Source organism: Oryzias latipes, chromosome 16, assembly GCF_053564925.1.
Source record: "Oryzias latipes strain Hd-rR chromosome 16, Olatipes_Hd-rR_3.1".
NCBI lineage: Eukaryota > Metazoa > Chordata > Actinopteri > Beloniformes > Adrianichthyidae > Oryzias > Oryzias latipes.
Window position 1 is genome coordinate 15,364,817 of NC_136252.1, and position 144,179 is coordinate 15,508,995.

Sequence of the window (144,179 nt, forward strand, 5' to 3'; positions counted from 1 at the left end):
AACCTTGAGACTGCACTGCCCTCAAATGGCACAAAGAGGACAATGCATGTGACTTTTTCATCCAATCCCTGTCCTCGCTCCCCCTCTGTTACTGCTCCAGGACAAAGAAGCATTAATTAAGAAGCAACCATGAAACAGCCAAGGAGTCTAATGCCCACAGACACACACACACACACACACATTCCCACTGTGACACACATACTTCACTAAGTCATTGCTATTCTTCCCTTTTCTCCACAGCTTCTGATAACTGTGAAATTCACTCCGAATGCTTAAAGGCCGGGGAGGAAAAATAATTTCAGTAATAGAGCTAATGGGTTTAAGTGAGACTGAAGAGAAGCAAAGAGCAGCTAAAGAGGAGAGAAGGGAGGGAAGGGAAAAGACACGGATGTGTGCACAGGCTTAAAGAAAGAGAAGACATTGAGAAGAAGAAAGAGGAGGAAATGCTGAGCATCCTTTGCATTGTTTCATGCTTAGATCGCTGAGGAACAGATGGGGATTGCTCATTTTCTCCTGACTGTCATGATACAGTTGCTGATAAGAGTCACTCTGTGAGCACAATGGAAGGATTTGGAACGGTGGTTAATTTAATTGATAAAGCCAAACAATGGCGCCCTGCTCGCAGAGCGCTTACATTTGTTTTTGCGTAATCGACAAACAAGGACTGGAACAAAGAAAAAGTGAGGCTTCCAGGCAATCTTTTACTGTTCTGAATGCATTGTGTAACTCTCATGTGCGTTATTACACACACACACACCAGCAACACAACCACTCAGCACATTCACACACACAAATATAAACAACAGCCTTGTTTGGAACAAGAGGACAGGAAAAGGTTTACGACATTTCAATAGAGGATATCTTCACAACACACTAAGCCACTCTTTCAGAAATTCTACACTTAAAAGTTTCTGATTTCTATTTACCACTAAAGTAGAAAGTCATAGAAAGATGACTGTTCAATCAGAAATGCGTTGTTGATGAGCACAAATTGCTAATTTGTGCCCAAAAAAAAAGGTTAATTTGTGAGAACCAAATCCAAATTTATTTGCACAAAATGTTAATTTGAGTCCAGAAAATCAAAATAAAATGATCATTTGGGTCCACAAAATACTAATGTGTGTACAAAAAATGCTAATTGATGCCCACAGAATGGTTGTAAAATGCTTAAAATATAAAAATATTAATATTTGCCAACTTTTCCCCACAAATGCTAGTAAAATGCCTATTTTGGCTCATGAAATGCCAGTAAAATGCTATTATGTGACACTAAATACCAGTTAGTATCCAGAAAATGCTATATATATATATATATATATATATATATATATATATATATATATATATATATATATATATATATATATATATATATAGTGTCATGGATCTGTAAAGTCCCTCTCTGAAAACTTTTTTTTATAAAAATGTTTCCAGTGGTGTTTTAATTATGGTTATGAAGTTTTTAACCAAAATCCCACAACCTAAATAAAAAGCCACATTTCTTGTTTATCTGAAGTCACTGTTTTCAAACTCCTCTCTACATGGGCGTGGCCATTTGTGCTGAGCTGAGTAGCTCCGCCCTTGATTCCCCCCCTTCCGCGGCAAGCTGCATTCTGCATGAGTAAAGAGCTGGGCATGGACAATTTGACAATCTCTACTCTCAATAGTTTATCTTTAGTGAAAAGCGACATATTTTTGGTTCCGAATCAACACGTTTTGAACACTGTGAGGAATGACAAAACAAATGTGTGTACCAGAGCCTGCTGTTTAATACAATTACACATGAAAAAGATCTCTGGTCGGTCAATGGAAAATGCTTTGAATTACATTATAATTTAGGCTACATTGAACCAGCAACCAGCACTGGCTGTGGCTCAGAACTGATTTGATGCTAGCACATGCAGATTGTAGAAGTCACTTGTACAGCACATAAAATGAAATGCCAGAAAGAAAGTGACTATATACACGTAATTTTCTAAATATCTGCGCCCAGTCCTGAACTTTATGAGATTTTTCTTTTTTTCATTGAGGCAATAATAAAAAAAAGTACCCTGGTTTTATTCTTGTGTTTATTTGTACCCCTCTAGTTAATGCGGGGCAGCAAGCCTTCAAACTCGGTCAGAGAGAGAACACAAATGCAGAGAACACATTTGGGACTTTAAGTTTAATTTAAAATACGTGCGGGCAACGCAGCAATGTGCCATCTTCTCTTCTCTCTCACCTGAGTTTGTGCACGCCTGCGCAAAGCGCATGTGCCATGTGACATCACAACAGCTCATCAATTCAAACCAAGCGTCTTTTTGCGACAGTTTGATTGGCAGCAATTTAAAAGGAGAAATACTCAGAAATGCAAAAATGAACCGATTTTTTAATTGCATTTGTTCTCTTTCACAACAAAAATGCCACAAGTACATGTCAAAAACTCAAAAAACATGTTTTTTTTTGGAAGGGGAATTTAAATCTAAATGTCATGCCCCACTATTATTAACTGTTGTTCCTTGTGCTCAATCTATCAGTTGTGCTATGACTTGCATCAGTGTGCAAAGAGAAAGTTAAACATGTGAAAATTCAAAAATCAATAATCTGTTAAAAACATATACCTTACAAATACACTTCCACATTAAACATGAGAAATAGCTTTTAAAAAACAGACATTTCTTTAAATGAAGTGCTGCTTTAAGAAGCCTTTGTATGCAGGGACAACACAAAATCTAGAGAAAATATATCTTCAATGAACATTTGCAGCTGTCAAACTCTCCCATCACATCGCTCAAACCCAGTTGTACTTGCTTGCGTGTGTGGCACCGTATGCCACTGCAATTAAAGTGCATTTTCACATCTACATTTTGACAGATAAGTGTTGTTTTTCCTTTTTTGTATGCCAGACTAGCCAATTTCCCCACAGGAGTGTCATTTGACTCTCTTATACAGAAAACCTCTGTTGGACAGGAAAAGTTACAAGTAACCAAAATAAATCCACACGATGGAAGAAGTGATAAGTAAGCAAGCTTCTGTGAAAAATTGACAAATCATTTCATTTAGGGTCTTAAACTGCTCTTAATGTAATTGCATTTGGTGGGCTTCTTTCATTATGTTAAGAGCTTGTGTAGAAAAAGGTTTGCCAGCTGCTGCTGACTGCAACACCAGGAATTAAGTTTTACCTCCTAAAGCAGCGGCTGAGGGAGCCAAATGAGTCCCCTCTCCTCTCCGCTCCTCCTCTTCTTTCCGTTCTGCAGCCCAAGCATCCCCGTATTAAGTGAGGCGAGCGACAGAGATATGAATGTGATATTCCCTCTGGTGTTTTTAACCGCCATATTGAATTTATATAAAACACTTAAGGCTGCTCAACTTCTGTCTGATGGGAGCCTCTCATAGGGTTATCTTTGAGTCTCCAGAGAGAGCTTCTCGCCTGCCATGAAAAATTTCTGTTTCCCCTCTTATACATTTGTCCTCTCCTACCTCCATCCTAGCTTTTCATACTTTGCTCTTTGATGCATATGGAGATTTGTGCCCATCTTACTCATAAAAACCTAATGAAGTTTGAAGGAAAAGTCCATAAAATTCTCATTAGAGGTTCACTTCCTGATACTGGATAGAAATCAAACTTGGAAGCCCTCTTGAGAATAGGTGTAATGAGAAGTAATAAATTGTAGGTATTTGGAAAATTGTGTCATTTGAAGACACGCTCTGTATGGATGTTTGGTCCGTGTAATGTCAAGCACGATGTGAGGACGAGTCTCCAAACTGCAAGGAGTACCTAGAACACCAAAGTTAAGTAAAACCTGTGAGTAAGGACAGACAGAGAGAGAGGTGCAATGGCTACACCAACAGAAGAGAAGGTGAAATGTTTAAAAAAAAACACACAGCAGACATTAGTAACCAGTGTGCTATCTGAGGCACTTTAACATTGGGAGTGGGGTCATCTGGACCCCACAAGACAGTGCGCTGAACCTTTTTTCTTCAATTATTTGTGATCTTCCCTGATGTCCATGGATTACATGAAATTCTCTTTACCTTTATCCACCTTTGTCCTGGTAGGGAAAACACGTCAATGTAAGGGTGGGGTCATCTGGACCCCATAAGATAGCACAAGGGCTAGAGACAGTCCTGTTTATCATTTAAGCCAATTGCCGGTATTAGCCACTTCCACTTTTCAAACGTCCATTCTACACACTCACACGTCTCCTACAAGTCTTGTCAACTGACAGAACTAAGAGAAGTTCAAAGAAAAACCAAGTCACCAGGATTTTACAGTTAGATGCCCATACCTAAAGCCCTGGAACCTGTCAAACAAAGGCTCCTGGCCTTTACCAGCTGTTTCAAGAGGGTTTACAATTACCGACCTGTCTCTGTACAACACGGTGGCTCATGCAACTCATCGTTACAACCAATGACGTGTGATGAGGTTCATAGCTGGTAAAACACTGACATCATCAGTCAGATTTACAAACAAATGAACCCTACAGAGCAGCGTACTCACCATTTGATTGGCAACAGTTAAAAATGTTTCATTTCAACATTTTTCTTCAGTTTACCATCTACATGGGGGAAAAAAAATCACCAAACTTGTTAGTATTGACTTACATTTACCTATAATTGAAGTCCAAGCGCTGCTCCTTCTGCAGAAACACATGGATAACCTGTTTGTAGAAATGTTTCTTTTCCATCTTCAGTGTTAAAATCTCCCTGTCTCAGTGGAGATTACGGCCAGTGATGGGTCTAAACAAATTCCTGAGTTTAGACACCTCTATTTAGAAAATTATGCTAAACGATATTAAAGAATAACTGGATGGCTGTACTTGACGAGCTAATTTTATTCTTTAGCAGCCATGTCACATTTTCTGATACCACCAGCGCCCTCTGCCTCGAGGCAGATGTACTGCGTACCTCACCTATACCTAATACGCATTTTTAGCAGATAAAAAAGACTAAATGGGTCACAAACTGGCACCAATGTAATCAGACAGTTGGCGAGAAATAAGGAATTGAAAAAAGAAAAAATAAAGCGTCTTTTATGACAATAGAACAATAAAGCACATGCGTCATCTGCAACTCCACTCAGTATGTGTGGCACAAGGAAGGCCTGAGCTGCCGCTTTCTTATTTATTTTAACAGGAAATTTCTAAATTCTCCACTTTTGTTTTTTACCGAAGAAACATTCAAAACCACAGAAAAAGGTAATCATAGAACAGACATGTCTAAAAATTGATTTTAATTTTTTTTAAAGCTTATATTCATTTTACTTTATTATTGTATTTGTAAGCTATATTTTGCAGGTGAGGCTGCCTCCTCTGACGGCATGCACGTCATCGATTACAACCAACTTGTCCACTGAGTAGATTGACGACAAGAAAGCCTATGAATAGATGCTACACACGTGTATCACTAAGTGCTTGCAACTGTAAAACGTCAACAGGATTCTATGAACCTTCATTGCAACCTCAGTGAGGTTGTGGAAAACCACCATCGAAGAGAATGGTAATCCACTTGCACAAGTGTCCATACATTATTTTTTTCTATGTTTAGCTCATTTCAGTTTCAGACTGATGGGAGAGTAAATGGGATGTTTGGGGGAATGGGGAGATCCACCTTTAAAAAGAGTGGATAGCACTTTTCCTTAATGTATTTCTTTTTCTTTTCTTTTTTTCCAGATGAGCCAGTGGTGTTATTGCTGTGAAGGTAAATGATATGTCATACTGAAAGTTTAAAGTGGCCCAAACATACATTCATATTATTGGGTTCTGAATTAAAGTTGACCCCATCTGTTGCTAATAATACAAGAAAATGTCTATTTTATCAAAATTTTTAAATTGGACTTTCATTGTCTAACACGTGTGACAGGAACATTTTAAAGATTTTGAGAACATTTCAACAAAAACTCCTTTTGCCACAACTGTTTTTATTATCTTATCTCCAATGTTACAAATTCACTGTTCGGGAAAAGAATTTGAATATGTGAGGGCAAAGCTGTGAGGAAACTGCATGTGAGCAAGACACAGATGTTAACCCTTTCACTGATGAGTTCAGTCCAACTAAGATTTTGAACACAGAACAGGTATTTAGGAAATGTACATTTTTACCTGTTATTAAACAATACCAAGTGAGATGCCACATTTTTCACATGATCATATTACAATTCATGTACCTATACACATGAAAGAGGACGATGACTCAGTCTGAGATGAAAACCGTGCAGCATTTTAGGCTCATTATTAATAATACAAAACCCCTGAAAAAAAAAGCCCACACTGATCAAATACAACCTTATGAATTATACTATGATGGGTTTTTATATTTATATCTGTGCCTCTGCTATTTTTCATGCTTGAATGAGGTTTATCACTTAACAATCAATTATTAACATGTGTCAGAATTAGGAGTGCTATTACAGGGATTGAGATGCGTGTTGTATCTTACAGTAGGCAGGAACTGACAACACTTCTTGTACTTGCACTTCCCTGTCTGCATGGGAAACCTGATTTTAAGGTGGAACGTGAATTTCCTGCCTCTTAATTTGTGAATAATGCATCAAGATGAATCCGTATTATCACAAAATGTCCAGATAAGTGCAGAGGTACATTAGAAAGATTTCTCACTGTACAAGCTTGCTTTTGCAACCATGATAATTTGATGTGATAAACACCCATCTCTTTTCCTCCCCAAGTTAAGAAAAGTTAGAAGTTGTCTGTCAGTCACAGAATTAAAATACAGCATATGCTCTAAAGAATAAACGACAGTGGTTGCTGTTGCTTACATTTGAGTGAGATTGACATTTTAGCGCAAAAGTCCTTACTTACATCAAATCAACACAAAAGTATCAAACCTCTCCCACCCCCAAGAATATTAATAAGGCACGCCAGTCAGTCAAGACTATCTTCATCACGTCCGCTTGCCTATTAGCATTGGTACATGTGTAAGCAGTGGTAAATTAAATGACCATTAAACAAATAGCACATTCATTATGCAGAGAGATAATCACCATGTATTTGGTTCATTTGAATATATCACAAATTCACCTATTTGTATGATAATCCAATGCTTGGCAAAAAAGCGCATATATTTTGCTTGCTGTTGCAGAAGGAACAGGGGATGGGGGACATGGGTGGGTGTCTTAATGCAGGTTTTGAATATGCAATGCATGTCTGACCTCACTGGGTACAGAAAAGGAGGCATGCAAGATTTATAAGTCGTCTGCAGCCCCCTGATTGACTAAAACACAGGGGAACGTTTAGATAATGTCTCTCCCACTCCAAACAACCGCTTAGGTCAAAAAGTAAAAGAAGTATGTCTGCCGATTCCATCTATAGTAGTAAAAGTCCTTCTTCTCCCCAACATTAAAACATTTGGTTGTCTTCCATGTTGGATGGAACTGCTTGTCATATGTTCCATGTCATATTTTGTACATGTGTCCTAAATCTCATTATGAAAAAAGAGGGGGAAGACCTTTACCATACTTTTTTTTTTTTTTTTTTGGCAATGGCAATCTGGGTATAGGAGATAACAGAGTGAAAAATGTTGGAAGCAATCCACTCTGCCTCAGAGTAAGACCTTTACGATTTCACCACTTCATTAGGAAGTGGCTAATCTCTCCACTCGAGAGGCCTGATAAGGACTCGGCACTAATGCAGGGGGAGCCAAAGTTCAAACAGCCTTCGATGTTTTGATGCTTAACTTACTAAAGTTCCTGTATGTTCATTAGACAGCTTTATCAGGAAATTCCTCTCTTACGTTCCCCAATACCCATCGAGATTGGAAAAGGTGATGTTGGTGGCTGGGGAGGGAAAGGGACAAGGAGGAGAACGGCATGAGGTGTTTGGTGATAACGCTGGAGATAGTGGTAGGAGAAAAGATGGAAGGATGAGTGGAAAAAGGGAATCAGTGATCAACAATCCACTTTTCATATCTCGATTGAGCCTTTAGCCCTAAAGGTGGTGATGTGTACCGACAGTTTTTGGCCTCTTCCACAAGAGTTTTACCGTGCACCAACATGAACGTATGAGTTCCTGTTTGTGCCCATATTTGAATGTTGCCTGCGTCTGTGTTTCAGGCCTTGATGTCCTTATGCAGTCACATCTCCATCCACGCGACAACAGCCCAGGCCTCTCCACTCATCAATTTTGCATTGCAATTTAAAAAAGCCTATCATAACTTCCCCGTCAGTTTAGCATCGGCCCCAAGGGCACATAAGAAGGGCCTATTTATACTGAACCCCTCTCCCTGAAATTATTTTTCAAAGGGAAGATATTATTTGTACCCTTCTAGTATCAAAGGCTTGTCAGCACTCTAGAGAGTCCACCAATATCAAAGTAACACAGGACCAAGAGGACACGGCGAAGAGAGCCATGAACTACTTTGGGATTTTCGGATGCTTTTATTTTTGTTTACTCACTCCAGATTCTGTCACTTTGTGTCAAGCGACTTGTGGGATGCATTTTAATTGGGTCTTACATGTTTCCTTATTTCAGACTAACTTTACCAGTGTTCCAACATGTTGTTCGTGCTTTACAGAGGAAGTTGTGAAAAATATAAAATACAAACTCCAGAGAGTGACGGAATCAAAGGTTACAAAATGTTCAGACATAGTTGAGTGCTATGATATGTTTGAGTGCACTTGATAAAGTATGGTTGTACAGCAAAATACCTCTCGAGCACTGGCTTGTATGGTGGTGTCATATACTCTGTCATTTGGTAAAGTGTCAGGGTACTGATGTGGTGTTTGGGAGCAAAAAGGTGACTGTGTTTATTTTCTTTATATGTGCATTTAATAAAAAAGATCTTAGAAGCCAAATATATTCACCAACAGACGTAAATCTTTAGTAACAGGTCCCTATTGTATCTCCTGTATTGTATCATATATATATATATACATATATAATACAGGAGATACAATAAGGAACCTGTTACCATAGATTTATGTCTGTTGGCAAATGCATTTGTCTTTTGAAATCTAAATTGTTAAATGCACATGTATATATGTGTATGTATAAATAAATACTTTTGTATTGTTTGACTTTACCAACAAAAATGTGTAACATTGGTTTTAATTACTTGAATATATGAAGATGGATAATTCAATGAGATTACCCCTGTAGGGGTAAATTAAGAATTTAAACATTATATTTGATTACACATGAAATACATTGTTTCTACACAGAGTTAAAAAGAATTTACACATATTTAACTGTATATCTAATAGAAAAACAAGGTAGCCACTACTACTACAACAGAAAGTTCCACTGCCAGATGGTTTTGTCGGACCTTACTATGTCACAGACATTGACGCCTAACATTGAATAGTAAAATAGAGTTAGTGAGCATGCTGGTAATGCTTTATTCTGCCATTTATCTGTGACTACAGAGACTGTACCTCAGTGTATCTGTGAGCAGATAACAAATGAGGGTGCCAACTGGGCCACAAAATGCTGCAGAGATAATCTGCTATCAGTGAGCCTCGCTGATCCCAGGTGAAAGAAATATGACTTAGAGGGTGAGATGTCAACACCTTGGATATCTGTACATACTTAGCTTTGAAATAAATCAAAGTTAAGGTACTGGTACCTGCTCACTGCTTGGCCCCATATTTCCGCAGATGTGACGTGTCTGTATTACAGACTGGAGTCTGTCACCATTTTTAGCCCAGGAGAACATACGTAGATAAGAGAATATGTTCAGATTTGTTCAAATGAATTAAAAAAAATTAGACAACTTAGGTTATTTTGCTTTTTTCATGTAACAACTACTAATAGGCAACATTGTTCTTCAATTTTACCTCTGCGTTTTCTCTCCATTCAATAATAACACCGTTGTTGAAAAGAAATCCTTTTATTAATCTCACCAGAGCCTAAAGTTTAAGTGTGGGTTCTGACAGGACACATATTGTTCGCTTAAATCGAACCGGAGTTTTTTTCCTCCGATCTGGAACAAATTTTCTGTGTAAATACAACTAAGCGGACCCTGGTCCAGAACCAGGAACTGCTCTTGAACCCATCTTTCAAGGTGGTCTTGGTTCGTTTCCAATCAGACTGAGCTCCGGTTTGCTATGCGTTTCCTCAGTCTGAATTGGCTCCGTTCTTGTAATGGAACAACTGGACCAAAAAGGAAACCATAGCTATGATGTAAACAGAGTAGTGGAGCATAGCGGAGTAACAATGAGACACAGTGACTCATTGAAATGTGGTCAGATGAATGCAGGCTCATTAAAACAACATTTACTGTCATAAACATTTATCAACATACTTTCTTAGCCCTTGTGCTATCTTACATGACCCCACCCTTACATTGACATGTTCTCCCTACCATGACAAAGGTGGATAAAGGTGGAAAGATTTCATGTAATCCATGGACACCAGTGAAGATCACAAATCATTGAAGAAAAGAGGTTCAGAGCACTGTCTAGTGGGTCTAGATGACCCAACTCCCAACGTTAAAATGCCTAGGATAACACAAGGGTTACCCATCACCTCCTCAGTAAACATCCTGCAGCATGCCTCTGCCAAAGCAAAGTAGCAAAGCAATTGTTGTACCTGATGTTGCTACAGACGTTGAAAATTTGTCAGCAAAGTATAAAGTTTAAAAAAGTTAAACATCCCAATGAGGATTGCAAGGACTTCCATTATTCTTTCGGTTGTTGTTTTGCCCTGCGCTCGTCAATCCTTTTGTCACGTGGTTTTGCTTAGAAGCTTGGTCTGGAACAGGAAAGTCCACTTCAAGGCAGTCTAAATACAGACCGAACTCAAGATTCAGGACTCAGTCCGGACCAACGGACTTTTAGAATCTGAATACACCCTAAGTCATAACTTTTGATATGATTTTTTTAAATTGTCATGCAATTTTAAAGCGTAACTCTTTTCTAGTCAACCTCAGATATCTTCTGAGGTTATTCCTTCATTATTCCTTATTTTGTATGAACATTTTGTGCCATTTGTGGTCTCGAGGGACCAGTTTTGAAGCTAATCCACCTATAGATAATGCAAATCTAAGATGTTAAATGTGACCATTCAAAGAATATTTAAAAAAAAGAAAATTTTTGAGAATCTTTGTTGGAAAAACCACCTTCTCCATGATTCAGATTTACAGTAGTCCCTCTGTCACATGCTTCATGGTTGTAAAATGTACATTTCATGTATTTTTCTCCAGCTAGACAAATGTATCATAATATCAAACATAAACTTTCTTTCATGCTGCCTTCTTTTTTTTTGTCATTGATCTTGGTACGGCAACTTCAAAAGGCTCAAGACAACTAAAGAGGTACAAAGCAAAACCCAAGCCTGTGCTTACATTAAAAGGGCAGCCTTGGCCCTGGATGGTCCCAATCTTAGGCACTGAAAGTGTGGCTTTTTGTCACAGAAGTTTGAACCTGAGTTGGAAGTAAGACACCATTTTCTTCATTAACATTATACCACCAATTTCTTTTACATTGTGTCACTCTTTCCTGCTACCTTTTAAAATGCCTATACAACTTAAATGTGTAAATAAAAATGGAAACTCGGGCCAAGTGTATTGATCTGAGTATCGACAGTATCGATACCAAGGTGAACATGATGAGATTGATACTTTCGATACCTTTGCCACAATTTTTCTTCAATACGTACAGTAAAGAGCTTGAATTTACTCATGGAATTCATGCAAGCGCAGTGTCTGTCTGTCTACAGTGTTGTCAGATTGGGCAAAAAACAGCCTAATTTGAGCAAAAACTCACCCAATCTGAGCGGAAAACTGCCCAATCTGGCAACGATGTCCGTCTATGTAAACTGCACACCTCCTGCTCTCTCATTGCCATGTTTGTGACGCTGAATACTCAGTTGTTTGCTGTTTTTTTAATTTTTAATTTTACACAAGTTACTGTTTTTTTGTTATTATTGTAGTATGCTATTTTTACTATAAATGTTTTATATTTGATGTGTTTTCAGTTCAGATTGCTGCAACTAGTTAATTATTATTTTTATTATTTTATTTATTGAAAGTCCCTGTCTTGTGTTTTATTTTACATTTTTACTACGAAAAATTGTGCATTTCCAAATTATTCTATATCAAAACATTTTAAGAAAAAAGTATCAGTAACAATATTGGCGATACTAGCCGTACATTTTTTGGTATCGGATCGATACATAAATTTCCATGATCCCCTACCCTTAATGAAAACACTTAAACAGACTGGATAAATTTTAATTTCAGTTCATCGTCCACAGTAATTTTCTGTTTCTACATTAGACCTAGCCCTATAACATGCTGAAATGCAGTAGCTTTGACGTACAGTTTTATTTATTTTTTTAATGTTTCCTAAAATGGCCCAATCCTAATATTAAACATACATTAAACATACATTGCATTTCAAAACAACACAAATTCCACCCAATAGTATGCATGTCGCCTGAATTTCCACATTACTTGCCCAGCGGCTGGATCTTAAGAAGTTCTCATAATCAAAGTACAGATGTGAGGCTAATCAAAGGGCTTTAAATAACTCCATCTCCCAGCACAGGCCATGAAAGGATTAAAAATCCGCTAACCAGAACTGTGTCTCTTCGATCTGGGGGCAGCGAGCACCTAATGAGAACTCCTGAAAGCCTCAGATCACAGCTGAGCAGCTGGGCGCATCATGCTGAGACCCCTCTTTAAATCCTGAAGATCCTATCAGGGTGAGATGAAAATAGATATTGCCCTCTCTGGGTGTCGGTTGTTTAAAAGAATAGCGGAGGATTATCGAGTCCAGTTTGGATGCTGCTTCAGGAAGGAAAAAGAAGGAGACTCAAGTCTCCTATTTGACATGTCAAAACAGAACAGTGGTGTTAGACTAATGCAAACACAGTCCTTCGTTATGCTAACCCAGAAGAGATTTGTTTTTTCAAATGTCATGGGGATTACAGAACAGTTTCTTAGGAATATATTTAATATGCAAGAACTTTATTAGCTTTGAGGCTTTAAAAATATATATGTTGTACTCATTGACTGTATGTAAGAACTGCCTGAATGAGTGAAATGTCATTTTTTCGCACTATGGACTGGGGATACATTGCCCTTGTAGTGCCGTCACCATTGACTGTATAAAAGAACTGGACTGAGTGACCCCTTCTCGCGTTCCGAACAGGAAGTACCCGCTGGTCCCATAAAATCCCATAGTCTTTAGTGGAGAAATAAACAGCTATTACTCAGTCATTCTATTTGTCAGAACAACCATTCTTGCTTTGCTACCTTATTTTAACATGTTCTTAATAATCCTTTTTTTTTCTTCATATTTTTGCTGAAGCACAAGTCATTAAAGGTATAAACTGACCAATCGAATGCCAGAGCCGATTTTCAATGGAAGGGAAATGGCCTTCTAACATGCTCACTACTAGCTTGAGCGGTTACCATGGAAATGTAGAGTAAGACCGAATTGGACCAATCGCGGCTTAATGTAGCTTACTGGTTCCAACATGGCAACGGACTTATTGCGGAAATATGGCAACTGAATTGACTTCATTTGGTTGAATCCCGAATCCCATAGTTATTAGAAACAGGAACAGTAAGTCCTTTTCTATGGGCGATGACACACTCGTCAAGTCCAGTTCTTTATATACAGTCAATGGATGTTGCATGCTGCTGTCCGCCATTTTTTGAGTCAAGCAAAAGTTGTTTTGTTACATCCAATGGGTAAAATCATCATCTTTGGAATAAGAGAATCACATAAAAATACACATGTGACTGTTAGTTGCCACAACAGAAAAACTCCAAATTCAAGCATGTCATGTACTGGGATAAAGACAGAAAACAATGGATTGCCGCAGTTAAACGGGAACGGTGACAGCATACAGTTGCTAGCAGACTCTTATGTGAACATTTTGTTGCAGGTAGGCCTATTGTTACGACCCCGGGGTGTGGGAGGGAAAAGGGAATCAGCAATACAACAGATCTGTATTAACTGATTTATTCGGAGCAGTAAGCTACAACTGGTTCCGTCACACAGATATCCTCCCACATGGGATCACAACGTGATGTAGACACAGTTGACAATAATCAAAGAACACATGCCCGTAAAAAGAGGCATTCAGACATAGCAAGGATAAGTAGAAATCATTCTAAGGTGTCAAGAACCGAAACGAAACACAAATAAGTGCACAGAACACAAATGGCGAGCTGAAGAGTCAGCCGCCCTGGTGCTTGGGCCACGTCAGCTTATGTGTCCGTGCCTCCAGCGCAGAGGGGCGGGGCCGACGCTGTAGATGGAGTGACAGGCCAACCAGGACGACGAGGCAATGACGTCCAACCTAGAAGAAAGGAGATGGGCCGATCGCCTCCCAGATACCACCGCGTTCAATTAACATAACTAATAACCCAAAACAAGAAGAAAGCTCATCCACCCCAAAAGACTCGGCACGTAACACCCTCCCCCTTAAGATCTGGACGCCGGGTTACCCGGTGACCTCATACCCTAGACAAAGCGTCAGCAAGTACATTGTCAGACCCCTTCTTGTGACGAATTTCCAGGTTAAAATCCTGGATCACAAGTGCCCACCGCATAAGACGTTGATTGTGGTTGTACATACTTGACAGAAACGTGAGTGGGTTATGATCAGTATAAACCAGAACAGGAACAGCACTCGACCCGAGGTAAACCTCAAAGTGTTGCAGAGCCATCAACAGGGCTAAAGTCTCTTTCTCAATGGTGGAATAGTTGATCTGGTGCTTCGCAAATTTACGCGAGAAATAGCAAACGGGGTGGTCAATTCCCTCAGAATCCTCCTGTAAGAGTACCGCACCAGCAGCCACACCACTTGCATCCACCTCCAATTTAAACGACTTTGAAAAATTCGGGGCAGCTAGTACTGGGGCATGGGTGAGGAGGGTTTTTAAAGAATCAAAGGCGTGTTGGCATTCTGGGGTCCAGGTGAAGGCCGTAGATGGACTGAGAAGATGCGTCAGAGGATAAACAACTGCGGAAAAGTTACGACAGAAGGCACGATAATATCCTGCCATTCCTAGAAAGCGGCGAAGTGCTTTGCGAGTAGAAGGGGGAGGAAACCCGACTATAGCAGATATTTTCGCGTCTACCGGCCGCACCTGTCCCTGACCTACTTCTCTCCCTAAATAAATAACCGTAGCTTTGCCAAAGTCACACTTAGCCAAGTTTAGAGTAAGTGAAGCTTTGGCCAGCCGTGCAAATACCTCACCGAGCACTTGTACATGTTCTTCCCAAGAGGAGGTGTGGATTATGAGATCATCTAAATATGCGTTGCAATTTTTCAAATCAAATAACAGAGTGTTAATTAGCCTTTGGAAGGTTGCCGGAGCATTACACATACCAAAGGCCATGACTTTATACTGAAGGAAATGATCAGGTGTGACGAAGGCAGAGATATCCGAGGCACGAGGTGTAAGGGGAACTTGCCAGTATCCTTTTAACAGATCCAGTTTTGTGACATATTTGGCAGTACCCAAATTGTCCACACAATCCTCCATACGCGGTAAAGGGTAAGAATCGGGAATAGTGACCTTATTTACTTTACGAAAATCGGTTACGAACCGGCGCGAGCCATCCGGCTTCACCTCCAGGAGACAAGGAGAACTCCAGGGGCTGGAACTAGGTACTGCTAACCCATTTTGGAGGAGGTAGTCTGTTTCAGTCTTCATAATCTCACGCTTGGTGACGTTTAAGCGGTAGGGATTCTGTTTTATTGGCCGGGCTGCTCCTACATCTATGTCATGTTCAATGACCGTAGTCCGAGTTGGCACATCCTGAAATAAGCAGGAGTAGCGATCGAATAAAGAGACCACATCACGTTGTTGGTCAGGGGATAAATGGGGCAAAAGAGTCGGCAGTCTGGTTAATAACTCAGAGTTAGATAATCGGGCGCCGAGATGAGCTGAAGGAGGGACGCGGAGCCCATCATCCTTAAGAATGGTACCTTCGGTTGTAATAGGGATGCAACAGCGCTCCACCGGAATGTCTTTGCACGGCTCAGCCTCGGCACCTCTGGGAAAATACTTCTTCAGCATATTTATGTGACACACACGATGTTTTCGACGTCGTTCCGGAGTGGCTACAACATAATCAGTCTCACTCAGCCGCTCAGTAACAGCGTAGGGACCACTGTAGTGAGCGGAAAAGGTCGCTCCCGGAGAGGGAAGCAAGACCAGTACTTGTTCGCCAGCATGAAACTGCCGAGGCTCCGCTGACCGATCATAATTCGCTTTCATGGTTGATTGAGCAGCAGACAAAGATTTCCGTGCCAACTCATTGGCTCGGTGAAGACGTTCACGAAAGCAGCTAACAAAATCCAATACGTTTTCAGGGGAAGGCGGTGCTAAAAAACGGTCCTTTAAAGACTTAAGGGGCCCACGGGGTGTGTGACCGAACACTAATTCCGCCGGACTAAACCCGAGGGATTCCTGATTAGCTTCACGGGCTGCAAATAACAGGAACGGGATGCCTTCATCCCAATCATTATCCGTCTGAAGACAATATTTCCGCAACATGGACTTTAACGTCTGATGCCACCGTTCCAGAGCACCCTGAGACTCAGGATGGTAGGCGCTAGACACAACGTGTTGGATGTTTAGCGTTCGAAGGACCTGTTGGAAAATTTTAGACAAAAAATTTGTTCCCTGATCTGACTGGATTACACGGGGCATGCCAAAAATGGAAAAAAACTTTGTCAATGACTTCACGATGGCACGGGTAGTTATGGTACGTCGCGGCACTGCCTCTGGGAAACGAGTGGCGGCACACATGATGGTGAGTAAATATTGATTCCCATGTTTGGTCCGAGGCAAAGGGCCGACACAGTCAACTATAACCCGTTCAAAAGGCTCCCCTACCACGGGAATCGGACGTAATGGAGCGGGGGGGATCTTTTGATTTGGTTTTCCAGTTAGTTGACAAATGTGACAATGGCGACAATAGTTTGCTACATCGGCTTTAATGCCTGGCCAAAAAAAATGCTGCAAAATGCGCCGGTAGGTTTTTCGAACCCCAAGATGGCCCGACCACACACTTTCGTGGGCCATGGCTAAAATGGAGGGTCTATAAATAGCAGGAATTACCACTTGAAGAACCTGATCACTGCTAGAAACTACTGAAGGCCACCTGCGCAACAGCAGATCATCCTCCATGAGATAAACTCCCTCCCCTTTTACCTGAGTAGCATCCATCGCCCTAGAAAAATATTGTCTTAGGGTCGGGTCGGCCTTTTGCTCCGCACCAAGACGGGCACGATCCACAGGCAGAGGCACCTCCTCTACTGCGGACGCTCCAGACTCCGGAGTTTCAGCGGCTTCCTGAGTGTCAGCCTTCCTGTCGGGGTCATCTGCGAAAGCTGACATTAAGATGGAGTCAGACAGGTTAATATCCTCACCCTTACGGGCCTGGGCACGAGTAATAACACAACTGGGAAAGATACTAGAAGGCTGTGTGACGTCAGTGGGGGGGGGCCCGTTGGCCACTTCCAGGGTAGGAGTCACCTTTCCTCCCGCGATGTCATTACCCATTAGAAACGTGACTCCTCCCACTGGAAGCTCCGGGCATACAGCCACAGGGAAAACCCCGCTGATTAATTCAGACTGCACCTGTACTTTGTGTACTGGCCGTAAAACATAACCCATCTCAACTCCCCGTAAAATTGCATCATACCCACAGGTAGATTTATCAGAGAAGGGTAAGACAGAGGCCAGTATAACAGACTGTGAACAAGCCGTGTCACGTAAAATGTGCACGGGACAACAGTTATTTTTATCACCCACCAAAGACACCCAGCCGTCAAAGACAAACGGCTTAAAACACTCCTCAACTCCATCTGACTTAATGTCAACTTTCACGACACCCACACCTTTAGGCGGCGACAGTTTAGGCTGTTCCTTATGTTTGAGTGCAAGGCAATCAGCAATGACGTGTCCCGGTTTGTGGCAGTAAAAGCAACACCTCTCCTCCTTCTGGAAAGCAGGAGCCGGACACGACCGATAACTGTTCACCGAAGTCGGGCTTACACCCTCAGAGGACACAGGAAAAGCAAATTTATGTGTCAAAACATACTCATCGGCTAACACAGCCGCAGAAGAAAGCGTGTTCACCTTCTGTTCGTTTAAATACACAACAACACGTTCAGGTAGACACTTTTTAAACTCCTCCACCAAAATTAGTTCACGAAGAGAGTCATAATCGGCAGCATCACAAGCGGCAATCCATTTATCAAATAAAAGCCCCTTTTCCCTCGCAAACTCCGTATGGGTACAAAGGGTTCCTTTTTTCAGGTTCCTGAACTTCTGCCGATAAGCTTCAGGTACCAGTTCATACACTCTTAGTATGGCAGCTTTAACGCAGTCATACTTCAGGCTGTCTTCCAAAGAAAGAGCCGAAACAGCCTCCTGAGCTTTTCCATGCATCTTACACTGCAGTAGTAGAGCCCAAACTTCCGAAGGCCACTGCAGAGCAGATGCAATGCGCTCAAACACCCCAAAATAGGCATCCACCTCGGACTCACGGAAGATCGGTACTAGGTTAATGTACTTACTAATGTCAAACACAGCTGGATGTTGGGACAGGGGAGGAGCGGCCGGCGCGCCGCTGTGCTGATCCTCGGCTATCCCTGCGGATGGTCCCCCCTGCTGGGCGGACAGCTCCAGCTGACGGATGCGCACAGCTGTGTCGGCCTCAATCTCGAGCTTCCGGATCTGGAGCTGAAGGTCGCGCTGCGCCTGCTCGTGCTTCTCCCGAGCCTCCAGCTCGAGTCGAGCCAGGCGCACCTTGAGCCGCGCCCCCTCTCCGGAGCCAGCAGCACCATCCGGAGAAGAGGAATCATAACGGGGGAGCGTGAAGGGCGTCTTTACCTTCGGTTTGCACTCACCTGCTCCCCTGGCCGCATCATCCTTATCCTTGGGCGTCACCAGAGCAGATCGCCCAGACAGCGTCACCAGATCCAACTCCTCCAGCCTGGTCACTATAAGGGACTTCAATTCCCGCTTTCGTGTATGACCGCCAAACGTGATGCCGAAGTGGGTGGCTATTTTCACTAAGTCGTCCTTAAGAAAACACTCCAACGCTTCCACGGACGGGTTTCCTAGGAAATCCGCCAAATCAAAGGGCGAAGGCATTGCTTCCTACCGCCGTAAAATAAGAAATGAATGAATGAATGAATCCAGAGTAAACTAGGGACACCGCCCACTCCTATAAAGGGCGTGAGCGGATGTATCCCGGGCGAGCCCCCACTTGTTACGACCCCGGGGTGTGGGAGGGAAAAGGGAATCAGCAATACAACAGATCTGTATTAACTGATTTATTCGGAGCAGTAAGCTACAACTGGTTCCGTCACACAGATATCCTCCCACATGGGATCACAACGTGATGTAGACACAGTTGACAATAATCAAAGAACACATGCCCGTAAAAAGAGGCATTCAGACATAGCAAGGATAAGTAGAAATCATTCTAAGGTGTCAAGAACCGAAACGAAACACAAATAAGTGCACAGAACACAAATGGCGAGCTGAAGAGTCAGCCGCCCTGGTGCTTGGGCCACGTCAGCTTATGTGTCCGTGCCTCCAGCGCAGAGGGGCGGGGCCGACGCTGTAGATGGAGTGACAGGCCAACCAGGACGACGAGGCAATGACGTCCAACCTAGAAGAAAGGAGATGGGCCGATCGCCTCCCAGATACCACCGCGTTCAATTAACATAACTAATAACCCAAAACAAGAAGAAAGCTCATCCACCCCAAAAGACTCGGCACGTAACACCTATGATTACACATTTGATTTGTCGTTAAAGTGATACATATTTAGAAATTTGTATAGTTTGGCTTCTATCCGATGCCAATGCTTGTGCCGATCCATTTTGAAAGGGTGGTGGCTAGAACTAGTATTTTTTGTTTCTTTGTTTTATTGATTGAATATTGGAAAACATGCTAAAACATGCAAATGGGGGAAAGCAGCATCTCAGGTTCCTCTCACAGGCTGACTCCCACAGTTTGACTTCAAAAAATGCCAAAGAGGGCATTCACACAGGCACTGGGACGTCATGTGTGCAGGGGTCCATGATTAGGGCAGGGTTAATGGTTTCATTGTACTGTTACCATTGGAAATGTTTGAAATAATTTAAAATAACACAACCTCACCTTGAAGCAATATTGCACAAGACTATATGTGAATAGATAGAGAGAGAGAGAGAGAAAGAAAGAGATTCACAACAAAGGTAATGCTCTCAATAGAAAAAGCTACCACTTACGGTTCAGTCAATATTTCAATAGTGTATATCTTGAAACAGAATATGCTGTGTCAAAAGTGTTTCAGATAATTCAAGAATTATTGATGGATTTCAGGATCCAAATACATCATGGAAAATACTTGTAAAATAAATTGGGGGGAAAAATCCATGCTCATTAGCATGAAAGTGTGCTCGGCCAATCCAATTTGCATGGACTCTTTGGGATACCTTGTGATGTGCATACATTAATATTTGCATTGTAAGGAATCTGACAATTAGTCAGGCCTTTTCATCTCTGCAGCGACTTAGACTCTGGCAACACATTTACCTGTCGATCTTTATAGAGGGAGAAGATCTTTATGCTCTAACTAGACCAACACAGATCTGACAAGGTTGTGTGAACCTGTCATGTCCCACTCTCCTATAACTTTTGCATGTTCATGTCTGGGCCTGGCAGGTCATTATAATAAATGAGGTGGACTCAGTGGACAGCCATGCCTCCTTCTTTTCTCTAATGGTAGGAAAGAAATCTCCAAACCACTATTTTACATTGACTGATGCTGAATGCTCAAAGAAACTCGTTAAAGTGGACAATTAGAATTGCGGCGGTTGGGTTCTGTCTCCTTGCCCAATCACATGAAATGTCCCTTGTTATTTTAATAATTCATACGGCAGCTAATTTCTACAGCCCATCTGTGTCAAGGTAATGTGCAGCGCGCATGTCCTGGATGTGTCACTTTGAACTTGATCGCTACGACTTCTTAAGTGCCGCAGACAGGCTCCTGGCAGAGTATATGTTGTGTGTTTTCAATTAAATCAAGCATGGGGGAAACACATCAAGAGGGAGGATGTGCGAGAGGAGGTGCTAAAGCCGTTTTATCCTGTGGTGATGCATTTCTCCACGCTGTACGTTTACGGTGGTTTGTATTTCTTTTCTGATTCAACGGCGGGAATATTCAGCGCCCAGTGCCGCAGCTGCCATTCACCAATAATGGACTGAATTGAACATAGAGACGGCATAACTTGTGTGAAATCCCCTCTCCCTGTCTGGGGTATTTTCTGCCCTCAGTGCTTACACAGCTCAACAACAGACCTACACACATACCTTGATGCTCAAGTCTAAGGCTGTTAGACCCACCACTCACATCTGAAGTGGCTTAGCACAAGTGCAAATCTCTCCAAACCAGACCCTGAGGACTCTATTTCATACTCCCATCCCCTCTCTGCCTCTTCCTCCCCAATATGCCTGACCTAGACGTCTGTGCTCCTTTCATCCGCATTCCCATGGAAACTCATTTAGCCTAGCTAGAGGGAGAAGGCAGCTCTGGGTTCAATTGGTTGGATTTACACTTGAGATATTATTCATTACATTAGCTCCCATGCTGATCTCTTGCTTGGTTGTTCTTTCCCTCTCTCCCACTCTCACTTTCTATCTTTCTCTCATTGTCTGGTGGCAGAATTCTCAGTAAATTCCCTGTCTTAAAATTCATGGACTTCTCCGCCACACGTTCCCATATTTCGTCTTCATCTATAGTCACCCACCTTGTCTCATTGCTATGGAGAAAATTGCATTGTTGAATGTCAAGAGCAATATTTTCAAGGACAAATTAAAGCAGCAGCACAAAGCATTGTAACTTGCTTCAGATGTATTTGAATATATGCCAGTGACTTCAACAATGTGCAAAAACAGAGATACCCCATCTATAAAAAATAAAAAACAAAGAAACAGAGGCTAAGCGTAATTGAATTCTTGATGCGTATTAAAAATTTTCAACACTGTCCAGACACTATGACAGTGAATGGTGTTTATCATCTTCAAAAGAAAATGTCTGGCTCCCAGTACCATGGAATGTAATAGCTAATTGTTACTGCTGCATCCAATTTTACGGTACTTAAGCCTATTAAATCATTTCTATCTTAAGTCTCTTTCCTGTCCTGAAGTGAACTATCTAGTTGTGTGTGAGTGTGGACTTATAACACAGCTTACGGGACTCTTCTACTCAGCATTGGGACACATTCCTCATCTATTGACCAATCAATTTGGTCCGATTCTCCAGAGCCTGTATGGATTTGATTCACACTTTTTTCAATCCACACGATTTGATTTGATTCAATTCAATTCAATTCAATTTTTAATTTACACGGTTAACACATTTAGATATATTTGTATAGACATACATTAATAATCTATGTGTGTTTTGAAGATATTTGTTTTAATCTGATACAATTCACATATGCATTACTGAAATAATAAATTACTGAAATTGTCAACACCATACAGTGTTACATGGTTTTAAACCGAAGAAAGCCAAACAGATCAATAACATTATAAAGGGTCCAAACTGGCTCATATTACAAAAATAAATTTTCTGCCTCTCCTGAAGGGCAATTCAGTTTTGCCACTAGGTGGAGCTCGCACTTTAGCGTTAAACTTTATTTCAGAAGATTTAAGCAAAAAACAGTGCTTTAAGGCCCGTACACACCGGGACGAATATTCGCCAGGCGTTATTCGCCAGCGTTTTTCGCCACGTTTTTTGTGTTCACACCCAGGCGATTTTCGCTGACGATGAGTGGAGTGAACATGCAATTTCATTCCCTGACATTAGATGGCGCTTAATGTAAAACAGAAATACTCCTGTACACAAGGTGGCGCTGCGCAACTTTACGCTTCTGAAAGTCGCTTTTCACTCAGAAGAAGAGAGCAAGTATTTACACGCTTGTCAGAATCAAACAAAGAAAACATGAATATTTCAAGCACCAGTAGCTCCAACTGGTGCTTGGTTCGGGGATATTTTAGAATGTCCGTCATTATTGCTTTGCGGCAGTGTAGACGCTACTTGCCGTCTATCTTCTTCGCTGGTATGTGTGCTCAGCAAGGCAGTTTTGTGTTTGAGCGCCCCCAAGTTGTGTTTTACTGTAACTTCAGAAGCTCCAGACACGTGAGCAAAAGCGCCATTCTCATTGGTCGAGTAGATTTCGACGCGACGCGTCGAAAAAAAAAAACGAACCCGAGGCGTTTTTTTTTTTGACGCTTTAACGCCTGGCGTTTTTTCGCGTCGGTGTGCACACTCTCGTTGGTGCCCTTTGTTTAGTCACGAGGCGTTAAACGTCGGCGAAAATCGCTGGCGAAATTCGTCCCGGTGTGAACAGGCCTTTAGACCACAAATTGTTACTTTAGAAATTTTTTTCCGTAAAAGACTTTGGCCAATACATGCCCATTAGTATATAAAGCAGTTCATTTAGTCAGCAATGGATGAATAGGTCGACCAAGCGTTAGCATTAACCATCCTATGGGAAAGTCCATTATACATTAGCATCAAGCTAGGGACTTTTGGTTTACTGCTGTGATTGTTCAAATTACACTGTTGAGGTATCAAAGTATATTAGTAATGTTCCCTGAACCTTCCGGTTGGATTTTGTAAACTGTCTTTTAAAGCTGTACATCATGATTATTTCAAAGCTGGATCTCGCCAAATCTCACAAGTGTAGCAGGTCACCAGAAACAGAAAGGCATAAAAAACTATCTCTACTTTTATGGATCGAGTAGGGATCTTTTAAGCTTGGATCGGCTCAGATCGAATAATCGATTTTCTCAACCAAGCCCTAGTTGTAACGAGGAGCTGCCACATCTTAAAAGAAGAGAAGGTGTGTTTTACAGTTCCCCTTGAGCCTTGTGTGGCCACCTTAAGGTACATCGAAAAAGGGAATGTATGATTGTCGTGCATGTGGTAAGTGAATTGTGAAATATTGTTAAGAATGATTTAAAGCCATGTTCACATTGATATCAGCAACATGCATTCAAGCGACTACTTGGGCTTTCGTCTACGTGACTCTCATGTTCAAATGTAGCTACGCAAGTTCTTAAGATCTATTTCAGGCTCTACGAATGAAATGCATGTCCGTTGAGCACGCTTTAAAAGGTAAACCAACTGAACGTTGAACAATCAGAGACTCGAACTTGGTAGTTATGTATCGATGGCCTCTTTTGTAGTTCACGGAAATGCGAACCATTAGAAAATAACTTATGGAGGAGAACCTAATAATCGTGGTTTGTCAGAATTAAAGTATCTGACACCAAATCTTAGAAAGATTGGTTATACGAGTATTAAAATATCGAATACTTGTTCTTGGTTGAATGTGTGCCATGTTAAAACTGACTTAAAATGCAGCACGCACATGCACAGGTGCAACAGCTTTCGTAGTCTCAGAACTGTTTTATATGCGCTCTTATGTGTGCCAGTGCCCTTTAAGATAGTGCACGTGCACACATCTCATTGTCACAAAGAGAGTGGGATTGTATCCATCTTTCCGAGTCCATTTTTTGGAGATAATGACGACCATTTCCTCTGCTCAGTGACTGATGACAGGCAGACCTAACCACTAATGGCATGCCAGTGCTGGAGCATGCCACTTATGTTACTTTTCCTGACAAGGCTCAGGGGAAGACTACATTTTTTTGACACTTGACCATGCAAATTCACTGCTGCTACATTATTTCACATTTACATCCATCTCATCCCCCAGTCCCAAACTGTCTGCATCTACCTTAACCCACCCACCTCTGCTTCAGATTCAGCTTCTGGTTTCAGACAGTTAAAAAAAAAAACTTTTTATATCTTCTATTACAGTTGTGTAAGTCTTTTCTCAAACAAATGAACTGGTCAAAGTGATGGTGAAGTGCTATAGTCTCAAAAAAAGGATTCATTGCAAGTTTTGACATTTTTGATTTCTTTTAAAGGGTAAAAAGAAAGTATGTTGGTCCTATACTCGGAAGAGCTAAGTTTGAATTCACTTAAAATATTACACAACTAGCTAGAAGAGATGTTTCCCTTTAATATTAAATATCCAGTGTGGTCGTTAGTACCTCTTTTCTCACAACTTTCAAAAATACGTGCCATTGTTGTTTTTTACAAAAGGTTTGAAATATCATTATTTCATCGGATGTTTTCAGTTTGTAGTACAGGTATATTTGTGTACCATATTTTCCGCACAATGGAACGCACCAGATTATTCACCATCAATTAATGGTTTATTATAAATCTACCAGAACTGCATAGAAACTTGTTGGTAACCCGCTACACATTACCCATGTTCAGACCGTTAACCTTGTTGTTTGCAACATGTAAAAAGAAAACAGACTGAAACCGCTAAAGAAAATGCTGCTGTGACTACACGAACTCCCAACCTTGTTTTCTAGCATCTAAAAAAAAAGCACAGTCCGACATCCGACATGTTAGCCACATTAGCCTATTTACAAAACCCCCAACCTTGTTTGCAACTTGAAAAAAACAGGCTGGCATGAGTCTCATCCCTAACATACGTTGATGCTCATACACACACGGCATCTACATTACTGTTTATAACTCTTAAGCATATCTAAACAAATTCACAGTATCTATAGAAGACGTCTTGCCACACATCACTCCGACCGGCACCTCCTTGTGCACACAGACATAAATATATGGGATTGCACGTCCAATAATTAACAAATAAAACTTCAACCATGCCCGTGTTTAAGCTTAAATGATTGTGTATTTCCTGATGTGCACTTGATCACATCAAATGTTCCAGTGAGAGAATGGAAGAGACTAAGATCGGCCGCCAATGACTGGCTGTTGCCCCTGACAGGGCCCAAGGAAAGAGGAAACAAGTTTGGGGTAGCCCGGTACACTGATACAGTAAACCCTTGTTTTTCGCGGGGGTTACGTTCCAAAAAGAACCCGTGATAGGCAAAATCCATGAAGTAGAAACTTTTATTTTTTAACAATTATTATACAATGAAATACTCTATTGTAAATTGAAAAGAAAAAACAAACCATTTTACAGGCTCAAGCATTTGTTTCACAAATAAAAGTACTTTAGAAAAGTTTTTTCAACAAATAACTTCTCTACTGTACAGTCAAATAATAATTTTAATCATCGATGTGAACAGAAGGCTTCAAATCGCAGAGATTAGCCCCGCCCACCGCGACCCGAAGAATTGGATTAAACGGGAGAAAATTTTAAATGATTATGAAAAAAATACAAAGTACAGTCGGACAAATAGTGACTCAGATGTATTTCACTGCTGTTCAGACTGAGCTGCTGCATCCTGACTCCGCTCTGCAGTGTTTTCTTCTTTTGAAGCCCGCGGTGCAGCTGTGTTTGTTCGGGGGAAGAACATAGTGGTAGGCAGTTGTTGTTGCTCTTTTTTCTATGGGTTTTAGAGAAACTCGAAATTGCAAGAGAATTTGCACGTATGTAATGTAAATTTGGCAAGCTGTTTTACGTACTTGTACATATTAAACTGCAACGTCATTGACGCACAGGTAGAGAAGAAGCGGAGTGACTTTTTAGCCAATCAGAATGCAGAACACAATGCACGATGCAAATCCGTGAAGTAGCGAAACCGTGAAAAGTAAACCGCGTTATAGCAAGGGATCACTGTATACGGAAAATAGGGCTTTAAAGTGTGCCTTATGCAGTGGCCACGACAACGCTCTCCACACACGTTTTTAAGGCTGTCTTCTGGTTTTACGTATAAAACGGTCTTTGAAAGTTAAACCAGTTGAACTTTGACTAATCAAGTAGACTACTCGGATTGATAGTTACATTTGGGTAGCATCCTTTTTAATCTATGGAAGTCCCAACCGTTTGAAAATTGATCGTGACAAATAATTGTGGTTTGTGCCCGGCCAAAATTAAATGACACCAAGTCCGTTTGCACAGCTTTGACATTTTGCCAAGCCTCTTTCAACTGTAGGTGGCGGATATGAACAAGTATTGGACAGCGTTCGAGAACGTTGTTGAACACGCATCCATTCCCTTTGTTTACGTAGCTTTACAAAGGAAATACGGTAATATCTAAGAGATTAATACATGTATATGTTAGAAATGTTTGTGTGTTCGTACCCACCTGAGACGTAAACCTGTGTGTGTGGATGTGGGGGGGCAGGAAGCTGATGGGTCTTGGTGGGTCAGAGCACCTGCTGGGACTACAAGTACTCTGGGACAGCTAATGTTCTCTGAGCTGACAGGAATCTTCTCCTACACCCAAACGCTCAGCCCACTTCCTCCCTCCTTCCTTCTCCTTTAGCTTGAGTCTGGATAGATTGCCCTTGTAACTGGGGCTAATAATGTGCCACAGAAGGATTTTTAATAGGGAGAGCTTTGATAGGTTTTCCAGGGGAAAAGAAAAGGCACAAAAAGGAAGACATATGGATGACATGGCCATAAAAAATGGACACACACGCTGATGCGCACATACCTGTGAACTCGCAGACTAGAACAAATGCCTGCGCCTATGTGTCTATGAACACACCCACACACATGCTACCTGTCGGCTTGTTTTACCACATTATTATTGCTGGCAGGGGGTCTCTGGCCCTCTGCTGTTCTCCCAAGTCAGCCTGTTATGTGTCACAAGAGAAAATGAGGTAGGAGAGAATGGACGGAGAGAAAGAAGGTAGGAAAAAAAGAGATGGACTGCCAGCTGACAAAGAAATAAAGCCCATTAGAGAGAAATAAAATAACACAGGGAAAGAAGTGACAGCAGGCCTGTTTCACATTCAGCTTTACTGTCTTTACCTACTGTCAGTCCCGCCGGGTGACAGCAGCTGCCGCCCTTCACAAATAAAAGAGGAATATGTCCACGCAGCTACAAAGATGGCAGCACACACACACACAAATGTAAAGTCAGGCAATCCAAACATGTAATTTGTGAAAATGAAAAGACTCACAAACACACAGATTCACTCAGAGGAAAGATAAAATACCTAGTCATCCATTTACTAATTTTTACAAATTTTTTAAAACATTTTTTGCAGTGATGAGGCACTCAAACCTTTCCTATATTTCTTTGGTGCAAGATGTTCTGGACAAGCATCAAACCCACAAATAAATTCTGCCAGGAAGTAGCAGACCATTTGAAGGATCTAATGGTTTTGTATGTTTTGAGTTTAAAATGCTACTTTTTTATGACATAGTTGATAAAAATTGATGTTCACACTGCATTACTGTTAAAGTTTTTAAACAAAAACCTAAAAAAACACCTATATGTTTTTTTTATTTGACCTGATTTATATTTAAGAAAGCTTATTTCAATATTTGTTTATTTAATTTACAGTTTTAACCCAATTCTTTCAACCATTCATCAAACCACGTACTTCCTGAATCTTCATCAATTGATGCAGCTTTAAATATAACAAAATTGGTGTTTAAAAATAACTAAATACTGTGAAACATGCAGTTGTTGTGTATCTTTTTGGTTAATGTCTATTCAAATTGTGTCATATTTATATTTATGCTAAAAAAAAAAGAATGGGAAAAAAAGAAAAATGTTCTCCAAATTATTCCTAACCCTATCATACAACATAAATGAAAAAGATCTACCACTAGGACTATAGTGATACATGAAACCTTTTTGGATGCTTACGTGATATGATGCTAGCACTTTGAAAATAAAAAGATGTCATGTAAAGTCAGATTTCACTAAAGCCCTTGTCATCATGGTCATTCAAATGCACATTTTAAAGTGATATTTGGCTGACCTGTCAGAAAAAATAGACTTTTAAATGGTATAGACAGAAGTCCAGGTCTCACTAATAATCTGAAATATTAATGTGTACCTCCATCAGCTATGACTGAGGGATATTCTAATAGATACTCAATTATTCAAACCCATAAATAAAACCTTCTTACCTAGTTTTGGCCTTAAAATCTCTGCTATATAAGGGGGGAGTAGTCTAATAATGTATGTATGCAAAGGTTTTTAATGTTGGTCACCTGCACATTTACTTGGATGTGTGTTTCAACAAAAGCTTTCAGATATGGTTGGTTTTCTTTTCACAGATCACAACTTTTCAATCCCCCTGCATACTTCATTATGGAGCGCAAATATATGAGGGGGAGCAGTTTGTTTCTGTCAAACCAATCACATAAGATCGTGTACGCTTCATAAGTTTATGATTGCTTTGACTCACTCGACACGTGTCCACTTCTTGCTGATCCAGTTTATTTTTTTAGTTTTTTTTGGGTGACTTCTTTAAAGCACAACATGCACACTTATTTTATCAAAACCAAAATCCATGAGTAAGTTTTCCTATTCTTAACAGCAGTTCTCATCATTTTAACATTATAACTTTTAAGAATTTATGTATGGACCATCTAACCATAAAGGGCAGCTTCATTTGAGTTTCACTCAAACAAAAACCTTACGCAGCAATACTGTAACTGCAATGTTTTAAAGTAAAACAAAAATTCTTTAAAAGAATTAAAAGAAAACATGGGTACACTGAAACAATGACTAAAGCAGAAAACTGCAAAAATAGAACTCCTAGAAAAAAGTCTGTTAATAGGCCAAGAAAACTAGCTTCTTATTTAAAGAAAAACTTTTGTCTATACGTCACGTTTTCTTAAATTGAGACAAACTTTTTATTAGTCAATTTTCCTAATTAGTTTATTTTTCTTGAAACCTCATTTTACTTGCTTAAAATTCAGTTTTTGCAGTAAAGACCTCTTTATTTTAGAACACAAAAAGTGGATTTTTTTCCCTTCACCACCTGAGAACCACCCCATTAATTTATGACGACTCAATTTGATCTCCCTAGGAAACCAAAACTTCCCATCATCCCACTCAAACACATGCAATATTACCGTAAAGTCCAGGATGTCCCCCATTTAAGCAGATCTGGATGGGTCTTCAAAGGACACAATCCAAAGACAAACGTCCAATACAGAAGACTCAAATGAATAGATGCTCTTTTTTGCGAGAACATCAGACTTTCATCAATAAGCTACTATAGGTACAAATATTTAAATGAGTCTACTGCAAATTAAAATCAAATTTAAAAGCATACATCTATAAATGTTTGTGTGAAAAAACTTCTTTCCTCTATTTTCTACTGTTGTGATAGCAGCTATTGGAGAGTCTGCTCAGATTCTGCAAGCTGAAAGTTTGGAGCTGCTGGCAGCTGTCTGCTGTTGTACGGCTCTAATTACTTAGCAGTATTTCCCACAATGTCACATAAGAAAAATATCGAACGTTCCAAAGCAGACAGGTGGCACTCATAACCTTCAGAGTAATTGGACCCAAGTTTATTTGTTTATTAATCCTGTCAGAATCAAATGCCAGAACTATATATATGTATATATATTTTGCATTTTCTTCTAAAATGAAATAAATGTCAAAAAAGTAAAATATTCACAAGAACAGAGCCTTTTTCTGTACACAAATAAAAATAAAATGTTACTTGAAACCCAGTTGAAATATATGACTTTTTTTAAGTTTGGTCCCTGGAAAAAAATCTTTATCTGCAACAAAGCAGTCAGACTTAGACAAAATAAAAAAATTAAAAAAATATTGAACTATTTAACTTTTTGTCACATTTTGTCTTCATCAGATAACAAGATCTCTGGAATGTGAAATTAATACAATTCAAAAGTTATGTTCTAAAAAACATATATTTAAAAAGTATACATATATATATATATATATATATATATATATATATATATATATATATATATATATATATATATATATATATATATATATATATATATATATATATATATATATATGTACCGGAATTCATTCATTCATCTTCTGCCGTTTTATCCCTTTCGGGTCACGGGGTTGCCGGAGCCTATCCCGGCCACTTGTGGGCGAAGGTAGGGGACACCCTGGCAGGGGCCACAATCACACACCCATTCACTCTCACATTCACACCTAGGGACAAGTTAGACGTGCCAATTGAAAAAAAAAAAATATATATATATATATGCCATGTCTTTACCCATGAAACAAAAACATGTGAAAGATTTTGGACAGTTTGTTAAATATTTCCAACCAAACATCATTGCAGAGACATCTCTATACATTTTCCTGACTCAACAGCTATGCTATTAAAGATATTGGTTGAGTAACGTGAGTAATTTGATTGCTTGCTGTGGGAATTTTTTTGTTTAAATAGGCTTGCAGCTTTTCAGTGTTGAAAAGCATATAGTGTGCACACACAAGGCCACAAAAATTAAAACCTGTTCCTTCATTTGTTTTTTTTGGACAGCATCCATCTCGACACCACCTGATACTGCTTGGCGAATAAATACATACAATGAAGGGAATTGTTAAACATAAGATGTTAATTTAAAGACTTCCATTGATGAAAACCCAGCAGGTCTCTGAGTCAGGATGAACCGCTAATGAAGTCCTCAACAGTGGTGTGAAACACAAACGCGTTCTGTAAATGACAAGTTGTGTAATTAATTACGGAAATATCTGAATAGCGGAGAGATTTCAACAAAAGCGTGAGGTTGGTGCAGACGTCCAGGGAAGATACACAGATCACTGCTTCCCCTGCTGTTGTTTCCATCTTAATAAAGCAGCTGTTTGAGAGATGGGCTTGCTGTGCCCCCCTGTGGCCAAACCACTGAAATATAGCCTGTCCCAGCTGTCTGTCTGTGACTAATTATAGGCATGCTGCATTTTATTAATATGCAAAAGTGCCTCAGGAAGGGAGGTTTTAATTACATTTGAAAGCAGAGGGTCTGTTTTGTCAAACTCTGCTAAAAAAAAAATATAAACGCTTCAACAGGTATGTGGGGCAGGAAGCATAAAACATATGCCAAATAGCAATTAAAGTTAAAATACATTTTTAATTGGATTTTAATTGTTTTGGGAAAAATATGAGACTGTGAAAGACAAAGAAGACATATCCACATTATATTTTGGTTGTGAAAGTGCATAAAAATTAAAGAAAAGAAGATTTTAAACACAACTTTAAATAATTCTCAATTATTATTTATAAACAGAAATTGGTTTGTGCATTTAGTCTTATCTTTGCATTACTTTAGATCAGGGGTTTGCAACCTGAGGCTCCGGAGCCACGTTTGGCCCTTTTATTTCTCCATTGTGGCTGTGTGGTTTTGAAGTAAAATGCCAATAATTTGAATAAATATTAGTTTGTTTTTGAATTTTGTCATTTATTTTTAGAATTTTAAACTGATGTAATCTTATGTGAGTCAAAGAATTTTTTTTAGCCATTGCTGACACTAAAAACACTAAAGAACTAAACCAAGAGGCATTTTTGAGAGCTCAACCATTCCTTCAAAATGCACACATCAGATAACTAGGCAAAATCTTAATAAAGGTTTGATCTATTGTCACAGTGGTTTATTATATGACAAAATTTAAAATCTTATTATTATTATTTTATGTCTTTTAAGTTCTTAAAGTATAATTGCATATCAAGTGCAGCAGGATCCTATTTGACACAGGATGTATTTTATTTTGAAAGGAACCTGCATATCCAGCTGTCAAAATAACTATTTTATTATTCAAATATTGTAAATATTTAAATGCTATATCTTATCAATAGGCTTAATGGCCACCAAATCACAAACAGTTTATTTTTCTAAGTAGAGAGGGTTGTGGACTATAAAATACTGGACCAAATGGCTCTGTTTGTGTTAAAGGTTACAGATTCCTGCTTTAGATTTATTTTGCTAGTATTTTATTACTTGCATTTGTCTTTGCGGTTTTGCTAGTCATGAGCTTTACTGCAAAAACAGAATCTTAAGAAAGGAGACCCCTTGTTTTAAGTCTTGTTTTAAATGTCATATTTTCTACCTTGCAAGAAAATAATCTTATCAAGAAAGTTTTTAAATACCAAAATAATCTTAGTTTGAGAAAACATGTCTTAGCTTTTTTGCTTATTTTAAGAAAGTCTGGCCTGTTTTTGCAGCGTTGCCTCATCAGTCAGCAAATAAAAGCCTAACTGAGAGACAATGATTCCACTAACAAGGAGTATTCTGCTAATCCTTTAGTCAGTCAACAAGCCAGTTATCCAGTCAGCCTGTCACTCATCGGGTTTCTCGGTCAACATCCCAGCAAATCGACCACTCATTTAATTTGCTCCCACTAAACCACCCAAGCAGCAGTCAGTCTAAACTTCCAGAATCAGTCAGTCACTCAGTCAGCCTGACAGGAAACCAGTTAACCCCTGCTGATGAGTCAAGCGCTCCATCAGTACAACCAATATTCCTCTTGTCAGTTTAGCACAGTACACATTAAGGAGGGCTGGGGAAGCACACATGACCTTTCTTGCTTTCGCCGTGCAGGAGCTAAATCATTAATATTACCATGGCAACTGCGGCGGGCAGAGACGCAAACCAAGAATACAATAAGACAGAATCGTTTAATGACGGCCTGCTCGCGCAAACACATGTGCCTGTACACAAAATGCAATACGCACACTCAATATACGACATGTGACCATCTCCTCTGTTCTGCCCTTGGAGAATCTAAATGCTAAATGTATGTGCATATTTTTTCATGGCAAGAGACACATTAGAATTTTCCTAGCAACACACCCCTTCCACATCCACCGCCTCCCTTGTGGGGGACATGAAAGAGTCTGGAGCGCATAATGCTGGAGGAATTAAGGGATTCTTCAGTGGCCCTCAGTACTAGGGGCCATTGTAGCGGCGATGGGGCTTAAACGTTTTTGTGTCCTCCCTTCTGCCTCTCTGTCTCTGACCGTCTTTGCATTTTTCATGTGTAGTCAAGGCTTTTAGCAGCATGAAAAATTCATTTTTGACTAAAAAGTGTCTTTTATTGAAGCAGGTGTTTTTATTACGATTTGGAATTGATGGATTTGTTCTCTTGTTTAAGAAAGAAAGACAGCAAAATAGAAAAAGGAAGAGGAAAAGGCAGTGTGCTGCTGCTGCAAGGGATTGTTGTCGGTCCATCCAGTAATTCCAGTGACAAAGAAAACCAAAAGAGTGACAAATAAATGAGTAAAAGAAGCATTTCCATCATTTGAGTTGAGATGATGTCACTCTTCTCCTTTACCACATCTCCGATGATGGGTATTGATCTGGGTCAACAGGAGCAGCACCAAATTGACTGAGAAACTCTAGCATGGTCAAAGAGGAAGGATTCCCACCAGACCTTCTGACTTGTGTTTTACTTCATACAGATCTCTTTTTCCATCGGGGCCACTTACCATGCTGCCACCACTGTCAAACATTATATCAGCCAGATGCTCTTTTTCTGTGTTTTTAGTGTAGTTGAGCCGTCAAATAAGTTATTATCACGTAAAACTGGATGTTGGTTGACTCTTGCATGAAGGAATAGTTCTAACATAGGAGCTTGTGTTCATCTATTTTTTTTTACTACAAAAAGAAAGTCTTCAGAATTTTATTATTGATAGAAATTGTAGTGAAGTCCCAATTCTCAACAACAGAGCAAATCGTCGCTGGTAAAACGATTACTCTTAAGCGACGTTCACTCAGGGCATTTGATTTACGTTCACAAACACGCTAAACAAGGGCTCTTGAACATGCTTTTAGCCCACGGTGTTCATACTAGACAAGCAGGGAGGGGCTTCTGTTTGTCTTTCTACTGCTTGCTAGCGCCTGTTTGGTGCGAAATGTTGAGATTTGGGTACAAACCAGAAATGGTTTGGGACATTACTAGCATCCTTGCAAAACAAACACAGACATTGTTAGACTAGTCCCCGTGTCTGGGTTCACCAGATAAACCAAACCGATTGGTCACTACACCATTAAAAACTGAAATGAAATTGAAATGCACGTAGATTCTGAAAATGGGCGTAGAAATTCTCATAGCTACACATGAACGAGAGAAAGTGGATAAATAGCTCAGTTGATTCAACGCAGGGCTAGAACTTAGGAAAACAGGGCTTGATCCCAAGGGGGTGAGCCTCGTGCAGCGCGAGCAAGACCCTTCGTGCTACTGCCTAACTATGTGGCCACAAGGGGGCCCAAGTCTGTACCGGTCCCCAGCCCGGATAAAATACAGAGTTGTGTCAGGAAGGACATCCGGCATGAAAATCTCTACCAAACTATCAGTGCGCATCAGTGAAAGCTGATTCGCTGTGGCGACCCCTAAAGGGTAAAAGGTGAACAACAACAAAGCGGGAATATGAGAGTTTTGAACGGAGAAACCCAAAACACGCGTTTTCACACCTTCACGTGGAAATTTCACTTTAGATGAAGTGGGCACTTCAACGTGCGTTAGCAATGGAGGTGTGAATGTAGCTTCAGTATTCATTAGCAAAGATTTTAAAACCAGCAGAGGAAGTCACGGAAAGGTTTGACCATTTTAAAGCAGGAACCTTGTGTCATTAAAGTTTTTCACCTGATTAAAATCATTGTTGAGCAAAGTTGTTTTGTCTTCTTGTGAGTACACTTGTAAAGTTTAAAACTACATAGTAAATGATACTCTTTCTTGCAGAAATCATGACTTATATTTCCTAACATCTTTAAATAAACATTTAAAATGCAGTAACTTTTATTCTTCAGGTTTATGTTCTAAAATGCATGTCTATCACTTTGTATTTGTGCAGCTAATCTAATCTGATTATACTAATAGGACAGAGTATTTATTTATGTTTTTGGCAAAAGAAAAAAAATCTCTTTAAGTCTGATATCAAACCCAAAAAAGTGAGGTGTCAGTACAGTGTTTTACCACTAAATGAATAAAGAACATAAAACTTACTACGAAGGTGCAAGATGAAAAAAAAAACAAGAGCGCTATTTTTTGCAAATGAGGAGAGAAATACCTTTTGAAAAAAAAAGAGAAGCCTCACCTCGGAGCGTTAATCCCCTTTGTTCTTATTGCTGCTAATTGAAAGAAAGCTCTATTCTATTGCTCCCTGCTGTGTGTTTCATTAGTCCTAGCACAACCTGGCACGATTCAGAAATACTAGCAGGGACATTAGAATTGCAGCTACTCTTTGAACTGTCACACTCAATGAAGTGGCTAATTGAAGGCATTTTACAGCAATGCTAACAGAGGAAAAAGACGAGTTCACTGGCAGGCTTACATGATGATACTGGATGGAACAAAAGTAGTTTTTGCAAATCAGTGGTTTTTCATGTCTGTGGTTCTCCTCTCTGATCAGTTGTGGCTTCATTAAATGATAGGGAAAATCGTTCATTTTAGTAAATACGTCTACATTTTAAAGAGATTAATTTAACAATAAAATAAATTAGGTCTTTTATTTCTAGACTCTAATTTTATTCAGTAAAGTGGTGAAAAAATGAAATGCCTTCAGCAGAAAGTAGTTCACCCAAAGTAGTTGAGTATGAGTATAGCAAATATACCATGTAGTATAGGCAGTGTACAAACTGAATACTAAAGACTAAATTGTAACATTTTTATTTTACAAAATATGAAAGTTAAATGTCAATTACACTGCCTCTTTTTTATCATAAACTACTTGTAGTACACTTAAATAGAGTGTTGGTACTTTTTCTTAGGGTGCCATTGAAACAAATTACAATATTGTTGGTTTTATTTATGTGTTTGTTTGTTTTAAAAGAAAAATTAAATTAAGAAATAAATAGTAGGAATGATGTCATTTAGGTCAGTGTTACTCTGACTGATTAACCCTTGTACTGTTTCAGGGTCAAAAATGACCCATTTTCACACTTGAAACCGGGTCAATTTGACTGGAAATCAAGATAAGGGTTACATTTTACTGAATTTTCCACTTTGTCAGCATAGAACACTGTAATAACTCTGCAAAAATAAAAATAAAAATCCTAAAATGTGTTTATTATTTCACGAGGATTGTGTTCCACTAAACATTTTCGCTTTAATAATCTGCGAGGGGCTACGCTGATATCCACACCACGGCTTATGTTTCCGTCCAGCTTTACGCTTATCCACAGGGAACCTTATGTGGCTCTCGGGGGGCTCTCTGTATAAGAGTAGACCCTGGGCAGCTGTTCACAGGATATATAGAAGAAATGGAAAACATCTTCATTACAGTTTCACCCCCCATGGACCAGCAAATACAGAGAAAATTTGCTGGGTGGGGGGAAATCCCCTCACTTGCTCAAATAGTCATGTGCACTTGGTTTTTTTTGCTGGCAGAGTGGGACATCACATTAACCTTTGCATTAACAGGTTAGGCAACAGTATTGGAGCAGTCCATGTCTGAGCATTTCAAGGTGTTTGCGCCCTCTGGTGGTCACAGGCTCAATTGCTGCATGTCGATTTTATCCTAACAATTTTTGACTACATCTCACAAATTGAAATGCAAACAGAACATTTTATTAAAAATGCTCTTGCTGTACATACATCTATAGCATCTAACCAGGTTCCAGTCATACATTTTGTCAGATTTCTTTAAGTTCAGCAGCCCTAATTATCTAACAATCAGAGAGTGAGATGTTTCTCCTTTTTTTTCTCATTTTTTCAGACATCATGGAATGTGTTCTTGGCTTCAAACTGATGCAACTGGAATCTTGGAATATAGCAGTTTTCCACTCATTAGTCTGAGATTGTTTAAATAAAAAACAAAAAAGCAAACATTTTTCTAGTTTCTATTCATAGATTTAAAACAAGTCACAAGCACAGTTGACGTTTTGGTAAAATCTCTGTGACCTCTATGATCCAACAAGTGGCTCTAAAGTTTGATGCAGTCAGTTTGAACCAGAAATGGTAGACTGTAATATGGACCAAAATAGTAAAAGATGACTTTGGAGTTTTTGTATTCTACATAGTTTTGCTAGTATTTCATCCACTTATCAGGTTAAAAAGACAGCCATCCATCCTCTTCTGCTCATCCTGGACCGGGTCGCGGGAGTAGCAGTCCACACTTTGGACCCGGACAACTTTGTTACGACTGTTGAGTTTCTAGTGAAAAGTGACCATCACAGGAAATGATCCATCACATACATACATGTCTTTCCTTGGCTTTTGTGCTTATTCTTTGTGAGAACTAACTTTCAGAGGAAGCATCGCATCGTCTTCACACAGACTGGACAGGCGTCTGTCAGGTCAACCTACCTCTTTCCCGCATGAACCACACCCTCCAGACTAATCAGTGATCATCATCACACAGACTCCATATATACAGCACAGACCAAAAGTTTGGACACACCTTCTCATTCAAAGAGTTTTTATTTTATTTTCATGACTATGAAAATTGTAGATTCACCCTGAAGGCATCAAAACTGTGAATCAACACATGTGGAATTATATACATAACAAAAAACTGTGAAACAACTGAAAATATGTCATATTGTAGGTTTTTCATAGTAGCCACCTTTTGATATCATTACTGCTTTGCACACTCTTGGCATTCTCTGTAGCAGGACAAGTGCTATACAAATAAAGTTGAATTGAATTGAAAATTTTACGAGCTAAAGATGTTGAATGTTAAAAAAAAGATTACTTTAAAAGAATGTTGGGTAAAAATTTGGTGGTGAAAACGGTTTTTGTGTTCGTGTCAATTTTGACCCCTAAAGTAAAGGGTGGGAGATGAACACGGCCAGTTAAACTGCAGTTTTACATTCATACTAGATGGACATGGTTCCTCCAATGACAGTACAGTAAGGTTGAACCTTAAGATAGTAAGATAGTAAAAAATAAATGTCTTCTGTTCTGTCAGTGTTTGTGTTCCTGACATCTTATGTCTAGATAAACGACATTTTTATGATCCAAACAAAAGAAAAAGTAGATAATATTACTTACAAATGTAAAATTACATTATATGGCTGATCACAAAAGGTTAAGTGGACAGAAATGACGTGAGAACTTAAAAAAAACTTGTTATCAACTCTGTTGTCATATAGTCTGCATCAGTCATGATAGTCATCATCATCATCAGATTCCTGTCTACTTGCAAGATGAATTGTTTTAATGTCCTTTTGGAAGATTGGTGGCTCTTTTAGGGCAGTATGTTTTGCTTCCCAAGTTTTTGTTTTTGGATGCATCCATCAGGGCTGAAACTTGATGCACCATGTAACTCTACCAGTAAATGTTTCAAAAGAGAAACCTAAACAATACAACAACAGTAAGACCTGCATTAAAAAGCTTTAAAAAAAAAGTTCCATGCTTAAAATATAATCTTTCTGAGCATCTGACGGAAACGGGGAAACCGGAGACTGTGTCTAATCTGCTAAGAGAAAGAGCTCCCTTTAATAAGCTCCACATGGATTAAGATGTCAAAACACTCTTGTTTTTCTAAACCGCTTTACTCAACTTTACTTTGATAAAACAAATGGGGAGTAATCCAGTTTCACCAGTGGGTTACAGGGAAACGTATTCCTGCCGTCATGCATCTTTCAACTCGCCATATAAAAGTTCTAGAAATAATAAATGTTTGGACCCTATTTTAATACTGTTTGGACTCTAATCTGTTCATCTGATGTGTGGCCTGTGCTTGTTTGTGTGCCTAGGGTCATAGAGTTTTTTCCGTCACATGTTTTGATCCAAAATAATTTGTTTTACAGATTCTACATTTTGTTTTACTGTTTATTTTACAGTTAATACAACCACAAGGGGGCAAAATGAAGCGCTTTCATGTGCTGATATAATGATAGCGTTCTATCAGAAAGGGGCTTTTAAAGTAAAAACCAATCAATTCTGAAAATTCTTAAAGAACCTCCAGATCAGTTGTGGCCCGGGTAAACAAAAATAGAGTTGTTGAACCTACAGAGGAATAAAGCTGATAAGTCACACCATGAGGTTTTGGAAAAGAGTAGTGAAGGTAAGGCTGAGGTTAGAGGCAACATCTGCTTTTAGGATGCATCGGGAAAAAAAGAGGGAAGGTCAAAAGCTGCATTGTGTCTTTGTAGAGCTTAAGAAAGTTTGTCAGGATACAGAGAGGAGCTGTGATTTGTATGAGGAAGTCTGGAGGAGCAGAGAAATACATGGGAGTTGATTGGGACATTCATCTGAGCTGTAAGACAGTGGTGAGATGTTTGGTGGGTGTGACAGATGAGTTCAAGGTGGAGGTGGGACTGGAGCAAGGGCATTGAACCCCTTCTTGTTTGCTGTGATGATGGACAAATTGAAAGATGAGTTTGGACAGGAATCTTCATGGACCATGATGTTTGCAGACGACACTGTGATTTTTAGTGAGAGCAGGGAGCAGGTGGAGGGATATCTAGAGAGGTGGAAGTTAATCTAGAAAGAAGATGAATGAAGATCAGCTGCAGTAAGACAGAGTATCTGTGTGTAAATGAGACGAACACAAATGGAACATTGGGGTTATAGGGGACACAGGGGAAGAAGGACATTAAGTACTCAGGGTTTAAAGTCCAGGGTGATGGAAATGTAATAAGAGCGATATGTTACAAAAGGGTGTCAGCGAGAATGAAAGGAAAGATGCTCATTTGGCTCTGAGAAAGAAACAGTAAGTACATTTTATTTACTGTATGTAGCACCTTTGACAGAACAGAAGTCACAAGGTGCTTCACAAAATGAAAAATATAAAAATTCAAAAACATCAAAGACAAAAGCATGTACCATGTAATACAATCATCCCAAGCCCAGATAAAAACAGTTACAGTTAAAATTCTTTGCTAAATGACAAGTATTGAGTTGACTTTTAAATGAATGAACAAAGTCCAGGGAATGCAGGGACAACAGGAGCTCATTCCAGAGTTTAGGAGCAACAGCCTGGAAGGATCTGTCTCCTCTGCAGATTGAGATGGTATGGAGGAGAGACAGTGATGATTAAGGGTGTGTATCGTCAAGACTCTGGCGATACGATACCTCTCCTGATACTCATTCCACAATACGATACATCTCGCAATATTGTACCTGAACACTTTTTAAAGAGTATGACTAAAAAAAAAACCTCTACCTGAATATTAATATACCTTTTATTGTAATAAAATGGTAAAATTTGTTTTATTTAATGATCACAATGTGTTTGCACTGTAACTGTGTATCACATACAAGTTACTTTTACCCAAGCAAATTCATAGTGCGTTTATTTTGGTAACTTAAAATGTATTTGTTCTTTAAGGGAGCAGTCAGCTTTGTCTGATTTCAACAACAACAATTTTTTTTAGTATAAGAAAAAAGAAAACAGAATGAATGTGCCTAAACCAACAAGGTTCTGAAACTATGATTGAGGAAAAAAAGTGCTGTTTATGTTCAACATTGCTTAATGTAGCTTCTCCAGTACTTTTAAACAGTTCAGGAGCCTAAACGGTGCTTCAAAACTAAAGGGGAAAAAAATAAATAAACACTAATTCTTTCCAGAAACATTAAAGTGTGATGATGAGGCAGCGTGACAGGGTGAAGGACAGAGCTTTATTGTGGCTAAGATGCTTTGTTTATATGACATTCTGCACTGCAGCGCTGCAGCTTTGTTTTCTCACACACTGAAGTAAACTCGTATTTCACCGCTCATCGCCACAACGTTGGCCTTTTTTCAGACCGTTGTACACATCACTCTGATCCATCATAAGGATGCATCATAATTATTGTCCTGACAGCATTTTAAATTGATACAAATATCAGGATATATCCCTGAATCGATTCTTCCTGCCCCCCCTAGTGATGATGTAGATAAAAAGATGCTGAGGTTGAAACTGAGTAAAGAGGCCTAGAGTAGGATCAAAGAGGAGATCCATTGATGTCATTAAGGAGGACATTAGTCCAGAGGATAGGAATAGATGGAGGGGGATGATTTACTCTGGTGACCCCTAAAGGGAGCAGCTGAAAGACAAAGAAGATCTATAACCCAGTTGTATAGTCTAAACAGCAAAGCACAGTATTTTTGGCCTATATCTTAAAACAAAAACAAATGATGTTAGGGGAGGATGTTAATGTGACACAATACTTGACACAGAAAATGTAGGTAGGTGCAGTAATAAGAAAAACCAAACAAACAATGCAGTAAAAATGGAGGTGGTGTCTGTCTATTTCTAATTTCTAGGTTAAAGTCAATTTAAGAATACCAAAGAGTACTATTTTGTTGGAATCCATGTCAAATAAAAGTATTTTCTTACATCTGAAGTTGCACAGAAAGCCTGTCAATTTTAATGATGCGTCTGTCCTTGTTTCAAAAAGGAAAGTGTTGCTGTTGCCCAGTATAGATTGTTGTATTGTCCTGTCATATTTCATAAATAAATAGTCCTGCCACAGACTGGCAAGCTGTCCAGGATGTCCCCTGCCTTCTCCTAGGGCAGGGATAGGCTCCAGCAGCCCCGTGACCCCAAAAGGGACAAAACGGGTTTATACTATACCCTAACTGATATTGCTGTGTTAATTTGCAGGTGATCCCAATCAGCTGATCTGATTAACCTGAGTGAGCTTAGCTAAATCGGTTAGCTTAAATGTGTGACTTGCACGTAAACGTTGTGTGTGTAAAATTAATTGGAAAAATAATGGACAACTCAACCCCTCCTTTCTCATGTTCCCAAATAGGAAAGATAAGACTTTATTTATCCCACGATGGGGAAATTATTTAGTAGTACGATTAGCACTACTATCCAGTCAACAGTAATTGGTCTTTGGCAAGTACTGTCGCCATTGCCGTAGATATGATGGTTCATCGGACTCAGACCAATCTCTGTCGACTGGTTTCAATATGGCAGAGCCCGTATCAGGAAACATTGATGAGGGATTTTGCCTCATTTCGCGACAGCTGGAGGTAAGGTCTTTTCTGTGGGTGCCGTCACACCTCGATTTGTCCATTGTTTTTACAGTCTATGTGTGTGAACTGCTATAAAACAGAAAAGAAGAAGAAGCCAGTTCTCTGAGGAGGTGAGGAACCAAGACATCATGTTTATATCTATGGCATCTAAAAAGGCTTTTGAATTACATTCTTTAGATAAAGAATTGGATCACGTCAATCATTTGACTGAGAATGATAACAGATGATTGCAGAACATCTGTTTTCTTAATCAATATATTCATTTTAACAGCTGTTGTCCAGTTGATGGAGCCAGCTTGGTTTCTCCATGACTGAGAAACAAAATCTGCAGTTTAAAAAAATTCAGACTATTGTAGGACTTCTTAAAGAATCTGCACAAGGTGACCTGGCAGTCTGCACTTCATTCCAGCAAACCTGAGATAACTTAATATAAAAGATAACGTGAAACACAGGGCAACTGCTGTAATTCCAACCTCCAAATATTAGTAAGACTAACCAAAAGGAGTTTTCGAAGGAGAAAAAAAGGCTAGGGATTTAAATAAACAGACACTAAGGTCAAAAACCAGTAAAACAATTTTTTTGATAGCTGATTGTGTTGTCGCATTTCTCCAAACGTCACAACTGTTCTCCTTTACAAGTTAGATTTGAGTCATCTTTTATCTTTGACCCAGATCAGGGGTAGGAATGTGCTTTTAACTAGTGTAGACAAAGATATGTAAACTCCCTGCACCATGGGGTCAGAGGGCATGCCACATTCCACAGGAGAACCTTTTTTAAGGTCATAATAGTGACAACAGAAATACATGTATCAGGAATTTATGGTTGATGGTTTTATTGTTCATTGTTCTACCAAAAAGCTGAATAGTTAAAAATAACTTTTTATGTTTTTATAAAAGGTTTGAAAACCAACATTTTCAAAAAGAAAGAACTTGGTTTCTGTATTTCTAGTAGAAATCTGCAGAAATGTTTTATTTTAAAGCTGCAAATTTTTATTTAGGTTTTTATCAGTACAAGGAGAAAGATGCGTTTGTGTTTCAGTATCACAGCGAAAAGCTACCAGCCTCGGTAGCGTGCACTCAAGCATCACTTCCAATAAAGTCTTTATAAAGACACGTAAACGCTCGTTTTAGGCTTAAACAGGCTTTATATTTCTATATATATATATAGGTTATATATATCATATATCACATAAAAAGGTCTTTTAAATAAAGGTAGAAACCTCTTCACACAAATCTACTAAACCAGAAAACACAACAAAAGTCTAAGGTTAAAGTTTATTTTAAAATGTCATTGTTTTTCATACAACAATGACACTCCTTAAACCTTCTTTAGAACTGCCATTCCTACTGGCTCATTCATGGCCACTTATTTATTATTATCATCAAACTACATCTTGAATGCCTGTTAGTTTAATGCGTTGTAGCCATTCTTCCCAATTTAAGCATTACTAACAGAACAAAGCCCATTCTTCACGGTAAAAGGTGGGGGTTTTGCCCCAACTACATAATTGTGCCTTCATTCTGACAGAAAATTGGTTGTAGTTCAAAGCTCTTGTAGAAGACTTCAAAGGGGAAATCTTATTACCCAGGTAGAGAATAATTTCCATGCCTTTTTGTGCAAGAGTGTCACCACATGTCCAAAAGCAGTAGCCTATGGAGTCTGCACAACTGTCAAACAGGTTTAAAAGTTTTTGGTGTCAAACAAAGGTGTTGACATGCTTTTTGTAATTGCATACACATGACAGAAGAAGTGAAAGGGAAACAAACAGTTGAATAATCCATTTTCACAGTCAGGTATGTGACAGCTGTTGTAGACCCTGCTTGTTAGTAGGCTAAGTGGTTGTACGTCCACCTGGGTGGTCAGTCAATGTGCCAGGTTTCGCTTGTTCTGAGAGCCGAGTCAGGTTGTTGTTTAGTGACTGGTGGTAAGGTGTTTTACAGTATTTTGTGCCAACAAATATTTATTTATTAAATAAAACCTGGGTTGTGCCCTATTTTTTCATTTAATTGTGTAATTTAAAGATTTATTAAAGTATTAAAATCCAGCCTGAAATAATCAACTCAATTTGACTTTACTGATGAAAGAGAACATAACGAAAGAGGTTTATAAGGGTGTGAAACTACTCCAGGTGTTGTAGTTACGAACTTAAGTCAAGAAGTTTCATATGTTGTAGTTAAGAACTTAAGTCAAGAAGTTTCATATGTTGTGGTTAAGAACTTAAGTCAATTCCATCTTTAAGTGTCATTGAACAAAATACAAAACTGTCCGCCTTATGCGTCAGTTCCCTGGTGGTCTAGTGGTTAGGATTCGGCGCTCTCACCGCCGCGGCCCGGGTTCGATTCCCGGTCAGGGAACATGTCTTTTTCAGGGGCATTTTTATTAATTCAAATGTTGTCTTTCTTTCTTTTTTCTTTTTTGTTTTTTTTTTTGTAAAAACGTACAATTTTGCTCCAAGAGGCCAAATTTCCATAGACTTCTGTCGAAAAATAAACAGCTGTTACTCAGTCATAATTGTCAGAATGACTATTCTTGCTCTGCCACATTTATTAACATGTTCTTGCTAATGCTAATTTTTCACCAAAATGTTTTTATTGGAAGTAATTCAAGTGATAAACTACATAACTTTTTTATTCATGCCTCAATTAAAAGCATGTAGTGGCCGCTGGCCCCCAACTTCAAGATTCTCCAGGACCCGCTTTCAGTGAAAGAGATGTTGACTTCCAACAAGCTCACTTCTGAGTAGTGAGGGAGGTTGCCATAGAAACGTTAACTCAGACCGACTCAAACCATTCACTGCTTACTAACGCTGTCTTGCTCCAAATGACATTGTCCATATGGCTGAAAAATGGCGACTGAAGTGACTTCATTTTGTTGGAGTAAGTTGTTTTGTATGTGACACAGTGTCAGTTCTGTTTTTTGTCTTCCTCATTCTTGTGTTTCTCTGTGCAGGTTGACTGTGGCTCTCCTGGAGGACTCCGCCCTCTCTCTGGTGGCTCTCCATGGAGTGGCACACAGCTGCATGCACTTTAGGTTAATTTGTTTGATCTGTATTTAAGTGGTTCTGTTTCTGCACTCTGTCGGAGTGTAGCTTATATTTTGTTCTAGCTCAGTGTGGTTATGTCGTATTTTGGGTTAGTGTTATGTTATGGGTTTTCCCCACCTTGGGTGGTGCTTTTTGTTATTAAATACTCTTAGGTCTCACTGTGGTTTGTCTTCTGGTCCTGCATCTGGGTCATCCTGATACCCCTATGACACTATGGGTGATGTTACAATTACTCGGTCCAGTTCTCTTTTACAGTCAATGAAATTGATGCAAGTTGACTAATAAAAAAAGTCAGGTGTGAATTGGAACAGTACACTAACCAGGATGCTCCACCCACCTAAACAATGTGCTTGCTGAGTATGGGCCAATTATTTCCAATAAATTCAACAAGACGACAACGGTGAAAATGGGAATAGTCACGATGAAGAGGCCAATTCACTTGACTATAAAAAGAACATTGGGTTAATATTAAGATAAGTTATGTACTATTAATGACTAAATATTGGTTAAAGTAAGATTCTATTACTTTAGATGTTTTTGCATTTCAGAAAATGTGACTTTAACAGCAAATACATAGAGGGAAGCAAACTTGAAAGAAGAGTTATTTTCATCTCTTTGCTGGCTGCAAGTCAATGTCCAAGCCACCTATGGACACTTGCCGAGAAATACCTTCCCACTGGTCAATTCTTACTTATTTTCTAGTTATGAAAACATCTGAGTGCAGGGAAATGTAAACTTTCCTTTGGGTCTGGCCTTACAACAAGACTACTGTACCAAGAGGTGACTGACAGTACGTCAGAGATCAGCATTAGCACAGCCAAAGAAGCTAAAACTTATTTTAAATAATGTTTTAATGCTTGTAATGTAGCATGGTCATTACTCATCTTACATATTTATTATAGCAACAGCTATAGGAGGTATTCAGCCAGTATTAAAGTAGAACTCCTTTTTATCTGCCATCTCTAATAAAAGTGTTGCAGTGTTTTGCTGCCAATGCTGCTTACACAATACTAAGGTGGTGAACTTTGGTAGGCTTCACCCCTGCAGAGCGTCATAAGACTAGCCACTTTGTTTTTAAGTTTTACCCTTCCAGAGATGCTCTTTCTGCCCCAGTGATCACGGACAGCAGACTCCTTATAATTAGCGCCATTCTTTCTTTTTTAAGGCTTTAAAGATCAGTGGCAGAAATATTTGAATCTCTCTCAGTGATGTTTTCTAAAATACACATAGTGTATCTAACTGCTATCTAACTATCTGTTCTGTTTAATAATCAATAAAACATTATACATTCATACATGTTTTTTGGATCTCAGAAAAAAGAAATGACTCCATTTGTTAATTCTGATAAATTATGTTTTAACTGAAAAGGGCTTTTTTTGCACACTAAAAAATAAACTATGTAAACTTGTTAGCGGGTAAAACAACATTATAATTGCTACAATAAATCGAACTAATCAAGAAAGTAGTTGTGTCCCAGAATAACCTAACAATTGTTTGCAGAATAAAGCAGATTCTGTTCCAGATTGGAACACTTTTTGGGCAAAACTGATGTGGAGCATTGACTTTTATAATCAGCGGTTATTTTGAACCCACATCCAACATCTGTTTCAGCAGATTATGTGTAAGAGGGGAATGAAATAAAGCTAAATAATACTTAACATTGATCTTAAAAATAACAGTTCTATGTCGCTTATTCATCCAGTAACTCTTGTGCAATTTTTTTATTTCAGTTTGTGTGAAGAGACCTTATTTCATTGACATTAAATATTCCTTCTTCAGTGTTATGCTTTTATTTTGCTATGTAAAAAAATTAGAATTTTGATTTAAATGACGGTTTACAATTTGAACTGGTCACGACAACTACACCCGTGAGTTTCAGGGGGACACATGACGCAGAATTTAGTCCGAAAAAAATAAACAAAAAGGCCTCTTAAACTCTCACATGGTATTGTTGCAAACAAACTCATATGGGAAAGACTTTTTTTTACAATTTGATTCATCCAGTAAAAATGTAAGGGTCCTCCACACGGACCGTTGCTTCCGCGAAGTATGTTAAAAAGTGATAATGCACACTTTGAAGACCATTAATCTGCTTATACCATAGTCACTTACAAAATAAATAAATATTAACCAGTTTTTAGTCCTTAATTCTTAATTCTTTTTTTCCGATTTGGATCGCTTTTTCCCCAAAAAGTGGACTATTTGTTACATGGTGCGGCGGGTCATCAGTTCAGAGAGAAGGTTCACCTCTTACCGCTTGTTTTTGTCTAGATGATGAAGTTAAAGGTTGTTTTAAAGACGCCGGCGCAGTGATACAGAGGAGTTAAGTTAGGTGACCGGAACTTCTTTTTGGGTCGTGCGGTTATCAGTTTTTAACGCACACCCAGCAGCCAATGGGAATCGCGTATTCACCCGGACCATGGTATATGTATACATAACTGATAGATAATACAACTTGACTGGACCCTTTTTTTTTTAAAGAAAAAAAACAAAACAAAAAACAAATGGCGTGCTATGGTAAATGAAAGAATGTACAGGGTTTGAATATTTTGACCAAAAGGTGAAATTTACCCAAACTTCACTGATTCCACTCTAGCTAACTTCACAGCTAAGACTTTCCTCTGGGGTCTAGTCTGACCAACAACACTATCTTTTATGTATTCTGAAGTCTTGGTGAAGCAGGTGCCTCCCCCTCATCCTCCCAAGTCACTCTTTATCTCTCACTTCCTGCTCTCTATCCCTCCGCTTGATTACAGATGCAGCCCCAGCATCTATACTACAAAACTAGACAAGTGGCTTTGTGATGTTTTCAAATTCCAAGGACTTCCAGTCCTTATAAAACATTTTTGCTAAGTTTCACCATGGCAACATGAGTAGGAAGCCCAACTTTCTAATAGAAGTTTCTTAGCATATACTGACATACGTAAGCACCACATGTAGTTAAATCTACTCTTTAAAATCACTTAGAGACAAGATATGACAATAAGTATCCTCTTTCATCTTTCCAAGAAAGATATGATTCTATTTTGTTGTGTTTTACAGAGAAGTTTGACTTTAATGAAATTGTACTTTAACAATATGTGTGTGTTCTTTTATAAAGAGATCTTTAATATGAAAGCACATAAATACTGTAGAAATGGCAGGGAGTCACTGCAGGTCCATAGTCAAGTTTCCCAAAAATTTGCCAAAAGAACTGCCCTAGTCTGAATTAAGACATACAAACGTTACAGAGTACATATTGTGAAGACAACAGCTAATAAAAATATCTGGGGGGAAAAATGTTGATTTTCTGCAGACTTAAGCCTTCAGTCATGAGGGAAACTGGCAACTACCACCCCCCCACCCCCCCCCACCCCCCCGCCCCACACTCACCTTCATCTCCTTGCTTAATGTCAGTTCCCATCAGCTCTACCTGTGTGATGCTCCGGGAGAAAATTTACAACCACTGTCATCTCACAGAACAAGCACATGCAGGCACACATCATGACTAAAACACATGAGTGAACACGCGTGAACAGACCGACTAACTTTCAAAGGCACATGCACACATAAATTACTCAAGCGAACTTAAATAAACTCACATATGCTTTTCCACAGGAGTGCACTCTCATGCAGACTCACACATGTGGTCCTAAGGATAAGATAATTGAATTAGAGCTCAAACAGCATACAGACATGTGAGCAAAAGTAAGCGCAAATCTGAAGTACTGACGCCTAAACACTCTTTATTGATATAATGTGAGGATGGTGAAATCAAACTTTGTTTTCAAAAGTATTGGCAGTGAATGCTTGCTATAGTTAACATGATTTCTAAAATACAAATTCATTTACTTTCATCAAGTACTGTATTTTTCCACACTATTAGATCCACAGTAACTGTAGAACCTGTTTGCAACACGCTACATGTTATCCACGTTAGAAACGTTAGTCTCGTTGGCGTATTCGCACTACCTAAAACTCCCAACCATGTTTACAAAACTTTAAGAAAAAAAGATTAAAAAAACAAACAATAAAATAAACGAATACTGTGACTATGCTAACTCCCAACCATGTTAGTAACATATAAAAAACACTTTCCGACATCGCTACACGTTAGCTGCGTCATCGTATTTGCAATACCTCTAACTCCCAACTTTGTTAGTAACTCGTAAAAAACAACAGGCTGATACCACTAAAACAAAGGTTACTTTTATGACTACACTAACTCCCAACCTTGTTAGTAACAGGTAAAATACCACAGTCCGACACCGCTACAGGTTAGCGTTTTTGCAATACTTTTAACTCCCAACCTTTTTTGCAAGACTTAAAAAAAGCAGACTGTGAGAAAACTGTTCTTTCTAAATAGGACTGTAAAATAGGAAACTGATACTGAAAAACAAATGTTACTTTTATGACTACTCTAACTCCCAACCTTGTTAGTAACTCGTAAAAATAAACACAGTCTGGCACCGCTACACGTTAGCTGCGTTAGCACATTTGCAATACCTGTAACCTTCAACCTTTTTTGCAACATGTAAAAAAAACAGACTGATACCGCTAAAACAAACATTACTGTAACTATGCAAACTGCCAATCTTGTTAGTAACAATTTAAAAAAGATAATAAAACACTGCCACATGTTAACTGATTGAGCAAATTCACAATAACACCAAACCAAACATTTTTTTCCACACAACTTTCCAAGATTTTTATTCCTACAACAGCAAATTCCAATCTCTTAGAATTCCTGACATCACAGGTCACATGACTCCAGGTTTTAAAGGAGGGAAAAATACTTCAAAGCATTTATTGTCTGTGACTGTTTAATTCCTTGTTTGAAAGAAACTTTAAAAAAATATTTTATATATATAAATATAAAAGTATGGTGTTGTTTTTTACTTTATGCAAATAGAGAGTCCTAACATTGTGACGATTGTTGCCTTTTTTAGCTCAGTTTTCTAACTCATTTAGATGAGGTCATTCTTTGTTTTCTTAGTTTTTCAGTCGCATTCACACCAGGGTGTAGTTTCTGTAGCTTTTGGTTTTGGATAGTTACCATCAGTACATGTAAAAGCTTGTTTTGTTTTGTAATGTCTGGTCCTCTAGTTTGTGAGCAAAAGACAAAATACAACTATCCCATTTGAGATAACCTCAGAACATCCAACGTTTGCCGATTTTTGTCATTTCCACTGGATACACTTTTTGACCAGTAACTCATATCTGCGCTGTACACGCTTCGGTGCGTTTGAAAATACATGTGGTGGAATGACCTCCCTTTATGTTTGACTTTTAAGCATTTACATCGCCACGCGATATTGAAGACAGACAGGTTGGCACGTGGCCAAGCTAACAGAGACAAGGGGAGCCAAAAGAGCAAAGGCGATCAGACAGAGGAGCTGAGAGGCATGAAGCAGCTTTAAAGTTTTATGGTCAAAACACAACCAGGAGCAAGCTGTCAGTCCAAAGGAGGCATGTTCCTCATCAACTCCAACATCCAGCCATTTTCCCCACAATTTCTCTGTTCAAGTACAAATATCTTTGAATCAGCTGTAGTTGTTTGCTGAGAGGGGATCCCTCCTGCATGCAGGATGATGTCTCACACATTTATGTCACACAGATGCAGAGAGAGTATAGTATTGCAGTAATCGCACATGTTTCTGGGTTGGGATGTGCATCAGCTTTATTGATGTCAGAAGGAGAGGGTGCTTTACACTGTCAGGCACTGCTGACAAACATATGGAAGACATTGTTTTCATTATGACAATTTATCATAAATCCAGGATTAGCCAACGTATGCAAAGGTTCTCAGCCTTGTTCCAGTCTCAGAACTCAATTTTTTGAAAATAATTACAATTCTTCTGTTATTTATTGTACTCGTCGGATGGGAGTTTAATTTGAGGTATTGTAGCGTGATTGACCTATATTGACAGTTATTAACTTATCTTCATCCAAAACACACAAAAACTTTGTCTACATCTAGGATGAACACAAACATTTTTTTCCCAACACTTTAGATTCTGAGGAGAATTATATATTTGACAACGAACGTATTAAGGACCCACTCCAAAAAAAAAATTGATTATTGATTAATTATTTGTGTTTTGGTACGTTTATGGGAAAAAAATGAATCTAAGATATTTCTTACAGATTATTTTTTGTATTTAAATCATTGTAAATCAGGAGCAGACAAAAAAATCCATCTAAAAGAGTATATTTCTGAAGTAGAAAATATGCGCGATGGGCCCCAGCTCCCTGCTTCACTCCATTCTGATGCATCCACCTGCAGACAAATAGATCCGTGTACGACTTTAATTTTCTGTGTCTGAGCTGGTATCTGCCTCAAAACTGTACGGCTGGATAGCTCCGATATTGCTCGCCATTTTTGTTGCGCCGGTAATATTAGGCTGGGGTTGTAAGGGCATATATGATAGCGGGAAAGCGTGTAAACAGATGGATGTTGGGAAGGGAGAGCAGGCTTACTCCTGCCCAGAACCCAGAGGTGAATATCTCATTTCTGCTGCTTGGCAGAAACTATCTTCCAGAATATGACATAGCTTTATTTGATGTCGCGTAAAAATGACATTATCATAATTGAAAGACCACTGTGAACATTGGAAATTGGCTTAAAGGATGGTCATAGATGGACTTTAAAGAGCTAAATTCATGTCCCATTTTGAGTTAACTTAATATATAGCCATTCTTTAACTTCTTTTTTAATCAATATTTGACTAATAACTCTGCAAGACAATGAAACCCAAAAATAAAAATGCTTTTTGTGTGAACTTTTTCATTTTTTTCAGACACTATGGAAGATATGGAGCTGAATTTAAAGTAAAACAAATTTTATAATGGAATTTTTCAGATCCTCTTGTGTCAAAAAAGAAACAAAATGTGTTTTCTTCATTTCTTTGTCAATTGGTATAAATTAAAATAGTAACTCAGATGTGGTCAAAAGTAGTAAACAGCTCTTGTGAGCATCTTGTTTTCAGTTATCTCTAATTCCTTTTCACTCTATTGTTAGCAGAGCTGTGGCCAAAACAGATCTCCTCCATAAAAGCCAACTCACAGTTATTCAGCCCTGCTAAAGTTGCATCTGGTTTTCTTTTGTAAGGGACGAACTGCTCAAGACTACAAAAGACCCACTCTCTCCATCCTTTGGCTCCCGCACTCTGAGGGCCCTCAGTGAGGGATAGCGGGTAGTTCTGAAATTTTGGCGAACTGCCTATCAGTGCAGCTGCTGGATATGGCAGAGATGGGAGATTGACGAGCGGATTAAACGGGGTCAAATGTTAAATTTTAGACTGTACACCATCACAAATTACTGATTACCTGCTGCGGGGTGTAATGTCCAGATCACAGTTGGGTTACAAGATCCAGACTAATAAATTCACATAAACATGTTTTATGTTCCAATGTTTCTCAATGGTCAAGGCTGGAACTCAAAGACAATAGAAAAAAATGACAACGGCAAAACACATAGTTGTTTATTTATTTATTTGTATAGCGCCTTTCACTTTGGTTAAAAACACAAAGCCCAAAAGCAAATAAAGTAGTCATAAAATATGAAACTTAATTAAAACAGAAAACACAGGATTTTTATTTTTTTTAAACACAGGACAATCACAGTCAGATGGACTCCTCCCTCACCAGATTCCTCCCTTCCACCCACCCAGTTCCCCCAGGAGAACCCTGAACAAAAACATAAGAACTGCAGCTTAAAGAGACAGTCTGGTTTGGTACTACTATGTAGAAACGATATAATGATAGATTGGTTTATGTCCAATGTTTTTACTGTCAGATTTGAAGAAACTTTGTACTCATTTTTGCTTGGACTGGATCTTTCTTTATTTGTGAGTGCAACACTCGGGTTTTGCGGCTCCGATTTTTTTATTGTATATTTTAAGACTGGGCTTTAAAAGGTAAATGGTCATTATAAAGCTATGGACACGGTTTAAGCCCCAGAATCTGTGTACGTTTTGTAAGAAGTCAGAGCTCTGTCTCCCCCTCTGGTCAACGGCGGGACCCATTTCCAAAGTTTGTAAGAGCAACCCCAGGGTGCAGTTTCTAAGTGCTGCACAACTGACTCTCATTCGCCAAATCAATCACAGCATACTTAAACTCTGCACTGAGCCTCACTCACTGTGAAGTATTGTTTGTGCCACTCTGCCTGCATCACCGAGCGTTTCTATCCAGACATGATCTTCTGATTTCCTGAGCCTGTTTTGTCTCTGACTCTGTTTGCCTCTCGCCTGGATCCGGACTACACTCGTTTCCTCCCTGATGCTCTCATGCCTGTTATAGACCCCTGCCTGACTGACTGACTGACTGACTGACCCTGATTTAGCTTTGTGGACTTTTAGCTGAGCTAATAAGCTTACTGCATTTGGATCCAACCGTCTGCCAGTTCTTGTGACAGAATACTTCGCACTGAGTGTGGCTCAGTGCAATTCTTCAGTATGCCAGTGATTGGTTTGGCGAATGAGACTCAGATGTGCAGGGCTCAGAAACAGTACGCTGGGGTTGCTGGGAGATGTAGTGCACATGAAACTCTGGAGATAGTTCCCTGCAATGACCACATGGGGAAACAGAGGTCAGACTTCTGACAACTTGAGGGGTTTGTTTGTTTTTTTGGCTGCTATCTTGACTTTTTTCTTTCTACCAAGCTCCCATAGTCTTATGCACAACCCTGAAAGTTAGAGAAGCTACATGTGAACCTGAGAGTTTTGAAGGCAGGATCCTGAAAGCTTGAAGTTTTTTTTGTTTACTTATAGCAAACTCACCAACCTGCCGGCAGAAGTGATGGTGCAGGTTCAGTGCAGGTGTAAAAAAAAAAAAAAACACTGCAGACACTCATGACGGAACTTCAGACGGTGTGTGCCCAAGGAAACACATAAGAACCCATGCTAACTGACTTTGCATAAAGGTCTGCCAAAAAAAAGACTATTTAAGAAAATCCAATGGTATCCTGGGAGTCCAAATGGTGTGTGGGGTCACTAAGTAGAGAGAGAGACACACACACACATTGGAAAGGTGGTGGAGGTGGAGGGGGTCGGCTGTCGGTTGTCTGCCTGAAAAAAAAGAAGGGAAAATGACTCGCCAGGGGAGAGTGGCTGAGTTCAGGCGAATCGCTGCATCTGGACTATGCGCTAAGTTGGAGATGAATGGGACCCAGGCTGATGTGAAGAAGTTTGCATCAGATGATTGATGCTTCAGTCCTCACAAGCAGGACAACCGCAGCCGTTGCTCCTTTCAATCGTTGATCGCAGAGTCTTCCTCCTCCGCTGGTGCCAGTGGTGGTGATCGTCAGACATGAGCGGAACCCGCGTTCCGTGTGCAGGCTGGAAACGCTGGACGCGCTTGTGCGTTTTTATGATCTGCTGGTTTTGCCTGTGCGCACCGAGCAGGGTAGGTTCACTGCGCGCATTTACGCAGAGCCGCCTGACAACTTCCTTCAAGAACTTTCTTCTTCTCTTTCAGTCCGCACTGCTGGTCAACACTAATGAATATCGAGGCGCGTCGACTTTGCTTCAGTCACTCAATTTACCTCCACACACAGGTAAGCAGCGCGCGGTGCTACTGTGTGCTTAGTGGATTTTACCGGAAATTCATAAATATGATATTTATCAAGGTAATGTGAGATTTTTATTTTTATTTTTTACACAATCATGGAATAAGTTTCATTTGTATACATCCCTGAAACTGTATCACCTTTTCTCTGTAATACCGTTCTTTACCGCTGGGGGGCGAGCTGCACCCTAACACGGATGGGATTCTGCAGCTGACTTGACACAAAGACCTCAATCTGATGTGTGTAAAATCAGGAAAGGTTTATTGTTCCTTGTTGAAACACCATTGAAGTTTTTTTTCTTCTTCTCTTTGGCTCTTTAACTGTCAAGGCAATGATCAAAAGAAGTCAGTTAACTTGCAGTTCAAATCAATCAATTAATTTTTTTTATAAAAAGTGGTGCCACATCCACTGAGAGCTCAGTGATTACTGCACAGCACACACGTGTGAAATATGTCTGCGTTGGTTTGGATCCATCATGTGCCGAGTCAGCAGCCTCTTTGGCGGCTCATACTGCAACAAATCTTATTTATCATTTATTTTGATGAGTCTTTTAGCAAGATATTTTTAAAGGAAGCATATGCAAACAATTTAAAATAGAATTAAATAACAGTAATTTAGTATTTTTGATTGTGTGTATTTAACAGATTTGTTGTGTGTTCTTTTTTTGACACTTCAATTTTGGACTTAAATTGTGTATAGTTGTATGTTAACCTTCATTTGGAGTACCTGCTGTTTTATGAGCGTTATAGGAACTCAGGAACCACTCAGCCAACAAACCAACAACTGCAGGATCTTGTGTCAGCTCAGCAGACGTAATTTGTGTGTGTGTGTGCTTTCTTTTCCCGCAGACTCTGTTTGTATACTGTCCATTATGGGTCACTGCAGCTGCTTTTTGAGTCAAAGTGGGACATTAAAGTAGACATACGTGTGTATGTGTGTTGGCATGTTGTTAGTGAAGTTAATGTTAAGGTTTTAGAACAAAATTATTACATTTAAAGACATGGCAATTTGGTTTTCGTTGTTGCTTTCCAGTCTTAAGCATTGTGAAAATTAGATGTCTATTCTAATATTGTACAAAAAACAAACAAACAAACAAAAAAAACCAAGAACTAGTATATAATTACAACCTTTTGTAGAAAAACGTTTTAGGTTTTTTCATTATTAAGGTTTTTCAAATCCATTGAAAAAAAATCTTGCACTATGACAGAAATACTTGCAATGCAACCACAAAGGGAGCACTATCCAGTGCTTTTGTGTGCTTTTATGCCCCAAGTCCAGGTAAATTCCCAAAGTGGTATCGGGAAGGGTATGGCATGTTCAAATGAAGCCGAATCCAAACATGCAAATTGTGAACAGAATTTCCTTACCAGATTGGTCGTAGCGAGGGTCAAACACGACTGCCACCAGCGCTGTTAAACAACAGGATGCTGGTTAAAAATTGGACAAATGTAGGAGAAGAAGAAGGTGTGTTCATAGACAGAAAGTGAAAAGGAAAGGCAATAAGAAATGACTTAAAGTGATTTAGAATGTAGGGACTTTGACATCCTGTGTGTTCCAGAGTAAGAGATATAAAAAAAAGAGCATCAGGTTCAAACTTTTTTAAATCATAGTGTGGATGAAAGAGGTATGGAGTTTGAGTTATCCTGAAGGAGGATTTTCCAAATAAAGATGAGAGGGGTGATGAGAACAGGTTTGGATGAGAGCTAGAGGAGAAGGAATACTGATTGGGGAAGACTTTAGCAGACAGAAGTGATGAGGAGGGTTGGTGTTCAGAACAGGACTGCAGAATGATAGGTAGTGGCGGGCTTCACTAAAAGAATGAAGATGGCAGTGGTGAACACATTTTTCCAGAAGCAGGAAGCAGAGGGTGACATAAAACAGTGGAGGGAGGAGAATTTGTTAAATTTGTACATTTGTAATTTGAAAGGGAGTCATGACTGCAAAGTGGTGGCTGGAGAGAGTGAAACCAGACACAATAGGAGGGCGGTGCATAGGATGATTTTGGTGGTGAGGAGAATGAAGAAGAAGAGGGGAGAGCTGAAAACCAAGAGGTGGGAGTTAAAAACTGAACAAGTCTTGTGTAGCTTTTAGAGAGGAGTTAAAACAGGCTTTGGGACATCAGATGGAACTCCAATGTGATTCGATGGATGCAGCGGGAAACTGGGAGGAAGGTTGGTGTCATCTGGAATGACAAAAGCACATTAGGAGGCCCAACGGTGAAACGAAGTCCAAGAGTGTGTAAAGAGGAACGATTGGTTGAGAAAAAAGTGGGACTCTGAGTTGCCTAATTCTGGTTATCTAGATCCACCTCCCTTTTTACAGTTCTCTCTGCCCTGCTGTCTGATGACCTACTGACTCAGGTGTCTCTGATTCTGACTGAATGAACATACCCGATCTAAGTCATCAGCAGGGTGAATTGCAAGAAAAGCTGAAAAACAGGCACAGTGGTCAATCTTAAGGACCAGGATTGGGCAGCAGGGGTTTAAGTGTGGGAAAGAGATGAAGAGGAAGAAGGTTTCAGGTGTGATGTTTGACAAGTTTCAGCAAAAAACAAAGACAATGAGCAGAAGACTGCAGTGAGAGCAGCCATGTTGTTGGCTCATGGACGGGAGGCAGAGCTGTGATACTGAGGTTCTCTATGGCAGTTACAAGGATGGATGAAGATAGTGGTTCACTTCTTGTACAAGTATTTTGTTCAGTTCTAATAAGGAATATGTATTGACCTATTCAATTGTATGGTGAAAAAATAAATAACTAAATGTCATGTGAGGAGATGCAAATGTCAATGAGTCAGTGGTTAGCAGAGTAGTTGGTTTAAGGAGCTGGATTGTAGTGGGTAATGGTTTATTGTTCATGTGTGGTGGGTGAGAATTGGACCCTTGTCTGTCGGGCAAAGATTTCAAAACAGAACTGTACATGAGATAGAAATGGTTTCTTGTTTTTGGTTAGACACTGATGAGCTCTTTGACTCCTTTTTGAAGACTATCCAACCTCTCAGTCCAGAATGTTCCCCCTCATTGACTTAAAGGAGAGTCCACTGTCCTTAAGGAGATGCTGAGTCCTGGCCTGATGTTTTGGGCTGTGTGTCAAACATCCAGATCAACAGAATCTGCGACCTGTTTCTTTAAATAAAGCTTTGTCAGTGAAGCCCCTTGTTTATTATCCAGGGGACGTCTTGAAGCCGAGTCATGGCAGCTGGACTTAAAGTTTGGAAAATGAATGGAATTAAATAAATTGGAAAAAATCTGCCCCGACAGTTTGCATCTTATTTCCCATGATATCAATGTTTTCACTGACTTGGTTTAATCCGTAAAGCCTGTTAGAGTATGGATGAGTGAGTGACTGTCTGCATAGAAAGGCAATTAAAAAAAGGTATTTAGTTCCAAGTGCAACATACGTTTGTTGTATTTTTAGTGATATTTTTTGTGTCTTCTGACAACAATTTTACAGAATTAAAGCCAGTAAAATAAAGGAAAAAAATGCTTTTACATTCACATTTAGCTAATCATATCGAATTGTGTAGTTGGCTCAAGCAGATTGTATGTATTGCAAATGGAACAACAGAGGGCACTTTGTCAGTATTTTATTTGGATTTGGAATTGATTTATTTCAAGCAATTAAAACAGAAAAACACTAAAGAAGACAAAAATACAAAGTCCTTATTTGATTTGAAAATTAAGATAAATAAAAATGAGTGATAAATATCCATATACATCCACATACGCTTGTAAATGTTGCAGTTATATTACTCCTCATCATAAATAGTTATATTTGCACTTATACATGCAATATATGATTAATTGAATCACATTAAATTTGGCCAGCAAAATAAATCACAAATTTATCATTATCGCGATATCAAGCTGTACAAGAGGTACATCGCAGAAGGCAAAAATTGCAATAAATGGCTCCCTTAAATGTGCTAAAACAATCTTATGGCAGCTTGAAGTATTCAACAAATCAAATAAATCCCTTTGTGCGTTTGACTAGTTTGATGGACGCCTTCACGTTGTTGACCAATCAGATGGAGTTCTTTTATGTTAGATGTTCATCTCCTATGTAGATGATGGTCAGTTGGGGTATCATTTTTTAACTGTTGCACTGAAATGGAAATGAGGTTTTTGGTTGTTTTGCTAAGTGTTTATGTAAGTTATATCGTCATCGCGGTATGGATCATATATATCGCATATCGCGAGTTTTCTTTAAATCGTGCAGCCCTACATTAAATCCTTTATTTTATTCTCCAGCTTTCTGACGAGAAAAGCTTTCACATCACATAAAAATGGAGTCCAACAGTTTTGCATGATTGAGTATAAATGCGTTTGAGAGAAGTCAAACAAATTAAGAGCTAAATAGTTTTCGCAATTGAATATTTACATATATATGTATTTTTTGTCTTTAGAGTACGAGATCGTGGCTCCATATGAGGTCAGCCACGAAGGTGTGTACATCTCTCACAGAGTTTCACACCATGAGCGCAGAAGGAGGCGGAGATCTCTGACTACAGAGGCACAGTCATCGAACAAAGGCGGCAGCAGTGAAAAAGTCCACTTCCGGCTGAGCGGCTTGGGGCAGGATTTCCACATGGAGCTGTGGGAGGCCTCGGAGAGCTTGATAGCACCTGGATTTACCATCCAGGTCCTGGGAAAGAACAGCACCAAGAGCCTGAGGGCTTACCACCAGGATGACCTCTGCTTTTACCAGGGGTCGCTGAGGTCGAGGGTCAACTCCTCAGTAGCACTGTCTACTTGCATGGGGATGGTAAGTCTCAACATGCACAGAATCAGGTTGCAGAAGGATCTGAATGGGATAGAGGGATTGGATGACTGAAATGCTTTTTTTCTTGTGTGTCAAGAGGACTTCAGGGTAATTCCAGTGTCCCGTGACCATTTGGGCTTAAATTCAGAGTTGGACACATTTAGATCGATCATGATTGAATTCCCTTACAACCTGTGGAATTAGTAAGCACGAAAGCCAAACGAATTTGGGTCATCTTTACATGTCTGATAGCAGAAACGGTTGGGGGTTCTTTTATGACAAAAAAATGAAGGCTAAGTTGGTGTCTTATGAGATTTCAACAAAGACTAAAAGCTGAATGGACACAGGCCGGCCTTTACAAGGCCAAACGAATAGACCCACATGCACAGCAAGACAAACTTGAGGTAACCTCTGCTTACAACCCCAAATATGAAGTACTCACAGATTTTTCTTGATGCATCCCTCATGCCAAACTTTGTCTTATCTTTTATGCAGCAACCGTTGCCCGTCTTTCTCAATGTTTGAAGTGATTGTGGTTGATGTGGAATGCAGGAATGCTGTGTGAGAGTGCATGTTACACACTATTGAAGCATTAAAACAATTTTAACTGGATCTGACAGACATCTGTCTATGTTCCCTTCCTTTGTAGATAGATTTCCTCCTAGACGTGGAAAAAAATCTACCCTAAACAAACCAGGTTTTCCTAATCCTTTCCTCTTGTTACGGAAATTAGGATGCCAATTTAGGTAACCTTTATGAAACCAGGTCATTTGAGAAAGCTTGTAGCCAAATTAGTTAAGCACATGTTCACCTCCTACAGAGATGAGACTTCTCCAAAAGCAAATTTATATAACAAAATCTTTTAAAAGTCCAACAGGGAGGTGGAGCTGGTAGAAAGGAGAGATGATTTTTATCAACTTTTTTGAGTTTTTAAGTGTATGATAATGTTAATTCTTGACAAAAACAACCCCATAGTGGTATTTTGATCCATTCACGCATTTCCCCCAGGTTTACACACCTTCTCCTTGGAGCTATAGCGGTGATCAGAAAAAACACTTTCCTCTTTTATATGCACATCCATCTTTGAAAAAGTTCGGATGTTGGTTTTTTTCGTGGGCGAGGCTGACTCCAGGTTGACGTCATGAAATGGGCGGCACCCACAAGGAGCGAAAGCCAGTGCCTCAGAGATTGAGTCGACTTAATCCTGGGTAAGAAAATGAACTGCAAAAATAGCTCATGTTTCATTAAAAATTAGTTCTTTAGTGTGCCAAAGGTTATATATTATCATAAACATAGATATAGTTTACTCTGAAAGGCCTAGGAAGAGCAGGATATAGACCCTTTAATATGGAGGATGTGTAAAGACCTTGTTACACTTTTGTATATAAGTAATTTAGTTTACTTTAGTTAAACAAATATGTATACTGTATATATCCAACTTTGTTCACCACACCACTAGTCTTAACTCTAAGCCCAGAAATGCACTTTATCAAGGCTATAACATGCAAAATGATTGCATTTTAAATTCCAGACACTTTTCTGACAACCATCTGCACACATACTTATGCAGATTTATTGTAATTTTATACGTTTTCACTGGTTTTTTTTCAGGTACTATAAGTGCTTGTTCAATATCTTGGTTAAAAAATAATTGTAATTGGATAACTATTATTGTCCAAGTCAAAACTAAATAAATAAAATCAGCATCCGACAGTGCTGTCTTATATTGAACTTCTGCCCTTTTTGCAAAGCAGCATAAAGGCAAAACAGCCTTTTTTTAATTGGCACATTGAATTTAATTCTAGCCAAATATTTGTCCAAATAAGTCTGGCAACATTTCATATTTGTCCCAAAAAGAAAATTTGTATTTTTTTTTTACCTGAATGGACTCTTGAGGTTATTAGAGGGGGATGGCCCATCTTTCTGCTTTTGTTTGTATAGTAGAAGACCGCTGCTGTGTCTGAGAAATGCCCTCTCAGAGCAGAAAAATACTTGTACATCTCTGGGGATCTTTTTCTTTTGAGTGTGTATGCATACATGAGTGTGTGTGTAGTGCTCTAAGCAGATCCCAATAAAAGATTCAGCCAAAAAGGTCCAGGGTTGCAGAGATTGTAAACACGATTCTCACGGCGGATTCTGGCTGGGATGGACTGAGGGAAGAGCATCAGCGGGAATTTGACTTTATTTGATGTGAAGAAAAGGCCACATAAGATAACGGTGTTCCCAGGGAAGACTAAAAAATGTCTTATATTTCTCAGCAATGTCTAAATGCCACCTAGTCTCTGAACTTCTATGTAAAAACAAAGTCTGAACTGGAGAACTAATGAGTAATAATTTAACTCACTAAGGGAAACGATGTTGGATAATGTTAAGTATAATCATAAAGGAGATTTTAACTTCAGTCTTGCATCCACACAGGGGTGACCCGAATGGTTGCTATAGGTTTTTGGGTTGTCTGGGCCTGTGGAGGGTCGTAGACAGATCTGGCCCTGTCTTAAAGGGAGCGCAAGTGTGTCTTGCAGTTCTGTTGAGGCTCATACAGCCACCTCCATTGGACATCATGAAAATGCAACACAGGATTGTCATCTGTATGGTAGGCTAAGGGAATTGCGATGGATTAGTCAGTATACCGTAAGTTACACGCACTTATGAGGTTTGGGTGAAGCTGTCATGTGCCATAATCTAGAGGTTTGTAAGATGTGCACACACACACATCTTACATCTTACGGTGATGCTTGGGGATGCTGTCACTCACAGCATCCCCATAGTAAAAACTGCATGAACATTTTATCTGTACGGGGTCACCGAACGGCCTGGCCCTACAATTTGCATATTTTGATTAGCCCAGCCTCGTTTCCACCCGAAAAGGCAGTTGTAACTGAAGGTTAATGTAGAGGATGGATGTGGTGTGACGAGACATTTTTGTGCTGTGCAACTTCAGGTCCCTAAAAGCACATCTGAGTGCCGCTCCCGCTGCAAAATCTGTGGGAAGTTCATCCATAAGGATTGATTTATTTGCTTCTTCTGCTCAATCTTGTTCATATTAATCAAAGTGCTTCAGTAAGTACAGTTAAAAATCAACTCCAAAATTTTAGAATGTATATAGTGTGTACCTAGAATGAGGCCTTTCATTCTTACCTTACACTAAAAGCCCTTAGTGTGTGTGTCAACAACCGTTTCATGAGGGAGAATAGATTCTCCTTATTTCTGTTGTTCTTAAAATTTGGTAAAGACGGTTTGACCAGTTTTCACACGCCTATGTGGGAAACTTGTCCTTCAAATTTGACGATGGGGATCTGCTCGCAGACAAGATGGCAGCAAGTAGCCAGAACCGGATTTGTAAAACTGTTACGCCGGAGCGTTAGCTCCAGTGTTCATTCACCGTAACTTTTCAACCCTTAACGAGGTCATCTTGAATCAGCGTATTCTGATGCGGAGAAAAACGGCTTTGCAGCAGTATTTAACACTTTATATGCATTATCGTGGAAAAGCCGCGTTGAATAGTTACTTTCCGGCGCAAAGCCACTTTTCTCTGCCGATCAGCAGATCCACGTTGATCGCGTAAGGAGTAACGGTCAGAACTAAGCAGGCTTTGACAGAGACATCTCCGGCGTTTAGGTTTTAACACTTTAAGCTGAAAAAAAAAACCCAGTACCTGTTAGGGACGCCAGTTTAATCAGTATTTTTAGAGAAAAAAAAAGTGTATTTTCTGCCTGAAATGGGGAGGGCGGGGAGGACGAGACGTGAACTTCCGGTTCTGGACTTGGGGTTCCGTCTAATGATGTCAGGGTGCCATGCTGTCTGCAACCAGGTCGTCTTGCATTTGACCCACCCCCCTGAGGGAGTGCTGAGTTTGAAGTCACAGCCCCACTCTGGAGAGTTTTAGTGATTTAACCCCCGAATCCTAAATGCTAAGAGGGAAGCATGAGGGCATTAGGTTGCATTTTAATAGTCTTTTGTATGACCTGACTGCGGATTTAAACCAACTATTGCCCAGTCTAGCAGTACACACTCCTCCACTGGAGCACTTGACTGTTAGAGTGATTATAGTACATAGCTGCAAAACATATCAAGATTATTCTTGGTACCTCGAATAAAAAATGTAGCTGTTATAGATGGATAAAGAGAGAGAGATTTAAGAACACATTAAATGGACAAATATTAACATACAATGCAAGTATTTACATTAAGAAGAAACTAAGTCAGAGAAAACATAACTGAACAAAAAAAAGAGAGCAAGATGAGGTAGAAATATAGATATATTTGTTCTCAGAGGTATTGCTGCTCGCATTATGATGGTTGGGGTTTATAATCTAATTACTGTATTTGGTATAGATAAGCCCTCAAAAGAGAAGAGAAAAAAAAGAAAGAGAGGCTAAAACCATTTGAGAGCTTAATGTATTTTTTTCCCAAACATTTTATCCAAAGGTGAATCTACCAGCTGTGTTGTAGACAGTTATTTATTTTCTGAATTTGGGATCCATTTCAATTGAATCAGTCTGTCATTTCACATAAGTATGTTATTGTTTTTGCCCTTTTTTGTCATTTAGAAAGTGGAATATTTTCTGGGCTGCATGGCGGAGTCCAAAATTAAACTTTATAGATTGATTGTCATCTTTAAAAAATGTCACTAGGTGTGCATGTGAGCGTCGGAATGTGTTTGCCGGCAACAGACTGGCGACCTGTTTAGGGTTGTACCCCGCTGTTGCCCAACAGGAGCTGGGATAGGCTCCAGCAACCATACGTTGCCATAGGGGGATGGATGGATGGATTGATGGATAAATGCATTCTTGGATACTTTGATGCCATGAGCTACTGTTTGGGGTAATATAATGAGATTTGCAATTATTTTTCATAAATCAAGCAGTGTTTTTAAACATTTTGGTTTCCTTTGTCATTCTTTTACAAAATTAACTGCCGGCACTTTGTGTGAGGATGATAAACAAAAAATCACATTGGAGTTCTCTGAATGACTCACAAAGGGACGTCAAAAAGAAAGATCAGCTTTAAAAAATAAAGCATAGAGAGGAATGGTCCAGTGTAAGTTCTTTAATCTCTCCTTGGCATTTTGAAGTGCTGAAAACTCCCTTGTAGGGAGCGCGATGCTGTGAAAACTAAGATGACTTTTTAACTCTCCACTCCTGGCAACTGTGGTCAGCCCACTTTTGATGAAAGTCGGGAGATCAACTGTAAAAGTCCCTCACTTACAAGCAAGGAATTGGTGGAATAAAAGTAGCAAGCCAATCCCGCTAACTGCATTGTTCACCTGCCAAGTGGGCTGATACTGTAGACGGTCACACATGTGGAAGGGGAGATCATAAAACAGTTCCTGCTCTGAGTCGACTCCTTGCTGCTGCATAGTCCACTCTAGTCTGGCTTTTATGAGAGTGAGGGTATTGCTGGGTTTAGTAGAGGTTCTGCACAGACATTTTTCAATCTAGGGTTATAAATCCTTATTTTGTTGCTCTCTACAGACATCTTGTGTGAATTTAAGCTCTACTAAAACTCTAAATAAAAGATAAGGTACCTCTTTTGGCCCAAAATTCATAGAGTTTTGAAGGTGGACATCTGGACACACTTTGAAATTCTAAGAACTTGTAAGCTAGGAGAGACAAACGGTGTGTGTATTTTGTTTAACAGCAAATGGGCTTCTTTAACCCAGTTAACATGAACAAACGGATAAATCATTTTCACTCCTAATGCCTGCAGCTTTAAGCAGCACATGAGGACTGGTGCAACTTTAAAAGTTAAATGTTGATTTTAATAGGCTTGTGAGCATCTGCCTTTGGCACAATACAGAAAATGATCTGTTGATGCCAATCTGTTTGTTCATTATGCTGTTTGTTCATTATGCCCCCCCCCCCCCCCGTTTTGTTTTTGTGTTTTCTCCGGTGAACATTTTTGCACATTATTTTATAAAATTTTTATATACGTTTTATTTATTTTTTTATTGTAACCCTTTAACAGCAGAGATGTCACCGGCGACACCTAAATAACAGACGCTCAGTGGCGTACCGTAACTCTGCGACTGTTTACGAGATTACTTGAATCTACTCATTCTGAAGCTATGTTCACACTGCCATCACCGTAATCTATGCATATTTTGGGCTTCTGTTTACGTGTCGCTACAATTAATCCATGAGTTGATTTCTATTCCTAAAATCGAACTAGACTGATTTGTCTGAGACAGAATCGAATCGAATTGACCAATACAATTTAAAAAATCGTTTTAAAATGAGATAAATCGATAATCAAATAGGAACTGAAAAATACCACATGAATTGAGACATGAAAGGTTTATTTTACTATAACAATATAAATGACCAAGTGCCATTACTTTTGAATAGATTTGCAAATAATTCTTGTTAACTTGTTTGTTTGTACACATATTTGATTTACGCTTAATTATCTTTCACGGAATCTGGAAAACTTAACCTGCATTGTTCAGTACCCAGGTATTTATCTCAAGTTTAGGTCAGTGAATCGGATCATTAGAAATAAACCAAAATTGAAAGTGAATCGAATCAGCAACCACAAATATGGAACTGAGCCATTGTTAAAATGAATTGTTTAGCTGCTAGTACTGTCGTATTGGCAACGTGCCAACAGGTTAAAAAATTGATCATGGAGGGAAAATTAATAATTGCAGTTTGTGCCCGGCTGGAATTTTATGATGCCGGGTCTTTCATTTATCTGAATAGAGCTGTGAAAGAAAAAGTCCAGAGCAAGATGCACAAAATTTGCACCACTTCAACATTTTCCACCAAGCCTCTTCCAACTGTAGCTACATGCAGTACTTTGGGTAACGCCATTCCAGTGTGAACATCATATGCTGCAAGCACACTCTTGAAAAAAACGCATTGTTTTATAATGGCACAAAGTGGCTTTTCTCCACTATAGCATTAGCGGATTTACGTTGTTTGCGTAGGCACGTCACTACTGTGAAGTGTTGCATGTCAGCACAAGGTGCTGGGCACTGGAGGTATTACTCTGGCGTTAAAGGGTTAAGTGAGTTTTTGCCCTCCCCTATAAGTTTAGCAATAAAACTGTTCAAATGATAACCATAAATCTTCCTCATTCTATCATCAAACGTTATGGCCCTTGTTCGCAATCACACTTGGGGGCATAACAAAGTTTGGCTGTTAAACAGAGAAGCTGTGGAAAACTGGGTGAGGCAACCTGAAAAATAAAACTTAAAATTACTATATATATTTTTCGGAAGATTAAATAGAAAGAATATTTTTATTTTTTTCTGTTCTGTGTCAAAATAAAAGTTTTTCACATAGGGTATTTTATTGGTGTGTCTTGGAAAAGTTCTCACATTTGTAGCTCAATTTTACATTTGGCATCAGAGTTAAACTGCGAATGCGTTGCCAGTTCAAATCAGCACAAGGGCATGTGCTTTCCTCTTGTAATAAAAAAGTCGGTGTGTTTATTGCCTCCAGGTTAGAAATAGTGGTATGAATAGAATACTTCAGACTCGTTCCACCTCTGGGATTTCCACAAAGATGTGAAAGAAGGTCCACTGATGTGACAGAGCTTTGAAAACCTCACAGTGTGGTCTTGGAGGGTTGCCATCCTTATCTTTCAGCATCAGGTCAGGAAAAGATCCAACAGGATTTCTATCAGTTTGACAATGTTCAAATATGGTTTCTACTTTTTTTTTGTATACAAAGTAGATTAGACAGCAGTTAGTTGAGGCCAGCTGAGGTCAATTTGTGTCACTGTGGAATATATGTGTAAAAAAATGCATATGCAAATGCACAGTGGGTCTTTTTAATAACATAAAAGCTGCCAGTAAAATCCTGCATCAAGCTGCAACAAGAATCTCAAGAATGTCAAATTTCAAACTAACATTTTTGTATTCTGTTTAAAATGAGTTGAAGATAAGATTTTATAAGAATCTGGCCACATTCGGGTGCACCTATAAGCAGTGAATGCTTTTCTTCGTTTATGTTTCTTTTTTGTTTTGTACCTAGCAACCCCCTATTCCTGTTGCTGCTTGTCTGGATGCGTTGACTCCAGAGTCCAGCTGTTTGCGCCCTCCCAAGTAGTCTTTCAGTATTTTATGACTGCTATTTGCACCTCGTGGAGCTCGGTGTGTAATCTGATGACTTTGGCTATTTGGGAGAAGCACCAGCATGACCTAATCTAACATAGTAGCCAGTTAAGGTGCACTCATGCTTTAAGGGAATGCAGATGCATGCTGTTAAAGTATGATTAGTTATCAAACGTAGAGACTGAAAAGTCATTTCAGAGCAAAAACACAATTCAGATTTCTTGACTTTATCGGAGCAAAGTCTAGATCTTGAGGTATGAAGCCAGATAGACCTGGCTGACATGTTAAACTGTCATTTTCATATACGACAAGCAAAACGAAAGACTTGGCACTGTGATCCAATACTTTTTTATTTACATCCTCAATACAGAATATCTTTTCATTCAGTAATTTCTTACTGCAACGCTGTCTGAGGTCAGATAATCAACCTTTATTTATATTTGATATCCAATATGACATAGCCACACCCACAGGATAAATGACTCAAAATGGTTCCTACAACCACTATTCATTGTTTCACTTCAATCACAAACTCCAAAAAACAAAAACAATCAAAAACTTTAGGTCTCAGAGGACAACGACTAATTACAACGGTTAAATGACATGTATATTTTAGAAAAAAAATGTTATAGTTGAAGAATGCGAAACATTGGCAGTTTTAGGTTCTTGTCATGTTTTTTCTGCATGCTGACACAAATTAGAGAGTCGAAATTGTGAATGTAAAGATAAAACTGACTCATCTTTCTTTTAGTAATTATAAATATACACACCAGATAGTTCACATGTTTTGAGTATATTTAAAATGAGTCAATTCACCTTTAATAACCTGTATGAAGCGCATTGAGTAATATTGGGCTATATAAATAAAATTGAATGGAAGTTTCTCAATACTCGTGGCCGAAGCCAAACTTTTTCTTGGCTGCACGGACCCCGAAGAAGGCTTATGGTTATGATTAGGGATAGGTTAATATGTGCGACCTACAACAATGTTGGGCGCACTTAAAGTACGTGCGGGCAATGCAGCAATGTGCATCTTTAACATGAATTTCCATCTGTTTTTGTGCTTGGTCGCATATAAATATGTGGAAATAACATCAACCTTTACAATGTTTGGGGAGTCACAGGTATCTTTCACAAAATCACAGATGAGATCAGTATAGTGATCTGATTTCCTGGTGCTAAGACCTTCAAGAACTCCAGTTTGCCCTTCATCTGGAATAAGACATAACAGAAAAAGTCTATAAAGGTATATCTGATTTTTTTTTTTTTTAAGTTGAAGACATTTCACCTTTTATCCTAAGAAGGCCTTTTCAATTCTGGAATTGGAGAGGTCCACCTGACCTTTTCTTAAAACTAGTTTAGGCTGGATGAAAAGGGATATGCTACGATGAGACACTTTTGTCTTCTTCATGCTGTTTATTATTATTATTTTTATTATTATTTTTTGTAGTTTCTTTGAGCAGACACAAAGCCTTTATGACGAAACACAAATTGAAGGTTCTTGAGTTTCCCTTTTGCTCACATCTTCAAGCTCTGTCGCCCATCCTCCTTTCCAATCCCCGTCCCAGACAGAATAAATTATTAGCGCTGACGTTTTGAGGGCTGAGAGCTGCACAGTTCAGGTCAGAGGCCTCACCGTGACTTGGAACCAAATGTTGACAATTGCCTGTGATTACTTAGCAGCAGGATGGGTACCATGTGGAAAAAAGCGTTGGTTGTCACATGTGATTGTAAGGAACGAGCCTGTTTCTGTTGTTTGAGAACGGTTGGGCGAAAGCCGTATAAAATTGTTACCTTTTTCATCATTGCATCAAACAACATTTTTTTTTTCTTCTACAACAGAAATTTCTCCTTTCACATATTTCCAAAGGCAACAATAAAAGCCAACTAAAAAGCCTATACATTGATGCAACTCATCTCAGTTATTTTTAAAGCACAAATTCACACTCAAGGCACTTGTGGTAAAATAAGGTTAGAAACTAGCAGGGTAGAAGTTGTAGATAGGAAAACGGTAGGGCTGTGAATTGTTAGGTGGCCGATTTGATTCACGAATTAAGCTCAAAGATTCACAGACTGAACCACGCTTCTTCATATCTAGTATGTGTATACAGTTCCTATATAGTTGGTTTTTTACTGGATGTATGAAAATTAAAATTACATGTACTAAATCACTATTGTTTATACCTTTTATTTAGAACAGGAGAATCAACTAAACTGATAGAAAAGACATAGATTTAGAAAGAAAGATATGGTGTTTGTCATCTTAAACTACGGAGCCCTTGTCCTGACATTAAGATATTAAAATATATCTTGTTCCCTCAGATTAATATCTCGTTCGTACGAAATACTATTCCGTTCCCACAAGATACTATTGCGTTCCCTCGAAATACTATTCCGTTCCCTCGAAATACTATCCCGTTCCCTCGAAATGATTAACTCATAGATTTACAGCAGATACCTTCACATTTCTGTCTGTGTGTGTCTCATTACATTGCATTGAAGACACGGAGGACGTTTAGAAAACAGATTTATTTATTTTAAAAAGCACAAAAGCATCCATCGTATTCACGTTCATTCACATGATCATCCTAATGGTACGCCCTCCGTCATCTTGCTGCAAAAGCCGCTTCCTGCCGCTACTTCCGTGTCTCTGTGAACATTCAATAGGGGTAAAAATAAAAGCAAGAATGGTCGATCTGTTATTGTCTCCATGAAAGATTAAGCTGGCTGCTTCGCCTAATGCACTTACCTTAAGCTCGTAGCATAACAACAATAGCAGTACGTCACGTTTCCCAGCATGCTTTGCGGCCAATCATTGGTCTTGTTGTTACACCTTGGTTACAGGGATCAAAGCACACAATCAAATTTTTCTAACTTTAGCTTTTATTTTATTTATTTTTGTCTTTAACATAGTGGCCTGAGAGTGCAATCAACAAATTTAGGTTTACGTTTCTTGATTGTAATTTTGTGTGTTTTTCACTTCCCCTCTACTACACTTTTGAAACCAGAAGAGTAAACAATGCATGTCTCACATGTAAAAGACACATCCAAATGATTTGACTTCGTGTTTGATTCCCATGTACCTCTTAACAATAAAACATCTGCTAAATATAAATGCATTAAGTCTTAAAAAACCTGTTTGCTTTTTTTCCACATCAATCCCATGGTGTCATTTTTTCTATTCCACACCCCTTCACCCTCTCACCTCAGAATTATTTGCTGTTCTTTGAATTTTTAAACTGCAAGCTGAACCTTTAGCTGTTGGGCTCCTCTCAAAAGTAAAGCAGCTAATAGTAGGACAGGTTTCTTCAATAATATCTTGTATATTTTTTTTTTACCTATTTAACCAAGTTTTAAGGTTTCTGAAAGACTATAAGACCAAGCACAAGCCTTTTCCCTTTGGCTTTTCCAAAAGTTGTTGAATGTGTCAGTATTTTTGTTGTCCTCTTTTCTCTGACACTAGTTTCCGTAAGGTGGGAAATTGTTAAACGTTGGTTAAGTGCAGGGATTTACTCTGCTCTTGCATGATAAGAAAGAAACAAACACTTCTCTTTTAATCCAGTCTTAATTGAGAGTGTTATTCAACAAAAATTAACACATCCTTGATTTCCTATCTGTTATTACTTGAGGAGTAAGGGTGAAAAAAGGACCGTCAACATTTATCATTTTTTAAATCTAAACATTTCAAATTATTGATATCATAGCAGTTTAAATCATTAATAAAAGCCCAGGCTTACACATCTGCAATAACTTAAATCTGATTAAAGGTTTAAACAAAGATTTTTTTAAAGAAAAACTCAATAGTCAAAGCGTTTGTTCAGCATTTCTAATGATGATCTAATTTGTTGGCAAGGCTAAGATCGATGATTGTAATTGAGAAGAGAATGAATGAAATGAGGTGTGAAATCTTCTTGAATAATCACGCAGTGATCTCTTCTAAAATACACAAAAGCTGGTTCTATCACCCAGAAATCCAAATGCTTAATTACAGCGCCCATGCTCCCAAGAAATCATCGCTTCAGTTTTTTCATTGAAAGGTGTTAAAACAAGTGGTGTAGTGTGCGTCCCATCACCCTCAGTGAGATATATACATATATAAAGTTTTAACAGTTTAAATCTTGGCCTTAGAGCAAAAAATATGACAACATACCCATTAAAAATAAAATACGAGATATGAACGGACGTTCTTGTAGCATTTTTCTCATGATGGAGGAGATATATTTAAAAAAATTAAGCTTAAGATTGCATTTCTGAGTATTTCTGAGTATTTCTTTATTCAAATTGGGAGCAGACAAAAATAAAGAGCTTATTTTTTACATAGAAAATATGCTGGGCGGGGCCCAAGCTTCCTGCTCCACTCTATTCTGATGCATCTACTTGTAGACGACTACAGTCATGAATATGTAAACAGATGAATAATGGCATGTTGGGGTGGGCTTACTCTGTGCCAACAGTCCCGTCCACAAATTTCTATTGAACTACTTCCGCTCTGCTGAAACTATGTCACAGGTTTAATTTTGGCAAAAAAAAATGGCATAATCATAATTTAAAGATCAGAAGCTGATCAGAGTGGGACTTTATAGAAAAAGTTAAATTAATGAAGAAAAATACAACAGTCAACGATTGCATTGAGGTTTCAATATCTTTCGTTGTTGTTTCTCATTCCAAAATAAGAGTGCAGACTTTGTTACAGGAACAGGCATTTGGATGACTGCGAATTTAAAACACAAATTATATTCCCTAAACATAATTGTCTGTTCTTAGGACGATTTATTATCCAAGAATGTACCTGCTTTTGTCAGGGCAACAGGATTCCTTTGGTAAATCTGTTTGTTGTAGCAGGTTTTTTGTTAGATTTTACTGATAAACGCTGACCCAGAGCAGGAAAACAGATGCTGAAAGAAAAATGGCTAATTACTAAGCTGAAAAGGTTTAGACAGTTCAGGTCTGCAGTGACCAAAGGTCACATTTTGAAATATAGCTGACAGGGAATAGGTGGAACGTTAGAATGAAAGAAATATTATTAGACAGATCTTCAGGCTCCAAAATACACGGTTCATGAAGCTAATCTACTTATTTTATTCTTTTTCTCCAGTCAGGTTTGATTCGAACACAACATGCAGACTACTTCCTCAGACCGGTGTCCCGGAGCCTCGCGGAGAGGGAAAACTTTACGGCACCTGTCACTCACCAGCCGCACATCCTCTACAAGAGGGATGGGGTCACCTGGTTAAAGCAGATGTATCACCAGCCTCGGGCGCTTCAGAAAAGATCTGCAGATTCATTTCAACATTTATCACCCCGTCCCTCAAAGGTGAACTCCCCCTACGATGGCGCTCACCAAAAACGTGTGCAGAGACAACAAAGTGGCATCCACAGCCATAACAGCTCTAACAGCTCAAGTCTTTTGGACCGGCGGAAGCAGCATGGAGACGTCCATCACCTCAGTGATTACAGACCTGGAGAGAAGCAGAGGCAGCACTTCTGTGGGAGAAAGAAAAAATGTATGTAAGGGCACTTTCTCATTCCATCTAGCAATTATTTTCCTCCTTGGATCTATGCATATTTCTGCAACTGATTACAGATGGAGGGAATGGGAATAAAACGCCATACAAGCACTTCAAAACTTTAATGTATCAACACTAAAAAAGGGGGACAATCAATTTGTTAAATTTTAAATAGCAACTTAAAGTTATTTATGGAGTAGGATCAAATCCTGGCTGGAACCTTTCTGTGTGGAGTTTGCCTGTTCTCCTCATGCTTACAATAGTTTCTTCCACAGTCTAAAAACGTGCTTCATAGGTTAACTGGTACCTCTAAATTGCCCCTATAGGTGTGCATGTGAGTATCTGGCCCTGCAACAGATTGGCTACCTGTTCAGGGTCTACTTTGCTCAATATAACTGGATTGGCTCCAGGAGCCTCATGGGTTCACAAGATAAATGGATGTTTAAAAAAAAACTGTCTAAAAAGCACAGGGATATGGAATACATTTTTCTTTAGATTCGGACGTCACTACAGCTGGATGACGTCATCAATACCAGCCGGTCGTCTACGTTTCGTAGTGCTCGGAAATTACACATCGGTCTATGACTTTAAAAAGTCATGCAAAAGCAAACACTCAATACTGACGTTTAAATATAAAAGATATATAAAAGTGTGAAAAAATGCATTTCTCTTCGATGCCACAGGAACTAGGGATAGTCAGTCCTAGGTCACTACAGCTCCTGCTTAAGAAACAAACACTTTCAGACACCACTACAGCTTCAAATACCCCTACAATTGAAGCAGTGGGGAGGAGCCAAAGGGGTTCGGAAGCAATAAGAATTTGACCTAAAAATGTGATCTTGCAGTTGGTCAAACTGGCCACAGTTCGCTCCCAGATGAACACTTAAACCGACTCAGTCCATTTAAAAGTGTTAATTGCCCTGCAAATGTAAAAAGCGAATCCATTTGTATGTTTTTGTTTTATTCATGCACTTATCAAATTCTACAGAGTAGCCATGTGCTCCATTGTGTCATTTAGGTTACCGCCAATTCATTTTTCAGCTTTTATAATATTGACATGAAATAGGCCACCCAGAAAAAGCTAAATCTGAGACTTTGCTAATAGTGTTTTAGTCAGAAAATTGATTTTAATCCTGCGTTACCCACCAGGACACGATTAAGATGGATTATATCAGTGCTTCTCAATTATTTTTTGCCAGGCCCCCCCTAGGAGAAAGAAAATGTTTCGCGCCCCCCCTAACCCCCACCCCTACCCCACAAACACACCCGCGCGGTGACAATATATTAGGTTAGTATCTATAAAAATTGTGTAAGTAAACCTAAAATTATATCTTTTAACAATAAAAATAGAAAAAAGCAATATAAATCCACTTTCAACAAATATTAACTTTATTTTGCCACACAGAAACCCTGTTCTAGTCTAAAACAGAAAAGAAGCTTAAAGTGCCTGAAATAAAAAAAAAATCTGTCAGTCCTTATTTAAATTAGAAACATTTTTGACCAACTGAACCATTTGATGCTGAAAAAAATAATTAAATCAATAAATAATATTAAATGTAAATTCATCTGAAACATTAACACAGCAGCACCAATATATTTAACGTTTTTAGTCTGAAGAAATAGGTAAAAAACATTTTACTGATTTTTTTTCTAAATGATGGATCGTTTATTTATGATCTCATAAAGTGCAGCTGTTTTACTGCATTACCTGCTGTCTTTATGTCAAATACTGACACCTACTAAACCACAGGCAGACAAAGAATATATTTATGGACAATAAAGACACGTCATCAAAATGTCTACAATAGTTCATAAAGAATGACATTATTAGCATGAGCTGAGTCATCTAAAGGCACGTGATGATCCTGGTGTTGCGCAATCCAGGCAGCGCTTGCAGCTCCCCGCTTGCCCCGTTCCACCTCGCAGCCTGGATCCCCTGCCCCTCCCCTTTTCTTTTCACACACGCAGCCGCGTTTGACAGAAGACAGGAGCAGCTGCAGGGACGGCAGTTCAGTTTCAGACGGTTACAAACTGTGATAGAACAGATAATAGGAAACCAACCGCAGATTTTTTTCCAAGCACTGAGCCGCTGTCACCACCGTCCCCCTCGTTAAATTTGCACCCTGGACAATTGCCCGTATTACCTGTGCCTAAAACCGCCAATACTGCGAGCCCCCCCTGGCAGGTGTGCCCCACTATTTGAGAAGCAATGGATTATATGCATTAAACTGCTTAGTTGAGCACAGCCTCACTCTATCCATGGCTGAATTGGGTGTAAGAATACATTTAATGGGATCAGAGTAACTGTTGATTTATGCTGTTTATCACATCATTAGCACCTTTTGCGTTAAAAAGAAAAACAGCCCTGTAGGTTTTGGCTTGACAGCTCCAAAATTGACTGGGAATTCAGTAATGTGACTTTTCTTAGCTAGAAAAAGTTTCAGTTGGAAAACATTTTTAAACAATTAACAATACTTGGACCCAATAAAGTTACCCCTGAGAAATGTTGAAGTGTTGAAATGGTCCTTTGTTCATGCAACATGGATATACTTTAAAGCTGGAGAATAATATTATCTCATTTATATTGACAGATTTGACTTCAGGAATGACTTCACCTAATAGATTTAAAGGGGTCTCATTTTTCGCTCCATGACAAATGTTTGTTCTAAGAGCAGTGACAGCGAGATCAGTTACTAGTGTTTGTCTCTCAGAGGTTACATGATTACAAGCAGGGGTAGAACTGATACTGTACCACTCTTACCCTGCCAACCACAGCCGTCTGTCCCCTGTAAAAACATGCTGGTGCTTACATTTCTGTCAGATTAGATCAGTGAACACCTGTGTGCGGCTTTGGTCCAAAAAGCACATAGGTCACTCACCTGCTTCCTGCCTTTATAAACAAATGTCAATGCCTTTGTAGTTTATCTTAGCCAAGAAACTATAATCACAATTTTTGTTTGCTTTGTCAAGAAGACATTTTTAACCTCATCTCACATGTTAACCTATTACGTAAAAGCTTATAGATTTGAACAAATTGTTAAAATATTATGAACTATCAACAATACATATTTTATCTAAGACACAAAAAGTGATGAAATACTAAAGAATGATAAATGGTACAGTATACTGTAATAATACCAAAATCACATATAAAACACATTATATATCAGTCATTTCCCCCCAAAAGGGAAACATTAGTATTAAAACACAAAAATACTGGTTTCTGGGGTGCGCGAGAACGTTTTTGGTGCTCACCAGAAAGTATAAGGGTGTATTCCGACTGGACCCAGATAATCTGGAACAACTTTTAAGTTTGATTACACACCAGCAGTCCCTGATCCAGGACCAGGAATCACTCTTTCGAGGTGGTCTCAGTTCGTTTCCAACTGAGTTTCGGTTTGCTTTGAGATTCCTCCGTCTGAACACAATCCGTTCTCGGAGCGGATCAACAGAACAAAACGGCCACCGTAGCTGATGATCACATGATGTAAACAAAGTAGAAATGTAGCAACAGATGAGCCACGGACAAATAAAAAGCAACGATTGTCGTGTTATTAATCAGAGCACTTATTTTAACACAGCTGAAAATGCTTCTTACATGTCTTTTTGTGTCTCGTAACACGACACGCACCCTGCGTGGCGCTGACATAATCATAAAAGCTACCTTGCAGTTCCTTCACAGAATTCTCTCAAAGAGATGCCATAACACCACAACAATGAGACACAGCAACTCATTGAACTGTGGTCAGAGAAATGCAGGCTCATTAAAACAAATTTTAACGTGATGCACATTGCTTCAGAGACTGTTTTTTCTACAAACTGTATGTCATAAACATTTGGTTGCATGCTGGACCTGATCCGGACCAAATTAAGTAGACTGAGTTCGGACAAATGGAATTTTCCAGCCTGAATCCACCTAAGAAACTCATGTGCATCGCACCAGTTGATCAAAGCAGGTAAATCCCCTGCGCTAAAACAAGCCACATGACTCAAGAACTCTTTTTAGGTGGCATTAAGAGAAACCATGATAGTAATGTAGGCCAATTAAAGCTGCAGTGTCTTTGTAGGCAAGTCAGAAGGTAAAAAAAAAATCAATAAGCTCACATAATGTCTGTCATTTTCAGGTAACTGACGCTGCAAAGTCTCTTGTGCGCAAATGACTACTTAGTTTGTCATGCGCACCAGTTTATTTCTTGTGTGTGTACCAGATACTTTCTTGTGTGTGCACCAAATACTTTTCTTGTGTTTGTTCCAGATACTATCTCTTACACACACAAAAACACTACTAATTTATGACCCCCTAGGTGCTATGTAACCTTTACTGTTTGTAATATTTAGAAAAAAATAAAAAACTTTTTTTTCCCTAAAATGTCCATAATTTGGCTCATGGATGTATCAGGACTCCCTGTACCAGTAGCTAACATGCAATATGCTGTGAGGTTTCACACTTTACTTAAGAGTACCATAACACTAAAGCTGCCAGACTCAACTACAAAAAAGGAAAAGAAAAACATAATCGGGTGGTTTATTTTTTCAAGTCACAAATTGAAGAGTCCATTTAATCATCCAGAGTTGTCTTTTACCTGCCAGAAACACTAACAAGCAAATGTAGCATTTGGCTTTTAGCTAAAAAGTCAGTTTCGGATATTTGGCTTTTCACAATAAACAAGATGAGCTGTGGAAGGAAATATTTGTCTAAAATGTGGACAGCTGTTTTTCATTGTATTTCATTAGTCAACTGTTAGCTTCTAACCAGAAGCATGTCCTTAAGCACATGGGGGAAAAGTTGCTCACTCAGTAAGAACTGTTCTACAAAAGGTTATCTAATCTAAATTTGAAATGTTCAGCTTTTTGAAACTGTTTTCCCAGATATGCCCAAACCTCCAGAGGAGAACATTTACGTCCTTCCAGACGAGTACAAGTTCATTCCCAGGAACAAGCGTGCTGTCCTCTCAAAGAATAGAGACATTCAGAGGCTCAACGTGGAGACACTGGTGGTGGTGGACAGAAAGATGATGGATAACCATGGCCATGACAACATAACCACGTACGCTCTTACAGTACTAAACATGGTAAGAGAGATCCTCACATCCCTAGTGCGTTTGGTTTAGCGTTGGTCGGATGAATGTGCTTGATTGTTAGTGCTGCCATCTTGCTGGTTCTGGAAAAGGCATGTCCAAAGTCCGGCCCATGAGCACAATGGAGCCCATATTCAAATTTCTAACAGCCGTCTGGGTCCTTCATAAAATCAGAAATGTACCAACCCCAGCACTTTCTAAGAACTCAATTTTTTGAATTTTTGATTGGCTAAAAGCTGCTGTAAACAAGTGGCAACCACCTGTGGCTACGTTAGAGCCTTAAGGGTCAAACAAGAACAGATTTATTTTGTTTCTGAGATAATAATAAGTAAACTTATTTGTGTTATTTTCCTGTTCACATGATTTAAATTTAGATTTGTACAGTGAGCATTTAATAGTTAATATGTATCATTTCATTTCAACCCAGATTTAATGAATACATGTTTTTCAGACATGATTGATTGGTTGATTGATTGATTGATCGATTGATTGATTGATTGATTGATTGATTGATTGATTGATTGATTGATTGATTGATTGATTGATTGATTGATTGATTGATTGATTGATTGATTGATTGATTGATTGATTGATTTCTGGTCTTCAAATAAAAAAATGTATTTACATTTATTCCTGCCCTATGTGAAAAAATTTAAAGTATCCACTTGTAAGTTTTATTTGCATTTCATGTTATTAAAAGGGTTCAAAGAATGGTTGGCCCTCACTTATTTTCACCTCACCAAATCTGGCCCTCTTTGCAAAATGTTTGGACCCCCCTGTTCTAGAACCTTTGACCTCTTGTAAAATAGGTACTTTATATAATTTGGTTTCAAGAGAAAAAAAAGCACATCTGCTATAAAACAGTCTGTTCTTGAGAAGCACCATGCTTAGGTCAGATTTAGAGAGTGATTTTTATAATCCATATAATTTAACATAGTTTTTTAGGTCAAAATGGAAATGTTTTCCAGTAAAATGCACCATGCACCGATTATAAAACTGATTTAAATTTGAAATGTGAAGCGGAATAAACTTTCAGGTTCTTAACTTACTGATGTATTTCCAAAAAGATAATTTTTTTTGGTCACATTTATTATTTTTTAAATGCAAAATCTCTTCGACCGTTGTTATCATTAACAAATGAAACTTAAGTTGCCAGTGCAGTCTTTTTGAGTTGTGCCTCAGTTTAAGGTAACTTGATGACCAGACTAAGGTCTTCAACCGATATCTGAGTGAGGTCATTGGTGCGACAGTCAAGTCCCCCACCCCACCCCCAGCTCCTTTCAGCTGATCCTCTCACTGAATTCCACCTTGCTAGTTTTTGCTACTTAATGACGGACTGACAAATCCAGAGATAATCCTTCTATTTTGAAAACATAGTGCTTTCTAAAAGAAACCTTCTTGGAGGAGAGCCCCTAATACAGTATAGAGTTTCACAAAAAATAGCAAATATTTTACCTCACCTGCCGACTCCCAAAATTGCAAAAAAAGATATTTAATCTTCTTTTTGTTTTGACCATCTGGTGTTGACACAGCGGATCATTCTATTCCCTTCAGCTCTATTCAAAATAAGTTTTTATTAAGATTTGTCATGTATGTTTTTTTTTAAAGGTGAATGAAATTCACTTTAACGTTTAGTATTTACCATGTTTTAAAAGCCTGTTAAAGACTACATTGCTTCGAACACTTAAGCACCAGAAAAACATGGAAACAGTGAAAACCTGGGGTTTCCCTGAATCTTTTTGATCAGATCAGGATGTGCAAACCCGACACTGACAAACACGGGGTTCCTCAATGTTGAACAAGTAGCTTTGATTGGATCTTTGCCCTGAATTTTTTTTCCAATTTCACAGCTGTGTGTCTTCCATAAAGTCAGCACAAAGAAGCACCACGAGGAACATCGGGAAAGAATGAGACTCAGAAAAAAGCTGTTTGTGTCAGTGGCATTTGGATGTGAGCATGAGAGACAGGCATTTAGCAGACGTAGACAAAATTATGGGAGTCCAGTTTCAAAGCCCAAACTGTTCAGACTTATCAGGCATTAGAAAAAGAAGCTAAATTAGAAACAGCAGTTGTGGTTGTGAGAACTCAGTGACACTAGCAGGTAGACTTTTTTTGTTCTTTTCAAGGATTTAAAAACAAAAAAGTTGTGTTGTTGGTGTTTTGATCGTGTTTTCTAGCTTTTTTCTCATGAGGAAAAAACTACCGTATATAAATAAAATTAAACTTAAACTGGTATTTCTGAGTATTTCTTTATTCAAATCGTTGTGAATCAGGAGCAAAGAAAAAAAAATGCAGTTGGAAAAGCATTTCCCAAAAGGTGTGATGTATTACCAACTACTGAAGACCTCAAGCTCCCTGCTCCGGTTCATTGTGTATAGACTACTAGATCCATGTACGTCTTTGTTTTCCTCGTCTGAGCTGGCATCTGGCTCAAAACTGTATAGCTGGATAGCTCCAATATTGTTTGCCATTTTTGTTGGACTGGAAATGTTAATGGCTGCTATCAAGCGGGAGAGAGTATATACAGATGGTTGACGGGAAGTTTTTTCTTTTTGGCCTAACCATAATTAACAGACCACTGTGAACACTTTAAAAATTGACAAATACATGATCAGATTAGGACATTAGGTGTTTAACCCTTGTGTTATCTTTAGATGACAAAGGTGGATAAAGGTGGAAAGATTTCATGTAATCCCTGGACACCAGTGAAGAACACAAACCATTGAAGAAAAAAGGTTCAGAGCACTGTCTAGTGGGTCTAGATGACCCAACTCTCAATGTTAATGTGCCTAGGAAAAAAAGAAAGGTCTTTTATAAGCCTTATTTTGAAATTAATGTAATTATGCACCATATTTAAGTTAACACATAAGATTTTTTTTATTTCCAATGCCTTCATTTGTGAAAAATTACATCCTCAAATGATTCTAAAAAATCTTTTTTGTTCATTTTATGTTTTTAAAAAAACCTTTCACCAAAAAAAATCTGTTTCAACAACATATTTAGAAGCAACTTTAATTTCACAAATGCTGTGTATATGATTATAATGTAATGACCTTTGTTAAGTAAAACTCTTTTAATGCTTTTTGTGGTAACGAACAACACATACTGTTATATCATTCAATTCAGACATAAAAAAAAAAGATTTTGATAACATATTGTCTACATATCATAAAACAATATTTTTATTTTTTCTTTGTAGGTCTCCAGTCTTTTTAAAGACGGCACAATAGGAGGAAATATCAACATAGTTATTGTGGGCCTCATTCTTCTGGATGAAGAGCAAGTGAGTATCAGAACCAGAAAAAAACCTTTGCAATATATATATATATATATATATATATATATATATATATATATATATATATATATCTATATATAGATATAGATATAGATATAGATATAGATATAGATATAGATATATGAGCCAGAATGAGCCCGGTGGCTTTTTTTCATCTCTAGGCTCTAAAAGCCTACAACAACAAAAATTACAATTATAAGAAAATCACTTAAAATACTCAATGTTATTAATGAAAATGCATACACTACATATATTCTATTACGAACTCCTCCACCCACTTTATTGATCTTTTGATCCCTAGCTGTTTTCAAAATGTCATGCGTCTCAAACTCTTGGAATAATTTCCATAATTTTGCAGTAAACATAGGCGTAATTTCCTCTTCCATTAAGACAGTACCTCTTTGTATTTGGTTTCTTTGTGCATGCTATTTTTTTTCTTTCCATCACAGGATGGCTTGATGATCAACCATCATGCAGATCACACATTGAACAGCTTTTGTCAGTGGCAGTCAACTCTGGGAGGTAGAGAGGGCCGACACCACGACCACGCCATTCTCCTCACAGGACTTGACATCTGCTCCTGGAAGAATGAACCTTGTGATACTCTTGGTACAGTTTACATTCATTTTCACCCTTCCGGGACCATACCACTCAGTGAAAACAAAGCTTAAATCCTTCTAGAAAATATAAGTTTGGCTTCGGTGAGACAGTTTCTGCAGACTGAAGTCACTCTAAAAAACACTGAAAATGGGTTCTATTTAAAAATAAAATGAGAGCTGGATTTTGTATCATCTGAAAAATTAAGAGTCAGAAAAAATATAATCTATGTCACTTTTGCCTGCAATGTACAGTAAATGCAGCCCATGAATGTTTATTTGCATTTAGTGAATTAAGCGTTTACAGCTATATGTAGAACTTATCAAACTCATTCGTAGAAGTTCCTTTAAAGTTCATAAATAAACTTACAAAGCATGTGTGCAAAAACAACTATATTAGCTCACAAACATAAGTGAAAACATCTAAGTAGGGCTGGGTTTCACCAATAATTTGCAGAAGTGATTCAATTCAATTTACAAGAGATTGAATTGATTCGATTTGCGATTTTTCTGATTCTTTTGATCCACTGGATTTGATTCAATTCAATTTTGAATTTACATGGATTACACATTTACACATATTTGTATAGAAATACATTAATAATCTATATATGTTTTAAATATATTCATATTAATCTGATACAGTTTACATACTGAAAAGTGTATTATTGTGTTACATGGTTTGTCAAACGGAGAAGCTCCAACAAAAATGTGCAGATCATTATCATTGTGAAGGCAATAAATTGGCTCATATTGCCAAAATAAATGTCGTGCTTCTCCTGGAGGTCGTTTCAGTTTGGCAACTAGGTGGAGCTCGCGCTGTGGTATCACACTTTATTTCAGAAGATTTGAGCATAAACCTTTAGACCACAAATGGTTACTTAAAGAAAAAAAGGTTTAGAAAATTCTTGCCTGTGAGTATCTAAAACTGTTCATTTAGTCAACAACGTATGTTTAGGTTGACCACAAATTAGCATTAGCCGTCCTATGGGAAATTCCATTATATGTTAGCATCAAGCTAGTGAACTTTGTGTTTACTATTATGCGTTAGGTCATCGGAAAAGGAAAGGCATAAAAAAATATATCTGTACTTTTATGGACAAATTTTCGATTTATGATGCTTGGATCGATTAATCTATTCAGTCAACACAGCCCTACATCAGAGTGTGTCCTATTGTGTAGAAATTACTTCTCAAAGTTGAAAGTTGTACTTGCCATCACTGCAACTATAGCATTTTGTAATATAGCGCATTTATTTGTCTTAACATTACATTGCTCTATGGTTAAACTTGCTTGTAATTTATGACGATACTCCTTACTGAAACCAAAATGAACTTATCTCATGGTCAGTCTGTCTATATTTATTAATATTCTTGCTTACATGCGTTTTTTTGTTTGGGAACATCACACTTGGGATTTTGCACTGAGTTGCAAAGGACTTTAAATCACAAACCGCACTAAGTCTAAAGTCTCCATGATACTCTGATGCAAAAATGTGAATGATGTGAGATACATATCCATTTATTTTATTCACAGTCAGGGGTTCACGTCTGTTAGCAGCTAATTGTGGAAAGGCAGACAGAAAGAGGAAAACATTGAGGAAGAAGATGAAACACAGCAGTAGAGTTTAGCAGAAAATGACAGGAATGAGACAAATGAGATTTTTTTTTCCTCTTTAATTGAAGTTAAGGACATCAGGGGGTTTCTGGAATGTTCCCACAGAGTCCAATATCTCAACATGTAGAGGGACTTAAACTGTCTGTGCCTTCTGATATTGAGTACATGCATTGCACAGACAGCTTTTCTATTTGACAGCAAAGCCTGTAGAGTTTGGCTTTTCAGCTACCCAGAGACAGTTGTAATGAACAGAGTGAAGAGTTTTAATACTTTTTATTTACTGAAAGACTTAAAAAAACGTTTTTTTTTCTGTAGGTTTTGCCCCTATTAGTGGAATGTGCAGCAAGTACCGGAGCTGTACTATTAATGAAGACACAGGTTTGGGTCTGGCCTTCACTATTGCCCATGAATCAGGACACAAGTAAGAGCTTTAACTTAACTTTTACCTTATTACAGTATATTTCATTAGAGCCAACTAAGTACAAAAAATGTTAGCGATATGCATATTGCACAGCTTGACATTGGTATAACAATGATTGCGATTTATTGTCAGTCCTAATGTTAGTCTTTAATCATTTCCTTTGCTTTAATTGTTGTCGTCAATCGAGATCATGTTTCTGGGTTGAGTGATAGTGTGTTAGTGATTTGGACTTCAGGGCCACCGTACTACCCCCCTCTTTGTCTGCACCTATACCTTCAGCTCAAGCTTTAGGGGCTTGCTTGACACAACTGTATCCCTGGGTTGTGATAGAGTCATCTGTATGGAAGCATTAGTGTAGCAAAACCAATAGTAAAAGTCAAAACCAGAAATGCTTTTTCATTTTAAAAATGACGCTGCATTTGTTGACTCAAAATTAAAATGAAAAATCAATCCTTCAAAAATGCTTTTTCCTTTTCTACTTAAAAAATGCTTATTTTGTTACATAATTAAGGCGAAAATGCAAGGAGGGAATTGCATTTGTGTTTTCACATCCACCCTGCAAAAGGTGCTGCATAACTCAATCCCACTCAGCATTTCCAGGGGGGAGGCGGGGCTATGACGTCAGTGCTATCTCCGTGTGTCCGGCTGTAAGAGACACAGACACTAGGAGCAGTGCGGCCAGGCTTGTCGCTTTGTGTTAGCGGCACGAGAGAGGGCTTTGTGATGGTTGTGCATTCCTGATGATTGTACACAGCTTCTCAGGACTCCTAGCTTTGTCTTCAGACCGGCAGCCGCCTCTGCCTAGCGCGCTCGCGTAGCCCCGCGACCCAAAACTCCGGATCGCAGAAGGCGGAAGTGCTGCTACGCAGACCCGACAAACTGTAAACCATCATATGAATTTGTGTTTCCAGTGGTGTCCAGACAAAATAAAAGCTGATGTTATTACCACATATTAACATCCAAGATGCTCATTGCGCCATTTTGGAGTTCCTCCATGGCTAATGTTTTTTGCACATATTAGCCTAATGCTAACCCGTCTTTCGGGTCCTTGCAACCAAGAAAAAAGCACTGGCCGCACGGATTTAAACAATTATGAGCGAGAAGGCCCTTAATAATAATCATAATAAAAGCACATTTAGAAGATAGTCTCCTGCAGCTTCCCGCTGACTTTACTGTTTAAGGACAGTTGGAGCCCCATCAACAGCTCTAGCAGGTTTTGCCATGCTAAAACTTTTGGCATTTGTTGGTTTGACCAACACGCACTGACGTCATCGCCCCGCCTCCCCCCTGGAAATGCTGAGTGGGATTGAGTTATACGACAACTTTTGCAGGGTGGATGTGAAAACGCAAATGCAATCCCTATTTGCATTTTCGCTTTAAGTACGTAACAGAAAAAGCGGTTTTTAGTAGAAAACGAAAAAGCATTTTGAAGGATTGATTTTTCTTTTTAATTTTGAGTCAACAAATGCAGCTTCATTTTGACAATGAAAAAGCATTTCTATTAATCCATTTTATTTGTCAAATTAGACATTTCTAAATGACTTTTGCTACACATTTACCAGAGAACTTTTTGAAAATGAAATGTCAAATACCATTTTCTATGTCATTTTAATTAAGTGACAGAATAAGCTGCGTTGAAGAAGAAAAAGAAAAAGCATTTTGGCTGATTGATTTTTCTTTTTAATTTTGAGTCATGAAATGCAGTTTCATTTTGAAAATGAAAAAGCATTTCTGGTTTTGACTTTTATTTTTAGTTGTGCTACACAAATGCTTCCATACATCTCCTGTCTTGCTGTAGCATATTTAAACTCTTTTGCTAGACTTAGTAGGGAAAGCTCAGGCAAAGTCACACTGCTTATGCATCATGGTAACCCAGACCACTTTTTAATAGAAAATATTCATCATTTTTTCTAAATGTTCTACTTTTGTCTTAAGAATAAAAAAACAACAACATAATTTCAAAGCAGGCAAAGAAGATCCAAAAATAAATAAATAGTTTTACAACTGAGGAAAACTTTCTTTAGAATATTCGAAACATTCCACCGTTAAGTCGCTGATCAGAGAAAATATTGTAATTTGGTTGCAGTTTTGCTGAGTCAAATATATTTTTGCGGTCCTCTTTGTTTTTCAGCTTTGGAATGGTACATGATGGTGAAGGAAATGTTTGCAAAAAGTCTGAGGGTAACATCATGTCTCCCACACTGGCCGGTCACAATGGGATCTTCTCTTGGTCTCCATGCAGTCGCCAGTATCTCAGCCGCTTCCTCAAGTGAGTGGTCCTGGTTTTTCAATCTGCTGTGCTTGTGATGTGGTAAACAAACCATTCTAGTTGATTTAAGATGCTCCTGTTAATAATGACATTTATGGATAGTTATTTTTTAGGTTTTCAGAACTAAAGAGTAACATCATGTTACCAGATGTTTCTTAAAAAATGATGTCTTTGTTATGCCAGCATGTACTCATGCAACAAATCAAATACAAGGCATTGTCTGTAAATATATAGATTAATTATATCAACTTTTTTTTAATAAAAAAGATAAAAATAATTTACTATTTGTTTAATGATTGCTAAATACTCACATTAATCCAGAAAATAAAACGAAAAAATCTTAGTACTTTATGAATGTATTTAACAAAATAGAAATATTTGGTTCCAAGTTTTTAGGTACAGATATGTGTACATTGAATATCTAATTGTTCATGTTGCCAAGTTAAAACTAAAAGGTTCAAATAAAACCTGGAATAAGGGAATTTCCACATTGTAAGGTCTAGCCTCCCCCTACACACACACACACCCCAACTCCACCGCTCCTCTCCCTACACCACGTGTCAAACTCAAGGCCCGCAGGGCAAATGTGGCCCGCCATGTCATTTTATGTGGCCCGCGAGAGCATAAAAGTATTTAAGTTAAGTTCTTAGAATAAAAAATAAAAATTGGTGTGTATTTATTCATATCTAGGGGGAATCAGACTTGAAATATCGGATTGGGCAACTATACATTAGGACACTGTCAATGTAACCTAACCTCACAGAATCACATTTAAAAGGATTTATGCTAGAGTAACAAGCAAACATATGTTTTCTATGCAACTGTAATTGTCACTTTAAAAAGTCATAATAAATTAATAAAGAGTTATTTAACATTGAGGAGTAGTTACGATTATTTTCCATTACATTTATTTAAATGTATAAGTCATATCTGGCCCTTTGAGGACAGCCACTATGCTGATGTGGCCCTCCGTGAAAATGAGTTTGACACCCCTGCCCTACACCATCATTTTAATTTTTCCTGATTATAAAGTTAGTCAATAAACATCCAAAAGGGTTTTGCCAGTTTGGTTAAAATATGTGATTTGTCTTGGTGTCAAATTGCGTCTTCTTTTCCCCCAAGCTTCCAGTGTTTTATTTTTTTTTTCTGAGAAACTGTTGTTTACTATTTCTGAGTTTGTATTAAATTTGGGAACAGTAGGTGAGGGCTTAGTTAAAATTATTATCAATTATTTTTAAATATGAAGATCAGATAAATATGACATCAGATGAAAAAGAAAAAAAAGAACCCTTTAAAATACATGATACAAATGTAATAAGCATATAAACACTCACCGTAAGTAACAAACAAGTGGATGGATGGATGGATGGATGGATGGATGGATGGATGGATGGATGGATGGATGGATGGATGGATGGATGGATGGATGGATGGATGGATGGATGGGTGGATGGATGGATGGGTGGATGGCATAAAAGGCTAATCTATCAGTCTGCACAATTTTATATCCTATGTTGCATTCTGTGTGACGTTGCTTTTGACTGGTTTACAGACATGGGAAGAACCAGATGCTCTTATTTTCTCAATCCATAACATTCATGTTGGGGTAATTAAATATTCTAACTGAAAATCTGTGCATATGCTGTGGCCTTTTGTCCTCTACATGTCTAGATTCTGTATAGAAACAAACTCTACTTCCCTAAGCAAGAACTCAGTTTACAGTTTACAACCACAGGGTCCACATGGCTGGCAGTGTCTCTATGAGCCAGTGGTTGTGTTTGAAAATACATCCAGCTTTTGGTGTCTCTGAAACTAGATAGTCTAGACTCAATGCCTTCCACTAAATTTACCAGTGTGTTAACTGAACTGTCTGTGGAGACAGCCAGTTTATTTCCTCACTGGTAATCAGAGCTAGGATGACCTCAACCTTATTAGGCCTGTCAGAGGTATATTAAACTTACATCCACCACCAAGGCTACATGGAGGGATTCTCTGCACCACTCAGAGCCTGGGGTCTTTGGAGTCTCTTTTCTCAGCCAGGCTGAACAGTGATATGCTACTGTGTCTAATGTAATATGTTTTGTTTTTCTTTCTAACTTGTCCTGTCCAACAGCTAAGCAAACAGATGAGAGCTGAAAGCCTTTTGTGTTGGACATATTTTACTTTTACAACAGGGGTTATGAATCTTATGATACACCAGATGTATATTTAAATAAACCCCTCTTGTAATTTCAGCTAAACTTTATTCATGTTAATTATTTTTGTAAATATTTTTTGTTGGACCGGATGGAAAAGAAAAGGAGGAAGGAAGAGAGAGGGATGACAGATAAGGGGGTGGGGGTAGAGGGGTGTTATAGTAGCGAGGGTAAGATCATTAAGCGTCAGAAAGCAACAAGTTGCTGGAGCTTTATAATCACAACTGACAGGTTAAGATGCATGAAAAATCTAAAATGGGCGGGGCCTGTCCACACACACACTCAAACGTTACAAACACACCTGTTGGCTCCAAAAGTGTTCACACACAAACAAGTCTACATGGACATACTACCACTAACATTCACACACGCCTACTTTCAGACTAACTCATGTGAAACATTTCATTCAGTCACGCAAACTCTTTGTGCAAAGGTGAGATTGCACCTGTGCTCGAGTGAGTGTCTATGTTCTTCTGGGGTGGGTGATGGAATGTAAAAAGAGGGAGAGAACGCAGCCGCCCCCCCACCCAGGACCCCATTAATAATGTTGTTTGAAAGCGCCAAATTCAATGCAAGACTTGGAAAGACAACTGGACTTTATATTTATGAGCTATAAGAGCCAAAAATGTTCACACTTCATGGAGTTCATTAGTAAGTGAGCTGAGACCTTGGTTTACCAGAACCAGAGTTCATGTAAACCTTTACAGCCATCAAATCCAGCAGATAAGCTAAAAAAAAACAATTATAGTGAGAGATAAAATCTGCATTATAGAACGCCCCTTGCTACACACTTAATACACTTTTCTCAAACAGAAAATAACATTTTCACCTTTTTTTATATCTTGATTAATGTCCCAGTCCAATTATAGTTTTTTTTTTTCTATTGTAAAAGCATTCCCAGTTGTCTTTAAATTATAATTATGCAGTTTTTAAGAAAATGTAAAAAAGGCTGTGTCGTTTTTTAAGACCTACTTTCTGTAGAGCTTTAGGACTTCACTAGAAATTTGCCTCTGGGTTGTGGGCGGGACTGTTGGCACTAAAGTAGACCTATGTCAATATCCCAGCATGCCTTTGTTTACACTCTTTCCCGTTAGCTTATAGCTCCTCATAACCCCAAGCTAACATTAGCGTAGAAGAAGAAAAAAAGCAAGCCATATCGGAGCCATCGAGCCAGATGCCAGCTCAGACGAGGAACATGAAGTTGTTAATGGATTTATTTGTCTTCAAGTGGAGGATTTAGAATTGGAGCGGAGCAGGGTAACTTTGGCCCACCCATCAAGACAGTTAATGCATCACAAACCCGAGTTTTATCAAACCGTGGGTTTTCATCTGCTCCTGATCAACCACTATATAAATAAGGAAACACTCAGAAACGCAATTTTAATCTTAAATTAGTTCATGAATGTCTTCCATCACAAAAAAATGCTTAAAGAACATGTTAAAAACACGATTTTCATTGACGTGGGTCTTTAATAGAAATTGTCAATCTAGCGTTATAGAATGAAAACAAAAGATGTGATCGTGATCAAAGATTTATGAAGATTTGGCTAGCTGCACGTATGTCTACAGTAGACATGACACAGAGGAGATTTGACAACGCTCTACAGCCAATCAAGATGCAGAACACAGTGTGGTGTGAAAAAAGAATAAAAAAACATGCAAAAGTGCACTGTGAAAGTTGCGGTTACAACGAATCAATGAAAAACAATACTCCTTGATTGAAAGTTGCATTCACCAGCTGCTCACATGCTAAACATAAACCTGGCAATCTAAAACTGTTGAAACCTACAGGGCATGCTAAAGAAAAAGATCTTCTGAAAACTGTTCCCATCACCCCACTGATGACTCTGTGTATGTTGTGTTTATAGCTTGGACTGGGGGGAATTTCTCATGTGATTTCTGCTTTGAGCGAATTTTTCAAGCGATCAAAAAAATATGGTTTTACCATTTCATGTGTGAACCACTTAAAAAGCTGTCTGCGCTTACGTTTGCACGCTGGATTCATTCGTGCACCTGCAGATGTGTGCAATTAAACGATACATGTAATCTATTCTTCAGGATGTCTATTACGTATGACACACGATATCAGAATGTTGCACGTGCAGAGAGACCATTGTTCTCTGCAGACGCATTAGACTCATAAAGCAGTGGAATATCTTGTACGCAGACACGCATTCACCCTGTTAAAGCAATCAGAACCGCTTGCTAACACAATGAATTATTTGAACCTTTTTTTGCCATCTTCTGCATGGCGTTTCCCTGCCTGCAGTGTTTCTGTATAGAAATGCGTGATATAAGTTGACACTGGAAACCCCCTGCTAGGGTACGGAAATGAGCAACTTTTTATGTCTGTCATAATTGAGTGTCTGATGCATTAAGGACATTGCACTAAGGTTTGGAAATGTGTTGTGTTACTTGGGCAACATTTGTAGTTGCCCTACAGTTGGGGGCAATGGAGCATGAAGATGCTGCTGCTTGATTTTTTTTTTTTTTAAAACCAACTTCACATGACCGCACATGGAGAGTCATACCACCCATTATTTTTGACATTTGTTTATTAACTTTAATCTCATGTCCATTCCTTGTTTATAATCCGTTCTATTTTCTGTTTTTATCCCTTTCATCTGCCTTTTTTTCCCCTTTTTTTTTCTAACGGCCTCTTCATTCACTCCATCCAACCTTCAAGCACTGCCCAGGCTTTGTGTCTGTCAGATGAACCCAAAGCAGCAAAAGAGTATCGCTACCCTGAGAAGCTGCCTGGCGAGTTGTATGATGCAGATACACAGTGCAAATGGCAGTTTGGGGAGAAGGCCAAACTCTGCACTCTGGATTTTAAGAAGGTAATGGTTACTTTGCCTCCAGTGTGCAATTCTTTTGAGAAAAAAAAAAAAACGATTATACATTTGAAACCCCAACTTTTTTTCAGCACACACCCCTGTGATCCATACAAAATGACTGATGCATTGTTTCCTAGACAAAAGTCAAGAACTTGATACTTAGATGAGTTGATGCAATAAAAACTAGGTCAAAAGAAGGAAGAAAGACAAAAGAAAAAGGACCATGCACACACAGGCACACTATCATACATACGCAGGCATTTGTACACATATACACTCAAAGCAAACAGAGAAAGTTATTTTGTTCAAATGCTCAATGGGACAGATGACTAAATATACTCTGGAGCACTGCCAATGGGAATCTCTGCCTTCTGCTCTCCCATTGTTTCAACACAAGTTTCAGTTTGTTTTTGATGTGCAGCCAAATATTACGTGTAGAATGTACTTTCTACTTTCTTTTAGATTAAATTAATGTTAAATTTTGTTTTACAGAAGATAACTGTGATCCCTGTATTAAAACTCATGACCATCACACATAAGAGAATGCTTGTTTATAAAATTTTGCGTTCCTGGAAATAGCATTTCCTATGGCGTGCCACTGAAATGATGAACATTGGGAGCTGTCTGTCACATGTAACAAAGATAAAAAACCTGAAGCTACATTCACATCAAGAATGTATATATTTTCTACAGTTTACTAGCCCATGTCCAACACCTGCAGTTAGAAGAGGCTTGGTGTGAAATCTCGTGAATCTTGTTTCAGGATTTTTCCTTTACAGCTCTGTTCTGATATATGAAGTACTTGGTGTCATAGAATTCCAGGCAGGCGCAAACTGCAGCTATTAATTTCTCATCCATATTGATGTTTACAACCAGCTGGCACCTCTGTGACTCAAAAAGGTCGCCACCCGTACGTCACTGCCAAATCTGAGTCCCTGATTGCTCAAAGTTCAACTGTTCCTGCTCGCGACCAATGAACGCCCAATTTGTACTTAGAGCCGAAAAACGGACCTAAAAACTTGCATAGAGACGCATGAACTCGAGAGTTCTGAGCACGGAGGCCCGAAAGGAGGGTTTAGGTAGGTTTCATTGAAAGTTGCCGCGACCAGTGTAGCTTGAGCCTGTGAATTTATCAGCAAAGGTAACTTGGTGAAGTGTTTAGTTAATGCTCAATCAAACATCCACTTTCAATGAAAAGTTCATGTGAATCCCTGTATACAAGCTTTTGTGGGCTTCTGTGTTCAAAATTGTCATGATTACGTCTAGCTACGCACATTTTTAAGACCACTTTGGAGCTCTATGTACAAAATGTGCGTTCATTGATTGTGGATTGAAAATGAAGATGATGACGTCACTTTTCATTCATGGAAGTGCCAACCGTTTGAAAATTGGTCCGGAGGAGAAATTAATGATTGCGTTTTTGTCCTAATGGAAATATATGACACCAAGTCTTTCATATATCACAGTAGAAGTGTGAAAGAAAAAGCCTGGAGCAAAATTCTGGAGATTCCACTTCCACATTTCACACCAAACCTCTTCCAACTGCAGACACATGCGTTAGTATTGGGTAGCTACAGTCCAGTATGAACACCATATTCCAAACACACATTCAAAAATGCTAAAAGTGTGTTACATACCTGGTGTGAACATAGCATTATAGTTATATTATATTATTATATATATTAAATTGTAGTAGAGAAAATTACATTGAAAAGAGAAATGCAAGATGTGCAGTAGATTACTATATTTCTCAACACGGTAATGCAAAACTAGTCTTAGGATTTTACAAAGGCACAGCTCCTGGAAACCAAATTTAAAGACGCTTCACTAAATTGCATGTAAGCTCACACTGTCTCATAAAATAGCAGAGTGTCCTGTGATATATGTGATTTAATCTGCACCCTAGAGACAGCCCAAACATCCATTTATTAATTCCAGTATGTCATGTGCTTTAGCACTTGATCACTAGAAGGTACATTGAATCTAAAAAAAAAAAAAAATCCAAAGAATTTGTTTCTCACCAGGAACTAGTTTTTAAAACTTTAGGTTTGTCTCAGTTGTGCAGTTTATTGTGTTATGATAAAACATTTTATGAAACAAGAAAGGAAAAACAATAAGCTGTTAAATGAAAGAGAAGTTACCCACAAATATAGAAAACATGTTTTCATGTGCTTTGAGTTTTTTCTTTCTGTCAAACTTAGCCTTTAATTTCCATTTGTCTTGTTCTAACCATTTTAGTGTGAACTGCCCTTGGTTCTTTTGTTGCTGCCAAAGGCAAAACAGCCAGACAAGAGGGTCTTAAGATGAATACCATGGTGGTTCTTGGCAGGAATTGGCTAAAACTAAAGTTATTGTCTGCGTCTGCTCTTGTCAAAGTCAGATTGAGTCATTTAGACAACAGTAATGAGAAAATGTTGCAAAGTGTCCAAGTTTGTCAGGATATGTAAAAAGGAGAAAACCCCTGAAGTTTTCCTATTGAAATCTTTTAGACAATGTAGAAAATCACGACTGTTTCCAAAACACCGTTCTTAGTCAGGCGTGAATCAGCTATTATCTTTACTTTCTCCAGATTCATTTAGCATCTTTTAATGTCTCTCAAGAGACCAAATTGCAGTGACGCTAATTATCGTTCCTTCAGCTGTAAGCTTTGTTTGTTGTTATTCCAGGATATCTGCAAAGCCCTGTGGTGCCACCGTGTTGGGAGGAAGTGTGAGACCAAATTCATGCCAGCAGCTGAAGGCTCAGCCTGTGGCCCTGAGATGGTAACTATAACTTGCTTTTCTGTGTGTTTGTATGAGGAGAATTTTGGTGATACCCCGTGACTAAAAAGTGGCATCATATGAGTCCTATAAGAAGCATTTTGGGGATTTTTTGTTTTTTCATTGCCTTTGTGGCAGAACAAATGGTACCAATCCTGTTTTTTATTTGTTCCTCCTTTCCGGGGTTAAATGTTACCTTTTTAACAAAAGAATCCTTGTTAGCAATGGAGCTAAAACGACCTTGCCATTTAGAAACATTACTTAGTTTATCAAATCAAGACAATATGTCATTGTCTTGCTGTTGTCTGATTCTCCCTGCCAACTTTTTACCAAATGGGTTCTTTAAAAAGCCACTCAGCAGGAGGCCCCCCAAACTCATTTCTTGTTGTTTTGATGAAAATAACATGTAAGTCAACCCAATAAAACTCACATTATAATTACTTTTCTAAAGCTTTTCGTCTTGTTTTGCTGGGCTAATAGGAATACATTTTAGCGTCACTGTATTTTCTTTCCTCTGTCAGCAGGCTCCTTAACTCATGAACTCTTGAGGCCTTTTTAAAGATAGGCCTGTGAGTGCTGATGTCTCATGCAGAGAGAGGCATTCCTTCCCTAAAGGACACCATAGACCACTGTAAATTCCCTTTAACAAAGAGCATCAGTAATATGGATAGCAAACAGCCTGGATTAATACAGCAATAAAAGCTAAATTTATTGAGGAATTTCTAGTGTAGTCGTTTTTTTTTTTTTTGAGAGAGAGAGAAACAAATTAAGGGAGGCTTCTTTTATCAGCATCCCAAAGTAAACTTTGCATCTTAAAGTAAACTGTTGAACTTCCTGATAGACCAGATGAGGAATTTTTACTGCGGCTTCATTCTGTGTTAAGCTACGTTCACTCTGCCCTCGGCAATGCGAGTTCAAGCGACCACTTCCAGTGAATCTGTGAAATCTGTGTGACTGCGCGTTTCTGCGTTCAAAACTCTGACATTCTGTTTTCAAGTCCGTTTTTCGGGCTCTACCTACAAAACTTTTGGCCGTTGAATGCCAAAAGGGCTCGGATTTGATAATGGCATCGTTTATAATACACTGACGTGCCAACCGTTTGAAAATTTATTATGGAGGAGAAATTCATAATTGCAATTTGTGCCCAGCCAGAATTCTATGACACCAAGTCTTTCATGTATCGGAATAGAGCTGTGAAAGAAAACGCTTTGAGCAAGATGTTAGGTTTGGAGTTGCTGGACCCAAAAAGGCAGACAGGGACTTAGTTTGATTTAGTGAATTTTATTGTAGGATGAAAAAGGGGTTGGGCGTTGGATCTGTGGCGTTGGTCTTGGTTCTTTGGGGTTTTGTTCTTTGGGGGTGGATTGAGAGTTTCTTCTTTCTTTGTTCTGGAGGCTTTGGTTCTGGTGGCTTGGGTGTGGGCGTTGGCATTGGCGTTGGCTTTGGCATTGGTTTTGGCTTGGATTGGTGAGTCCTTCATTAAAGCAGACGAACCGACAAAGGCTGGAGGGCGAGATGGACTAAAATAGGTTCACTGATTGGATGCTGAACAGGTGTGTGAGACACAGCAGGTGTGCCGGGACGACCCCTGACACAAGATTCACTGGATGTTCTCCGCTTCAACCTGTCCGAGAACACTATAGGCTTAACCCACGTTCAAGGATCTGCGTTTAGTGTGTTGAAGAACGTGCATCTCTTTCCCTGGTGTGGACGTAGCAAGAGAACACAGCTAATTTGAGGGCAAATGCAATCCCAGTTTCCGATGGGGGCACTCCTCTCTACTGCCCTTATTTTCCCCTCAGGGAGCAACTGGTTTGTTGCTGATGTGGCAGAAATATGCCATCAGCGTTGAAGCCAAAAAGCAATCTGTGTTCTTTATTTATGTTTGGTTGCTTTTCTTTCTTTTTCAAGACGACTCTCCCACAAGGCTCGATCCCTTGACAGTTCATAATGCGCATTTGCCTCACAAGATTTTAAGCCTCAGAGTTTAATTTCCCTCCGTGAGACAATTAGCTGAACACAAACAATGACAGGCTTGCTTCAGAATTCATGGTAGTGAGCTGCAAGGGGAAAACCGGAGGGGAAATCAGCTGTTCCAGCATTTATTCAAAGACCATGAGAGTATTTAAGGAGGTGTGTGTTACACATTGTTTGAGTGTGATTGTGGGCTTGTGTCAAGGCATGAAGGCACCATGAGAACAAGAGAAGCTGAACCCACTATCATGAACTCTACCTAGGAGGGTTGCAGGTGCAGTTTATGTTCCAACATTTTGAATAATGCCCTGCTCAAATTGAAACTTGCAGGCAGCTTTGCTTTTCAGTGAACAAAGCTATTCTTACACAGTCATAGTACTATATAGGCAGAAGAAATAAAGCCATATGCGTTGGTGCAGTTTACTTGAGGCGAAATATTCCATAAACATCTGCTGGATCAAACAGCAGAACCAAAGCAAACGACGTCAGTGCTGTCATTTGAAAATATGTGAATTACCCAAAAGTATAAAAAATTCTGCTGAGTAAGTGTGTCTTGAGGAGGAGATGGATGCGGTTTTTAATAAATGATTAGAAGGATAGCCAAATTGGCTTTTTTTTTTTATTCATGCTTTTATTGTTTCCTGGGTAAATGGTGACTGAAAACCACAACCTGATCTTAAAAGATTAACTTTAATCCCGTAAAGTGCACCACTTGAAAGAATTGACAGAAAATGGACATTTTTTGAAATGATGATGTTTTTTAAAGACCTACTCCGATGAAAATCGTGTTTTTGCTGTTCTAACATGTTCTTGTAGCATTTTTGTGATGAGGACATGGATAAAGACAGTTAATCTATAAGTTAAGAGGCTAAAAGCATCAATGTCCAGAACCGGAAGTACTCTACCGGGACCAGAAGTCCCCCCATATCGTTTGAAAAAAAGTTATTTTGACTGTCAACCCTAATAGTTACTTTTTTCCCATTTTAAGCTTTGATAAAGGTTTTTGCAACAAGTAAACACTTTTAGGTTAGGATTCGTGTTAGGGTAAGCTCTATAACTTTCTCTTCATCCAATGATGTCAGGCACCATTTGTTTTTGTTTTTTTGTTGGTTTTTTTGCGGCCAGGTCCCTCTCCTTAAAATTGATTTTCTGAGTATTTCTTTATTCAAATTGTGGTGAATAGTAGCAACAACAACAAAAAAATCCATTGGAAAAAGCTTGTAGATGTGACAGACAAGGTACAATCGGCAGGCCGTTAGCTCCCTGCTCCACTTCATTCTGATTCATAAACATGTCGCCGAACACATAAACGTCTTTGTTTTCGTCGTCTGAGCTGGATCAGACATACATATCTGTCATTTATACAAATGGTTATAGGCAAAAGGGTGACCTGGGGCTCTAGGAGACCAAAAAAGATGCAGTGTCATTAGAATTATGAAGATGCATCCAGAAAAATAGACCTCAACTTGGTGGGTGGAGAATCCCAAGTGATGTCTGTCTATTGCTGTTTACTGACTCTTCTTTGGCATTTTTATACAACCAAATGAAAGATGACGCTTTTAATGTCACAACAGATAAAAATGGTGTGGTCAGCGTCTAAAGCAGAAAAACAGCAATTCCCACTGGCTGTAAACTTTTAGTGCTGCCTCTAGCTTTTATAGTTCCATGGGCGGAACATCTGAATGCTCAAAAATCATGTGCGAGAGTAGAGATACAGTTTTACTGATGAGCGAATTTTAAAGATTTACCAAATGTTTGTATTTTCTGCTCCGGATGTCAAATGAGAATTTTAGTCACAAGAAAACTCAAATATCAATCATTAACTGGCAGACAAAAACACAATTTTTGTCTATGATTAGGTTTTTGAAAAAATTCTTTAAAGAACTTAAAGTGAACAGTTTACACTCTGGTAAGAATCCAGTGAACCAGTCATAACAATAATGGGAAATGGCGTATACTTACCTTTTCAGAAGGCCCAGAGAGCTTTGCAGTCACAGTCTCATTCACCCATGCATGCACACACAGATTCACATTCACACACTGCTGCCTAACAACGGTGCCAACCTTTAACCACCAGGACCAATGTGAGGTTCAGTGTCTTGCCCAAAGACACTTAGACACATGGGCGAGACTGAGCAAACGATTTTTTTTGTTTTTTTTTTGTTTTGTTTTTTGGATCAGAGGTCGACCAATCTTCCTCTGCGACACTGCTTCCCCAGGAATAAGCATGTTAAGCATACTTCTTATTTGAAAGCGTGATGTCCACCATAAAGACAGTGTTCCACATCTATCAGGACACAATTTTTTATGTGAAAAAAATATCTTTATAGCAATTTTTTTGTGTGCAATCCCTCGTGTTAATGTTTGTCCAATAATTTTAAGGTAAAGACTTTAAAGCGAAATGCTACTTGTACATCAATACAGTGTTTACCTGCCTCGTCATGTCCTGCAGTGGTGTCGTAGGGGCCAATGTGTAAAGCAGGGGGACGAGGGTCCGGGGCCCCAGCACGGCCACTGGTCTGAGTGGTCCTCCTGGTCCGCCTGCTCTCGGAGCTGTGAGAGCGGGGTCACTTCCCGAGAGAGGCAGTGCAGCAATCCCCGGTAAAGAACTGTTGTCATTGTTCATGTTTTAGTCCTAGAATAGCAAAGAAGTAGCATCAAGTGTAGTTTATAATTGATTTATCCAATTCTTACACAGGTAAATGAGATTTTGTCAAAAATCGCATAACTTTAGTAGCAAAAGTTGATTTAAAATGTGTCCTTGGAACAAAAAACTATCCCCAAACCTATTTTGTTCTCATCATTTATCTTTGCACTTAGTTCCCCCTTCCATCCATCACCCAAGATCATTTATGTCGTCACTTAGTCAGCAGTGCTTATTCAAAATGTTAGGACCTCATCTTTATCATGCCAAGACTTGACAGGGTGTGGACTTAAATTGGACAGAGAGTAATTAGGAAAAAGAAAGAGAGAAAGGGGAGGACAGATGGTGGTGGAGGGGGCAGGTGAGTGAGGCCAGAAAGCCAGATGGGGGAAGTAGGTGGAGAAGTCAGAGAAAAGATTAAATCAGTGACAGATTTAATGAAGGGATGTGAAAGGAAAGAACCTGAGATCTAGAGAGAGAGATAAGCAACAATGTAATTGAAGGGATAATAGCGGAATTGTCCTTCCTAAGGATAACCTAAGGATATACACCTGTAATAGGAGAAACCTCCTCAAAAGGCATGCTTTCGCACAAGCACACACAGAGATAAATTCAAGTCATGACAGCGTGATGAAGTGTTCTTTGTGGAATAAAACTGTTTGGAATTTGCTTACCCTGCACATCTAAGGTATTGCCTCCCCCAAAAAGGGTCCGTAGTCTACTAACTTCATGGTACATGTTAGCACAACATTGGACGCAATCCAACATTTGGAATCTGACACAAAATGTAAAAACAGACACTAGCAAATATGAATATTTAAGATTATGATTGTGGAATGAATGTAAAACTTCTCTGCATGCTTGGATGCTTGGATCTCTTTCTGTAGGCCCGCATATGGAGGGAAGTTCTGTGAGGGCTCCGCAAAGTCATACAAACTTTGCAACGCTGTAGATTGCCCCCCAAATTCCACTGACTACAGAGCACATCAGTGTGCTGAGTTTAACAGTAAACAGTTCAGGGGGTGGTACTATACCTGGAGACCGTACACAAAAGTGGACGGTGAGGATGTTTGTTTTTTTTTTCCCAAAAAATTATTATTTAAAACTGTAAATTTTACAAAGACTTACTACTGATACAAATGTATTTACTTTTCTGGATCTTTTCTGTTTCTTTTAGATCAAGATGTGTGCAAGCTGTACTGCTTTGCTGAAGGCTATGATTTCTTTTTTGCCCTGGCAAGCAAAGTTAAAGACGGGACCCTTTGCTCGAAGGACAATACAAACGTTTGTGTTGACGGATTGTGTGAGGTAAGATGTTAACGGGTGTTAAAGAAAAAACAGACTTGAGAATTGATGGTTATTTTTCTAGAAAGTGATTTTTCTGGGTAGTTGAATTATGCAGCAGAAGAAAATCCGGAAGCGCTGTGGTTAGCTTGTCTATTTTAAAAGCGTTCCCATCTGTCTCAGTTGTGAATATGCCGTTTGTAGCCACACACAAAAAACAACCTCCGTCATTTTTTGGGACATAGTTTCTGCAAAGTCGCAGATGGTCATTCAGAAATTTCCTTCTAAGTTGTCAGCGGGACTGTTGGCTTGGAGCAACCCTGCCCCCACTTCCCATCGCTCAACTGTTTATACTCTCTCATGCGAGCTTACAGCCCTTACAATCCCAGACTAACATTAGCAGTGCAACAAAAATGGTAAGCAATGTTGGAGCTATCCAGCTGTACAGTTTTGAGCCAGATTCCAGCTCAGACGAGGAAAAACCAAAGATGTACGTGAATCTATTTGTCTACAAGTGGATGCATCAGAATGGAGCGGAGCGTATTTGTTTCTACGTAACAAATACACTCTTCTTCGGACAGCATTTTTCGTCTTCTCCTGATTTACAGCAATTTGAATAAACAAATACTCAAACACAATTTTAAGCTTAATTTTCTTATCCTCCATCACCAGAAAAATGCCACAAGTTTATAATAAAATAATCAAAAACTCAATTTTTATCGGAGTGGGTCTTTAAGTCACCACTTCCAGAATAAACAGTGTTTATTACAAATTACATGTGATATGATCTCTTGTTGCAGTAAAAATCCAATTTGCCTAAAAATGTACGGATGGTTTTCATTCGCAGAGGGTGGGGTGTGACAGTGTTCTGGGCTCCACAGCTGTCCTGGATGCATGTGGTGTGTGCAAGGGTGACAACTCCACCTGCAAGATCTACAAGGGGCAGTACACAAAGCAGCATTTCACCAACCGTAAGTCATTTGAAAACAAATAAATACATAAAAATGAACCAATCAGTCAAAGGGAACAAACTTTCAAATGCAGCTTCCAAGTCTTGCAGCTTTCCAAGACTTGAAAAGGAAGTTGAGGACCACTGAGATGTTTTCAAGCATTTCAATCGTTTCAAAATGCTGTTTTTTCAGAGTATTATGGGGTGGTTACCATCCCAGCAGGAGCTCGGAGTATCCGTGTAATGGAACTGAACACTTCCAGCTCCTATCTGGCTGTCAGGGACAACCACAGACACTACTACCTTAACGGCCACTGGACAGTTGACTGGTCAGGCCGACACTCAATTGCTGGATCAATTTTCGAGTACAAGAGACCCTATAACAGGCCAGAGAGCCTCCTATCGGCCGGCCCTACAAATGAATCGCTAATTATAGAGGTGAGCAAACAGAAACAACCGTTCTGGGCCGGCAGTTCCTGTGCTCTTTTTACCTGACTGTATAGTAACATATGATTCCTCCTTTAGATATTGTTGCAGGGCTGGAATCCAGGTGTGCGCTGGGAATACACTCTGAGTAACACAGATGACAGACTGATGAAGAACCCGTCAAAACACAATTACTCATGGGCTGTTGTACAGTCCCTGTGCACAGTAACTTGTGCCGGAGGTACGTGTGAAAATGTATTTTTTTACCCCTTTGACTGACACAGTTCTGCAAACATGTGGAAAAAGACAGTTTTAAGCCATATGTGTTCCACCATAGATAAAGGAGACAGTCTGTAGATCGCTAGACAAGTATTTAACTCAGTCTGGCCTCTCTGACCTTTAATAAAGCCTCGAGTGGTGGCTTAAATGGAGAGAAGAGTGTCCCAATCATTACTAAGGGGACATTAAAGGCTCCTGTTTTGAAATCTCTGGACCTCCTCTTGTTCTGTTGGAGACCCTCCATTACATACACAAACACACAGCAAACATGCATCTCTGTGATCAGTGGCTGGGCCAACCAAAGGCCTGGCACAGTACACGGTTTGTTTGCTCATACACACTAATTATGACTAAATATGCACAGAAGCATTTGTGCGTGGGCTTGTTTTTGGGGTCATGAGTGGTAACAAGTCTGCCCTTTTACATATCTTACTGAGTCAAGGTTATAGTCCCTCACCTTGGTATACTGTTGCACACCACACTTTGTGTTTTGGTCAGAGTTTGTGAAAACGCTGTTCCTTTATTATAGTGTGCTACTTTCTAACTGACTATCATCGATGGAGATGCGCAGTTTGACCTTGCTTTGACCCCCAAAAACATCCCAAACCTGCATTAAAGTTTCACCTATATATATGGACTTTGTCCAAAGTCTTTTTTGTGAGTGTGTGTGTGTGCGTTTTTGCAGGGACTCTATCAAACCTGAAGCCACTGTGAACATGTTATGTGAATTGATGGTGATAGTTCAGGACAGAATCATAGATATGTTTAATGTATTTGACGACATAGTGTATTTTCATTACATGCGTGCTAAAAGAGGTGGGGTGCAAGAGCACACATGTTTTAATATCCACCAACTTTCTTTTCTTTCCTCTCAGGGGTGTTGTATTGTCAGTGTGAAACATATTGCTTTCAGGTTATTAAAATAATACCATATGCTCAAATACACACGCTAGGATTAGGAACAAATGTCACCTTCTTTCAGCCTTTTTTTGGTTCTGAAGTTGCTTATCAGAACACGAAATTCATGTAGAGCATAGAATTAAACGCACACAACCTTGGATGAACAAAATCGTTAAAGAAAAGGTAATCAATAAGAAAATAAAGCTAAAACACAGATTGACTATGACAACAACTGCGTAAAGTAAAATAATAATTGCAAAAAAAGATGCAATAGATTGTGCACTTGAAATTATTTTAGAGATGCATATTTTTTTAAACACAAAGGAGCCAAGTCTGGATCTCCCTGTGCCTGTCCCCAGCCTGGATAAAGTACAGGGTTGTGTCATGAAGGGCCTCCAGCGTAAAAAGTTTCTTGTGAAAGCTGTGGATATACCGAAAAGTGAACTTTTGTGAAACACTGATTTAGTATTGTTTAGTTAGAACAGTGATTTTCAACCAGTGTGGGAGATGGTCAGGTGTGCCACTGGAAATTGCCCTCATTAACTGATCTAAAAACATTTTCCATCTCCATATCAGCTCTTTGTTCATCCAAACAGGCCCTGATAAAACACTGAGAAGTTAGGAATATGAAAGATCGTAAAAGACTTTTTTCTTTGTGTGTATTTGATTCTATTAAAGACACTGATAAGAACGACGGTACCACGATTTAGCCGCTATAGCTGCTACAGCTGTATTAAGAAAATTCCCGCCCCTTTACCTGTCTCCACCAATCATTCTTAGAGGCTTAATCACACGTCATCAGTCTGACCGATCAGAAGTGGTTAAAGTCTTCACTTCCTTGTTCTGATTTAGCTCAGTTTCAACAAAAATACCAGCTAAAGCTCGTCTTTAGTGGTGCAGCTTTCCACAGAATCCGGCGTCAGACCGTAGAACAAATGAACAAAACAATGAAGCTCAGAGACACTAGTCTTTCTGCGTTTGGCGGATTATTGAACTACATCTTCCATTATGCATTGGTTAAAGTGACAGCGTCTCAGCGCACAATGAGTCGTCCTTGTTAAACGTCTTGAAACCACAACGAACACGCATCAAACAGTTTTAAAATCTTCTAACTTAACTTTTATTACATCTTTTAGAAAAAAAACAGCTGCAACTTCCAGCTTTTTCTGCCACAGTTATCACAAAAATGCATGTGAGATTGCAGAGGGGCTGTAGTGTAGATCAATACAGACTATGAGTTTTTCCTTTTTTTTTCTTTTACATTTTTAGATGCTGGTGTGCCGCGGGATTTTTGTCAAGGTTAAAGTGTGCCGTGGCTCAAAAAAGGTTGAAAAAAACTGAGTTAGACTTTCTGCAGGCCCTTTTGAAATGATTAGAACTTTATAAACTTCGTTCGACTTTTAATAAATCCACAACTTCAGTTATGAAAAGCATTATTGTAAAATATGAATAAATATTGAAAAATTACTAAAAACATATTTTGGTTACAACAAACAAATTTGGCTATCAATCTCCTGACATATTAACATCAACCATATAATTTCTTATAATAATTACCTGAAGAACAAACAATTTAATTCAATCATCCCAGTGGATATAATAATAAAACAAAAAATGGTCGAGTGAAAATATAATACCAAGAATTCCAGCATATTTTTAATAATATAGATTTGCTTATATTCATGTATCCAGACGATCCAAATATTTTAGCAGCCCAACTGATAAACCTTTATTGAGTTCAATGAACATGACGAATTGGAAACACAATGACCAAATAACAAGGAAGTCTTAATTTTCCAATCCATCTAACCTAAAAAGCCTTCACAGACCAGACAGTTATATTAAACTGTCGAATTCAAAGAGAGAATATCTTCATATAATGTACAAATAACTCATAAAACTGATATAACTTTGCGATCTCTAAACGTTACAGGGCGAATGAGCACCAATGCATCATGCTACAAAGACATGAGAGTACAGGTGAACACATCATACTGCAATCCCAAAATGAAGCCAGCCACTGGAGTGATGCCTTGCAACACCCAACCATGTCCTCACAGGTCAGAGCTTTTTTTTACTTTTTTAATATTCAGCATATTTTAACTTTCTTTTAGTTTGTTTAAAAATTTTTACTGTTAGGTTTTAATTTTGACTTGTTTAATATTATTTAAGATTATGAACCTGTTTCACTTATTGCAGTAAAATTAAAATAGTCATTTAGGCCTTAAATTGCGTATGGTAAGTTTTTATATAATCCATTTTAGCTTCATCAAGCTTTGTTTTAATTCACCCTTTCCTATCTGTTATTTGCCTGCCACATCTACACATCTGCTCCATAATTTCTCGAGTGAAATCAAAAGAGCTATTTCTTGGTGAAATACATTATTCCAATTTTCTCCCATGGTCTCCTCTCAGTCAAACAAATGGAAGAAGTTGTGTAGACTAGATTTCCCAACCTTAACTAGTTTCTTGAAGCACCTGCTTTGTGATTACACAATGTTCTGGCCAAAAACTGCATGTAAGACATGTAAAGAGAGAAATTTCCGAAGGATGCTCGTGTCTTCGTCTTGTTCAGCGTCATACCTCATCAACTGTTAGGGAGAGTCAGCTTCTGCTTTTGCTTAAAACAGCAAGCCAAGTACTTTGTAAATATTTGCACGTGAAACACTCATTAAGCGGATGAAACTTTGCAAGGAAACACAATTTCTTTGGGGGTTTCTCATTTTGGTGAAGAAGCAAATGTAAAATGTCAAAATTGTCAATCAGACTAAAGATTCCTCTGAAATGGAAGACAATGACTGATGGAAAAAAAGTGGGACCAGGACCGAATATTGATTGTGGTGCAGCAGGCAGTGATTTCAACAAAGCCCTTTTGGCAAGATCCCTCTGTATTCATCCCTAGCATGCCCAAGAGTATTAAAGACGAGTCAAATGTTGTTTAAAGCTGCATAAATCTTAGAGACTAGACCTTTCACAGACAGTCACAACATGAATGAACACTGATTTTTTTTTCACCATTTTTCTGCTGTGCTAAATAGTTGGAATTAATGGGAAGCACCATTCCAAATGGGGTTCATACTGATTATTTTTGTTGCTGTCCAAACTCAATATCTGTATATACAGTTCTTGAAATATGTGCATAACTTTGCAAAGTGGACTAAAGATGGATTGACATTTTACAGGTTACGCTAATAAATACAATTCTAAACAGGTTATTGGCAGCAGAACTAAAATACCAGTCAAATCTTTGCAGGAACCGAAAGGGGTGCAGTATGTCATTTGTAAAACAGCTGTTTCTGTGGTATTATGTCCCCTGAGGGTATTCGTTGCTGGGGTAATAATTTCTAAGACATGACGCAGACATGATCTCTTGATCCACACTCCTCACACAAGAGGTTAACAGTGCAGCATTTGGTCAGTATGAAAGATGGTTGGATCTCTAAAATATAGCATCATTTTTTATAAGTGCTTTCTCTTGGTCACAGAGAAAAGCCGCTTTCATCACAGACTTTCTTATAGACAAACTGCAGTGTGTGCTCACGGTCATACCCAACTGTATGGTCATGGTTTGGAGTTTTAAAGTAATCCAAGATGCATGACCGCACAGGAAAGATGTTTATTCCTTAGAAAAAAAACAGGAAACCTCCATCTATAGTAATTTTCTCCTATGCTAAATAAAAGCTATATAAAAAGCTGGATAGGCTCCTGTGCGAATCAGTGAAAGCTGATTTGCTGTGATGACACTGTTGTGCTGAAAGGTGAACAGTAATGCTAAATGAAAGACATACCAATAAAACCAAGGAATGCTCTCCAAAGTCCATTTGTTAGATATTGGTTTTTCTATTTTAGAAAAAAACTCTTTTCCATGTGGTTGGTTGGATATCCATTCATCGATTCAAAATAATGTTTTGTTTTTACCAGATTGTGGACTTCTCTCATCCAACTGTGGGCGGCAGACATGTGCTGGTAAACAGTAGAAAAAGAAAAAGAAGAAGCCCCTCCCTGCTTGTTCCGTTTGAACAGAATGAACTGGAATGCGCATCACATGCCCAATGTGTCCATAGCTTCAGAAGATGCTAGTCTATCAAGGGGTTGACCAGCAATATTGTGTAAAAGCAATATTTAGACAAATTGGCGGCTGCTGTTGAAGTCTCAGCTAGCTTTGCATTGAATGTGTGAATCCTTGCCTAAACCCCTTATAATGATTCTTAATAGCAGACAAATTTCTGAAAATAAGGGGACACTGTTAGCAGTTTTGTATGGTATATGAACAAATAGGGACTCGTGATGGTTTAGTCCACTCAATGTAGTGTACAAACCAGCTATTAAGATTTAAAAAAAGTCAACATAAAACTTTAACAACTCTCATTACAACACATTAGAAAGTCTGTTGTCAGTTGTTGCATGGCTTCTAACAGCTTTTGCATTTAATAGGGATCTCGAGGGTTCGGAGTCACTTTCGATGTTTTGTGATCACGCTTGTCATTCATAGAAAATTAAATAAAAACGAAACGAAATACTCAGAAACTAATAAAGAGTTCAGGAGGAAAAAAACACAGGTGTCGGGAGTGAGAAATCAGGTCAATTTCTATCGTATATGCATTCCTCATGCGTGGTCCGTTGCCAAGAACTGCATGGTCTGCCACCAGCTGCTTTTTAACAGGCAGGAAAAAACTCCCGCAGTGTCCGGTTACTTGGCGCTTACTTCCACCCAGGCTTTTTACCCTCCAAACTGTTCCATTCAAAGTGCATCTTATTGCAAAGTCTTTTGCATCCAACAACAAGAACTTTAACCTCTGATACGTGCACAGACTTGACCATTTTTTCGCTGCTTCTTTTTTTTTTTTCTTTTTTTGTGTAGGAGATATTCTCTCTCTTGGTGCATTGTGAATATAAGTGACAGCAACACCTGCTCGAAAAAAAAAAAAAAAAAACTGAGAAAGTTTCTCAGGATAAAACATTTTCTAAAGTTCTATGAAATCATAGAATCCCAGTTATATGTAGCATTTATAGCTTGTTTTATAGCAACCAACAGATGTTTAGAAGGGGATTTCTTCTCTTCAAAGTCATGTCACAGCTGATTTTTTTTTTTTTTTCCATCTTACTCAGTGTGTCTATTTTTCCATTCGGGAACATGTATCCTAGGAAATTGCTGGATAATGACAGACTACTCTTATATTCAGTGTCAAAAAAGATTACATTAAGTGGTGATCATACTGACAGGAAATGTACATATTAGATACTCAAAAATGAAGCTCAGGGTACCCAAAGTTTTATTGGGTCAGACATTTAAGTCAAAACAGACTGTGATTCATTGCGTCATCATTTGTACTAATGTGAGTTTTATTATGTAACCATTGACACTTCTGTTTTCATGGTCCTATGAGCATAGTGCACCTCTGCCAATTGCACTGATGAGTTGAACTTGTTTACTTTGGATTAAAAAGGCCCTGTTTTGCTGGTTTAAACTGGACTTGCACACTATAGTCATCCAAACACCTGTATTTGTTAGTAATTAGTGTTACTTAGGATTCTAACACCATAAAAACATTGAGGTAATTTGTAAGCTAAATATTTATTTATTTTTGCAATAGAAGTTAGTTGTTTTACTCACTGAAGAATTCCCTAAGCTAGCAATGGAAATATATTGGAAAAATTAACACCTGTTTTATTAATGATTAAATTATGATATACATATTGTTGTTCGAAACATGATGCCAATGTTAGCTTCTTCATTCACGTATACCTAAAGCTCACATATTTTTACTCAACAAACCACTCTCACACTTTTGCCTGTTGCTCTGTTATGAAGGGAGGCTTCCTTGTTTAAGGTTGTATTCAGACTGGACACTTTTGTTTCGCTTAAAGAGAATCAGAGTTTGTTTCCCCAATAATCCGGAACAAGTCTCCAGTCTGAATACACACAAGCGAATCCTGGTTCAGAACCAGGAACCGCTCTCTGACTATTCTTTCGAGGTGGTCTCGATTCGTTCCCAAGCTTCGTTTCACTCTGAGTTTCCTCGATCTGAACCAAAACGGCCACTGTAGTCGTTCATTATGGGATGTAAACAGACAGCGAGGAACAATGAAACACCAACTCATTAAGATATGAATGGAGGAATGCAGCTCAGTAAAACTTTTATCGTGAGACACATTGTTTCTCACACTGTTTTCCCGACAACTATATGTTATAGAGACCTTTATAGCCGTCGCCTCCTCTGTAACCATCTTGCAACATGACTCTGCTGTACCAAAGTGCCAAAAGTAAGTGTTGTACCTGATGTTGATACAGGCTTTTAAAATTGGCGAGCAAGGTTTGAATCAGTGAACTATCTCAACGAGGATTGCAAAGCGTTGGACTTCCATTATTCTTTCTCCTGTTGCTTTATCCTGACCTTCCTGGCCAATGACTGAAGAGATCTTTAGTCACATGGTTTTGTTTACAAGCTTTGGTTCAAAACATAAAAGTTTGCTTGAATGCAGTCTAAAAACAGACCAAAAAGCAAGGTTCAGGACTCGCTCCAGACCATAATAAGCGGACTGGGTCAGGACCAATGGAATTTTCCAGTCTGAGTACACCCTTGAACGACACTCAAGGGTAATAAAGGGTGAAAAAGATGAGATTTAGGAGTATCGAATGGGTTTTTCATTTTTTCAAGCTCCCCAAACCTGCGTACTGCTCAAGGAGCTCGTAAGTGCTTTTCAAGTGATGAGTACAGGCTCACTGCATGCAGCCTGACTGTTAGAAAATAAGAAATTAGACAATCAGAGCATAGTTTGTGTGGGCATATGGACACTGGCGTTTCATGTGCCCATGCCATGTGTGCAGTGTCAAGGCCAAGCATTTTTCTAATGACTAAAGTGTGTGTAAAAACACATTACGACTTCATCACTAACACAAGTGTGTGCATCTTATATTAACCTTGCAGATATTTACCACACACATGGCAATCACAAGTTCCATTTTTGTTTCCTTATCCTGACGTCCCTTAAAGTGGCTGCATGAGCCTCAACGGAACCACAAAACAAACCTGTTCACCCTTCAAGATGCGGCCACACCAGTACATGAACCCTCCAGAGCCAAAATCTGGCAACCCCCATACAGTTCAACCCCTTATACAGGTCCATGTGACTATGGCTTTGTATGATGCACCTTAAAAATATCTACACTCAACTGTGCAAAAAGTCCCCATTTGGTGCAGAATTGTCTTATCTTGCAGTTTTCACCAAACGAAAATGACAGTTATTTTCAAACCGCAGTTTTTTACTGGCAGCGTAGCCAGGGTTATTCAACTCGCAAACACGTCCTGACATCAGAATTTCCTAAAATCATGATTAAATGGCATAAGCATGTTGTGTTTCTCTGCTGTGCATATTGATGATGATTTAGTAAGATCTGCTGTTATGTTAAAAGCAACTTGAGAAAATAAGTCTGAAAAGGTCTGGTTTGTGTTTCTATTTGTTATACAGAAGCACATGTGAGGTTTTCCATTCTCCTTTCACTCATCCCCATATAGGCACTGCTGTTAGACCCCCAGCTGATGTGTCCATTATCTGAGTGGCTTTAGTCACAGTTGTGAACACTTCCCTAATGGTTCAGACCCTTTTGATGCAGAGTCTGTTTTTTTCCCCCCTCTTTGACCTGTCCTGCTGCACACACACACACATGCAGCACCCCCTCTGCCATTAGACACACAGTAGCCACCAAAGGATTACTGTCATTTAGCCTAAGTCGTGCTCAAGTAGCATTCTTCCCATCTCTCAGCAGTTATTTGTTGTTTGGTGACCCGCGCTCCTTTAGTCTTAAGACAAAGACACACTGCCTGCAGCTGCAATTTTACTCTTCACAAGTCGCACTGTGTGGGTAAAGGAATTACAGCGACTCCAAACGCTTTACGTTCGACACAACTTGTGGGTTCACAAAATAACCCCAACGAGTTTGCACCATTGTGATAGCGCCCTCTTTGTGGTGTGTACCCTGTCACTAAGATGGTAGCTGGGATAGGCTCCAGCTACCCCTGTCACCCTATTAAAGCAAATAAAGCTAATGGATGGATGAATGATGGATTTAAAAAGCACATTCTGCCAGGATCATTGCGCCCTCAAAGACTGCTCCATCAAATTGAGGTAATCTGATGCCAAACAGCCACTGCTGCATGGCAGAACAGGCCCCATGTCTGCCTTTAGCCCCATCCTGACTGCTTTACGACCATGGCGCAACGTGTCCTAGGTAACCACTATGATGGACTAGAATGACTCTTGTACGCTGCAGCCATAGTCTTTAAACTTGCAGCCATCTCATATTTAGGGAATCTATATGCCCCCTTTCCTCTTTTCTCGACTGCTAACAGCACAAACACACAGTTCATCTTAGTCTTTACTTGTGTAAATGTGTGTTTTTACTGACTTTGGAGAGCAGTGATAGTGCCCACAAAGTAATCCCTCAGCAGTTTACAACGCTGTCTTAGAGTCTGTTTTCTTTATTATCTGCAGCTTTCACTGCTTAGCTGTGCCTTGCATGCTTGCCTGTTTATGTGCAGTGTTGTCATGTAAACTGAAGTGTTGCCCGTGTCGAGACTCATTTAAGGTCTTAAGATGCTTCTATCCAGGGAGAAGGATTTGAACAGATATTTTGGATCAAGGATTGTCCTCCTTTTTAGCAAACGTAAAAGACCACACAGATACAAAAACCATCAGCCTACTTTTACATATATTTAGTTTATAGTTTATAGTGTTAAGTATAAAACTACTTAATTTTGAAGGGATTTATTTATCGCATCAGAAAAATAACTACAATAGCTTCCGCCAAAGGTTTGAAAAACAAGCTTTGACCATTAATTGAAAAAAAATCCTGGTCGAAAAAGGTATGCACATAAAAAATGCCACACAAGACTTGAATTACTCATTTACACAGTTGCATAACTTTTTTCTGATTGAACATTGTTTAAATATTGACTGAGTTTTCTTTGTGTATCTGCTTTGGTTTGTCTTAAGAGCAGTTTACACAAGTTTTAAAAAAGTGCATTTCGTTTGCAGTTTGCCCCCCCCCCACTCATAAACTGCGAGCTGAGATTAAACATTTGCTGGTCCAACCACAGCTTGCATGCTTGACTAGATCTGCAGACTGTGGTCCTCCATCCATCCACCCATTCCGTGCTTTTCCAAGGCCATGCAGTTCTGTCATCTTTTTGCTGTGTCTGCACCCCACTTGCCCCACAAACAAGCATCACATCATGGAAAAGGGTTCTAACGCTGATCCGCAATTATTGCATGACATCATCCGACCTGAACGTGTGGATGCACATCGCAGTTTGTAAGGAACAAAACTGACACTGACCCACTGTGGCATTAAGACACACCAGTCAGAGTTTATTTAATCCCACAGATGGCTGTTTATTTGGTGACATATGACACACTGTCTGCGGGACACCTGACCTTCGTGCTTCAGACGGTCTGATGCTTACTTAGCTTTCTTTTTCAGAAAGACTTTACATGCTATGTTTGCTATGTAAAGCTAATATCCATTCCTCTGACATGAGTTTCTGTCATAAATCCACATGATGATTGTTTAATTTAGGAAATCTCTCACTATTTTGATGTTTTTAACATGTTCTTGTAGCATTTGTCTTATGATGGAGGACATATATTAAGAATATTTTGATTAAATTTAAGCTTTTAAGTATTTCTCTATCCAAAGTGTGGTGAATCAGGACAGGATGTAAAATGCTGTTGGAAAAAAAACTAGTTACTGCATACAAACTACAAAGAGCAGGCTGCAAGCTCCCTGCTCTGCTCCATTCTAATGGATCAACTTGCAAACAAATAGATGCAAGTTCGTCTTCATTTTCCTCGTCTGAGCTGGCATCTGGCCCAAAACAGCTGGAAAGCTCCTATATTGATCGCCATTTTTGTTGCATTGATAATGTTAGGTTGAGGTTGTGTGGTGCTGTAAGCTTGTGGAAGAGAGTTTGAAAAGATAGATGATGGGAAATGGGGGCATGCTTACTCCTCGCCAACAGTCCCACCCACAACACAGAGGTGTGAACTCCTGCCACTCTATATACATCTACAATGTATATATTCATATATATTGAGATGATTTGTCAATCATCATCAATTATATAATAAACTTTTATATACATAAAAACAATATATTTAATAGAGGATTTTCCATTTCAGTCTTTTGGCCACAGGAAAACATTCACACATGCACACACACATTCACACGCCTCAGCTGCTTAACACTGGTGCCATCCTATTACCATCAGGGGCAATATGTGGCTCAGTGTCTTGCCCAAGGACACTTTGACACGTGGGCGGGCAGGGTGGGAACTGAGCCTGCAATCAGAGGTCAGCCACTCTACCTCTGCACCATGGCTGCCCCCCTTTCTACCATTTGTCAAAGAGTTTAGTTCTGACTCCTCTTTTTCTTTTCCTTTTTTTCCTTATACTGGCATATTTACAATGCGTGACTTTCTTGCTAGGGTGTTATGACTTTGGCTAGAGGTAAAAATCAAAAGGCTTTGGAGATATAGTAGACATTTTATTTTAATTCCGATATTTATTTACTTTGAGAGTTCAGAAAGTGATACAAGTGCTGTAAGAAAGCCAAAAGCATATGTCATGATACATATTGATAAGATGTCATAATATAGCCAGCAGGTGGATGTTATTCAGTATAAAACATTGTTTAAAAAAAACTGTTTACTTCAGGGTTGCAGATTGTTCTTGTTTTTTTTTTTTCTTGCTTTTGGCAAATTATGTTCATCAAAACAAGGATTGCCTAGACATTTTAAAGCTTTTTTCTCTTTCTATTTATCCTAAACTGCAAAAGCGTGTCCTATTTGAAATCCTTTAGTGGATCAGGTTTTGTGTTCTTATAGTTTCACCACAGTTTTGGACTGTTTGTGGTGGATTGTCACAGGCTGTGCGGGTGAACTTAGGGAGAGGATGACAGAATGTGTTTGATGAGGGATTAAGCTGCCTCCATCGTGAGTTACAGGTCAGTAACTAATACAACAGGATTTTAAAGAAGTTGGAAAGCTCAGGATTGGCTGATTCCTTACACTCTGAGGTAAAATGTTGAAAAAGAAAGCCAGAAGAAAACAAACTCTCCCATACAGAGGTATTAAGGGGGCTCAATATGTATTAAATTTTTATTCAAACTTTTTATTTTTTTCATTTTTTTCTGAGTTGATTGTTTAACGTGTTCGGTACAAATGGAGGTCATTTTGACATAAAGATGCAGCCCTGTTTAGTTTTACTGGTAATAAGGATTGAGTTAGGAAAAACAGAGGTAAGAAGGGGGCTTGACTTTCTTCTTTTTTTTCTTTCTTTTTTTTAAATGGGGTTTAAGTTACAGTTTCAGCTGTTCTGGCTTGCTAGTCACCCACAAGCAGATGTCTAGCATTCTGTGGAGTGAGGCCTGCTACACATGATGTCAGGAATACATGAAGAATGCTATTTAGAATAAAGCTGAGTAAGTTTATCTGAAAAGCCAAACAAGCGCCGAGGAGGGTAATTAGGCTGCGAATAGAAACATAACTGCCTGAGTGAACAAATGAACCGATGGCAGAGAGGGGAAACAGGAATGTATACATGCATTATGTTGATTTCACCTGGGAACTTAAAAAAACCAAAACAAAGCACAGGTAAAGCCAAAAAGAAAAGGGAAAAGCTGACATTAAGAATTTCTCATTTCAATCTAAAAAGATGAGGCGCAAAGAATCAAACATCCATACAGATTAATGGACCAGGAGCCTCCAGCAGCTGATATCACTGTACAGTCACCGTGTCACTATTCAGGACGTCCTTCCGACTTGTCTGCATGAGTGATGGAGAAGCTGGGCATGTTTACTCAGTGGGCCTGTGTTGTGTTGTCCCAGCTGGTCTGTGGGAGAGTGGGGGGTGTGCAGCCGGAGCTGTGGAGGAGGGGAACAGACGCGGCAGGTCCAGTGCGTACAGAGAACCAACCAGAACAATGTGGACGCCCGGGCCGACTCAGGCTGCGCTCAGCCCGCTCCTGTCAGGAGGCAGACTTGCAACACGCACAGCTGTCCCCCAGTTTGGAGCACTGGGCCGTGGTCGCAGGTAAGCATGCGAGGGGGCCCCTCGCTTGTGCAAGACTGGAATGATGTCAATGTATGTCTTTAGTAGCACAAAGGCGTGATCCACAACTCAATCAAAAATTCTCTGTGTAGCACATGCGGTCCAAAGAGCTCAACACATTGTGTTCTAATGAAACCCTGCTTTGATGCTTTTAACACATTTTATGACTGTGATCTCACTGGTTTTAAATCATGAATGTCCCCCTTTAAGACTTGAGCTGCTTGGTTCTCTCTTCAGTCCCCATGCTTTGTGTGCGGCCATTTTTATTTTTTTTGAATAAGGTTTTAACCAAAATCTTCCCAAAGGAAATGACACAGAAGGTGTACAGTTTACTTCCCCTCTGTTACAGTGTGGCACAGTGTAGAGTGTCACAGCCCTGTTATTATTGGAACTCGTAACCCTTTGAAGCACTTTCAAACATTCTGGCTCAGGCTTTACTCTAAGCTGTGAAGTCAAGTTAAGGAAAATGAAATGCTACGTTCACACAGAGCTTAGAATCGTGTGTTCAAGCAACCACTTTCAATGAGAAGTCTTTGTAAATGCATGGATATGCGCCTTTGGAGCTTTTTGCATGAAAACCCCTATGTTCACACATCACTATGCAAGTTTTTAAGTCTGTTTTCAGGCTCCATGCATGACCTTTGACCAATCAGGGACTCAGATTTGGTAGTGACATATGTGTAGAGTCCTTTTCAAAACATGGAAGTGCCAACCATTTAAAAACGGATCATGAAGGGGAAACTAATACTTGCTAAAAGCGTGTTCAAGAATGCCCGTTTAGTGTGTCCTTGAATGCGCCACACATTCCCGGTGTGTGGAGACTTACTTCTTCGAGTACTAATTTTCGTTTGTATTTAACCCTTTAACACCAGAGATGTCACAAGCGACACCTAGTTAATATACGCTCTTTGACAAACCATAACTCTTCAACCGTTAGTCAACCGTTAAATCTCACTTAATCAATGTGTGTCATCTGATTCTCCCGCAAAGAAAAGTGGCTTTTTTATATTGGCTTTGCAATGTTATCCCTTGTGCTATCTTAGATGACCCCACCCTTGCATTGACGTGTTCTCCCTACCATGACAAAGGTGGATAAAGGTGGAAAGATTTCATGTAATCCATGGACACCAATGACAATTACAAATCATTGAAGAAAAAAGGTTCAGAGCACTGTCTAGTGGGTCTAGATGACCCAACTCCCAATGTTAAAGTGCCTAGGATAGCACCAGGGTTAAACAACACCTTATGTTAGTAATGTACACCAAATGTATGTATGAGCATGTATACCAAAACAAGGCCACTTTAGAATCCACTGGAATTATGTTAATTGCGTAAATGGTTGGAGAGCTATGGTTGTCAAATGATGTTAAAATGTGTTAAAGGTTTAAAAGAAGCAGTTTGTGTTAAAATGTCACAGAAGCTGCACAAAAGTCCCATCTTTCAGTTGTATTGAAAATTGAGATGCTAATGTGGGTCTGTGATGTTATACTCTATAAAGAAAGAAAAGAAAAAAAAGATCTTGTGTCTCGTGTTTCTGTTGTTTCCTTTACCCCTTTGGCAGTGTTCCCATAAGTGTGGCAACGGTTTGAAAAAGAGGACTGTTCTGTGCGTGAGCCCCAAGGCAGACGCTCAGACTCGCACGCTGCCAGACAGCAAATGTGCCGGCCTGCAGAAACCCCCCAGTCAAGAACCCTGCTTTATCAAACGATGCCAGAAACAACGCAAGGTCCAGTGGTTTGTCTCCACGTGGCAAGAGGTAATTCAAAAGGAGTGACTAGAACTGGCAAGAGGGTATAAAATAAACCTAATCAAGGAATAGCTGTTGTACCAATCATTATGAGCTGAATCGTTTGTATCTTCTGATCTCAATGTTCAGTGTTCAGCAAAGTGTGGCCAAGGCTATCAGGCACGCTTCATCAAATGTGCAGAGAAGGTGTGTATTGGGATGTGCTGAGTTTCCTCAAATCAAAAAGCTTGTGTTTGGGCTGAATTCCATGGGTGCGGCTGACACTATAACATCATGCTTTTCTGCTGTAGGATACTGCAGGGAAATATAGAGAACTTCCTGCCAAGAAGTGCCACCATGTTCCCAAGCCCACGGTTGATCTCCAAAGGCCGTGCATCGTGGCTGAGTGTCGTTCCCACACAACCCCCGCTGTCCATCAGTGGGTGACCCCCCTACGCACCTATCCACCACAGCCCCTTCCTCATTCTCCACCAGAGTGGCAATCCTCTCCTTGGTCTCATGTAAGTTCTAGTAGGATTAACTAGGAGACGCTTGACACACCAATAAACGAAACCATCTTTGGACACTGGTCTGTTGCGTTCGCACTGAACAGAATTTCCGCCACCTCTCTTTTATTGCACAATAATGTGTCTAAAAATGTGTTCAGAAACTTGACGCTTGTTTTGCATGTGGGAAGAGCTACAGTCAATTCTGCTCAATGCATGGAAGACCTGGATGATGTTGAGAGATCAGGTTTATTGATTTTGGAGAGCTCCACAAAAGCACATCATTCAGAGAATCTCCCATCTACTGCGGGAATGAATGAATGAATGAATGCCGCTTTCAGCAGTAGATTTTCCGTGACTCCGTTTGACAACTTGCTGTCCTGCAACAGTCAAAGGAGGGGAAAACATAAGAACAAAATTAGAGGAACTTTTTATTATTATTGACTCAATGCAAATAAGAAAAATATTGCAATCAACAAACAATCAGCTTCTCCTCCATATTGGTTTTGGACTCCACCCACTGATTACATCATCAACACATCTTGGGGCAAAGCTAAGTTCCTGTTTGGTTAACACAACGCAAATTTGATTTTGATTTGATTTTGATTTTATTGATTTATTTCAAGCAATGTAGTCAAAGCAATAAAGAATTTACACATATTTATCAAACTCATTACAGAAATGATGAAATGCATAGATTAAAAAGACAGAAAACAAAACAAAAATGTCACTTAAATCATATATGCTTAATTAAAAACAGTGATAATTAACTGAGGTATAAGTAGAGTTTGATTTATTGCTTGAAAAGGAGTGGGAAGAAGCAAGCTTATATAATCCCACCCCTACTGAGTTCATTCATTTGATAGTTTAACAGTGTTTTTAAATCCGGTTCTGATCAGATAGATTCTCTTCAAGTAACAAAATCCAGTGCCTAGAAATGATTGATGATCTTCAGAAAACATTCATTCATGATTTCAGTAAACAGTAACGATACCGATATGTAATAATAATTGATTATCATTAGAACACATGATAACATCAAACTAGTAATTATTGCTACACATTGCAGATCAAGTAAATAAAATCAATAGCTTATTGATTGTAATTCAAACATTTCAGTAATCATTATTGCACATTACAATGTAACTCTCATTGGTTGTAATTAAAAGAGCTTTGATTATTTCACCACACTCAAGTTCACACATGGATTTGGAATTATTCAAACACCTGTTGATCCTTAAATCCTCTTTTCTTCATATCCTGTAATAAGAGTTTCTTTATACATTTTCTTGAATATTTGAATATTTTAACATTTTTTGAGCTCATTACTTAAACCGTTCCAAAGTTTAGTGCCACACACCGACACACAGAAACCTTTCTTTGTGGTTCTTATCAGTTTGATCTTGAAGTTCCTACATCCCCTCAGTCTGTAGCCTCCTTCATTTTCTAAGAACTGTTTTTGAATATTGAATGGTAACGATTTCCCACTGGCTCTGTATAAAAGTTGCGCAGTGTAAAAATCCACAAGGTCATACAGTTTTAAAAGTCTTGATTGATAAAATAGATAAATCTTTGCCAAAGTTAAGATACTTGAACTCTCGAAACATCACACCCCGCCTGATGCTCAAAACCTCTTATTGCATCTGTATCCTGACTTAACATTGAAACTGGAGGCCCCTGATGAGCGAATCCCATCTAGTGGGAACGTACTTTAAGGGCTCATTTGTGTTAAGGCTCATTTACATTGGTCCATCTGCCGTGCATTTTATGTTGCGTTGACACCCAAAAAGAGATTTTTCACTAAGCATCAGAATGTTTACATCAGCATGTCTGCATCTGACACGTGTCCCTCTGCAACGCGACGCAAAACAAACTTTACACAGTTCTATTTCCAGTCCAATGATATGTCCGTTTTGTGGCAACAAGCTGGAGAAAATGTTTTTCAAGGTTTCGAAATAAAAACCTCTGTTATACTTTGAAATTTGTAAACTTTTATTTGACATTTAAGGTGACTTGCCCATGCAATAACACACGGTAACACCACAGATAACACAGGGGTCCATTTTCACCATGGATGACAAAAGTTTAACTTTGGAAGGAGAAAAACATCATTTATGACAAAAAAACAAAAAACATTTTACAATGACTCAGATAGGAATGGGAGGGCATGGGGTCTGACCGCCAGTTTTAGATGAACTACGTGCAGCGGAGACTCGACAGAGAAGCGACAGAGACAATGTAGACTAACTGATGGCGTCACTCTGTGGTCCATCTAACCTGTGTTGACCTTTGAGCACATTTTTGTGAAAGCGTCTCCCAGTGATGTTCCTGTAATGAACAAACCTTGATATGGACTGTGCTGCAGTGTAGGCTTTGTTGTCTTTTTTTTTAGTGTACAGTGACATGTGGAGGAGGAGTGCAGTCCAGGACCGTCTACTGTCAGGTCCAGGGGAAGCTGTCATCTGGCTGCGCCCCTCATCTTAAACCTCCAATGTCCCAGGCATGCAACACCAACTTCTGCCCACAACCAGAGAAGAAAGGTCTGTAAGCTCTTACACAGTCCATGTTTGTCTGCTAAGCTCATTCCTCATCACTTCACAAGTGATTTACGTTTTCCCCCTTTTTACTCCTCCCCCAGATCTTCTGTGCAGGGATTACTTCAACTGGTGTTACCTGGTTCCCCAGCATGGTGTTTGCAACCACAAGTTCTATGGGAAACAGTGTTGCCAGTCCTGTTCCAATTCAAATCTGTAATCTGATAAAGCAACTCAGTCAGTTGCAGACTGAACCAGTCCGTTCATCAAAAAACCTTCTTAGATGTTCATTACTTGAAAAGAGGCTGGGAGTTTTTTTCTGTTCAAACAGGAGGCCAACACAGATTTTGGTGAAAGCAAAAGAGCATTTGGAGTCCTTACTTTTTACTATTGTGCTTGGTTTTTGATGAATAGCACTGGGAAAATGAGAGCTCTCAATGAAGAAGAACTCAGACAAAAAATGTCCGAAGGAACCAGCTCTATAATACAACAAATGTGACACACCTGATATGATCACGCATCCTAAATCTTCTGACAACCAAAAGTACTATTTTTTTAAAAAGGGACTTTTCAAAGACCTTAAGCAATACTACTGGGTTTAATTTTAGTGTTCAAAAATCCAATCTGATCAGCTTTAAAATCCTGAAGAGCTGTACTACATCGACCCTTTGAAATGCGAAAAATCTGTTAACATTTAGCTCAGTGGTGCTACAACTGTGTCACTTTGACTTCACAGATTCGTTGCAATATCCTCAACACTTAGGAAAGTATTACTGAACTGTGTATCCTTTGTACATGTTATTGTGTGTTTTATTTATTAGCTTTATAATACAGTGTAACAGGGTGTCTGTATTGAGAAGCAGTACATGTGTATCATTTTCTTACAATTGCATTTAATTATTCACATGCTAGAAAAAAATTAAAACCCTTTGTTTTTTTTGTTATGTTCTATCTTGCTTTTGCAACGTGTTGTTTCTAAAATTCCTGATTTCATTCTGTCATGCAATTATGTGCAAGAAGACCCTGTATAGTATGCAGCCATGTGGTACAGAATTGTCTTTTCTATTAGCATTTTGCTCTTGGTTTAAAAGCACTGATAGATGATAGTTATTACTTGTATGTTTTTTGGTGAAATAAAATGTCAATTCAACAAAGAAAATTCTTCTCATCAGTTATGTTTCTATGGACAACACATTTAAAAAAAAAGGTTGCCATGGCAATGCCTTGAATTAAGAATATTCTTTCAACATATTAAAGTCTAGCAATAATCATTAATGATTTTATCATTGAAGTTTGCATTTGTTGAACTCTATTTTTCAGTTGTGTAACATAAAGTGGCTTTAAATGTTTGCTTAAAATATGACCTAAAATCTTTTGTGTGTGTGAATGCATGTACTTGTAAACATGTCAAGGCCTTTGCTTGTGTAATTACTGACATGCATTGAACCTGAAGTTAATATGAAGTTCTAATGGTAATGTGCTAATATGTCTAAAATATGAATTAAGATTAGCATTAATTATAAATCAGTTATGGGTAATGGTTATTAGGGAGTTAAGAAAATAGCCAGTGGAATAAAAAGAAAGTTTAGTTTAACCCTTGTGCTATCTTAGTTGACCCCACCTGTCATGAGTAGTGGACTAGGCAGACCCAGATGCTGTAACCCGGAATGATACTCTGCTAGCAAGGAGGGTGAATAGGAAATAGATTTAATGTATATAATAGAGTTCCAGATGGGGATGTGGCGAGGATGGTTGGAGGGTCTTGACGGCGAACACAGTGATCCAGTGGAAGTCCAGAGAAGCGGCAGGACGGAACCAGAGAGTAGGTGAGTCGGCAATCCAGAGCGCACAAGATGAGGTCGGGATCCTGGGTAGTGAGGAGACAAGGCACAATTAGACGAGGTAACAAGGCAAGAACAAAAATAGTAAACTAGGCCAGAGGAAGCACCGTGGAGTACAACGAACTAGCGTCGAGTACAGGTCCTGGTTCTCCTTATGAGTCCAGCCGCTGATGAGGATGAGGAGGCACAGCTGGTGTCTGCAGGTGGACCTGACGAGGAGGAGGAGCCGGCTGGGGGTACCATGACACCACCCTTACATTGACGTGTTATTCCTACCATGACAAAGTTGGATAAAGGTGGAAAGATTTCATGTAATCCATGGACACCAGTGAAGATCACAAATCATTGAAGAAAAAAGGTTCAGAGCACTGTTTAGTGGGTCTAGATGACCCAACTCCCAATGTCAAAGTGCCTAGGATAGTACAAGAGTTAAAAAAGTCACCACTGTCAAGTCAGCAGGCATTAAAAGAAAATGAAAAGCTGGATCAGCAGAAAAGTATAGCAGCACGTAAAATTAAGTATTAAAATTATTGTGAAATTGTCACAATGCAAAGAACCAATGCGACACTGAAAGAAAAGTCAAAAACAAAGATGCTGTGGTAGCATGATAGAAAGTGGAGAAAAAGAAGGTGAAGTCTGTCTAAAGCAAACTGACTAAAAAGAAAAGAAGTCACTTAAAAGTACTGACATGTTTATTTAAGTAATAATAGCAACTGTTAAAACAATCTCTTATTTGTATTTACTGGTATTTATTTATTTAACCTTTATCTAACCAGGATAAAAAATATCTCTTTTGCTAGAGCGTCCTGGCGAAGAGGCAGCAGCACAACAATAACACACATTTCTCAATTACACTCATACTCCATCAACATTAAAAAAATGGCAGTCTTAAATAAAGCATTTGCAGTTTGATCTTTAAGATACTAAAGAGTCCAACATCAGTGCATCTGGTTTTAAATACAATTGCAAATGTTCTATTTTAACTCTAAATTTGAGCAATCTGCGCTTTCAAGGACTTGTCATCAAGCATAGTTTCTATGTAAAATAGTGCATGTTTGGTAGCTGGGCAATATGTTGTCCTTCTGTCAAGAATCAAATAAAATATTAAATAGACGTCAGAAAAATAGCCCTATTTTCCTCACAGGAGGTGTGATAGTTTGCACTGTCGCCTCACAGTGGCCCTGGTCGGACTACAATATGAGTCTTTTTTATGAAATTTGCATGTTCTCTGTTTTTGGTGTTTTTAACTTGTTCTTATGGCATTTATCTGGTGATGGAAGACACATATTGAGAAAATTAAGCTTAAAACTGCATTTCTGAGTATTTCTTCTGTCAAATTGTCGTGATTAAAGAGCAGACGAAAAACATTTTATTGATAAAAGCTTGTAGTTGTGATATAGAACCTACAACTGGAAGTCACAAGCCTCTTGCTCTGCTGAGTCCGCTCCATGATGCATCAACCTGTAGACGACTAGATCCATGTACCTGTACGTCTTTGTTTTCCTTGTCTCAGGTAGGGTTGTGTCTTGGCAAGAGTCTGGAGATACGATGCATATCGATATGATATGTATTGTGATACATCTCAAGTGTCACTCTTTCTCATCTGGAGCCCACTACAAATCACCACAATCCACGTTTTTGTGTGGTATTGGTGGCAACGTGTCACAGAGTTTGGGTTCAGTACCCATCCCCAGCAAAACTTAGTAAGTATATATCTCAGAACAACAAAAACTCAGAGGCTGACTGAACATTTAGCATTTAACACAAGCTGATTCTCGTGGGATCTTGTTCTTATGGAGTGGTGTAGAGATGCTCAAAGAGGGGGTTTAATTGGAAAACAAGAGTCAAACGCTGAAAGATGCTCATAAATAATTATGTAAATATCGACTTGTCAGTATTTTAAACTGACAACCCTAGTCTGAGCTAGCATCTGGGTCAAAACAGCTGGATAGCTCCAATATTGCTTGCCCTTTTTGTTGCACAGGTAATGTTAGGTTGGGGTTGCGAGGGGCTGTTAGCTGGCAAGAGAACATGTAAACAGATCGATGATGGGAAGTAGGGGCGGGCTTACTCAGCTCCAACAGTCCCGCCTACAACTCAGAGGTAAGTTTCTGATGAACTCTTGCCACTCTGCAAAAAGTCTCCAAGAAAACGACACAGGTTGTTTAATTTTGGCTAAAAACTACATCATCATGGCTGGGGAGGCTTTGAAAATAGAAAAGAAGATGTTTGAAGTGGGACTTTAAGTTAGTTTGTGTGTCTGTGTGTGCAGTTAGCAAAAAACAAAACAAAAAACCTTCAGTTTGCTAAATTGGTGAATTATCCTTTCCATGTTAAAAAAAAGGGGCATTTGGAGAAAGTTCTTGCCAAATGTAGGTCAAGTTGCAATTTATTTCTTTTTTTCCAAGAACATACTTCTTCAGGGTTTTCCATGCATGTTCTCCACATGGGTGGGACTATTCCAGCTGTCATTAGGAAATTGGGTTCACAGGTTCATCACAGGGCCACACACAAGCAGTCCAGAATGCTCACACTTTACCAAATTCAAACTTAAACTCAGCAATTATCTCCAATTACATGTTTAGTTCTGTAGCAGGATCGCAGAATTCATCCAGATAAGGAATGGCAGGCACTGTAAGAACATTCAAACACTGTTGGAAAAGCTTGAGCTGGGATGTCGAATACAAAACCTATGCTGGCAACATCTCTGCAAACCTGCAGCACTTTCAAATTAACACAAACGTACGTTTAGTCAAGTTTGCAACAACAATGAGAATGACAAAGAAGATATAGGACTAAGAGTCTTTGTTTATACAAAGATAGTCATCAGACTATAGATAACTAAAGCTAACAGGAGCAAATCTGACAATGTTCAAAACATTAACTTAGACATGTCAGGTACAACTTATCTGTGTGAGAGACAGGAACCCCGGAGGGGGCTCACCTTTCCACTTAAAAGAAGCATGGCTACTTCTATCAACAACTGTTTGAAGAGAGCTGATCCCTTAGCCTCGAGGCCACAAAAGACTCTTATTATCTTTGCATAGAGATAAACCTGCAGAAATTCTGATAAACTCTCCATATGGATTTGGGGATCAAAACCTGATGCCAGAGAACAAAGAACTGCTGAGAAGCGCTTGGAGTTACAGACAAGAAATTGTAAACTCCTTTTAAATGACGATAAAATAAGGTCAAAATGACTATTAAAGAATTGGAATTCGATGAAACACTGTATCAAATATAACTTTCTAGTAGTGAAACTAACCCACAAAAACTTCCATTGTGTGAATAGATTATGAAACTGCAGACAAGATAGAATTGGTAGGATTGAGTTGTGTTATGCTGCAGGCTTGTATCAATACAGACTGTTATTAGTTTGTACTCAGCCCTACAGACAGTATTCCAATACATCTGATGAGTAACTTTTCCAACACAGTATCTTAGTTTTAATAGGCAACAAGTGATTATTTCGAATGTCCAGGAGAAGAAGGAGGAAAACAGATTTGCTCCACTTTGTTTGCACAGGAATATTAAAAACTATTACCATACTTGGATATGTATCTGAATGTTTATGAAAATAAACATATTACTATTTTATCATTGAGTTACTGTAATGGTTCTGTGTGAGCCAGGGGATGTGCTGAAAATAATGGGTGGAGAGGTGGGTGAAATGATTGAGGGACAGAAAACATGAGAATGGGAACTGAGAAACTCCCATCAGCACAACACCACCCTCTACTGACAATGCACACTAATCACACTGGACACAAAATGAAATATGTCCCATTCCCAACCATTGACCAAATAAGCAAGAATGGTTATTCTGACAAATATAATGACTGAGTAAAAGGTGTTTTTTTCCTCAAAAGAAGTCTACAGAATTTTGACTTCATGGAGCCAGCGGGTACTTCCAATTTGGAACGCGAGGGGTTTGTCCGGGGTCAGTCCAGCTCTCATACAGTCAATGGACCTGTCAATAAAACCTGCTGTCAAGAGACCAGAAAACCTAATTTGAAGGCATTTACAAACAAAAAAAGCTGTGTAATGTACCTACACATGGTTTATTGCAGACATCTGCATCTGTAAAAAAATATGATCCACAGGATGTTCAGCCAGTATTCGATTGTGTCTGTGGACAGGCACCGCTCTTTGCGTAGTAATATGTGAAATAATGATAAACCTTGAACAACCTGTTGTCTCTTTTGAGTTTTAATCCAAGCCCTCCCATGTGTATTTTTTTTAACCGTCCTCCAAGCAATTTACCCCCTTCTCCTTTCTTCTACACGTCCCCTATTTGCATCTTCCTCTCTCTACTGTCTAGTAAAAAAATAGGAAAATAAAACGCAATATTACGATGACAAATATAACTTTTTCTATGATTTTAATGTGGAAAACCATGTGGTACCTCCAGAACAGTACAGTTTTACCTTGATTTTATAATTCTCAATATAGTTCTATAGTTCTTTAATAGTTTTGTGTAATACGACTTTTTGTGTTAAGTTAAAGCCCTAAACGTAACCCTGAGCCTTAAGCAAGCCATTTCTCATTTCAAAACTTGTGTCAAAAGCAAAACAAAAGGGAGTTCCCTGACCGGGAATCGAACCCGGGCCGCGGCGGTGAGAGCGCCGAATCCTAACCACTAGACCACCAGGGACTGTGGTGTGCAACATCAACGTACACATTAAAAACGAATACATATTTGGTTGGTTTGATGGAGCTAAATTTAGGAGCTATCAGCTACTAAGTACTTCGCAGAATCCTGTGGAAAAATCTTTGGAACATAGAACATATAATCACTGCTATATATTTCAACGTTAAAAATCGCAGACTGTTCGCATGCGTATGGATGCGCTAACACAACGGCGCCAACCCAATGGTAAGGCCACACAACGCCTGAAAAATAATCTTACATTGTCAATTAGAGAAGTCGTTTAAACATTCCTATTAATATAAATTATTTTTCATTAAGTACATTGTTAAATCATGTAGTTGTTCTACACAGTAAAACTGCTACTAAAAAAATAAATACCCTTTTTAAAAGTTTGGCATTTTTTAGGACTACACTTGGAAGGACCTGACTTGGGTCCTCAATCAACGTGGGGCACACGAAGATGTGAAGTTGTTTTGAACCTGTCGGAAATATTTGTACGAAGACACAGACCTTACTTCACATGTTGTATAAACAAGACTGTTTGTGTTTCGGTGAGAATTCCTGTGTTGCTATGATGCCAGGAGACACTCAGACCAAAACGGCAGAAACTGCCGCGGAGGCAACCTTTGGAAACTGTGGAAACTGCTCTGCTTTGCATCAGGTCAGACTCAGACACGATCAACAATGTTGGAAAGTAATTGAAATGTCCAGTAATTTACAGTTTTCTCAATGTTTATGTTATTTTTCCCCCCCATCTCTTTTACCAGAGTCTGACAGAATATGTATCGTCATTTTTGGCACTGAAACAGAAGATAGCAGTTTCGGAGTAAGTTTCAAGTTGTACCACGAATTACTGTTTTAGGTGTATTAAGTAAAAAAATAAATAAAGATGATGGTTTTTGCTACTTTCAATACTAGCATGTAAATTTTACATTATGGAGAAATTTTATCAGCAGAGACGGATTGCATTCTGGTATGTCGTGCATCAATGAATATTCCCAATACATCTGGTGCTTGTATAAGTTATGCCTTTATAAAATAAATACATTAAACATTTAAAGTCCCACTCTAGTCTGTGTCGTTTTCAGGGCTGCACGATATGAGGAAAACTCGCGATATTGGTGATTAATATTGCGATAACGATATAATTTGCGGTATATAAACAAATAACAAAACAACCAAAAACGTCATTTTCATTTCACTACAACAGTTTAAAAAATATACTCCAAATGACCCTTGTCGACGTAGGAGGCAAACATCAAACATAAAAGGGCTCATCTGATTGATCAACAACGTAAACAGGACCTTCTGATTGGTTAAATGCATGAAGGGATTTATTTCATTTGTTCAATATTTCAAGCTGCCATGAGTTTGTTTTAGCACATTTGTCATAACCATTTATTGCGATTTTTGGCGTCTTTTGCGGTATGCATATTGCACAGCTTGATGTCGCGATAACGATAAATTTGCGGTATTGTGCAGGCCTAGTCGTTTGCTAGGACAAAGTTTGTGCGGCAGTAGTAAATCAGAAATTGGCCTCTGAGTTGTGGGGGGACTGCAGGCGCGGAAGCAAGCCTCCACTAATTTCCCATCAACCCTTTGTTTACACTGTCTCCTACTAGTTTACTGTCCCTTACACCCCTAAGCTAACTTTAGTGCTGTAACAAAAGTGAGCGCTATCTGAACTTTTCAGTCGTACAGTTTGGAGCCAGATACCAGCTCAGATAAGGAAAAGAAAGGGCCTTAATGCATCTCTGTGACTACAAGTGGATGCGTCAGATTGGAGAGGAGCAGGAAGCCTTTGGCCCGCCCATTCTATTTGCTGCAGCCAAAAATAAGATTTATCAAACAGCAATTCTTTTCTTAACGGATCCATTTTGGGCCTGATTTGAATAAATAAACACTAAGAAGTGCAGTTTTAATCTTAAATTCGTTTTATATGGATCCTTCATCATAAGAAGGTGCAACAAGAATATGCTAAAAGCACCACAAATTAAATTTTTATTAGAGTCTGTCTTTAAATATTTACAGTTTTTTGTTTTAACCTGCCAGTCATATACCTAAAATTTGGTTTGATGCCATGTAAAAGACTTCCTATGGACATTAGCATATATGTTGTGTACCTGTAGTTGAATATTTAAAGAAGACTTTCAACAACTAACATCCACCAATAAATGAAAATAAAATCATTGAAACTTTTGCAGTGACACCATAAGGCTTCAACAAGAGCTAGAAGAGCTCCAGCTTAAATTGGTTACTTCGGAGCAGAGGATGGTAGATTATAAATCTCTGCAGACAGAGCTGGAAGAAAAGAGAGTGAGTATATACTCATTAATATTTAACTTATAGGCTACTGGAATGACGATGTCTGTAAATATATATAAATATATATTTTGTATATTTACAGGTTGCCCTAATTTCATATGAACATCTGTCTGAGAACATGGAAAAGTTAAACCAGGAAAACAGTAAAGCATTAACTAAGTAAGTAGTGGCCCCTTTTTATGAACAAGATTTTGCCCTCAATATATGTATTATCATTTTGGGAAAGCTGAATATTAATATTTGTTATATTTCTAAGCATTAAGGAACTAGAAGAACAGGTGAAGCATTTAAAAGGTAAGTTGAATTCAAATAAAATCATGTATATCTATAAAATGCATCTATATACATTTATACCGTCTATTTTAAATATGCTAACTGACTTTTCAGAGTGGAGTGAGGCTCAAGTGAATAAAAATGCATTACTGGTGACGGAGAAGGCAGCTGTCGAAAATGATTTGCGTCAAACTCGGGTAAAGCGGGGATTTGAAGACTCCAATTTTGAAGTAACGTAATCACAGTTCTTATGTATTCTTTTCATTTTTACCAACACAGGCATCCTTGGAGGAATACCAGGCAAAGGCAGACGAAGCAGAAAAATTACTGGAGGAGAATGCTAGCATGAAGAGCTTGTAAGACATCGCAGGATATCTGGATTTATTCATGATGCCTTTTGTGACCTGATACCCATTTGATTTCTTTTTTTTTTAATGTTTTGCACCAATTGCAATCGTCTACTATTAGTTTTGAACACTTAGATTGTAAAGGTTTGTATCTACCAATAGTGTTTTTGTTTTCTTTCCAACAGGAAGGACAGTCTTGAAAGTAAAGTTCAACTTCTTGAAGGTCGGTTCTAAAAATTTGATTCAAACAAATTCTAAGGTTCACATCTCATATTTAAATCTTTGATTGTGTAACACTTCTCGCTTTATTACTGAACTATATGTGTGTATTTTTGTTCTTGTTTCAGACTTAAGCTGTAGTCAGACTCTTCAAATTTCCAAACTGACCAGAGAAAAGGCCTCCCTGGAAAGAGACATTGATGACCTTCAGGTAGGGCTGATTGAAAATCCAGAGAGAAAAATGTTAGTTTAGCTGACTTTCACTTTTTTTCCTTCTAATTCTTTTGTAGAGGAGACTGAGAAAACTGGAAAGAGAACGGTGTAAAGGTAATGTTGCTATAAATATGTGTTCTATTTTTGCTCTGATGTGCTGTTTTATGGCCAAGTTTGCATTATTTAAAATTCTAAGGACACTGAAAAAAATACATTTATTTCTTACTAGACTACAGAAGCACATGGACTCAAACAAATGCACACAGGGAGCCGAAGGTTGACAAAGGTATGCAATTTGTTCCAGTTCATCTTTGTTTATGTGCCAAGTACACACACACTTACTCTTATTATTATTTTTGTGTGTGTACTTTTGCAGAAAAGCTTCGAATGCTGCTGCATGACATATGGACGTGTGTGGAGCCGAAAGATCCCGCAGGTCCGTTTTGCTTTCCAGGTGAGGCATTCTAAAATCTTAGTTTTGTTTTATTATTATAAGACTTAAAAAAAAAAGTGTTTTTCTTTTTGCGTTTGGTTTTGTCTTTTACAGTTCGCTGTTTTCTATCTATATTTGCAGAGTCCAGTTGCAATCGAGTTCCTCTTCCCTCCCCACAAAACCCACTTTTGTCAGCTGCAACATCGTTGCGTTCTCCTCAAAAGACCATTGAGTCCCGCAGCCACCAAGTCCGGACAAACGCTGCCGTCTCCCCGTCTAAACCACTTTCTCAAGAACAGAACCATGACAAGCTCCAAGATTCTCTTTGGAGCTTATGTGGCCGGAAGAGAACGAAGACCAACACAGTCACAAAGAAATCTTCCAAGAAACTTAAGGTCAAAGAGAGCTTTGAAATGACCGTGAAAGAAATAACAGAGATGTTTAAACCACTGCCTCCTGTCATATCTCCTCTACTCATCTTGGTAAGAATTAGTCTTATTTGATATAATTGTTGCTTTAGTTTGAAAACAAATCTTTAGAGTTTCTGTATTTTTTATTTGTAAAGCCTGGCTGGAAAACTGTAAATCTAGAAAAGATGGCAAAACGTTACAATTACTTATTTATTTTCTATTTATTTTCTCCCATGAGCAACTTATTGATTTAAAATTCTTTTTTTGTTTTAATCTTAAAAGATGTTCATTTGAATTACAGACGTGACGTTGCAGTATTCACGTCTAGCTAAAGTTTGGCTGCTGTGACATTTTTGCTGGCTTTACCGTATTTTCCTCCTCCGTCTTTCAAAACAAGGACATGGAATCCATGGAAACAGACGACACGGCTAAAGAAACTCCCCCGGATGTCTCAGAGGACACAAATCTCCAGAAACACGAGCCGCTAAATGTCGCATCATCCCCGAAAACCCACATCAATCCAAACCATTCTGCCGTTCAGGAGGACGGTGTGGACCCCATGGAAACCACGACCCAGGAACGCCGAAACATTGAGGATAAAAAAGAAGCGGAACAGAGCGGCGTTGCTGAGTCAAACCATCAACCGGAAAAAGAGAATCCAACTCTTTCCGAAGACGTTGAGGAGGAGGACGTTGCTCCACCGTTGCAGGTGTCATCTTCTGCCACATCAGATGGTTCTGTGGAGGTTGGAGGTTTATCAGTAGAACCACATGCAAATACTCACTTAACCAACAGTGACATGGTAAATAAGAACTATGAGAAAAGCCTGGAGATGGATCCAGAAGAGAGCTTTTCTGCAGACAAAGTAGCCTCTTCAACCGTCGACACCAAAACGGACGATCGTGTATCAACGGAGACGTGTCCAGCATTGCAGGAGAAAGACAACTTCCCTCCTGACCACCACTATGAAGAGTCACCTTCAATTTCTGAATCCTTTGAGGAAACAACCGTTAGTTGTAAATCTTTACAGGAGAATACACTTTCTGTTTGTGGACAGTCGAGTCCTTCATCCCTTCTGGCAAATTTAAAGCCGCAGATATTGGAGCCTCAGGCATGTTTGGTCAAATCCGATAGTCCTAATAACTCCAGAGGCATTTCTGCTGATAAAGGGAGTCCTGTTTCGTTTATGGACTCAAAGGACATCGTCAAAGAGGCTGATGTTCAAGAGCTTCCTCAAGACACTGCCGATGCAGCAAGGAAGAACTCATTCATCAAGAAGAGCGACGCCAAGAAGCGACAAAGAGTATGCTCCGAGTCGAGTCCATCTGCGCCCCAATCCCCAGAATCCATCGGCCATCTTTTCATTGAAATGGGTCCTCCTCTTCCTCCTGTCTTGACCCCCCTGAAAACGCCTCCAAAGCAAGGCAGGTCAATCAGCCCGAGGCATGCCATTGGAAAGCTTTCATTTCCATCCCCCAGAGATGAGCTGGCATCTCCTCACACTCCTGTCCAGACCCACTTAACTCCCAATCCCAAGCAGTTGAACAGTCCAATCCCTTCAAACGGAGTCCCTTCCTCGCCGCTACAGTTCGGCTCCGCAACTCCCAAACACGCTGTGCCGGTTCCTGGTCGCTTTCCCTCAGCATCCGTCAATTCCTCTTCATCGTCCTCTACGAATTCCTCTCAGGAGAGCTCCATGAGGATTCTGGACACCATGTATCCGGATCTGTCAGCCCGTGGCCGTACTCTGAGTATCCTCAAAGGGAACGTCAACCTTTGCCCTTCCGAAAACAGATCATTACCTTCCTCCTCTGACAGCCAGTCATCTGGCTTCAACAGCTCTGCTTCCACCGCTTTCACAAAGACGGACACAAGGGGAGACAAAAAGCCGGCCGTCCATTTGTCTTCTCGGTCTCTGCCTACAGCCAGTAAACGTCTGAAGCTTGAGAGCAGCTCTCCCAGCACCGAATGTAAGCAGACGCCTCCGGTACCATCAAACGGAGAACGGGAAACGACCTCACCAAACATTCTGGAGCCGAAGCAACCGACTTCTCCGTCCACAAAACCCAAAGAGTCCTCTGAAGAGAATCTCCTCACTAATGCTCTACAGAAGATCGAGAAGCAGTGCTTTGATGTGCTGCCTGTTGTCCAGAGTCACCTTTATGTAGGAAATGTGCCTAAAAAGCCCGTGCTGAGAGATGAAGAGAAGGAGGTCATCTCTGACATTTGCCAGCATAGTTTGGTGAGTTTGACTTTATTTTCCTTATTTATTATTCAAAAGCCCTAAAAAAAAAGTCAAACTAAATCATTTGTGACTTAATATTCCACGTTTCAACCGTTTTTAGGTGGTGAAATCCTATAGATTCAGTATTCTTTTAAACGATTTATCTTGTACATGAATATTTCCAGGATTAGATTGAAGTCTTCCTGTTTTAGTCTGTCAAAAAGACTTAATTTGTTATTCTTTTAAAAAGCTAGTGTTGATTGAGCACATGTTTAATTTCTCCCCAACTTGAGAAAAAATTTAACAGAAAGAGGAAACCGTGTGCCGATATTATTTCCTATTTTTTGGTTTGTTCTTTTAGCTTTTGGCGTTATATTTTTACAGATCACATATTTATGTCGTTCTCACCTATTTCTATTGAACTTGCAGTCAGATGACATGACCCGGGCCATCCTGAACAAGCTGAAGGCTGAAAGAGATGCCCTCAGCTCCAACCACACGCAGGCGCTCTGCCGAGTCTACACAGGAATCTGCAGACAGAAGGGAGACTGGGAGAAGGCTCGCATCCTGGCCTACAGCGTTCTCCTTCAGGGTTAGTCAGCGTCTTCGACTTTGAACTCGCATGAAACAAACTATTTTAAGGGCTTTCTCAAAGTAATTGAGTCGTTGAAAAAGCCACAAATCTAGAACATACTGTAGGTGTGAAAATAAACTAGACTTTTTGGCTTGAATTTAAAAGGTACCTTAATTAAAGATGTGTCAGTCACACAAAGGTGGAAGTGAGTCATTAGACGTAGTCTTAAAAAGATAAATTATGTTTCTTCAATCTTGTGTGCACACATTTTTATAATCGTCTTCTTAAAACTGAAAAAAAAAAACGTATTTCCACCAAATAAAAAATTTTAAAAAACCCGTCACTAAATTTTGTATTTATTTATTTATTTCATTTGGATGAAGCCAGAGAACCCTTGTGCTGTCTTATGGGGTCCAGATGACCCCACCCTTACATTGACGTGTTCTCCCTACCATGACAAAGGTGGATGAAGATGGAAAGATTTCATGTAATCCATGGACACCAGTGAAGAACACAAATCATTGTAGAAAAAAGGTTCAGAGCACTGTCTAGTGGGTCTAGATCAGTGGTTCTCAAATGGGGGTACGCGTACCCCTGGGGGTACGTGGAGGTACTGCAGGGGGTACGTGAAGCTTTTCAAAATATCTATCTAAATCAGTAGGCTAATCCTAATAATAAATCTTGAGAAAAATTATTTTGTAAAAAGTTCGATGAAATATAAATGTGTTCATGCACTGAATTTTATATTCAGTATTTAGTTTCAATATCCTTTGAAATAAAACTGTCCCCCCCCCCACACCAAGTTAGTTTGACCCACTAACGTCACGCACTCATCAACGGCCTGTCGTTACCGCAACACTGTAACTATGGAGACGTGGTTAAAGCGCAGCAGCCATGCAGTACAGATGGACAAGTGAAAAAGAAAAAAAAACAAGAGGCGACGAAGTCCAGAAAGTACATGGAAGAATATGCTTTAATGAGAATTACGTTCACGAGCTCTGACCCCCCAGGCACTGTGTTTTTTTTGCGGGGAGAAGTTAGCCAACGCTAGCATGAAGCCGGCACACCTCCCGTGGTATCTCACCACAAAACATGGATGTCACGTTGGTAAGGCACCAGAGTTCTTCAGGAGAAAACTTTCTGATTTCAAGTCATCCCAAGCCACAATGCGAAAAGTCTCCAGTACATCAGCCAAAGCCCTGGAGGCTTCTTATGCAGTGTCTTTGCTTGTTGCTAAAGCCAAAAAAACGTTCACCATAGCGGAAAACCTACTGCTCCCCGCCGCTGTGGTATTGGCCGAAACTATGCTGGACAAAAAAATCAGCGGATACATTAAAAACTGTGCCTCTGTCTTGACAATGAGTTTTGGCTGTGTGTGAGGCAGGAAACAGATTTTTTTATTCATATATATTTTTTATTTTATTTATTATTAGCAGCATTTTACACATTTGAGTTTTGACTGGTTTTATACCTTTTGGTGGTCAACGTCTTCTGTTTTTCTTTTTTGTTTGTACATGCAATGTTTGCCATATGAATGTTTTTGTCAGGTTCACTGTTGTTTGGCTTGAATAAATCTGACTTTACAGCACTGTACTTCTTTTTTTTCCAAAAATGTTTTGCCCGTGTCAGGGGGTACTTGACTAAAAATATATTTCTAAGGGGGTACATCACTGAAGAAAGTTTGAGAACCACTGGTCTAGATGACCCAACTCCCAATGTTAAAGTGCCTAGGATAGCACAAGGGTTAATCGCTCTTGTCTGCTAGCATGTTCAATCCTGCACAGCATTAAAATAACAGCTGTGAGAGTTTGATTTTTTTGTATGGTTCTGTTGAATTTATTGTCATGAAAAGTTTGGTTTTATACATCTAGTGTAAAAAAAAAAAGATAAAACAAATTGTAGGACTACAGGGACACCGTTGAAATGAAACTCACAACATGTCTCTAAATTCATATTCTAAAACTGATATGTTTTCATTGCTGTTTACTGTTTTGGTTCTCCTCTGTGTTATCTTTTGTGTTATTCTTTTGTTACGTTTTGGTTTATTTGGTCTGCAGTCTTCCTCAAAAGGGTTTCGCACTCATCAATAATGAGGCAGTGAAACCCTGAAGAGGAAAACCATCAAACAACAAATCAAGATCCTAATTGTTTTGCAATTGGTAGGCACAGTTTGTCATGGATCAGTGGGGGCCTACAGATGCTCATAACTTCCTTCTGCTCTTATTTTCTTTTGCAGATTTCCCAGATTCCGCCAAGCTGATTTTGTTCATAGTGACAACGTGGCCCGCTGTTCTTTCACACGCCAGCTGTCTGTGCCAGGCCATTCACATCGTCTCCAAACTCCGAGCTCAAGAAGGGGTTCTCAGCTGCCTCTCAGCGTTCCTCGACTGGGAGAAGGTGCTTTTAGAGTTTACATTTCTCACATCATATTTACTTTGTAGCCCACACTAATCGTGTCTAGCATGGTCTCTTAGAAAGACATGACATTATCTGAATTGCTGCAGATTCGCTGATGTCAGTTTTTTGCTTTAATGCTTATTTGAGTTTTCTTAAAATAAAGAAGTGCACCAGCATCTAAAACCTGTCCTTTTGCCATGTAGAATCCTCCCTTGGACATTGAGCAGCAGATCTCCAGATCATTGTCTGAACTGAAGTCCGGGTCAAAGCAGTCTTTTGTGAAGCACAGTCGTTATGGAGAAGTCTTGGGAGCTGAAACCTGGGAGCAGGTTTATGCTTTGCAACTCTTATGCTCACACAAAAAGTGGAAGTGGACCTTTGAAAATGTATTGAGGTATGAAGTATTTTGTTTACACTTGAACATTTTTGTTCTTCTTGAAAAGTTAATTGTGCTTGTTGCAATTGAACATGTAAAATATTTAAATGGATCTAGTTTTCATTTATTTTTCAATGTATTTTGACAGTAAAGAGCTGTGGCCGCTGCTCAACCAGTGGGTGTCACAACCAAGGGATCAACAAGAGCCCGTCTCTGATATGACCGTTGCTGGTCTACTTCGACTCATTGGTCAGTTGTCTTCTATTTTACCTGAAATCTTTATCATAAACATTTGATAAATATTTCAATCATAAAAAGGCTTGTCAGTTATTTTTCCTTTTTGTTTCTTTTTTTTTTTTTTTTTCTTAAAAAAGGACTCCTTGGTCAGCTGGGCTTGAAGGAAAATTGTGTTTCCAGTGTGAGCAGTGTTGCCGCTGTCATCAACAAGTTTGGAAAGCATGGACAAAGAGAAGGTATAAAATTTAAAACTGAATCTAAAACTCTGGTGTCATTTTACTGCAGCTAATTCACAACAGTTGCAATTTGTCAAAAGTGTTGTCACACTGTCTGCTTAGTTGATAAACCTTTGAAAGTGTCTGCAGGTCTTCTGGATCCACAGCTGCACTGAAAAAGGGTTGCTGCTCGTTTCTTTCAAACACTTTTCATTTAGTCACTGACAGACAGGAAACAAGCATGAAAAACTGTAAATCAAATGAATTTTTGGTACAGACATGATCCTTTTTCTGGGTTCTGGTTGGCATGGTTTTCTTCAGAGCTCTACAGCTTAACCAAAAAGAAGTAAATTAAGTTAGAAGTAAACAGGATATCATAGAAACAGCCTCTGCTACGTCACAGATTGCTGGTTCTTCCCCTGTCAAAAATAGATTGCCCCGCCCCGTCACAAAGAGATGGTTCTGCCCCTATTACAGATAGATGGCCCCGCCCCTGTCACAAAGATAGCTCCGCCTCCATCACAAATAGATGGTTCTGCCCCTATTACAGATAGATGGCCCCGCCCCTGTCACAAAGATAGCTCCGCCTCCATCACAAATAGATGGTTCTGCCCCTATTACAGATAGATGGCCCCGCCCCTGTCACAGAGAGATAGCTCCGCCTCCATCGCAAATAGATGGTTCTGCCCCTATTACAGATAGATGGCCCCGCCCCTGTCACAAAGATAGCTCCGCCTCCATCACAAATAGATGGTTCTGCCCCTATTACAGATAGATGGCCCCGCCCCTGTCACAAAGATAGCTCCGCCTCCATCACAAATAGATGGTTCTGCCCCTATTACAGATAGATGGCCCCGCCCCTGTCACAAAGATAGCTCCGCCTCCATCACAAATAGATGGTTCTGCCCCTATTACAGATAGATGGCCCCGCCCCTGTCACAGAGAGATAGCTCCGCCTCCATCGCAAATGGATGGCTCTGCCCCTATTACAGATAGATGGCTCCGCCCCTATTACAAATTGATTGCTCCACCTCTGGCAAAAAAAGATGCTCCCCCCCTGTCAAAATGCTGGCTCCGCCCTGTATCAAATAGATGTCTCCGCCTCTGTCACAAATAGATGCTCCGCCCCTGTCAAAATGCTGGCTCCGCCTCCGTAGCAAATTAATGACTCCCTCTCAGAAACTGGTCTTAAATTTTTGAACGCAATGTCTTAAAGGTTTCCTAAAAGGTCTTACATTTAACTTAAAAAAATGTGGAGGAACTCTGTTAATGCTTAATTGAAGGTTTAGATACTGGAATATTAAATAAAATACATTTATAAAAATAATTGTATTACATTAAAACCACAATTATTTTTGTAATGTTTGTGGTTCCACTCATACCTTGGAAAAACCTCTTTTTCTTACATGAAGAACTGACATCAGACTGTCTTCTGTCTGCAGGTATTCCATGGGAAGTCCAATTGGCAACCATCTACTGCGTTTATGAATTGTCTCCCTGCAACCCCAAACAAGCCCTGGATGCCCTGGCAGGGTGGAGAGGGGAAACAAAGAGCGTGCCTCCCGCTGTGACGAGTTGCATTAATCAGTTAGCCTGTATTTGTAGGCAGGTTAAGAAATGAAAACCTAAGTCTGCTACTGTTTTAACGTCCCCAAATTGTAGGTTTTATTTTTCACTGTTCAGGAAATAATGGCTAAAGTTTTTGTCTTGTTTTGTTGAAAGTCAGAAGCCTTATTCCTAGCGTTTTATAGTAGACAAAGTTGTTAAACGTATGAAGACACTTTTTTTATTCTCCAAAGTGTGAACTCTTCACTGTAGCAGTAAACTTGATTGTAAATAGAGATTTATTTTGGTTTCCTAAAATCTTATTTAATCCTGATAAAATGGCACTTGCACTTCCTTTGCACCCCATCCCTATTTTCTTTTTTGTATTTTTTTAATATAATGTACTCAGGAAAAAGTGTAAAATATTGTAGAAAAGGTAAATGTGTGATTAAAGTTTACTGTAAATACATATTTCAGATGTTGGAGTTCATGGACAAGAATTGCCATGGTGAATGTTTTGTAAATTTTTTTTTGTTTTGGTTATTTAAATTTTTTAATTAAATGGAACAAGATGCAATAATTGGTAATGTGTTGTTCGTATCAACATAATCTGTCTTTCTGTCTAGTTACATTTTTATTTTTGTCATTGTTTTTAAAACACTAAAGTACACGTTTAACTTTTTAGTATGTTTGCATTCAATGTAGTTTAATATCGAGAAATCTACATTTGAAATCTAACATAAATACATTGGTGCTGTTTACGACTGCAATCAAGATAGATTTTTAGTAAATTAGAAATCCAGGTTTTAGAGATCATACATGACCCAGTGTTATTAGTTTACAAATACTTCAATTTAATTTAGGACTAAAGTAAAAGCCTGTCCTAGAAATGGTCTTAATGCTAACCTCTGTCATTTTTCTGTTGCATTTAATCCAGTTTAAAGCAAAGTACTCTTAATTTGAAATCCAGAATGACTTCTTTTATTAAAAACAACCAGGGAGGCTTTTGGATTTTTAATTTTAGCACAGAGGTAGGAATACTGTTTTTCCTGTTTTTTTTTTTTTTATTTATTTTTTTTAATTTAATTAAGGACTTCAGTAAAAGCTTATTCTAGAAATGGTCAGAATGCAAACCCCCCATTTTAGAGTAGGAAACTTCAATTGAAATCTAGAATTGTTTTTATTAAAAACCATCTAGGTTTTGAACATTTTTTATTTATTTAACACATACATAAGAACACTTTACCTGTTTTTATTATTTAATTACGTAAGGAAATGGGTAAAAAAAAAAGAAATAAAATGGTCTGAATGAAAATGTCAGTTTAGAGCAAGAAACTCTTAATTTGACATACTCAAATGAAAGTAATTTCCTTATCAAAAACAACTACAGTGGCTTGTAAATTACGCATTTTTTTCTTTTTTTATAAGAGCACTTGTGCTACTGTGCATTAAAGTTTTATTTTAGGGACTAAAAAGCTACCCAAAAAATAGCTGTTTTTATTTGATATAAGGATTAGATTGAAAATCTTACTAAACAAATATTATTACTTTATTTTATAATGTTTTATCCCAAATAAATCTTTGAATTTGTAGTCAGAGGCTTTCTTTAAGTCTTTTTTTTTTTTTTAAGATTATTTTAATTTTCAAACGACACGCGGCAGACGTTTTGCTAACTTCCGTTCTCTGGGCGTTCCTCGGCCCCCGGGTTCCTTCTAGAACACGGGGCTCTGGTGGGGGTGTGTTCAGAGGTCCAAATCTTTAAAAACCATCACTTTGACACAGACGCCGAGCCGGGCTGTTGGCTGCGCCATATTGGCCGTCTTCAACAGGGAGTGAAGTTTGCCAGCTGCTTGGTTAGACGGCAGCCTTCTCCTGGCATGAAGCACTCCGAAGATAAGTAAATTGTCGCCCTGGTATCCACCTGGCTGAATGCAAACCAAAAAAGCTGGACGTATTGCGTTTCTGCCATTTTTATTATATTTTTTTTCGGAGTGAAAAAGCTGTACTAACTCAAGCCCAATGGATCCCAGGACCACTTGGATCCAGCCAGAGCAGAAAGGACCGTGGATGCACTGGGAACCCCCCCGCGGCTTTGGACTTATCTCCGTGGACAACCACCACCATCACCACAAGCTCAGCTTTCTGCCAAGCGGCAACTCCCCGAACTGTCAGGGCGACCACAGAAGACGGACATCGCCGAGTGCCGCGTTTGAGAAGCCGTCGAGGCAGCAGGATGGTGGAAGCGACAGAGGAAGTGTTCGGAGGAAGGGCTCGTTGTCGCCGTCCTCGTCCTCCCTGGACTCAGAGGCCGAGAGCTCCTCGCCGAGTGGCTCGTCGCTTCACATCGACCGGCTGAGCCAGACGGAGGATGCGGGACAGCCGGTTCACTACGGCGAGCGGGAATTGAACGACGTCAACCTCCGGTTGCTGCCCCTCCACGGCGCCCAGCAGCGCTGCCGCAGCACCCGACACTCCGCCGGTCACACCCCCAACGGTGTGAAGAGCAAGCACCACCAGCATCACTTAAACGGGCGCAGGAGGCCACTGAATCGAGCCTACACCTTCCACGGCATCAACCCGCTCGTGCCCTGCGGCGTCAACGGACACCACGCGGATGCTTCGTCCAGCCTGTGGAAAAGCAGGCGGTACAGTCCAGGCATCAACGGGTAAGACCATAAATCAGCTTATTTCCTTTTCTCTCTTTTTTTTTTAACCTGTTCCAATATTTCTTCATCAGTCTCCATGAAGAAATATTGGACTTTTTTCACTTCATGTCACCAAAACCTGAGGAAGAGGCCATGAGAAGGGACGTTGTGAACAAAATCGAGGGGGTCATCAAGGATTTGTGGCCTACAGCTCGGGTGAGTAACACTACACAGGTGAACTGGGTTTGGTTCTGGTTCTGGGATGGATGCGGCAGTGGAATTTACTAAACAGGCAGAGAGAGCGGTACCAAAAAAAATACATCATTTTAAATACTTTATTTTTCCCCCCTCCCTCTCTCTTTCTGACAGCTGCTCCACACAATATTTTGGCCATTTAATTTGCAGAAAATCCCCATTACTTGTCCCATAACAAAAAAAATGTACATACAAATATGTTTTAATTTCCAGTGAACCTTTTTAACATTTCCACTATGGAAATGAGGAATGCATTAAAAATGATTTTAATATTGTTTTCCCTGCAGGTGGAGATTTTTGGCAGCTTTAGTACTGGCTTGTATCTTCCAACAAGGTAACATTATTTTTATTTTTTGTTTACTGCAAATGAATCCTGACATTAGCAGCTAATGTCTAGTTTTCAGGCTTATGATTTGCCCCTTGTTAAAAGGCTGGAGGTGTTGTGTTATATCTATTATGTTTTTGTAAATATTGCACTTAAAGCTATTAGAAGAGGGAAAAAAGGCTTTCATTTTCAAAAACATTTCACAATTCCCCCCAAATGTTTCAAAATAAAAGTCTGTATATAAGTCTTAAGACTTGGTGATCCTTCCAGAGAATTTAGCTGCATCTTCTGATTTTTATATATTTTTTTCATCATAAAATTAATTCACTACTAGCTTGTTCAGAAGTGGTGCAACAGCTGCCAGATGCCATTTCTTGATATTATTTTTTTAATCGAGCACAAAAATCAATATCCTTTTTCCAGTCTTCCCTGCTTTGAGTGAAGCTAATAGCCGGCTGCTTTTGCCAACAGTGACATTGACCTGGTGGTGTTTGGCAAGTGGGAGCACCCCCCTCTACAAGAACTCGAACAAGCGCTGAAAAAATGCAACGTGGCCGGCCCCTATCCTGTCAAAGTACTCGACAAAGCCTCGGTGAGCCATGCAAAGGAAAACCAGTGTAGCTTTGCAAAACTTATTCCAGCGCAAAAACCCATGGTGATGTCAGTGTAGCAGAAAAATCTGAGAAGTGTGTTTTGTGGTCCACGGTGTGTTGTATATTATTCAATTTGTCAGGAAAATGGCTCTGGGTTCTAATGGGTTTAGGTGCAGTAACCTGTTGATAAAACAATTGTGGTTTGTCTACTAAATCCCAACTTTCCTCAGGTGCCAATCATCAAGCTTACTGACCAAGAATCCAAGGTGAAAGTAGACATCAGCTTTAATGTGGAGACTGCAGTCAAAGCAGCACAGTTCATCAAGAGTTACCTAAAGGTTCGACACATACACTTTGATACCTAAATAAACCTTGTTTTGCTTTGTTCTCCATTTTTCATTCTCTTAAAGCAATGTCTTCCATTTTTGTTGTTGTAGAAGTACGCCGTTCTTCCACCACTGATCTTCGTTCTGAAGCAGTTTCTGCTGCAGAGAGATCTGAATGAAGTGTTTACGGGCGGCATCAGCTCCTACAGTCTCATATTAATGGCCATCAGCTTCCTGCAGGTACTCCAATGAGGGTTTTATACTAAACTAGATGGATTTTTAACTTGAATTGTCCTGCTAAGCTATATTAAAGTCACAATCTAATATGATCTGCTTTATCAGGGTCATTTAATCCATTTTTTTGTGTTCAAATGTAGATTAATATGGTCAATAAAATCTTTTCTGTAAAGAATCGATGAATTGTGTATTCACAGTAAAATGTGGTTTGAGGATCCCTTTGTCTTTTATCTGTTTCATTTGTCACCAAAGTAAAAGATAAGGCGTATCAAAAACTCAAAATGTCAGAAACTCAATTATGTCATCTATATGTCTCAAAGTTGGCTTCTTTGCCCTTCTGTTTAGTTGCATCCTCGGATCGACACTCGGCGGACCAATATCAACTTGGGCATCCTGCTAATAGAGTTCTTCGAACTTTACGGGCACGACTTTAACTACATGAAGACCGGGATCCGGGTGAAGAATGGAGGAGCTTACCTGTCCAAGGAAGAGATGCTGAAAACCATGGGGAATGGAAACAGACCCTCCGTGCTCTGCATAGAAGACCCAGTGCAACCAGGTAAAAGGCTATTGTATTTTCAAGGTTTTATTTTTGGACTATACAAGTCGCAGCAGCCAAAAAAATAAATGCGCAATAAAGGAGAAAAAAATTGCAACTGGAGTGTACGTCACACTTTTGGGAGAAATATAGCAACAAGAACGGACCTTTCATCCTGAAAGATGAATCATAGTTACGAATAACTGCACACTTCACTACCGTACGACATCAATGCTTATTTAGCTTCATGAAACTAGTATATTAGTGCAACTTGTGAAAAATGATCAAGATAAGTATCGCATAAAGAGCATGCCAACCCTCAACTAACATCTTTAGCACTTTAAATCTCTACATGCGTCACTTTGGAACAATTTTTCAGAGGCTGCCGTAATGCTACGTGCACACCGGGCATGTGACGCATGCTCAAGAACACGGCAAGAGCACATTCTCGATTGCGTGTTTAGTATATAGTGTTCACACAGAACTGTCGCTACCCGATACTAGTGCATGTCTGCAACCTACAGTTGGAAGAGGCTTGGTGCAAAATGTCCAAACGGTGCACATCTTGTGAATCTCGGCTCAGGCTTTTTCTTTGTCAACTCCATTCAAACTTTTCAAACGGATGGCACATCTTGCCTCCATACGTCACTACCAAAACAGAGTCCCTAATTGATCAAAGTTCCACCTAAATTGACCTTCAACCCGCATTAAATAGATGCATGATTTTTTTACGTAGAGCATTTAAACGGTTGTAGAAACTTGTGTAGGGATGCGTGAGTGCGAGAGTTTTGAACGCGGAAGCCCAAAACACGCGTTTACTTAGACTTTTAATTGGAAGTGGTAGCTTGAACGCGGTTTTGCCAAGGGCGGTGTAACCTGTGGCACCTGTTCATCTATGTTCATCTATGTTACTGTCAGTAGCAAATACTAATGCGCACACTTACAGTGCCCTCTAGTGGTTGTTTATTAAAAATCACACAAAGTTGCAAAGTCCGAATTCTTCCCTTACCCCTACGGCTTCTCTCTACCCCAACATTTAGAAAAATAGTGTCTTCAAATTCAGATGTTACTCCTACTTGATGA

The 144,179-nt window shown here is 39.1% G+C and overlaps 4 protein-coding genes and 2 non-coding genes across 9 annotated transcripts in view; 4 read left to right on the forward strand and 2 right to left on the reverse strand.

Moving 5' to 3' along the window:
* Nucleotides 1-13,890: 13,890 nt before the first annotated feature.
* Nucleotides 13,891-19,699, reverse strand: LOC144984403 (uncharacterized). Of its 3 annotated transcripts, none has more exons than XR_013648052.1 (2): nucleotides 17,116-18,479; nucleotides 13,891-14,246 (listed from the first exon to the last, which is right to left on the reverse strand). XR_013648052.1 is itself a non-coding variant. In XM_078932695.1 (2 exons), exons 1-2 carry the CDS (start codon nucleotides 19,063-19,065, stop codon nucleotides 14,155-14,157), a joined length of 672 nt encoding a protein of 223 aa, XP_078788821.1. In that variant the 5' UTR covers nucleotides 19,066-19,699; the 3' UTR covers nucleotides 13,891-14,154. The 3 variants fall into 3 exon arrangements, 2 of the variants coding, with proteins under 2 accessions (XP_078788821.1, XP_078788820.1); XM_078932695.1 differs by lacking the exon at nucleotides 17,116-18,479 and adding an exon at nucleotides 18,486-19,699; XM_078932694.1 differs by adding an exon at nucleotides 18,486-19,699 and having other exon boundaries at nucleotides 13,891-17,294.
* Nucleotides 19,700-44,865: 25,166 nt separating this feature from the next.
* Nucleotides 44,866-44,937, forward strand: trnae-cuc (transfer RNA glutamic acid (anticodon CUC)). The gene has a single exon. It is a non-coding gene; the product is annotated as a tRNA-Glu (tRNA).
* A 9,683-nt stretch (nucleotides 44,938-54,620) lies between these two features.
* adamts16 (ADAM metallopeptidase with thrombospondin type 1 motif, 16) lies at nucleotides 54,621-121,056 on the forward strand. The gene is made up of 24 exons (XM_023964549.2): nucleotides 54,621-55,010; nucleotides 55,083-55,161; nucleotides 59,576-59,934; nucleotides 73,086-73,494; nucleotides 78,367-78,569; nucleotides 81,775-81,858; nucleotides 82,323-82,482; nucleotides 84,402-84,507; nucleotides 86,639-86,776; nucleotides 91,658-91,811; nucleotides 94,475-94,570; nucleotides 98,994-99,142; nucleotides 100,073-100,245; nucleotides 100,363-100,493; nucleotides 101,317-101,440; nucleotides 101,612-101,856; nucleotides 101,944-102,085; nucleotides 104,957-105,083; nucleotides 114,909-115,113; nucleotides 116,693-116,887; nucleotides 117,008-117,064; nucleotides 117,169-117,378; nucleotides 119,756-119,903; nucleotides 120,002-121,056. The coding sequence occupies exons 1-24, from the start codon at nucleotides 54,915-54,917 to the stop codon at nucleotides 120,115-120,117; spliced, it is 3,906 nt and encodes a 1,301-aa protein (XP_023820317.1). The 5' UTR covers nucleotides 54,621-54,914; the 3' UTR covers nucleotides 120,118-121,056.
* Nucleotides 121,057-126,320: 5,264 nt separating this feature from the next.
* On the reverse strand, nucleotides 126,321-126,392 carry trnae-cuc (transfer RNA glutamic acid (anticodon CUC)). Its single transcript has one exon. It is a non-coding gene; the product is annotated as a tRNA-Glu (tRNA).
* Nucleotides 126,393-126,795: 403 nt separating this feature from the next.
* ice1 (KIAA0947-like (H. sapiens)) lies at nucleotides 126,796-138,754 on the forward strand. 2 transcript variants are annotated; one of them, XM_023964200.2, is made up of 20 exons: nucleotides 126,796-127,050; nucleotides 127,157-127,215; nucleotides 128,594-128,705; nucleotides 128,797-128,873; nucleotides 128,971-129,008; nucleotides 129,102-129,184; nucleotides 129,267-129,343; nucleotides 129,520-129,557; nucleotides 129,682-129,764; nucleotides 129,844-129,880; nucleotides 129,996-130,052; nucleotides 130,143-130,220; nucleotides 130,341-130,681; nucleotides 131,007-132,851; nucleotides 133,263-133,425; nucleotides 135,644-135,804; nucleotides 136,008-136,198; nucleotides 136,329-136,429; nucleotides 136,555-136,653; nucleotides 138,075-138,754. In XM_023964200.2, the coding sequence occupies exons 1-20, from the start codon at nucleotides 126,910-126,912 to the stop codon at nucleotides 138,251-138,253; spliced, it is 3,960 nt and encodes a 1,319-aa protein (XP_023819968.1). In that variant the 5' UTR covers nucleotides 126,796-126,909; the 3' UTR covers nucleotides 138,254-138,754. The 2 variants fall into 2 exon arrangements, with proteins under 2 accessions (XP_023819968.1, XP_078789416.1); XM_078933290.1 differs by lacking the exon at nucleotides 127,157-127,215 and having other exon boundaries at nucleotides 126,910-127,050.
* Nucleotides 138,755-139,836: 1,082 nt separating this feature from the next.
* Nucleotides 139,837-144,179, forward strand: part of LOC101163355 (terminal nucleotidyltransferase 4A) — an 8,816-nt gene continuing 4,473 nt past the window's right edge. The window contains exons 1-7 of the mRNA XM_004078021.5: nucleotides 139,837-140,843; nucleotides 140,915-141,038; nucleotides 141,365-141,411; nucleotides 141,874-141,994; nucleotides 142,226-142,333; nucleotides 142,433-142,561; nucleotides 142,904-143,117. Of these exons, the coding sequence (XP_004078069.1) occupies nucleotides 140,197-140,843; nucleotides 140,915-141,038; nucleotides 141,365-141,411; nucleotides 141,874-141,994; nucleotides 142,226-142,333; nucleotides 142,433-142,561; nucleotides 142,904-143,117 (1,390 nt within the window). The 5' untranslated portion in view covers nucleotides 139,837-140,196. The remainder of the gene's footprint in view (nucleotides 140,844-140,914; nucleotides 141,039-141,364; nucleotides 141,412-141,873; nucleotides 141,995-142,225; nucleotides 142,334-142,432; nucleotides 142,562-142,903; nucleotides 143,118-144,179) is intronic.

Bases quoted from the DNA above. Each gene is read 5' to 3' on its own strand.
- LOC144984403 (XM_078932694.1), bottom strand. From the start codon at position 19,065: ATGCCTTCGCCCTTTGATTTGGCGGATTTCCTAGGAAACCCGTCCGTG. The intron at 17,295-18,485 runs GTAAGTACATTA...TCTTAATGTCAG, and splicing joins TCCAGCTGTGTTTGACATTA to CTTTCGCAGATGACCCCGAC.
- adamts16 (XM_023964549.2), top strand. From the start codon at position 54,915: ATGAGCGGAACCCGCGTTCCGTGTGCAGGCTGGAAACGCTGGACGCGC. The intron at 82,483-84,401 runs GTACAGTTTACA...TTTTTTCTGTAG, and splicing joins TGAACCTTGTGATACTCTTG to GTTTTGCCCCTATTAGTGGA. The intron at 84,508-86,638 runs GTAAGAGCTTTA...TTTGTTTTTCAG, and splicing joins GCCCATGAATCAGGACACAA to CTTTGGAATGGTACATGATG.
- ice1 (XM_023964200.2), top strand. From the start codon at position 126,910: ATGTTGTATAAACAAGACTGTTTGTGTTTCGGTGAGAATTCCTGTGTT. The intron at 128,706-128,796 runs GTGAGTATATAC...GTATATTTACAG, and splicing joins CAGAGCTGGAAGAAAAGAGA to GTTGCCCTAATTTCATATGA. The intron at 130,221-130,340 runs GTGAGGCATTCT...CTATATTTGCAG, and splicing joins AGGTCCGTTTTGCTTTCCAG to AGTCCAGTTGCAATCGAGTT.